The sequence below is a fragment of the Antechinus flavipes genome, chromosome 1, assembly GCF_016432865.1.
Source record: "Antechinus flavipes isolate AdamAnt ecotype Samford, QLD, Australia chromosome 1, AdamAnt_v2, whole genome shotgun sequence".
Classification (NCBI taxonomy): domain Eukaryota; kingdom Metazoa; phylum Chordata; class Mammalia; order Dasyuromorphia; family Dasyuridae; genus Antechinus; species Antechinus flavipes.
In genome coordinates this window covers 342,393,523-342,507,063 of record NC_067398.1, presented here as the reverse complement: position 1 = coordinate 342,507,063, position 113,541 = coordinate 342,393,523, and the positions used below count along the sequence as shown (strand labels likewise).

The 113,541-nt window shown below is 40.3% G+C and overlaps 7 protein-coding genes and 2 non-coding genes across 10 annotated transcripts; 5 read left to right on the top strand and 4 right to left on the bottom strand.

Annotated features, from left to right (window-relative positions):
• Positions 1 to 31,351: 31,351 nt before the first annotated feature.
• NOXO1 (NADPH oxidase organizer 1) lies at positions 31,352 to 35,770 on the top strand. Its single transcript, XM_051969482.1, has 8 exons — positions 31,352 to 31,452; positions 32,112 to 32,192; positions 32,377 to 32,452; positions 32,648 to 32,825; positions 33,853 to 34,058; positions 34,588 to 34,701; positions 35,018 to 35,135; positions 35,234 to 35,770. The coding sequence occupies exons 1-8, from the start codon at positions 31,357 to 31,359 to the stop codon at positions 35,610 to 35,612; spliced, it is 1,248 nt and encodes a 415-aa protein (XP_051825442.1). The 5' UTR covers positions 31,352 to 31,356; the 3' UTR covers positions 35,613 to 35,770.
• A 753-nt stretch (positions 35,771 to 36,523) lies between these two features.
• Positions 36,524 to 44,718, bottom strand: TBL3 (transducin beta like 3). Its single transcript, XM_051969481.1, has 22 exons — positions 44,605 to 44,718; positions 44,400 to 44,451; positions 44,179 to 44,274; positions 43,625 to 43,672; positions 43,400 to 43,541; positions 41,215 to 41,299; positions 40,938 to 41,108; positions 40,728 to 40,803; positions 40,555 to 40,648; positions 40,207 to 40,397; positions 39,980 to 40,121; positions 39,717 to 39,775; positions 39,522 to 39,625; positions 38,375 to 38,528; positions 38,057 to 38,287; positions 37,884 to 37,954; positions 37,647 to 37,803; positions 37,496 to 37,554; positions 37,274 to 37,377; positions 37,068 to 37,139; positions 36,806 to 36,964; positions 36,524 to 36,672 (listed from the first exon to the last, which is right to left on the bottom strand). The coding sequence occupies exons 1-22, from the start codon at positions 44,652 to 44,654 to the stop codon at positions 36,557 to 36,559; spliced, it is 2,433 nt and encodes an 810-aa protein (XP_051825441.1). The 5' UTR covers positions 44,655 to 44,718; the 3' UTR covers positions 36,524 to 36,556.
• Positions 44,719 to 46,542: 1,824 nt separating this feature from the next.
• Positions 46,543 to 49,466, bottom strand: RNF151 (ring finger protein 151). Its single transcript, XM_051969478.1, has 4 exons — positions 49,356 to 49,466; positions 48,010 to 48,155; positions 47,513 to 47,609; positions 46,543 to 47,124 (listed from the first exon to the last, which is right to left on the bottom strand). Exons 1-4 carry the CDS (start codon positions 49,356 to 49,358, stop codon positions 46,681 to 46,683), a joined length of 690 nt encoding a protein of 229 aa, XP_051825438.1. The 5' UTR covers positions 49,359 to 49,466; the 3' UTR covers positions 46,543 to 46,680.
• A 3,436-nt stretch (positions 49,467 to 52,902) lies between these two features.
• Positions 52,903 to 53,033, bottom strand: LOC127546144 (small nucleolar RNA ACA64). Its single transcript, XR_007949995.1, has one exon. It is a non-coding gene; the product is annotated as a small nucleolar RNA ACA64 (small nucleolar RNA).
• Positions 53,034 to 53,900: 867 nt separating this feature from the next.
• Positions 53,901 to 57,211, top strand: RPS2 (ribosomal protein S2). Its single transcript, XM_051969477.1, has 7 exons — positions 53,901 to 54,097; positions 54,312 to 54,401; positions 55,177 to 55,284; positions 55,542 to 55,715; positions 55,802 to 55,961; positions 56,725 to 56,816; positions 57,087 to 57,211. Exons 1-7 carry the CDS (start codon positions 53,921 to 53,923, stop codon positions 57,165 to 57,167), a joined length of 882 nt encoding a protein of 293 aa, XP_051825437.1. The 5' UTR covers positions 53,901 to 53,920; the 3' UTR covers positions 57,168 to 57,211.
• Positions 56,877 to 57,010, top strand: LOC127546092 (small nucleolar RNA SNORA64/SNORA10 family). Its single transcript, XR_007949953.1, has one exon. It is a non-coding gene; the product is annotated as a small nucleolar RNA SNORA64/SNORA10 family (small nucleolar RNA).
• A 111-nt stretch (positions 57,212 to 57,322) lies between the features above and the next one.
• On the bottom strand, positions 57,323 to 65,620 carry NDUFB10 (NADH:ubiquinone oxidoreductase subunit B10). The gene is made up of 4 exons (XM_051969479.1): positions 65,303 to 65,620; positions 57,926 to 58,064; positions 57,650 to 57,789; positions 57,323 to 57,512 (listed from the first exon to the last, which is right to left on the bottom strand). The coding sequence occupies exons 1-4, from the start codon at positions 65,448 to 65,450 to the stop codon at positions 57,409 to 57,411; spliced, it is 531 nt and encodes a 176-aa protein (XP_051825439.1). The 5' UTR covers positions 65,451 to 65,620; the 3' UTR covers positions 57,323 to 57,408.
• A 7,934-nt stretch (positions 65,621 to 73,554) lies between these two features.
• On the top strand, positions 73,555 to 82,460 carry RPL3L (ribosomal protein L3 like). The gene is made up of 10 exons (XM_051969476.1): positions 73,555 to 73,671; positions 75,852 to 76,044; positions 77,389 to 77,557; positions 77,907 to 78,042; positions 79,060 to 79,246; positions 79,631 to 79,791; positions 80,260 to 80,361; positions 80,716 to 80,811; positions 81,448 to 81,567; positions 82,295 to 82,460. The coding sequence occupies exons 1-10, from the start codon at positions 73,669 to 73,671 to the stop codon at positions 82,352 to 82,354; spliced, it is 1,227 nt and encodes a 408-aa protein (XP_051825436.1). The 5' UTR covers positions 73,555 to 73,668; the 3' UTR covers positions 82,355 to 82,460.
• Positions 82,461 to 94,106: 11,646 nt separating this feature from the next.
• MSRB1 (methionine sulfoxide reductase B1) lies at positions 94,107 to 107,253 on the top strand. 2 transcript variants are annotated; one of them, XM_051969474.1, is made up of 5 exons: positions 94,107 to 94,448; positions 94,755 to 94,892; positions 101,259 to 101,407; positions 102,193 to 102,307; positions 105,493 to 107,253. In XM_051969474.1, exons 2-5 carry the CDS (start codon positions 94,841 to 94,843, stop codon positions 105,522 to 105,524), a joined length of 348 nt encoding a protein of 115 aa, XP_051825434.1. In that variant the 5' UTR covers positions 94,107 to 94,448; positions 94,755 to 94,840; the 3' UTR covers positions 105,525 to 107,253. The 2 variants fall into 2 exon arrangements, with proteins under 2 accessions (XP_051825434.1, XP_051825435.1); XM_051969475.1 differs by lacking the exon at positions 94,107 to 94,448 and having other exon boundaries at positions 94,681 to 94,892.
• The last annotated feature ends 6,288 nt before the right edge of the window (positions 107,254 to 113,541 follow it).

The window sequence follows — 113,541 nt, the reverse complement described above, 5'->3', positions numbered from 1 at the left end:
ATGCTAATAGAGTATTGTCCAATGGGTAATCAGCCTTAACTACTCGGTTGTCTGATTCCAGTGCACCTATTCAGAGTTTCCCCCTTTACAATCCATCTTTTCTTTGCTTCTTTGTAGATTTTTTCTTCTCTGCTATGCATTTTTTACTTTATTTTTTCCCTTTTCTCCCCCATCCCCATCTCCCCAAAACAGACTACATTTAAGCACAGATATATTTATGTATACATATATATACACACCTGAGCATACATACACATGTACATTCACTTACATACACACATATACATATGTATAGACACGTACATACACATGCATCCAAACAATATAACATGTAATGAAGATTTCTCTCTTGATTAAATCTTTTTAATTTTTTTTTCTTTTTCTTTTTTTTGCTGAGGCAATTAGGATTAAGTGACCTGCCCAGAATCAGACAGCTAGGAAGTGTTAAGTGTGAGAGAGTCCTCCTGACTTCAGAGCTAGTGCTCTATCCATTGAACCATCTAGCTGCCCCTGATTGAATCTTTTTTTAAGGTTGATTTTGAGATCAAAGATTACTACCCCTACTTTTTTTTCCTAATAAATTCTAATTCTAATCATTGTTATTATGTTTGTGTATTTCTCTTACTTTGTCTCTGCTAAGTCTTCTACTATTCATTAACTTGCCTTGCCATTATGTAGCCTCCCTACCACTTCCTCATTCCATGGATCCCTTCCTTATCTTCTCCCCTCACTCTTTCCTTCCTTCTTTATCCCATTCCCACTAATCTACCCACTCTTCCTAGTACATGCATATGTATGAATGCACATATACACATACACATATACACACATACATATACTTGTGTGTGTGTTGGTCCCTCTTTAACCCATTTCCTAATGTGAGCAGGTTTTCAGAACTACCAGTCATCCTCCCCCTTCTAATTCCTCTGTATCAGTAGTTTTGATCAGGTCACTCTTATTCCAGATCATGCACTAGGTCTCTAGCCTGGGCATTTATTGAGTATATAATATCTTCTGGTATTATCCTCCCTGAAGTAGTAGCCCTCATAATATAAGTGTATTTCTGGGATTGCATTTATGAAATTTGGGTTAAAATCCCACTTCAAATATTACTGCATGATCCTGCACATATCTCTGAATCTGCTTCTTCATTTGTAAAATGGAGGTAATGATAACATAACAGGATTATTGTTTTGCTCAAGTAAGATAATGTATATAAAATACGATATAAAAGTTAACTCTTATTACTAGTTGCGTAGAATAGGTTGTTGAAGCAAAATTTATACTGCCTGCTAGTTCCTTTATAGCTTTAGTATTTTAGAAGGCTGAATGATAAAAGGAATGGAAAGAAAAAGTGGAAGTAACAATTCTTTTTTAAATAATATTTTTTCTAATTACATATAAAAATAGTTTTAAACATTCACTTTTATAAGATTTCAAGTTCCAGATTTTTCTCCCTCCTCAAAAGGTTCAGATTGCCCGGCCAGTTGATGTTCTCATGACTACTTCTGCTTAGCTGATCTGCCCTCAGGCAGCAGGGTAGGACAATATTAGAATGGGCTATTTGCAAAGAAGTAATAGTTCTCCCATAAAAGTCCAAGAGAGACTTAGGCCTGACACTGAGTGCAGGGTGAGGGGGAGGGGAAAGGAGAGGAGGGGAAGAGAAAGCAAAGAAATCATCAGCCCTGGTGATGGTCATTAAAGAGCTTACTAGATTGGGCAAATGGCTGTCATTCATTCATTCATTCACTTGTTCATTCAACAAATTATATTAAGAGCCTACTACTGTTAAGGTTCTGGGGGCATAGAAGCCCTTTGGGGCTTACTTATTTTAGAAGGAAATTATAAGTAAACAGAAAATTAACTATGAAATATACATATAACAATCATACAGGACCTTGTTTTTGTTGTGAGGGGAAAATGCCAACAGGCCCTTTGGGCAGAAAGGAAGAGAAGGGTGAGATGATGTAAATAACTAAAGAGAGTTTGTTGTTGGGGAAGATGAACTTCCTTGTTCTTGCTGGCTTTTCAAAAGTGGATCATCTCCATAGGAGTATATCACAACTACTCTTAATAGGACTCTGAATAAAATGTCATGCTCTTTAAGTGATAAGTTCCCTCAACCTGGAGAACTACAAAGTTATAACGGCAAATATTAAGGGATTTTATTTTGTTCAATCAACTCCATGCCTCCTCTCAGAGTCATGTACAGCTTACAGCAAAACAATTGCAAAGTCTGTCTTTCTCCTGTTTTTCCTTCTCAAACTAGAGAGAGCAATAGAGGGCTCTGGTGAACAATAAACCCTAGCATACATCTGCAGGATCAAGATCTTCCAAAAAGCTTCCAGCAGCTTTTTCAGGTGATCAATAAAGCAATGATTCTTCCAATTAGCAAGTGCCTACAGTCATCTCAGTTGAAAAATCTATGTCTTCCATTAAAATAATTTATAGTCATATGAAAAAATGCTCTAAATCACTAGAAATGCAACTAAAGATAACTGATGTACCACTTCATACCTCTCAGATTAGCTAAGATGACTGGAAAAGATAATGATAAATGTTGGAGGGGATGCGCGGAAACTGGAGCACTGATGCATTGTTGGTAGAGTTGTAAAATGATCCAACCATTTTGGAGAACAATTTGGAACTATGTCCAAAGGTATTAAAATTGTGCATACTCATTGATCCAGCAATGTCACCACTGGCTCTGTATCCTAAAAAGATGATACAAGAGAGAAAATGACTCACATGTGCAAAAATGTTTATAATAACCTTTTTTGTAGTGGCAAAGAATTGAAAATGGGGTGGATGACTATCAGTTGGGGAATGGCTGAATAAATTGTGGTATATGAATGCAATGAAATATTGTTGTTCTGTAAGAAATGTTGAACAGTATGACTTAAGAAAAGCCTGGAAAGACTTACATGAACTGATGCTGAGTGAAGTGTAGAACCACTGTACACAGTAATAGCAATATTACGTGATAATTGACTGTAATGGACTTGGCTTTTCCGAGCAGTGAGAGGATCCAAGAAAATTCTAATGGACTTGGGATGGAAAATTGTGATGACCAATTATTTAAAATCAGCTGGAGTCAGGAATTCAGGTTAAGGGAAAAGTCTTCAATCTTTATTGAAGTGAAGAGGTGAAGAAGGATTGCGATAGCAACATGGGCAGACAGGAAGCCAGCTAGCAGAGGGGGATTGGAGGTGAAGGATGGTCGCGATAGCAATGGGAGTAGCTGTGTTAAGACGCCAGCCAGCAGTCTCTCTATCTGCTTCCCTTCCCACTCCTCTGCCCCACCAAAATCGTCATTTCCTGTACAACACATCAGGACTTGCACAAAGAGTGGGCAGGGGCCATTCTTTCTCCAAGTATGTATATTAATAGAGTATGGTCCAATTACTATTTAGCCTCACGTGCTTGGGACCTCAGTATATCAACTCAAGGCTCAGCCCATTACATCTCCCGCTTTCTTTTGTTTTAGAATACAGGTGGTCATGCCATCCCTGACTCCTCAGGGAGGTCAGAGCCCCCAAGGGGAGGTGATCACAGCCTCCCTGACTTCTCAGGAAAGGAGGTGAAAGCACTGAAAAGGAGGTGATCACGACCCCCCTGACATCTCAGGAAGGGAGGTGAAAAGCACCAAAAGGAAATGGGGGTTGCTAGCGGATCTCTGGGCTGAAGGGTCTTATTAGAAACAGGTGTGCACAAACCCATCAGCATGGGAGGTATTACACAAGCACACAGCAATAACACAGAGGCTATTAGTAATGACTCTCCCCACAGTCAGTGCAGGCTTGATGTGGTATAACAAACATGAATTGTACATGCAAGTAACAGTATAACAAACAATATAAATCAACATGGTGTTGTAAAACATTGCCAGAAGTCCTAGAAGGAGAGTATGTAAACGGCAGTCACACACACACACCTTCTTCAGCAGCCAAGAGATAGTCCAAAATCAATCTATTGTCCATTGCTTCACATATCAAGGAATCCAATGATCCCTCCAAGTTTTTGAAGTCCTGCAAAAGTCTTTTTATGTGTTAGGGAATCCAATGATTCCAGCAAATTTTGAAGTCCTATAACAGTCTTATCATTTCTCAGAAAATCCAATGATTCCGGAGGGTTTTCAAGTCCTACAACAAGCTTATCATGTCTCAGAGAATCCAATGATTCCTGAGGGTTTTCAAGTCCTACAACAATCTTATCTCAGAGAATCCAATGATTCCTGAGGATTTTCAAGTCCTACAACAATTTTATCATGTCTCAGAGAATCCAATGATTCCTGAGGGTTTTGAAGTCCAACAATTTTCTATGTCCATGAGTCAAATGCCATAACTGCCACGCTCTTTCAATGGTGAGCACAATCAGCAAGAGAACCACCCGATATTTCTTGAGTCTTGTCCTTCGTTTCAAGGGTCTGCTCCATCTCTTTGTGATGGACAAGGCGAATACGGCTCGTTGGCACCCATCTGATTCCTTCTCCACCTGTAGAGATACACGCAAACCCTCTCCCCCAAGCAATTAGCCTACCTATGTCCAAAGATATTAAAATTGTGTATACTCATTGATCCAGGAATGTCACCACTGGCTCTGTATCCTAAAAAGATGATACAAGAGAGAAAATGACTCACATGTGCAAAAATGTTTATAATAACCTTTTTTGTAGTGGCAAAGAACTGAAAATGGGATGGATGACTATCAGTTGGGGAATGGATGAATAAATTGTGGTATATGAATGCAATGAAATATTGTTGTTTTGTAAGAAATGTTGAACAGTATGACTTAAGAAAAGCCTGGAAAGACTTACATAAACTGATGCTGAGTGAAGTGCAGAACCATTGTACACAGTAATAGCAATATTGCGTGATAATCGATTGTAATGGACTTCGCTTTTCCGAGCAATGAGGGGATCCAAGAAAATTCTAATGGACTTGGGATGGAAAATGTCATCTGCATCTAGAAAGAGAACTGAATAGAGACTGAATGTGGACTAAAGCATAGCATTTTTACTTTTTTTGTTTGTTTGCTTTTTCTTGTGTTTTTTTTTTTCTTCCATTTTGGGTCTGATTTTTCTTGTACAAATATGGAAACATGTTTAAAAGGATTGTATATAATCTGTATCAGATTGCTTGCTCTCTTGAAGAGGGGTGTGGTAAAGGAGGGAGGGAGAAAAAAGTTGGAACACAAAGTCTTACAAAAATGAATATTGAAAACTATTTTTACATTGGAAAACTAAAATACTATTAAGAAAAATAAATTTTAAAACGAAATCTATGTTCTCTGTCTCTGGATTCTTACAATTCCTCTTTTACTCTATTTATATTCCTTTTGTTTACTTCTTCCTGCAGCTTGTTCTTAAAATTCCTTTGGCTTCTTGTGCAAGACCAGATTTCTCATGTCTCAAACCAGGGCATCTTAGTAGTCAGTGACTCATTTTAAAATACATCTTTCTCTCAGACATGAATGAACCCAACAATTCTAATATAATCTTCCAAGAGTTCTCATTTATCTGATTTACAATTTTGTCTATTAGATACAACTTTTAAAAATCTAAGAACAGTCACATTCAAATGAACTGATGGACTTCAAAGCCTTGTTGCCACTATGATCTCAGTTATTGCTCTGCCTTCAAACAAATGTTTTCAGTACATTCATCTGAGATATTTTTCCCTCTCTGGCTCTTAGAATAGTTTTTGTTTCTCCCTCAATAGTTTATCTGAGAGTTGTGTTTCCTTACAAGTTGATTTTATCACCTTTCCTTCTATAAGCCTTATTTTTTTTTTGATAGAATTGAGGTGAAAAGTGGTATTTAGCAGTCCTACAAATTGCTTATTATTCTGATGTTTATGATTTAACCTTCCAGTAAATATTGTGATAGTAATTATAAATTCTTGAATCATATTTATATTTCTGTCAATGTGAATTTGTGAATTTTTTATATCTTGACACTTTATGAAATAAATACTCGTTACATACTTGATTGATATTGTAAATTAAATACCTTTCATGGTATCATTGAATTTAACAGTTAGAAAGGTACTTAGTGGTTATCTAGTTCAATCCATAAATGAAAGGAATCCCCATTATAATATACCTGATAAAAGATCACCCAGACTCTGTTTGAAGGTAAACCTATCACCTCTCTAGGAACCTAGTTCATTTTATGAAAACTCAAATCATTAGGATCTTCTTTTTGACAGCAAACCCAAATTGGTTTCTTTACAACTTCCACTGATTGCTTCTAGTTCTACTCTCTGAGCTCAAAGAGAACAAAACTAATCCTTCATTCACTCACCAGCTTTTATAATCCTTGAAGATAGCTATCATATAACTGTATAAATATGTATATATATATATTGGAGTTAACATATATTTTAACATATTTAACATGTATTGGACTACTTGCTGTCTGGGGGGGGGGGGAAGGAAGGGAAAAGTTGGCACAGAAGATTTCGCAAGGGTCAATGTTGAAAAATTACCCAGGAATATGTTTTGTAAATAAAAAGCTATAATAAAAAAAGATAACTATTATATTCTTCCATGAATCTTCTCTTCTCCAAACTAAAATTCCCCTGTTCCTTCAGGTGAATCTCATATTCTATGGACCAAAAGTTCTTTACAACTCCATTTCTCTCCTCTGTATTCCCCAGATCATCAAAATCCATTCAAAATTGTGACATCCATAATTGAAAACAGAATGCCAGATGAGAACTCATGAGGTCAGAGTGTAGTAAGACTGTTATTCCATATTCCAGGAAGCTCTGTTCTTCTTAATGCAGCTAATTACATTAGCTTATTTGGATGCCACTTCATGATGCTGACTCATATTGAGCTTATAATAGTCCTTAAAAACCTTCTGATATTTTTTAGAACCATTACTGTATGACTCTACCTTCCCTGTTTTGTACTTCTGAATTTGATTTAATTTTAAACAAGTGTAAATAACCCTTCATATTTATTCCTAATGAATTTTATCTTATTAGAATCAGCCCAGTACTTTAGCCTGTCAAGATCTTTTTGGGACCTGACTATCATCCAGTATGGTGGCTCTCTCTCCCAGATTTGTGTCAAATGTAATACAATTAGTCAGGTCACCTGTGAATTTATCCAAATCATTCATAAAAACATAAAACAGCATAAGGTCTGACACAGATCCCTGGGGTATTTCCTAAACACTCCCTTTCACATTGGGTTAACACTAAATCATTAACTACTCACTGCTTAATCTACTTTAACTATATTCTCATCTAATCCATATCTCTTCATCTTCTCCACAAGAATAGTATGTAATACTTTGTCAAAAAGTTTACTAAAATCTAGGTCAATTGTCAAAAAATAAAATGTGGTTCGTCTACGCTGAGCTTCTTGATGAAGCTATAGTATCTTTGTTAAACTGATTTCTCTTTCTAAATGTTTGCTAACTATCTCTTTAATGATTGGTTCTGGAATTTTACCAGGCATTGAAATCAAGTTCATAGGCCAATGTTTTGCAGACTATCCTCACTTTTTTGAAAATATAGACAACATTTGCACCTACTCCAATCTTGTATATCAGATATCACTGATAATGGTTCAGCCAATCATCTTGGCCATTTTTTTTTTTTTTTCAGTATTTAAGGATGTAATTCATCTGAGCCAGCTAACTTGAATTCAAGGGAAGCTAAATGCTCCCTTACTATTTCTTTACTTATCTGGGATATCAATTTCCTAAGAGTAATTTTATTCTGTGATCTTCAGGACAACAATAATTCTCGTTGGCAGAGAAAAAAAAAACGCAGAATAATGATAGAGCAACTCTGTTTTCTCTCTGTTGTCAATTATCATAGTCCTAGCCACTCCAAGTAAAAGTCCTATTCCTTCTGGGACCTTTATTTTCTCTCCCAATATAGTTTAAAAATAAATAAAGAAAGAAAATCCCATTTTATCATTCTTTTTTTTTTTAATTTTATTTTATTTAATAATAACTTTGTATTGACAGAATCCATGCCAGGGTAATTTTTTTACAACATTATCCCTTGCACTCGCTTATGTTTCGTTTTTTCCCCTCCCTCTCTCCAACCCCCCCCAAGATGGCAAGCAGTCCTATATATGTTAAATATGTTGCAGTATATCCTAGATATAATACATATTTGCAGAACCAAACAGTTCTCCTGTTGCACAGGGAGAATTGGATTCAGAAGGTAAAAATAACTCGGGAAGAAAATCAAAAATACAAATAGTTCACATTTGTTTCCCAGTGTTCCTTCTTTGGGTGTAGCTGTTTCTGTCCATCATTTATCCATTGAAACTCAGTTAGGTCTCTTTGTCATAGAAATCCACTTCCATCAGAATACATCCTCATACAATATCGTTGTCGAAGTGTATAATGATCTCCTGGTTCTGCTCATCTTACTTAGCATCAGTCCATGTAGGTCTCTCCAAGCCTCTCTGTATTCATCCTGTTGGTCATTTCTTACAGAACAATCCATTTTATCATTCTTGAAGGAAGCATCAGTCAGCTCAATTCATCATGAACTTTAACATTTCTGAAAGGGCCTCAGAGTAAAAGCAGAGAAGACAAGATGGATGATGGAAGAATGGAATGCAGAGAAGGCATGGGAATTTAGAAGGGCATGAAATGCAATGGGAAAGAGGAACAGGGATTCAAAGGTGTGGAATAGTATATTGTTGAATTCTTGAGCTATGGGATTAAGATTATGAAAGGGGTAAAATGAAATCCAAGCAGAGGTAATAAGTCAGGAGTAAAGGAAGCAGTAAAGGGACATGATGAAGGTGAAGAATAGGTTTAGGAGTAATGAATCAGAAAAAGAGGTGGAAATATAGAACATTGTGATAAGAGGAATTTCAGAATTCAAGATCCTAGAAGTAGAAAATTTTTGATTGATTAGAATCTAGGGAATGATTGATTATCCTTATAGACAAAGTAGAACTCTATCTACATAGGTCATGGGATTCGAAGATGTTGATAAACTAGAAGGTCAGGGTACTGAAGGTTCATCAATGTGAATATTGGTTTAAGTAGAAATTGGGGTATATCATAGATTTTGGACTTGGAAGAGTTAGAGATCATTTGATCTAATGCTTTTATTTTATACTTATTAAATCTCAGAGATAAGAAGAGGAAGCAAACTGCCTACCCTGGCATAAAAATTGCAAGTGATGGAGTTAAGATTTGAATTCAGAATCTCCAACTTGTTAAAAAAAAATACTTTTTTCTTATGCTATACAATGCCACCAGAGGCAGAGTAGGCCACTTCTTTTCTATGGATAACTTCTGGTGAGGCCATTCTACTTCTCTGCTCACAAATCAGGAATCTGGGCAAAGGACCAGTGGGAAGGAAGGAGAAGCAAGTCTCTTCAGGAATATAGCAATAATATTTATTAACCAGCAACTATTTGTTTAGAAGGAATTTTTTTCATTATAGCTTTTTATTGACAGAACATATGCATGGGTAATTTTTCAACACTGACCCTTACAAACACTTCTGTTCCATTTTTTCTCTTCCTTCCCTCCACCCCCTCCCCTAGATAGCAGGCAGTCTCATATATGTTAAACATGTTAAAGTATCTTAAATACAATATATGTGTACATATTTATACAGTTCTCTTGCAGCAACTATTTTTTAAAGTTATACATGTATATTCATTTTTAAAACATATTTCCATTTGAGTGATGATGGGACAGAAAAATCACAACAAAAGGGAAAAACTATGAGAAAAAAAAAACAGAAGAAAAAAAGGTGAAAAAATATGCTTTGAACTGCATTCAATCTCCATAATTTTCTCTCTGGGTGAGGATTATATTTTCCATCCAAATTTATTGGAATTTCACCAAGTATTTATTAAATCCCTAATGTGTGCCAAGTATCATGCCAGGCACTGGAAATACATAAATGAAATAAGGTCTGTCCACAAGGAACTTACATTATGATGGGAGACAACTAAATATGGGATGTTCCAAAAGTCTCAGTACAGTTTTTAAGCTTTAATAACTTCGTAAGCATAAATGTTATATACTTGCAAAAAACAAAATTTGGAAGATTGATTATTCACATTTTAAAAATATAGGTATTTTTCACAATAAAAATTTGACATAGCCATTGCTCTACTTGATTTTTGAACTTTGAAATTTTCATTTCAAATTTTCATCAGTTGCTGTGTGATAGTTAAAAGGATGGCATTTGTAGCCTTAACCTTAAAATCATGCAGAAAATGAGGTTTTGGTGCTTACATAACAGTTTTGAGGTCCAAGAAGAAAAAGTCTAATAGAGAAAGATCTGGTGACCAAGGTGATCAACCAAGAGAACCTTCCTAACATATTGAGAGGTCTGGACAAGTGCCACCCAGAAACTGACACGAATTCAGTGTATAATGACAAGGTACCCTTTCCTTTTGGAATGAAAATTTAAAAAGTTATTTAAATTTCCAAAAGTTAAATAGGCATAAAAATTTGAATAACTAAATTTTCTTTTTTTAAATAATAGCTTTTTATTTTCAGAATATTTGCAAAGATAGTTTCAACATTCACCCTTGCAAAACCTTATGTTCCAAATTTTTTTCTCCCTTCTTTCCTCCTTCCTCCTCCCCAGATAGCAAGTAATCTGATATAAGTTAAACATGTGCAATTCTTCTATATATATTTCCATACTTATCATGCTACACAAGAAAAATCAGATCAAAAAGAAAAAAATGAGAAAGGAAAAAAAAGCAAGCAAACAACAACAACAACAACAAAGGTAAAAATACTATGTTGTGATCCATACTCAGTCCCTACTCTGGATGCAGCTGGCTCTCTCTATCACAAATCTATTGAAATTGGGCTGAAACATCTTATTACAATAATGGGCATCCTTGTTTCATCCCTGATCTTATTGGGAATATGTCCAACTTCTCTCCATTACAGATAATGCTTGCTTTTGGTTTTAGATAGATACTGCTTATTATTTTAAGGAAAGCTCCCTTTATTCCTATGCTTTCTAATGTTTTTAATAGGAATGGGTGATATATTTTGTCAAAACCTTTTTTGCACCTATTGAGATTATCATATGATTTCTGTTGCTTTTGTTATTGATATGGTTAGTTATGGTATTATTGTGAATAACTAAATTTTCAAATGATTTTTAGATAAGTTTATAGCATTTATATTTTTGAAGGTTATTAAAGGTTTAAACTGCACTAAAACTTTTGAGACACTGTACTGGGACATGAAGAATCAATACAAATAAATACAAAGTAGCTAATCACAAGGTAGTTTGGGAAGGAGAACAGTAACATTTGGAGGAAGAGAAAGTTAGAAAGGCTTCATGTAAAAAAAAGGGGGGGAGGGGTAGAAAGATGCTTTAATTATGTCGAGTCCCTTGAGAAGGATTCTATGTAGCATAGGTGGAGATGGGAGTGTGGGGATGTGAGTGTGGGTATTTTATGCATATACAGATGTGTTTGGAGAAGTAATGCACGAAGTTGAAAATATAGGCTGGACAATGAGATGATTGAGGACAGTTTCAGTGATCTTGTGATGAAGAAAATCATGTACACCCAGAGAGAAGACTGTGGGAACTGAATGTGGATCACAACATAACATTCTCATTCTTTTTGTTGTTGTTCATTTGCATTTTGTTTTTTTATCCATTTTCTTTCCTTTTTGACCTGATCTTTCTTGTGTAGTAAGATAATTGTACAAATACTTTTACATATATTGGATTTAACATATATTTTAACATGTATAACATATATTAGATTACTTGCCATCTGGGGAGAAGGGGGGGCAGAGGGGAAAATTTGGAACACAAGGCTATGCAAGGATCAATGTTGAAAAATTATCTGTGCATATGTTTTGAAAATAAAAAGTTCTAATAATAATAAAAAGAAATTTTAAAATATGAGAATTTTTTGAAAAAGAAAATATAGGTTGGAGCAAGGCTCCAACTTCAAAGCAAGGAGTGCTTTAAAATTAACTAGATGAATTTATATTTGATTAAAAAGACAATATGGAATCACTAAAAATCAGTTGAATAGTAAGGGAGACAACCAAGGTTATGAACCTGAGAGACCTCAAGAATGGTGGGCCTTCCATAGAAATAAGGAAGTTTGGAAGTGGTTGTGTTTAGAGGAAGATCACTGATTCTGTTTTGGTTATGTCGAGTGAGATATATCTTCCACATAACCAATTTGAAATGTTTAATATGCAATTGACAAAGCAGGATTGATGGAACAATGGATAGAGCACAGGACCTAGAATCAGGAAGTTCAGATCTAGTCCCAGACACTTCCTAGCCATGGGCAAGACACTTAATGTTATTTGCGTCAGTTTTCTCATCTGTAAAATGAACTGAAAATGGCAAAATCATTCCAGTATCCAGTATCATTCCAAGAAAACCCCAAACTGAATTTTTCCACAACTGAAAACCTGCTAAACACTAACAACAATAAAAAGCAAGATTGAAAATTTAGAGGATAATCAATTGGAGAATGGCTGAATGAGTTGTTATATGAAGGTAATAGAATATTATTGTTCTATGAAAAATGATGAACAAGCTGATTTTAGAAAGTCTTGGAAAGAGATACACGAACTGATGCTGAGGGAAACAAGCAGAACCAGGAATACATTATACACAGTAACAGCAAGAATGTGCAATGATCAACTATGAAAGACTTGGTTCTTCTCAGTGGTTCAGTGATCGAAGGCAATCCCAATAGACTTTGGATAGAAAATGCCATCTGCATCCAGAAAAAGAACTAAAGAGACTGAATATAAATCAACACATGCTATGTTCACTTCTTTTTGTCTATTTTTTTTCCTCTTCCATGGTTTTTCCCTTTGTTCTGATTTTTCTCTCCCAACATGATTCATAAAGCAATGTGTATTAAAAATTAATTAATTTAAAAAAGGAAACTGAGAAGAGATTGAGACTGGATATTTAGATTTGGGAGTCATTAGCATAAAGATAATAATCAAATCCATGCAAGTTGATTGTTTGCCCAAAGTAAAGAATTCCAGGATCCTTGCACTCTCTCACAACCCCTCCTATTACTGTCATAGGACATGGTGGGAGTTTTCTCCCAACTCTGTGGGATCCTGAACATAGGATCTGGTCAAGTCTTGCTTGTACTTTAATATGTAAAGTGGTTCAGCTAGTTTATAGGAACTATTCCTTAGAAAATGGGCAGATATTCTTTGCTAGTTTCAAATCATTTCATGGAAGCTTGGAGGAGTTGGGGAGGTTGGAGGGGATGTCCTATTCCTTTTTGAGTAGAGACCTGCACTATGTGATAATGAAGACTCCATTACTAGTTGCTGGAACAGAAAATTGATAACCCAGGGGGATATAGCAACTAGATGGGTGGAGTGGATGAAGTATTGAACCTGGCATCATGAAGATCTCAGTTCAAATGCAGATACTTACTAGCTGTATGCGAGTGACTTAATTTCTGTTTGTCTCAATTCCCTCCTCTGTAAAATGGGGATAATGTCACATTGGAAATATCTTGTGGTTGTCTGAATCAGTCATATTTCTTGGATCTAAAATATCAAAACAGTCAGCCATTCAGATGTTCAACAGACCTGTCAAGGAAGAGGTCAAGTGTACCTATCTTTCTGGATAATTGTAAATATATGATTTTTACGATATGTATAAAGTGTTTTGCAAGCCCTAGGATATTATAAATTATTGTCATCATTATTATATACTAAAGCTAACAATTAGGGTCTTCAGTTTTCTATTTCTCTGACTGTATAGCATATGAATTATTGTGAGCTGAGAATCTGGTGGGAAAAGGAGTGTGATCTCTCATTTGGCCTCTTTGCAGTTGTGAGGATATGGACTGATGGAGAGAAAATTCCATCCTTCCCCTCCTCCCCCAGAGCAATTTCTCAAATTTAGTTTTTTCTCCACTTCTGGGTCAATTTTCTGAACTGATGAACTCCTATCCTTGGCCTCTTCTTCAATCATAAGATATTTCCAGTATGATATTTATGTGTCTTTATTCAATAGCCCAAAGTCAAGAATTCTCTCAAATTGTTTAAAGGCTTGAGTTGGGGTTATAGAACAATTCATCAATACCTGCTTTATAAACTTTGTGACTTCATTATGTTACCTGTTGATTGATTGATTCTGTGACTATATCAATTGAAGGGGGAAGAGAAATTCCCTCTAGCTGATTACATTACAAGCCTTTTGTGGTTACATAAATTAATATAGTGAGTAGATTCTTCTCACAGAAAGAAAAAAGAAATCTGGAATGTCCCTTAGGAATATGCACAGCCATAGCCTTCACTACTGAAGGGAAGAGAGGGAAATGATAATGATTATTCAATTGTTTGTGACCCCCATACATAACTCGCCAGACGATTCATGGGATTTTCTTGAGAGAAAGAAAAGGAGATGATATTTGCAGTTGAATAAAGTCCAGGAACAGAGTTGCAGTGGAGGAACAAAAAGTGTGACAGATTTTCCTCCCTCTCTCTTCCTCATCTTTTTTTTTGAGGGAGGAGTGGCAAAAGAATGGGTTTTGACTTTTTTTTGTCCTCATTAAAAAAAATTTTTATTTCACCCAGTTATATGTAAAAGAAGTATTTTGGGAGGGTATACATATGCAATCATTTTTTGTTGTTGTTATTACATATTTCCTTATGAATCACGTTTGCAGAGAAAAATCAGAACAAAAGGCAAAAACCATGAGATAAAAAGAAAACAGAAGAAAAAGAGAAAAAGTGACATAGCATGTGTTGATTTACATTCAGTCTCCACAGTTCTCTTTCTGGATGTGGATGGCATTTTCTATCCAAAGTTTATTGGAATTGCCTTGGATCACTGAATCGCTGGGAAGAACCAAGTCTTCTCTACCCCAGCCAGATCCTGACAAACCTTTAGGGCCTAAATCAAGAAAAGAAGGAAACAATATGTTTATTGTCTACTATGTGCCAGGCTTGGGCTAACTCCTTTACAAATATCATCTCATTTGATCTTCATAAAAACCCTGAGAGGAAGGTGATATTATGATCCCTATTTTACAGTTTCAGAAACTGAGGTAGACAGTGGTTAAATGAATGCCCAGGGTCACATAGCTAATAAATATACATCGAGTTCTTTTCCTTCAGAAAGCATCCTTGATTGCTCCAGTTGGGATGAGAGAATGAGGGACAGTCTCTACCTGCCCACACCTGACTGCTCATAGTGTTTTTGAGTCAGAACTATGGGCTTCAGAGAAGCATATAGAAGAAGGAGAGCTCCTTCTCCCTTGCCTCCCCTTTCCCTGACAAAAAGGGAGAATGGAGATCACAGGTGCACAGGATTTAAATCTAGAAAGAAACTTAGAGACAATTGGAGGGCCCTTTCATTTTTACAGATGAGGGAAATGAGGCATAATAGCTTTTTATTTTCCCCAATATATGCAAAGATAATTTTCAACATCCACACTCACAAAACCTTGTGTTCAAAATTTTTCTCCCTCTCCTCCTCTTTTTCCCTCTCCCCTAGACAACAAGCAATCCAATATAGGTAAAACATGTGCAATTTTTCTAAACATATTTCCATAGTCATACTGTGCAAGAAAAAATAGATCAAAAGGTAAAAGAAAAAAACACACAAAAAAGCAAATATATAACAACAAACTGAAAATACTATGCTTTGATCCACATTCCATCTCCATCTTCCTCCCTCTGGATGTGGATGGCACTTTCCTCATAAGTCTATTGGAACTGCTTTGAATCACCTCATTATTGAAAAGAGCCAAGTCCATTACAGTTGATCATCACTTTATCTTGTTACTGTATAAAATGTTTTCTTAGTTCTGCTCATTTCACTTAGATATCAGTTCACATAAGTCTTTCCAGACTTTTCTGAAATCAGCCTGCTTATGGTTTCTTATAGAAAAATAATATCCCATAACATTCACATACCATAACTTATTCAGCCATTCCCCAACTGATGGGCATCCACTCAATTTCCAGTTCCTTGCCACTACAAAAGAGGGCTGCCACAAACATTTTTGCACATGTGGATCCTTTCCCCTCTTTTATGATTTCTTTGGGTAGTGAGACTACTGGATCAAAGGGTATGCACAATTTCATAGCCCTTTGTGCATATCAACTTTCATTTTTATAAGACTTTCTTTTCCAAATTTTTCTCCTTCCCTTACTTACCTCCCCTCTTCCCAAGACAACAAGCAATCTGAGAGATTAAATATATGTGATTCTTTTAAACATATTTCCATATTTGTCATGTTGTGCAAGAAAAATAAGACCAAAAGAAAAAAAAAGGACACAAAAAGAAAGAAATAAACAAAAAGATGAACATTCTATGCTTTGATCCATATTTAGGCTCCTGAGTTCTCTTTCTAGACATGATTGGTATTTTCCAACCCAAGTATGTCGGAATTGCCTTGAATCCCCAAGGGTGGGATTTAAACAGGGCCTTCTGACTCCAAACTAAGAAGTCCTATCCACTCTAGCATATTGTGCTGCCTCTGTCAGTATCTGCTGTACTCCTTCCAGAAGATATTCAAGGACCTTTTCATCACCCCCACCTCCTAGATTACACAGGAGGATGTGGGAGAACAGAAGCGAGGATCCCATTCAGGGGGAGCTGACTCAGCTCTTGTGTCAACAGCTCCTTATAACCCCGTTGGGCTTGGTGGGGTTGGGCTGAACTCAGTGACAGATGGGCGTTTCTAACGGCTGGCTGGGACTTCAGAGGAAGCCGCCAAAAGCCACACAAAGCTCCTTTGCTTGGGAAGATTGAGACACATTCCTGGGGCTCAGCCAGGGGAGGCTCAGGAGGTGTGTTGGCCCCTGTTTGAGGAGAAGGGAATTCTGGAGCTTAGGGGAGTTTGGAAAGGGTGAAGAACCAGGCTTTGGGTCTGTTACCTCTGAGCTTCTAGTGCTTTGGACCCAGAAAAGGAGTAAATTCTAGCTCAGGCCTGGAGGTATCACAGGGAAACTAGAGTCGCTGACCTGGGTCCTGCACTTGTGAAGGTAATAGTAAGATAAATGAGGAATAGCTCTGATTCAGCTTTAGGGAAAGGGGAGGCAATCTCTAGTAATTATCCCTGCCTCCTTTGGGATGAGTAGTTCTTGTGGTGGTGATTCCCTTTCCTCCTTTGTTTACAAAGAAGCCCAATGATAGCACCAGTGTGATGATCTGTCTGTGAACAGGCTAAAGCTTAGGCAACCTTAATCTCCTCGAGTCCAGTGATCAGAGGGAGATCAAGAAGATAAGCAACAGTCCAGGATGCAGTGGGTGATCTCTCCCATATAAGGTCTCAGTTTGACTGGGCCACACCCATTCAGTGACTAATAGCTAGTAAGGCAAAGGTGTGCAGGAAAGATCTTTACTGGGAGTAAGGAAAGATGGGTTCTAGTCTCAACTCTGCTCCTAACTGGCTGTCTGTGGCCTCTCTAAGGTCCCTTGGCCCACTGTCATTACAGTAGGATTCAGGATGGCCACACCCTGTTATACCCCCTTTCTTACATGACCCATGACTAGGGTCCCTTGATATCATGCAAGGGTGCTTCCTACAGCCTTGAGTCTGGACACATGACAGGAGAAGGGCCGTTTGACCCTATCTCAGCAGGGAACACAGGATGGGAAATGGCAGCCTTCTCCCCTGTTGTACAGGAATACTAGCCTGCCTGGGCCTGCTGTACCAGGATGACAACCTCCTATTTCAGCTTTGACCATTCCCTGGAAGAGGTAGAAGCCCAGGGGTTCTCCCCACCTGACTTTTGTCACACAGGGAAGTAGCAGGACAGCTTAAATATTTGCCCTCTAGCCCTCAAACATTTGCCTTCTTCCTCCCAGAATAGCCCTTTGTCAGGAAACCAACAGAGGAAGAAGTCTTAGTCTGGTTACTCTTGGTCCAGAGACACTGATCCAAGCACAAACACAGAGAGGTATACAGACATAGAAATATAGAAGAATACACACAGATAGATACAAGAATATAGTGAAGTATAGGGTAGCTAAATGGGGAAGTGAATAGAACACTGGATCTGAAATCAGGAATACTTAAAAGTTCAAACCTAGCTTCTGACACTTATTATCACTTATTCTAGGTTTGTCTCAATTTGCTCATCTTTAAAATGAGGATAATAATAGCATCTACCTCCCAGGATTGTTATGAGGATCACAAAGTGATAATAACTATAAAAACATAGTGCCTGGTACATAGTATATGCTATGTAAATGTAAGCTATTATCATCATCATTATAATTATTAGAGAAGTACACAGACTTGCATACTCTGTAGTTAGAAATACAAATTTTTCCTTTTTAACAGATTTCCATATTTGTTATGTTGTGCAAGAAAAACCAAATAAAAAGGGAGAAAAGCACAAGAAAGAAAAAACAAATGAAAAAAGGTGAAAATAGTATGCTTTGATCCATATTCAATCTCCATAGTTCTCTCTCTGGATGCAGATGGCATTTTCTATCCCAAGTCTGTTAGAATTGTCTTGAATCACTGCAGTGCTGAAAAGATCCAAGTCCATCACAGTTGATTGTCACACAATTTCAGTTACTGTGTACAATGTTCTCTTGGTTCCGCTCACTTCACTAAGCATTAGTTCATGTAAGTTTTTCCAGGCTTTTCTGAAATCAAGCTGCTCATCATTTCTTATGGAACAATAATATCCCATTACATTCATATACATAACTTATTCAGCCATTCCCCAGTTAGTGAGCATCCACTCCATTTCCAGTTTCTTGCTACTAGAAAGAATGTTGCTACAAAAATTCTTGCACACATGAGTTCTTTTCCTGTTAAAAACACACATTCTAATCAGTAGGTTTTTTTTTTTTTGTGATTGCATATATTCAGAATGATATCCATCTTTTCCTTCCTGCTTCCCTAGGGTTCTTTGGTCAGCAGAAATAGGGTTTGGCTGGACCAGAAGCACTTGTAAAAAACTTGATATATGAAGTTCCCTTATATAACAGAATTACCCTTCAGAGTCCAGAAGCTGGAGTTCCTTCAATAATGGGGATAAGTCTTAAGACAGTTTTGCTCTTTTATCCTTCTGAAATTAATTAATAAAGAACTTCATTGCCAAGGATTACTCATTGTTTGGGTCCCTATTACACATACTACAAGCATGCCCATGTCCTCTCAAAGTGTCTTAAGATGTGGGTCTAGTACCCATATGGAGTCAAATAACTAAATGTGGAGGATTAGAAAAACTTGACAACAGTAAAAGGTATCAAATATTCCACCAAGATCTAATTCTTTATGTAAAAATAAACAAGCACATCCACTTCATTAGTATACAAATTTGCTTTTGGATTTAGTAAATGGCAAAATTATATGTATATAAAAGAATTGTTCTAAAATAAACTTCTTTAAGATTTATTATAAGTAAATGTTTGATTTTTATACTTATTTTATATACCCATGTGTGGAATAGAGAGATAAAGCGAAGAACTTATAGGAATGTATGAATTCTTTTTCTATATTTTATTTTTTATTATTTCTATGTCTCTGTGACCTACATAAGTACGGTGTGTGCAAGCCAATATTTACTTAAAACTTTTGATATTTTACTTAACTAGAAATGATGACATTTATCCTTATTCAATGTTATCAATATTTAGACTATTAATTTAAATGATGTCAGCTCAGTAATCTGAAGTTTGAAGATCTGATTGATGATTCCTCTAAGAATCAGGGAAATAAAGCATTCCATTCTAATCTGCCTTTGGCACCAATGTTTAACATTCAATTAGGGGAGAGGGCACTTATTTCTCAATGCTCCCCAACTTATGATGTAATCCTTTGTAACAGAACCTATAAAGGCTGTATATTTTTACTAATTCTTTAGCTCTCCTACCACAAGCTTTCTCTTTCTTATCTCATGATGGGACCTTCCAGGTTTTAATAAACAATCTTTCTGCTTTCTACTAAGTGATCTTTGAACAGTCATTTTGGGTAAGGATTTTCTACATCCCTCACACCCATATGCCCAGGATCACGTAAAAATATCTTGGTCAGAAAGGGGTCACAAGTGGAAAAAGTTTAAGAACTCCTACTCAACCCCAGTTATTATCTGTTACCATCACATTGCCAATAAGAGAAAAGAAGATGGAGGTAGAGGAGGCAAGAAGGAAGAGGGGAGTTTGGGAATGGCTTTCAGAGTTTTTCAAACAGCTGAAAGTTTGTCATGTGGAATGGAGATTCAACTTCTTTCCTTTGGTCCAGAGGGCAAAACTTAGACCAATTAGGAACTACAAAAGAGCAGATTTTAGAAAACAAAATCCTTTTGTCACCTTAGAGCTATTCAAAAGTGGAATGAAAGGGTGAGTTGAGTTCCCTATCAGAGGGAACCTCCCTCTAAGCACTGAATACTCCACTTTCTGGTCCAAAATCCAGGAGTCAAACACTCATTAGCTATGTGACAAGGACAAGTTACATCCCTTAGATGGGGTTTGGTTTTCTACTCTTAAAAAATGGGGAGGGTAATAAACTACACTATGTAGGTGACAGGGATTTTTGGGTAAGGGAAAATTGAAAAGTGCTATAGAACTAAACACAGGTGTGTTATTATTAAATGTCAATAAATAATCCAAGGCAATCTCAATAAACTTTGGGTAGAAAACGTCATCTGCATCCAGAAAGAAAACTATGAAGATTGAATGTAAATCAACACATACGATGTTCACTTTTTTTTCTTCTGTTGTGATTTTTCCCTTGTCTTGTTTTTTCTCTCCCAACATAATTCATAAAGAAATGTATATTTAAAAATTAACACACGTGTAGTCAGAAATAAAATTTAAAAAATTTTAAAGTCAATAAACATTTAATAAGTGCTTATTATGTACCTAGTAGTGTTAAGTATTGAAGTCACTATGTTAATTATAATAATGAATATTATTGTTATAACAATTATCATATCTTCTTAACTTCTTTAATGGGTTCTGATAGATAGGTTTTTGACACAAGCATTATCCTGCAATTATTCTTTTAAAAAATTTTTAAAGCTTTTTATTTTCAAAATATATGCCTAGATAATTTTCAGCATTCACCTTTACAAAATCTTGTGTTCCAAATTTTTTTTCTCCCTCCCTTCTCCCCACACCTTCCCCTAGATGGCAAGTAATCCAATATATGTTAAATACATGCAATTCTTCTATATATGTTTCAACAATTATCATGCTGCACAAGAAAAATCAGATCAAAAAGGAAAAAATGGGAAAGAAAACAAAATGCAAGCAAATAACAACAACAAAAAACCCTGAAAATACTATGTTGTGATACATACTCAGTCCCCACAGAGCTCTCTCTGGATGCAGATGGCTCTTTTTATCACAAGACCATTGGAACTGGCCTGAATCACCTCTCTGTTGAAAAGGGCCACATCCATCAGAATTGATCACTGTATAATTTTGTTGCTACAATGTACAATGTTCTCTTGGTTCTACTCCCTTCACTCCACATCAGTTCATGTAAGTCTTTCCAGGCCTTTCTGAAATCATTCTGCTGAATATTTCTTATGGAATAATAATATTCCATTACATTCATGTATCCTAACTTATTCAACAGATGGGCATCGACCTAGTTTCCAGTTCTTTGCTATAAAAAGGACTGCTACAAACATTTTTGCAGATATGGGAATCCTTTTTCCTTTTTTATGATTTATTTCAGATACAAGCCTAGTCGAGACTACCTGCAATTATTATTTTATTTTTAATGTTCTCAAGACTATTGAATAGGCAGGTAAAATGAATGCTTTTCATAACTGAATAACATTAACAGGATGCAAACTCATCTTTTTCTCTGTTCACAGAAAGTAACTTCTGGTATAACTAACTGCCAAAGCAGAATAGGAATGATATAGTTGTTCAGAATTTTAATCATGTTTGACTCTTTGTGACACATTTGGGGTTTTCTTAGCAAAGATACTGGAGTGATTTGCCATTTCCCTTTTCAGCTGATTTGACAGATGAGGAAACTGAGGCACACAAGGTTAAATTACTTGTCCAGGGTCACATGGCTAGTAAGTGTCTGAGACTGAATTTGAACTCAGGTCTTCTTGCTTGCAGGTCCAGCACTCTATCTACTGTACTACCTAACTGTCCCAGGGAAGATATAAATCAATTTATCTGTTATAACTCTCCAGGTCCAATAGGATTAATTTGAATTCTCAAAATATCTTGTCTCTATTGGTAGTTTGTGAATTTATTGTCTGCTAGTTTACAAAGGATAGTGATTTTCTTTTTTTTTTTTCCCCTTCCAATTCTATTCCTTTTTTTTTTTTTTAATAACTTTTTATTGATAGAACCCATGCCCGGGTAATTTTTTACAGCATTATCCTTTGCACTCACTTCTGTTCCGATTTTTCCCCTCCCTCCCTCCACCCCCTCCCCCAGATGGCAAGCAGTCCTTTCATGTTGAATAGGTTACAGTATATCCTAGATACAATATATGTGTGCAAAACCGAACAGTTTTCTTGTTGTGCAGGGAGAATTGGATTCAGAAGGTAGAAATAACCCGGGAAGAAAAACAAAAATACAAGCAGTTTATATTCATTTCCCAGTGTTCTTTCTTTGGGTGTAGCTGCTTCTGTCCTTCCTTGATCAATTGAAATTGAATTAGCTCTCTTTAAGATAGTGATTTTCTAGTGTATAATTCTAGCTACCTGATTGCACTGATTATGTCTTTTTTATGTATTTGAGAAGTGCTAAATGTGACCTATAAAGACAATAGTTTCTACTATTTCCTTGTTTAATCTGCCCTGATAATAAATCCAGGCCTTTGAAGAAAACCTCCCAGTAATTTCTGCTAACAATAACCTGGTTTCTAATCATAATCATAAAGCATCCAGTTTCAATAGTCAAATATGAATGACTCAGTGGTTTAATGCTTCCTTGGCTCCCTATTATCAGTTGAGTTCATATGAACTGCTCTCCATGGAAGATGTTTTGGTTCCACTTTTGGACCTTAGCCATTACACATGCTCTGTTCAGAAATAAAGCAAACATCGGTTACATTAAATAAATCTAGTAACATCTACTCATCATCAGTGGTGATATTCCTCCGAGAAGTGATATCTATTAGTACAGGAAGTCTATCTGTAATTTATGATCCTTATGTGATGTAATCTGGGAACTTCTATCAATCTTCTTCCTCCTTTTTGACAAGGAAGTGTTACTATTTCAAGGGACTCTAAAATAGACCATTTGGCTGGGTTCCTTTGGGCAAGGCACTCCTCCCTTGATCCTGTGCCCAACCACACCTAGTCATTGATCTCTTAGCCCCAGGAAATTCCCTCTTCTGGTGACAGAGGGTTCTCCTTTTTCCTTTTGGCTTATTAAATTACCAGCCACCCAGGGATAATTTCTAATTCTAGTAAATTAGGTAACAGCTCATAAGTCTCTAGAGATCTTCCAAGAGGGTGGAAGTAAAAGAGGTTTTTTTTTTTTTTTTTTTTTTTTTTAATAGCTTTTTATTTACAAGATATATGCATGGGTAATTTTTCAGCATTGACAATTGCAAAATCTTCTGTTCCAATTTTTCTCCTCCTTCTCAGCCCCTCCCCCAGATGGCAGGTAGACCAATACACATTAAATACAATATATGTATACATGTCCATACAGTTATATTGCTGAACAAAAAGAATCGGACTTTGAAATAATGTACAATTAGCCTGTGAAGGAAATAAAAAATGTAAGTGGACACAAATAGAGGGATTGGGAATTCTATGTAATTGTTCATAGTCATCTCCTAGAGTTCTTTCACTGGGCGTAGCTGGTTCAGTTCATTACTGAATTCATTGGAACTGATTTGGTTAATCTCATTGTTGAAGAGAGCCACATCATCAGAATTGATCATCATATAGTCTTGTTGTTGAGGTATATAACCATCTCCTGGTCCTGCTCATTTCACTCAGCATCAGTTCATGTAAGTCTCTCCAGGACTTTCTGAAATCATCCTGCTGCTCATTTCTTACAGAACAATAATATTCCATAATATTCATATACCACAATTTACGCAACCATTCTCCAATTGATGGACATCCACTCAGTTTCTAATTCCTTGTCACTACAAACAGGGCTGCCACAAACATTTTGGCACATACAGGTCCCTTTCCCTTCTTTAGTATCTCTTTGGGATATAAGCCCAGGAGTAACACTGCTGGATCAAAGGGTATGCACAGTTTGATAACTTTTTGAGCATAGTTCCAAATTGCTCTCCAGAATGGCTGGAGTATTCACAATTCCACCAACAATGTATCAGTGTCCCAGTGTAAAAGAAGTTCTTAATGAACAATATGAATTGGGTATAGAATAAGTAGTTTATTCCTACACAGAAAGAAATGCTAAGCATGAAAAAAAATCACAATGAGAAATAAAAGTTTTAAAAGGACTCAGTAAACCTAAAACTACAGTAACAAAAGGCTAAGAGAATATTTTAAATGATTTAAATGAGAAGAGAATTTGAATAATTCAATACCATTCTACATTTCACTTCAGCTTGGCCTTCTATCCCCAGAATTATCACCCTATATCTTTTCTGCCCTTTATAATTAAATTCTTCAAAAAGGTATCTACACAAGATGCCTTCTCTCATTTTCTTAACCCCTTACTCTATGGCTTCTGACCTTATCATTCCATTGAAACTGCTCTCTCCAAAGTTGCCAATGATCTCTTAGTTACCAACCCAATGATCCTTTCTCAATCTTCTTTCTCCTCAATTTCTCTGCAATTGTTTGTTGACCATTTTCTCCTTTTTGGTATACTCTTCTCTCCTGGTTTTGAGGACACTTCTCTCTCCTGGCTCTCCTGCCTATTCAATCCCTCCTTCTCTGTCTCCTTTTCTGGTCACACTCTCTAACTATAAATGTTTCTCAGAGTTCTGTCCTCAATACTACTTCACTTGATGATTGCATCAGCTCCCATGGATTAAATTATCTTCTCTACCCTGATTATTCTCAAATCTACCTGACATGCCCCAAACTTTCTATTGATATCCAATTTTTCTCCAGCTTCAACTGCCTTTCAGATATCTCAAATTGGATGTTCAGTATATATCTACTACTCAACATGTCCAAAATGAAGTCATTATTTTCCCCCAAATCCTCCCTAACTCTTATATCATTTCAGAGAGCAATATATCCTCCTGGTCTCAGGTTTGCAATCTTGGAGTCAGTCCAGATTCCTCACTATCTTTCATTTCCCATATCCAATTAATTGCCAAGGCCTAGCAATTTTATCTTTACAACATCTACCCAATATGCCCACCTGTGACACTGCCACTGTTTAAATGCATGTCCTTACTATATCACATCTGGAATATGGCAGTATTCTGGTGGTAGGTCTACCCACCTCAAGCGTTTCCCCACTCTAATCCATCCTTCTTGTAGCTGCTACAGTGGTTTTCCTAAAGTGCAAGTTCAACCATGTCTCCCCGCTTAATTCCCATCCCTCACTCAATAAATTCCAGTGGTTCCCTGTTGCCTCCAGGAGCAAATACAAAATTCTCTGTTTGGCATTCAAAGTTCTTCATAACCTAGGCCCCGCCTATCTTTCTAGTCATCTTACCCCTTTCTTCCAAGATGCATTGTTGGTGGAACTATGAACACATCCAGCCATTCTGGAGAGCAGTTTGGAACTACCTCAAAAAGTTATCAAACTGTGCATACCCTTTGATCCAGCAGTGTTTCTACTGGGCTTATACCTCAAAGAGATCTTAAAGGAAGGAAAGAGACCCACATGTGCAAAAATGTTTTTTGTGGTGGCAAAGAATAGGAAACTGAGTGGATGCCCATCAGCTGGAGAATGGCTGAATAAATTGTGGTATATGAAGGTATATTGTTGTGTAAGATGAGCAGGCTGATTTTAGAAAAGTCTGGAAAGATTTACATGGACTGATACTGAGTGAAGTGAGCAGAACCACGAACATTATATACAGCAACAAGAAGATTGTGTGATGATCAACTATGATAGACTTGGCTCTTTTTAGCAATTCCGTGATTTAAGGCAATTCCAGTAAACTTTGCATGAAAAATGCCATCCACACCCAGAGAGAATTATGGAGACTAAATGTAAATTGAAGCATACTATTTTCACTTTTTTTCCTCTTTCTTTTTTTTCTAATAGTTTTTTCCTTTTGTTCTGATTTTTTCTCCTCATGTCTCATATGGAAATATGTAAAAAAAATGAATGTTCATGTCTAATCTAAAATATAAATAATGAAATAAAAATGCATTGTCTAAATAACAGGAAAAAAATCCATTTATTAAGTAAGTACCTACTATTTGCAAGAAGCTAAAAATACTAAAATAAGAGTAAAAGGAGAATTGTTTTCTGCCTTTAAGGAACTTAATTCTCCTGGAATGGCATATGAATGTAACATATACAAACAGATGAGTAAATTGTAAATAATTTGAGAAAGCTCATTAGCAATTTAGGCAGATAAAGAAAAGCTTAGCTTAAGATTTTAAGATCATCAAAACTTGATTTGAGCTTTGAAAGAAAATAAATAGTCTAAGAAATGGAAGTAAAAAAGCATGGGAAACAGCTTATGCCAAAACACACAGACAGGAGGAAGTACGGAGAACTGGGCCTGTCTAGCTGGATCTCTGCACATCTGAAATACAGTCATGTCACATAAGTATAGAAATTGAGAAAGGTTAAAGAGTTTGTAGTTTTATCATAGAGGCTGAAGAGCCACTGAATGATTTTCACGTGAGGAGCTAAGTATTAGTAAGATTACTTTGGCAGCTCCATGAAGGATAGTTTGGAGAGGTTGGGAAAGCTAGAAGCAATAGAGGTGATTAGGAAGTTATTGAAATAGTCAACATACTTTTTTTTTCCTTTTTTATTTTATTTTTAAAAAATACACATTTCTTTATGAATCATGTTGGGAGAGAAAAATCAGAACAAAAAGGAAAAACCATTGGAGAGAAAAAAACAAAAAAGAAGTGAACTGAGTTTGTGTTGATTTATAGTCAATCTCCCATGTTCTTTTTTTGGCTGCAGCTGGCATTTTCTCTCCAAAGTTTATTGGGACTGCCTTGGATAGTCAATAAACTTGTGATAGAACCATCCAAATCCAAAAAGAAGATGGTGGACACTAAATGTGGGTCACAACATAGAATTTTCACCTTTTTTTGTTGTTGCTTGCTTATTTTTTCTCATTTTTTTCTTTTTAATTTGATTTTTTTGTACAGCATGATAAATGTGGAAATATGTACAGAAGAATTGCATGTGTTTAACATATATTGCATTGTTTGCTGTTTAGGGGAGGAAGGTGGGGAGATGGGAGAAAGAAAATTTTGCAACACAAGTTTTTGCAAGGATGAATATTGAAAACTACTTTTGCATGTATTTTGAAAATAAAATGCTATTATTTAAAAAATTATTGGAATAGTCAAGAAGAAGGGATATGAAGGCACAAACTAGAAGAATGGCCAAAAGAGTAGAGGGAGGAAAAGGAAGAAGAAAATTCAAGAAACTCTGGTAGAATTGCTTATTCTTGTTTATAGATTGGATATGGAGAACGAAGAGTCAAGGATGATTCTGTGGGTATGAAACTGAATCACCGGAAGATACATCATCTTTTCCAATTCTATTTTTTTTCAGAAGAAGGAATTAAAAGCCATGATGACCAAGAAGCATTTATTATTCAAATGAAATGACAAATTATTTGTTTAATACTTTATACCAAATAGGAGGGAAAAACTTGTAATTTTAAGATCATATAAGTAGTAAGCAACAGAATGAAATTTGAATTTGGATTCCCTGATCCCAAATTGAGCTCTCTGACTCCAAACTTTGCTTGCCTCCATCATAGAAACATCCAAGCAAGGGTTCAGTTGAATTTCCCTCAAGCACGATCCACACCCTTTCCCTAAATAATTAAAAGAACATAAAAGATTTCTAACTGAAAGTTAATACAAGCTTATATTCCAGTATTTTTCCATTCTTTAAAAGAAAGGATGATGTATCATTTGTAAATTAATATCCACACTTCCTGACATTTTATTGCTAATTCATGTTGTAATAATCATGTATATTATTCTTTTGGATATTTCTGTTTTCACTGTCTCTCTTATTTAAAAAGTGTTTGTTTGTTGTTGTTGTTGTTTTTGCTTTCAAAGAAAATCAGCCTTTTCTCCTTCTTGTTCTCCCTCCAGCACTGAGAAAACAAGAAAAATAAAACCCTTATTGAAAACATATATAGTGCAACAAAATTAATTCCTCCATCAACTTTATCCCAAAAAAGCCTCAATCTGCACTGGAGTCTATCACCTTTTTCTGCTTTTCCACAGGTCTTTTCTTACATTCATTATCCCTTATGGAATATTCAATCACATTAATCTATCACAGTTCTTTTTAGCCATTCTCCAATGGCTTATTTCTTGTTTGTTATTACAAATAATGCTACTGTGAATATTGGATCTCTCCCTAAGTCACTACCTTAGTCAACCTCAAAGATGCTGACCCACATTGACAAGAGCTGCCCCAACTGGGAGTTCATTATACTAGTAATGTCGCAGAAACAGTCCCTATCTCCTATATGCTAAGCACTGGTAATACAAAAACAAAGATAGATAGTCCCTGCCATGTGGGAATCCCTGCCATAATGGCAAAGACAGTATGTGAAGGGGAATGATGGCCAAAAAGTGGGATTTTGGTTTGGGAAAGTTGCTGGAATAGTAATGGAGCCACACGGATTTCAGAAAAGCTTGGAAAGACTGACATGAACTGATCGCTGAGTGAAATGAGCAGAACCAGGACATTATACACAGTCATAAGATTATATGATAGTCAATTGTGATGGATTTGGCTCTTCTCAACAATGTTGTGATTCAAGGGATTTTCAATAGATTTGGGATGGAAAATGCTAATAGCATTCAGAGAGATAACTATTGAGACTAAATGTAGATCTAAGCATAGTATTTTTCATCTTTTTGTTGTTGCTGTTGTTTGCTTGCTTTTTTTCTTTCTCATGTTTTTTCCCTTTTTGATCTGATTTTTCTTTTTTAAATTTATTTTTATTGAAGTTTTTTTATTTTCAAAACATATGCAAAGATAATTTTTTAACATTGACCCTTGAAAAAACCTTGTGTTCCAATTTTTCCTTTCCTTCCTCTAACTTGCTCCCCTAGATGGCATTCAATCCAATATATATTAAGCATGGCAAAAATATATATAAATCCAATATAGGCAGACATATTTATGCAATTATGTTGCTGCAAGATTATACAATGATCAATTCTGTTGGATGTTGCTCTCTTCAGCAATGAGATGATTCAGACCAGTTTTAATGATGTTGTGATGATGAGAGCCATCTACATCCAGAGAGAGGACTGTGGGAACTGAGAGTGGATCACAACGTAGCATTTTCACATCTTTTATTGTTGTTTGCTTGAACTTTATTTTCTTTCTCATTTTTCTCCCTTTTTGATCTAATTTTTCTTGTGCAGCACGATAATTGTATAAATATGTACGCCTAAACTAGATTTACATATATTTTTTACCATGTTTAATATATATTAGATTACTTGTCATCTAAGGGAGAGGGTGGGGGGAGAGGGAAATTGGAACACAAAATTTTGCAAGAGTCAGTGATGGAAAAATTATTCTTGCATATGTTTTGAAAATAAAAAGCTTCATTAAAAATTTTTTCTTGCTGCACAAGAAAAATCAGATCAAAAAGTTAAAAAAAAGGAGAAAGATAATAAAATTCAAGTAAACTACAACAAAAAGAGTGAAAATGCTATGTTATGCTCTACCCTCAATTTCCACAGTTCTCTCTCTGGGTGTAGCTGGCTCTCATCTTCACAAGATCATTGGAATTGGTCTGAATCATCTCATTGTTGGAAAGAGCCACGTCTATCAGAATTGCTCATCATATAATCTGATCTGATTTTTCTTGTGCAACATGATGAATATGGAACTATGTTTAGAAGAACTGCACTTTGCTGACTTGGGTGGGGAAAGGGATAAAAATTTTGGAATACAAGGTTTTGCAAAGGTTAAGGTTGAAAAGTATCTTTGCATGTACTGGAAAAATAAAATATTATTTTTTAAAATGGAAAAAAAGTATTGAAATCATAGGGCAAGAGATTGATACACCCTTTCCAGTAGCAATGAGCAGCTAGGTGGCATAGTGGAAAGAGTGCGGGGCCTGAAGTCAAGAGGATTCTGGCCTCAGACACTTAACATTTCCTAGCTGTGTGACCCTGGGCAAGTCACTTAACTTCAGTTGCCTCAGTTTCCTCATCTGTAAAGAGCTAGAGAAAGAAATGGCCAATCATTCCAATAGCTTTGCCAAGAAAACCCTAAATGGGATCATAGAGAATCAGATACAAATGAAATGACTCAAGAAGTTCTAGTAGCAATGGCAGACTTAATTCTGATTTCTGGAATTAAAGAGGGATGATATATGAAAGTAGCAAGTAAAGTATGGCTAGGGCAGGATACACATATGAAGCAGAAAAGATTAAGTTCCTCAGGATATGGATTTTGGTCTAAATGGCGAAGAGCTGGCCTGAGACAGAGAAACAAACACACACAGAGGGATTCAGAGACAGAGAAAGAGGGAGGGAGAGAGAAACAGAAAGACAGAGAAAAGAGAAAGAGAAAAAGAAAGAGAAAGGGAGAGGGAGGAGGGAAGGGGGAGGAAGGGGGAAAGAAAGAGAGAGAGAGAGAGAGAGAGAGAGAGAGAGAGAGAGAGAGAGAGAGAGAGAGAGAGAGAGAAAGAGAGAGAGAGATATAGAGGAGGAGAGAGAGAGAGAGAAGGAGAGAGGGGGGAGAGAGAGAGAGAGAGATAAAGAGAGAGAGAGAGAGAGAGAGAGAGAGAGAGAGAGAGAGAGAGAAAGAAAAAAGGAGAGAGAGAAGGAGAAAGAGAGAAGGAGGGGGGGCAGGGAAAGAGAGAGAGAGAGAAAGTGTGTAAAAGTAAACATTTCATATCATCTCAGTAGTCTATTTTTATCATATGTAATATTCTCTTTGCCCCAGAGGGTTAAAAATTCATCCCCTAAACATAGTTGTGAGTGACAACATCTAATTCTCCTTTAACCTTTAAATGGTGTAACTCTTTATCGTCCAGTATTCTTTCTAACTCTACCACAGCTGTCCTTGGTCCAGGTCTCTGAAAACGGAGAGGGAATTTGCCTCTTCTGCCGAACCCACTTAGAGCAGTCCCCTGCCTCTGAGGCTCTGATGACTTACAGGAGAGGTCAGGAGGAAGTAGAAATACCTCTTGGGGAATTTAGGGCTCCAGCCCCAGGCAGATCTTCCTGGTATGAGCCTTGAGGGGTCAGTAGGGAGGAGACAAACAGGTAAGAAATCTCCTGGCAGCCTGCCAGGATCTGGCCCCACCCTCTCCCTCCATCTGCTTAAGAAGGTGATGAGAGCCCGGGGAACCATGCAGAGCAGGATGGCTGGCACCCGGCAGCCAACGTCGGTTCAAGGCCTGGGTTTTGTGCTGGGCAGACGACATCAGGTATTACTCGGCTGGTTTTCTGTTACCTATCATGCCCGTTTTCATTTCCCTCACATCTGTTTATTCTGTGTATTCTCCTCTCTCTCCCCCCAACTAGGGCTCCCCATTTCCCTGCTTTTCTGCATCCTGGTCTCCCTTCATTTTTGTCTCCCCCAAATCTTCACCTTCACATCTCTCTTCTCCAATTCATCTCATATTCGTCCTCTTTCGCATTCCTCCGACCGTCTCTTCCACTTTCTCTCCAAGCATGCTCTTCTGCTTCTTTCCCCATATGGATCTCCCATCATCCGCTCTGCTTTCTGTCTCTGACTCCTGTAGCTCCCATCACTGCTTTACCCACGGCACTGACTCTCCTTTCTCATCATCTCCAGCACCCCACAATCTCCTTGACTCCTCGGTGACTTGTATCTCTTTTTCTTCCTTCATCTAAGCCTCCGAGTTTTTGTTTTCTCCTTTTCTTCGTCATGGCTTGGGCTAAAGATGGAATGTTTGGGGATGTAGCAGAAAATGTGGCTATTTGGGAGGGGATTGGGTGGGGGTCAGCCCTCTGTACCCAGCGCTGTTACAGAGCAGGAAGGATGTTTCTTGAGCTAGATAAAGAAAAACTGGACTGGTACTAAACCTATTAAATCCCTAACCCTCATCTTTCTGGCCCATAGATATTCATTCTCTCCGTGCTTTGGTCTGATGGCAGTGACAGTCTCATCTACAGGACCTTAGAGGAGTTCCGCCAATTCCATGTGAGACACTGGACCCACTATAACCCCCTGGGGCCCTCGAGAACAATCCCCTCTCCTAGGTTACATTTTGGGGTTACCCAACGACTCCCTTGAACCTAGGGGCTCCCTCCCAGCCCATATTACCCCTTTATTGCCTAACTCCCTTATTTAAAGCCATACCATAACTCTGAATCTATCCTTCCAGAAAAGGCTGAAGAACACCTTTCCCTTGGAGGCAGGGTTGCTGAAGAGTTCAGATCGTACCCTTCCCAAGTTTCAAGGTTAGGATGGCTATTGGGGAAGGGATGGGCTAGGAGGGTGGCAGACTCTGGCTGAGCAGACATACAAGTACTGGGCCAGTCTGGGAAAGGTTCTGGGACCTTAGGGTAGGGTCCTAAGGTGAGGGAGAATGGAGCTTCAGAAGGACGCTGAGGGCAGTAGGACTGGGGTTTCAGAGTTCGCTGTTCTTCCTGCAGATACCTCAGCACTTTTCCCCAGTGGAAGGACGCGAAGGGGCCTGGCCAAGTTACAGCTGCTGGAAGCCTATTCTCAGAAACTTCTGGGAGCCTCAGAGACAGTCTCTCAAAGTGAGGTGGTCATTGGCTTTTTCCAGCCCCAGCCTGGAGATCTGGAGCCTGTCCTGCCCCAGAACAGGTATTTGGGAGCCTCCATAAATACACTTTTCCTATTCAGATTAAGTTTTCCCCACTCTGTGAAGGCTTGGGAGTTGGGAAGCTCACCATCTGCTAGGCAGATTCCTAAGGAGGACATGGAAAAGGGGCTTGGGAGAGGGGAAGCTGAGAAAGGGGGAAGAAAGCTGCTGGGGCTCTGAAGCTTTTTTAGGTTTCTTAGGATTTAACAGAAAGGCTTCATGAATCTTCTACTGTTCTAAGAGTCCAGTTTTCTAAGTCTTGGGTTAGGAACTCCTTCTATATTCCCTTCTAATTGCACAGCCTCTGCTTAGCAAGGCTTCCAGGAACAGGACATTCACTACTGCTTATTTATTCCGTGTCTAGCCAATCCTGTTCTTTATAGTTGGTGGGGCTTTTTCTAGTAACACACATCCCACCAACCAAATTCTGCCATACGGGGCCAAACAGGAGCAGTGTGGTACAGTGGGTAGAGAACTAGCTTTGAAATCTGGAAAGCCTGGGTTCTCAACTGCCTCTGACATCCATAGGGCCTCTATTAGTATCAGGAGTTCTTCTGCTAAGGGGAGTTAAGGGAGTTAAGGAAACCCCAAGTCCAGACTCCGAGTCTCCAGGATTTGCAGATGTTTATTATTTATATATTACAGTGCATATTATACTACAGTCTGGGGCATGGTAGCTGGAAGGAAGGGCCGGGGATGACTGGGGTTGGACTAGTTTTGGAGGAATGGATAGGGTCAGAATAAGGGAAAGTGGGGAGGGACGGCAGGAAGGCTCTAGATCGGCGCGGCAGCCTGGGTAAAGGTCTGGATGTGGAAATGAATCTGATTTTCTCTAGGACATGAAGAGAAGGCAGGTAGGAGGCCTAAATGCCAGGCTCAGAACGGTGGGAGGAGCTGAGACAGGAGAAAAGTTCCACTGGGGAGACAGAAAATCTTGTACTGGGCCCAGAAAAGTTCCGATTGGGGAGGGCTCAAGCCCACCCATCTTATCTGTATCTCACCTTGGTTATCCTGGCTCTCTCCTTCAAGCCTGGTGGTCATGCCCTCCCCTTGGGAGCCTTGGGAGAGGCTGGAACAAAATCCGAAGAAGCCCCTGGCCCCAGAACCAGACATCCAGACCCTGGAGGCCCAGACTTACCAGTGCATTGATAGCTTCAGTACTCAGGACATCAAGGGCAGAGCCTTTCAGGCGGAAGCCGGAGAACAGCTGGATGTCTTGCTTAGAGAACCCACAGGTGGGAGGGCTGTGGGACTGGGGGGGTGGGGAGGGGAGGACGTGGGAGAGATGGAAGAATGGGGCCTCTGCCCTGGATCCTGGGACGGGTGGATGAAGGGGTGTTTTATGTTGGTGGGGAGCCTAAAGAGATGGGTCTTATCCCCAGGAAACAGAGACATCAAGGGATAGGGGTTCGGGTTTTTTCTTTTGGGGGAGGGAAGAGAACAGGAGCTTGGGGAAACGGAAGTATTAGTTTGGAGGGCTAGGGACATTTGGAGGAAATAGATTTTTACCCCTGGGGGATCCCAAGGAATTCTGAGTCCTGGGAGAAGGAATAAGGGAATAGGTGAGGACCCTGCAGCAGGAGAGGTTCTTTAATCCTTGACAGTAAAGCAAATTAGTATTTGATGGGAAGGGTATGTCCCCGTGTGATGTGCATACATGTCCGTACCAGTAAGTAGCTGCCTCCGGATTTCCCTTTTACCCCAAGCAAAACCTAGCGCCTCTTACTGGCTGAGGGGGCTGCATCTCTCCCCTGCTTTCCCCAGGCTGGTGGCTGGTGGAGAACGAGGACAAGCAGGTGGCTTGGTTTCCCGCACCCTACCTCCAGGAGTTGTCTCCAAGAAAGGGCTGCGAGGAGCCGGCCCAGCTACCCTTCGGGGGTAAGTGCCCCTCATGCCCGACCCCACCACGAGAGAGGGAAGGAGGGAGCGGGGGAGGGGCAGGCTAGGGCTCTCTGGCGTGGGGGCTCAGCGTTCGCTCCCTTAGATAAACCACTCCCGGGTCAGTTTCCCCACGTGGAAGAGAAAGCTCTTCCCAGCTCCGAATCCTCCGAGTCCGTACCCCTAGCTTGTTCTGGAGGAACAGGAGACGCCCTCCGGCTCGGGGACTTACAGAAGTCTCCCCCCGAGAGGACGGCGCGTCCCCGGGCAAGCACCGAGTGGGAGATGAGGAACGGCTCCTTCCCGCCCCCTGCAGGGCTGCCGTTCTGTACCTCGGAAGCGTATGAGAGCAGCCGGGAGGACGAGCTGTGTGTGCCGGCGGGAGCCCGCGTGACGGTGCTGAAGGTGTCCGAGCGCGGCTGGTGGCAATGCAGGTAGGTAGGGGCTCAGGCCGGGCGGCCCGGGAAGGAGCGCCGCGACGCCCCGCCCCGCTCGGCAGGACGAAACGAGCTCCCCTCTCCTTCTCCCGCAGGTACCGCGGCCGCCTGGGGCTCCTACCAGCCGTGCTGCTGCGTCGCTGCCCGGGCCCCGCGAACGCTAGTGGGCTGGCGCTCCTGAACGCGGGCAGGACCAACCCGGAGCCAGAATCCGACAGCGGAGCTGAAGCCGAGCCAGGCAGGAGTCAGCCCCGGGAGAGGCGCCTCCCTCCGCCCGTCACCCCAAAGTACAGCTCGGACTCGGGCTCCAGCAGCGACAATGGGGAGGAGGCCAGTGTCTCTGTCCCCGTCGTGCCTGCCCGGCCCAGGCGAGGGGACATCCTGCGCAGCTGCTGCTCCGTGACCCGCAGGGCCCTTCTGGGCCCGGAGACATTGAGGTCTCGGGGCCAGACGTCCCCAGGTGCCCCGCCCTAACTCCCAGGAAAATACTTTCCTTGCTGGGATCCCAAGACCTGCCCTCTCTGGTGCCCTTCTGTCTTTGTATTAGAGTGCCTCCTCCCTGCGGGACCATTTTTTTTTTTTTAATATTTATTATTTTTTTGGTACGTGTAAATAAATCTTTCTAGTGGCTGATCAAGAGTCTGCCTGCCTTCTCTCTTCCCCACATCAAAACCCCAGCCCCCAACTTTATTTCTGCCCGGGGTGACATTGCATCCACTTACTTCGTCATGGTTTATGGTCAAAGCATCACCGAAAAAGAGCCGAATTCAAATCTTACTCTTACAATCTTCTGCCCTTACAACCTCAGTCAAGCCATTTATGAGGACGGTATTGGATGGTCTCTTGGGTCCCCCTTCCAGCTAACTCAGACCCATGATGTGTGTGTTTCTCTCTCTCTCTCAGATCTTGGCACACTCAGGCTGCTTTCTGTCCAGTGTTCCACCCAGAGCATGCATTCCCTGAGGGAAGGGCCTGGATTATAGATTTAGAGCAGACACCATCTAGCCTAACCTCGTTTTTTGTAAAAGGGAGCACAGAGTTGAAGATCACCCAGGAAATACTCCGACTCCAAACAGAATGACCTACCCACTGACATTCTCACCCTTCTCCCGGTTGTGAATTCTCTTGAACAGACCCAGGTTCTTGCCTTTATCTCCCCCAAAACATAGCTTGTATTCTGAGACGCACAAAATGAAGAAAACAGGCAGACACACATCCCTATACCACCCCATACAACTCAAGGGGTTCAAGGAGCTCTGTCCCCAAGTCTGGCCCATGTTTCAGGGCCATCCAGGAGATGAATCCTGTGGATATACTTGGGAAGGTTTGTGAAGTTGACCCTTTTGATCAGGCAAGGAAGCATTGAGTCCCAGATAAGGGAAATCTTTGTGAGGTTTGACTAAATTTTATACAAAATGTTACAAAGGTTGTAGGGCAGGGGAAGCTGAGGTCTCAGGGAGCTTCATAGTCTGCCATAGAAAGTCCAAGAACATGGCAGCTTGCAGTGTCCGGCTGATCCGCTGGAAGTGTCGCTCTGAGGAGGGAGGAAGAGAAGGAGAGAGAGTTGAGGACAGATTTTGCCCCTACATCATGCACTGACAGGCTGCAGACTGAGCACCTCCCTCTCCACAAAAGCCATTCCCCAGTGCAGTGCCCCAGTCACTCACCAGTGTAGGGCAGCAGTGCCTCTAAGGCAGCCTGGACTCCCTCATAGGCCAGCAGCTCTTCAGGGTTCTCATGCCGTAACAGCACACCCAGCACAGCTTGTGCTTCGTGGCAATGGCGAGAATTTGTGTTCCACGTGACTGAGTATCTCAACAGGGCCTCTGAGAACAGGCCAGGGAAGAGGTCAGGGACCAGCTCAGTTTCTCCTCCCCCTCTCCCCACCCCTCAAAGGCCCTGCTGGGCTCGGGGCTGATGAGCACTGACCTTTCTGGTCCTTCCGGAGCCTTAGCACCTTTTCCTCCAGCTTCTTAGGACCCTCAGTGTCCTTCAAGATGGCTATGTTGGGCAGGGAGGGCAAGTCCAGGAAAAGAAAAAGCTGGGGATTGACATCTACCTCAACCTCAATCACTCCCCAAGCCACTGCCTTCCCCTTCCCTTCTGGGACTTTCCAGCCCTTTGAAGTCACTGACCTTTGACAACTGTTAGCACAGTATGTGGCCTGTCCAGAGAGATAGCCAGGCCCAGAGCCCGAAGGTACTGCTTCTCTTGGAGAAGGTTAGAGAGCTCCTGCTGCCTGGGGAGAGATAGAGAATCAGTGGGAAGGGCTGGGGGGAGGGCAAGGGTGGAGGAAGGAGGGGATGAGAGGCCAGTTAGGCTCTGGGATGGCTGCCTTTATCACCCTTGGGACTTACTTCAGGATCTGTTCCTCCTGCCTGGCCTGCTCTTCTGCCTGCTCTGTCTCGGTCACATCCTGGAAACAGAGTCATTCAGCCCAGGGAAGAGGCCAAGGAGAGATTACCCCTCCCCCCGGGCCCGATCGCAGAAAGCCAGGCTCTCACCCACCTTCCAGAGCAGGATCCGGGCATCACTGGCTCCGGTCACCACCTCCTCATCCTGCCGGTTGCAATGCAGCCCCCACACCTTGTCCTCATGCCCATCCAGCGTCCGCACACACTCGTTGGTCTTGATAGTCCAGAGTTTGAGCAGGCCATCGGAGCCGCTGCAGCGAGGAAGCGGCATCAGAGCCCCGGTCAGAGCTCCCTGAGCAGGAGCCCAGCCCGGCCCTCCGTCCCAACTCACCTGGACAGCAACTGCGTCCCTCGGCTCACGAAAGTCACCCGCAGCACAGACGCATCATGACCCTCGAACGTCTGGGGATGACACAGAGGGAAGGGGACATGGAGCAGAGCCGCGGCACAGGCCCAGCTTCACCCACTCCGGACGCCTGAAGGGTTTGGGCTGAGGAGTATTACCTTGAGACAACTGAAGTCCTGCAGACTCCAAAGCTTCAAGGAGCCATCGGCGGAGGCTGTTGCCAGCACCTGGTCCATGGGGGAGAACTGAACACACCACACGCCTCGCCGGTGACCTGAGAAGACTCCCAGCAGGGAGAAGTCAGGCAGGGACCACAGCTTGGCTGTTCGGTCCTGGGACCCTGATGCCAACAGTTTATCATTTGGAGATATGGCCACACTGTTGATGTCCTAGAGAGAGAAGAAGGGGGCTTGGGGCTGGGGCAGAGACGGTGGCTCTTCCCAGTCCCCAGGACGCAGACTCCCATCTGGTGTTACCTTGTCATGGGCCCGCTGGGTGGCCTGAGCCTGGAGGGGAATAGGATCACAGCTGGGGTCTCGGGTCATTTTCTTGGATGTCACGGCCTCAGGAAGGGGCCAGAGCTTTACTGTACAGTCCTGGCTCCCCGTCACCAGGAAGGCCTCCTTCAGCCTGACATCAGGAGAGCAAAGAAGCACAAATCATGATGCCTTCTGCCTCTGTAGCCTCCTCTCCATTCCCACAGCCTTTACCCTAACCCAGGTCATGTAATCTTGACTAGAAGCAGGACTGTAACAGGCTCCTAAGCCCTGTCCCTACCTTTACCTTACACTGCTCTGAGGGAAGTGGGTACAACAACAGTAACAACTTTTATACAGTGCTTTAAGATTTATAAAGTATTTTACAGACATCATCTCATTTTAGCCTCATGACCACTCTGGGACATAAGTGCTAATATTATCCCTATTTTACAGAACATTGAGGGATAGAGATGAATGATTTCATAAAGATTACGGAGCTGGCAAGTGTCTGAGACAGGATCTGAATTCAGGTATTGCCGAGTCCCAACCTAGCTCTCTATTCTAACTCAGTCTGGCCTCAATCCATCTCTTTTTATATGAAGCCTCTACTTCAAGTGCCTTCTAGTCCAGTTGGACGACTCGTTATTTCTGAATACTTGGCATTTTTCTGGTTCCATACCTTTGTTTGAATCATTTTTTTCTTTTCTAAGACATTAATAAACTCCTTCATTCTCTTCCTCTTCATCTGTCTTTCCAAAGCCAGCCCGAACCCCTTCGCTCCCAACGGCACCAGCCCACAGCAGCTTTCTGCTGGAGTCCCTGTCTCTCAGAGCCCAAGTCACACACCTTCAGACTTTGTTTGTGCCCCATTTTCTCATTCTCCTGTGTCTAAGTCCTGTCTTCCTCTCAGCACTGAGCTGAGGGCAGAAGCACTGTCTATTTGCTGTTTCATTCTGTCTTCTCACATGATGAGCTTCTAAAGGAGAGGTTCAGGGTAAGCCTTTTTTATTTTCAGTCTTTTTTCAGACTGAGAACTCTCTGTACATGGAGAGGGAGGGGAGGGGGGCACTCATGATGAAGCAAGATGAGCTGAGCTTCCCTTTCTAGGCCTGATCTAAGCGGGTCCTGGGCTCATGTGCAATACCTGGAGCAGCTGATGGTGCCGATGCCATGGGTGTGGCCAGAGCCATGGGCTACGCAATGCACCTTCCCACTGACATTCATTTTCCATATGCGCACAGTCTGGTCCTGGGATGGAGGAAGTGGAGGGAGTGAACAACAGTTAATATGGTGAAATGTGGTCCATCTCCTTCCTCCCCATCTCCCTGGCAGTCCTCACCTTGGCACAGCTGGCAAACAGCCGGCCTTTCCGGAAAACATCCAAAGCCATGATTATGTCTGTGGGGAGAAAAGAAGCTGAAGATCAGAGGCTCACACATAATGGTCTAGGACCTAATGGATCTAATTCACCCACTTAATTTTACATATAAGGAAATTGAGGCTAACAAAGAGGAAATGACTTGGCCCCCCAAATCCGGGATCATCAGAGGAAACGAGAGGGTCCAAGGTGGCTCAGAAACACTAAGGGAGGTCAGGGCTTACCCGTGTGCCCACAAAGGATCTGGCAATCAGATGTTTCCAACTCAAACACTTTCAGTCGAGGGCTATTTGTGGCAACAACGATGTGGGAATCTTCAGGGCCTAGGAACCTCACATCCAACACATCCTCGTTATAGCCAGCAAACTGGGCAGGGAGAGAAGCAAATGAATGCAGGGATGCTGCCCCCTGCCCCCTCCCTGCCTCTGACATGAAGGTCGGCAAGACCCACCTGTTTGTGAAGGTGAAGGGTGTGGGCCTCATAGAGGAGGATGTTGTGCTCGGCCGTGACAGCCATGACCAGCCCGGCAGCTGGGATCAGGGAGCAGTGCGTGACCTCCCGCCCAGGGCCGCCTTCACCGACAACAGGCTTCTGGGTGTGCACACAGTTCCCAGACTCAGCCTCCCAGACCCGGAGCACTCCTAGACCAGACACACACAAAGGGGATACTTCAGACATGGAGAGAAACAGATCAGAGACGGAGAACTGGGAACAGCTGCAGCACCATGGAGATGAAACCAGGGCACCCCCAAAACTGGGCCATGCACGAGGCCCACCCCACCAGGAACCCCTACTCACCCCGCTCTCCAGCTGTGAGGAAGTGCAGCCCCGAGGTGTTCACACCCAGGGCAGGGGCCTCCCCTTTTGGAAGCAGCACCACAGACTCCACACTCTGAGAAAGAGGATCAGGAGAATCAGTCACTCTGGGCCTGATCCGATGTGTCTCTTCCCCTCCTGACACCCAGACCCACCTCAAAAACAGGGACTGTCTTCACTGATTTCTGAGTCTTCAAGTCCCACACAGTACAGATCTTGTCCCGGCCAGAGCTAACAGGAGAATAGGAGAGCCCAGTCAATGTCTGAACACACTCAGTACCCATCCCTTTCTCTATGTCCAGGAAAAGGGACTTCCTCTTACCAAACCCCAGATGCAGATATAAGGTTCTTCCTGAGCCACTGACCTGACCATGGTGTGGCCATCACTGCTGAAGGCCAGTGAAGTGACTGTGCTGTAGTGGCTGCTTAGCATGGTCAGGCAGGTTCCAGTCTGAAGACCCCAGACACGAATCGTGCAGTCCATGGCAGAAGAGAAGAGCAGGAGCTGTTTGGGGTCTGGATGAAAGGCCACAAGGCTGGGGAGGATCAGACAGAAGTCACAACTTTGGCTCTCAGACTCAATTCCCCCAGTTCCCAGGTTTGATGACCCCATCTGTAAAATGGGTTGAACCCAGGACTTACTGGACAACTCCAGGGGAGCCACGTAGGTTGTGGGTACCATATCTTCGTTCCAAGTCCCAGACACGCACTGCTCCATCACAGCCACCTACGGAGAAAAAGAGAGCAATATGGGGTTGGGGGACAAAATGAAAAGAGATGAAGAAGTTTGAAATTCCCCCTCCAAACTTTTTGGGGATACATATTGTTTTATTGGCATTCAAGTCTTATTAATCCCTGATCATGGATAACTTCCATCATTCCCTTTCTCCATTCTTATTCTGGGGAATGGCCCTAGAGAATCCCATAACTCCTGGACATGGTCCAGTTCAAATTTGCTATCATATCTCAATTGTGACTTTATTTTAACAAGGTGATCCTTGTACTCTTCTCTAATGAATTCTCTGCTCCACTCCCTAGGCTCTTCCAAACTTCTTTCCTGTAAGCCTCCTATACTTCCCTCCCACTCCCCCAATCTTGACACTTAAGGATATCAACTTCTCTTTTTCATAACCTTTTGATATTAACCCTCATTCTCTCTCTCTTTTTTGGAGAATTAATTGGAATTAAGCGACTTACTCCACACAGCTAGTGTCAATTATCTGAAGATGGGTTTGAATTTAGATGCCTGATTACAGAGCAGGTGCTCTATCCAATTTGTCACTTAGCTGCCCCTCCCCACTCTCTTCTGATGAAAAGGCAGACGTCCTCCCTACCCCCACCAAGGTCAACCTCATCTTTTAAATATTTTTGATGTCAGCCCTTCCTATTTTCTTCAGCAAAACCCTTCCCTTCCCCTTCATCTATACCACATCCCATGATGGTGAATATTCTCCAAGACTCTAATTTACAACCTGGAATCTTTTCTTGTAGTGACCACTTAATGAGCACTCGGATCATTTCTCTGCTACATACTAAGATCTACCTGTGCAGCTCTCTATTCTCTTCTGAGGCTGACAACATATTACCAGTTGTCTTTCTATGAGACATTTCAAACTGTTAAACTAGTTAAAACTAAAGTATCAGTGGGTACTTTAAATTCATTAAGGCCAAAAAAGAACTAATAATCTTATCCTGTTTTTACCTCTTCTGAATTTCCCTGTTTTGGCTAAAGGTTCCACCACTTTTTGTGAAGACTGAGTTAGCACCCTGGATACCTTAGAATCAGCCAGAGTCAGGATAAGCAAAAGTCCTTGGTTTTTATTCTTAGTCTTTAGGGGTAGAAGTGAAAGGAATGGACACAGGATCTCCACAGACCTTTCTTTTCCACCTCCACTGCCCAAGTGACTCTGGCTTGTCTTACTCCACCCCCTCATCCTTCCCATAATTCTCTGTATACACCAAAAGATTGAATCAGCACAGAATAATGAGAAGGGCCATTTTCCAAGCATATGCTAATAGAGTATTGTCCAATCCAAGGTAATTAGCCTTAACTGCTCCTTTGTCCGTCCTCAGTGCATGAACTCAAAGAGTTTCAGCCCTTTACAACTTTTCCCTTCAGTGTACACCTTAACTCCGTATTCTAATACTAATACTGCTAAATCTTATTCATTCTATCGCCACAAAACATCTGACATTCATGCTCTTTTTCTCTAACTTATGCAGCCCCTAACCCAGCTCAAGGAATTCTCATACTTCCCCTTCAACTATTACAACAATCCACTAATTTCTTTCGGCATGCTCTTTCCCCACTCCTATCCTCTATTCACCTTCCAAAATTATTTTTCTTAAGTACAGATTTGATATCATGCTTTCAACTCCAGTTATTTCCTATGGCTTCAAGAAACAAATATAAATACTTCCATTTGTCATTTTTTAAATCTTTCACAACCTAACCTCAATCTCTTTTCTACCTTTATTTTACATTACTCTCCTTGGCAAACTCTATGGCACAGTTAAACTAAATTTTTGGCTGTTCCTTGAATAGGACACATTCTTCTCTCTCTTGTTTCTTTGCTTTTGCACTGGCTACCTTCTAGGCCCCAAATTCACTTATTCCTATGTATTTTCAAGGCTTCTACATGAAACTTTTCCTGATCTCTCCAACTGCTAGTGTCTGCTCTCCAAAATTATCTTGTATCTATTTTGCATATTTGTACATACTGACTTCCCTGGCTAGATTGTAAAGTCTTTGAAAACAGGACTTTTGTCTTTCTGTCTCCAATATTTATCACAGCAAGTGGTGGGTAAATGTCTATTGACTGGTTACCTGTAGCCAACAGTGTGGATGTTGGGTCAAAAGCCATGGAGGCCACAGGTGCTGTGTGTATAGCCTTCCAAACCCGTGTGACATTGCCTTCCCGCCAGGCCCACTGAGTCAGTAATAATGCACGGCTCCCAGTCACTAAAATCTGGTAAAGAAAAGAGATAGAGGTTAGGATCAGGGGTCCTGGAAGCAATTCCCCTTTATCTCTCCCTTCCCCACCACACGCACCTCATTGTTGGGGCTGAGATCAAAGGTTGTGATGGTCTCTTGGTCTTCCTGAGGAAAAAAAGACAGGAGAATATGGCACAAGTTGAAGAGAGATTTAGGAAGAAAAAAGGGTGTATGTTATAATATAGCTAATCACCTTGGGCAGGGAGGTGATGCAGTGGATAGAGAGCCGGGCGGGAGTTAGAAAAATCGGAGTTCCTATCCAGTCTCAGATACATATTAATTATGTGATTCTGGGCAAGGAAACCCTGTTTGCCTCCACTTCCTCATAAGGAAATGGGAAACCACTCCCCAGTATCTTTGTCAAGAAAATCTCACATGAGGTTTTGAATTAGACGTGACTTTAAAGTGATAACAAAAATTGCATTTTCAGGTTTGAAAAGCACTTTACATGTTATCTCATTGGATCACCACAGCAACCGGTGAAGCAGGTGGGGCTGCCCTCTTTACAGATTTTTACCCTTTTTACAGATGAGACTGAGAGGAAGAGCTGGAAGGTCTCCAGCAGCATCTCCCCCATCCCCCATCGGGGACTCTACGGAACTCGCACTCACCTGCTGCAGGGTCCTCACGAGGTTCCCGGAAGTGGCGTCCACAACATTGACGCCAGAGCCGCAGACGCAGAAAAGGAGCTGTCCATCTCCGGAAGCCTGACAGGGGAGGGAGAAGAGAGTGAGGAGGGAAATGGGGACCCTCGGCCCCGCCCCCTCAGTTACCAAAGGATCAGCCTCCCACCGGGCCATCCCTCCCGCGCCCCCCGCCTCAGGGCTCATACTTGGACTTTGCCTCCTTTATAGAAAGGCTCGATTCGCCGCTGTACCACGTAGCTGTGGGGAGAGGAAATGCCACGCTGAGAGATGGCCTCGCCGTCCCCCCTTCTCCCCGGCTCCCCGACTTCTGCCCCTGGACACCCTTCCCCACTGCTCAACCCCAAGCTCCGTCAGAGACCCTTCCTGGCTTGTTCCTAATAGGCTCCTCACTTGCTCTTGAAGCGCAACCCGCGGGCGCCTGTCCCGGCAGTCTCCGCCATTCCGGTGCCGGTCCCGGTCCCAGACCTGGCCCCGCCTGCGGCTGCCCAGCGACGGAACGCCGGAGCTCGCACGTGCGGCAAAATAGCGAATCGTGGGGCTCCTGCTTCCGGCGCGCCATGATGGCGTCACCGAGTCGCGTCACCGGAGGCGGTTTTTTGCGGAGGTTATTTCGTGAATGGTGGGAGCGGTTGCTTTCGAGATACCCTTTCCTGGCCCCCATACTGCGGTATAGACAGGGCCAGGAGAAGGAGGCTGTGTGGGCAGCGATGTGCGTGCATGACGGATGGGAGGGTTCTCGGGGCAGTATAGATGGAGCAGCTTTGATGGTTATGATGTTGGAGTAGCCTTACATTGGAGACGGGCTACGAACCTAGCAGAAACAAACTACACATTCTCCCTCTCCGGGCCGGACCTCGGAGATTCCACTGGCCCAGAACCTTCAGCTCATTACGCCGCTAGGGGGCGCTACAGCGTCGGATTTGGACACGGGAAGATCCGAGCGTGAATTCTTAGCTACATACTGCCAGCTGCTTAGCGCAGTGCCTGGCCTCTTAGGGAGTTACTCCTTAAATAAACCCGAGATCATCTGTGTTCTTATAACTTCCCGTCCCTGGTCCTAGGTTCTACATTTTGTGAACAAATCTAATCCCTCTTCAGTGTTTGCTATGCAAATAACCTGAAGAATGTTCGGATCCACTCGATTCAGAAGCCTACTTTTCAAATTGTAGTCTAGCATCCATGAACTTAAAAATATTGGGATAACCATTTTCAATATGAATTGGAATCTGGTGAATTTTATGCATTTAAAAACAGATTATAACCTTCACCATGCTGCCAAATGGTCAATGAAACAAAAAGGGTTAAATCCTGTATCATGGGGCAGTTTCAAGTCTTTTTAACTTACTAGTCTCCTTTTCCCAGAATATGTTCCAGCTTGTACATGTTTTCCTCCTTAAACTCTTAACAGACCCCCCATTCTCAATGTTTCTCCGAAAGCCAGCTATGCGTTCCTGGGAGTAGGTGGGGAGGAGGTGTGCCCAATCTCCCAGCTCAGCTCTGAAACATGGGGTAGCAATACTTCAAATGCTGACAAGTCAGATTCTTTTTCTTTCATAACCAGCCTAAATCCTGGTTCTACTTAATTCAATCACTGTCATGTCATACTAAAACCTCTCACAAACTCTCTCACCATGACCCTAACCTTTACTACTATACCATTGTTAAATTTTTAAATTGGGAGGTCATCTGCACTGTCCAGTTAACACTGCTGTTAGGGACCTTATTTGGGGGCTTTGTAGAAGAGGGGTATATATCAGGGTACCAAAAATAGGGTGCATGAAGACAGCCATGAAGATCCTAATATATGGAAGTAGCATAAGACACAAGTTTAGGGGACAGGTTGTAGATAGGGCAATGCCCCAGAGCAGTATTGGAGCTTGATGGATATATCATGTCTAGACCATATAAGAGACTTTCAGCAATGTAGACAGGTCAGTGGAGGAAGGAAAAGATGTTTCAGGCTACTGAGCCACAAATGAGACCCAAATTTGAATCCCTGCTTCAACACGTTAATCGTGTGATCAAGGGAAAAATTTTTCATCTGCAAAATGGGGATGATCATGTTTGTCATATTGTCAGGCTTGTGGCAGCAAATAAAACTTGAACTAGTATGGTAAATGGCATCTATAGGTAATACTATTGTTAAAATCTCTGGGCAGTATAGACAGCTCCCTGGGAAGAACAGTACTTCTCAAGGCTGCAGGACATGAGGGTAGAGTAGTTTTCTCAGAGAAGATGAATTCTTTGAGGGAAATATAACTTGGAGTGCCCTGTGGGTGTGGAATGGGGTACAGGGCTTATGGCAAAGCTGAAGAACAAGGCTTGGGACCCCTTGGGCTCCACTTTTATTCATCCTTCTCTATTTACAGTCATAGTAGCCTGGTCTTCCCCAGTTTTCCCTGGGGAAGGTCAGCCCCAGGGGAGGGGATCTGGGCAGGAGTCCTGATCCATCCAGCTGGGCAGGCATTACACAGCAGCCCTGGTGGCCTCAGTGTTGTTATTGGATACATCCATGCTTTCTTCTTCCTCCTCTTCCAGGAAGGTCTCCAGCCGGGTCAGCTGCCTTCGGATGAGGCTTGTGGCCCGGTGGATCCGCCTCATTCGGTGTCGAAGGCGGGAGACCAGGGCCCGACCCTGTGCTCTCCGGCGGCCCCACGCCTCTCGGAGCTCCTGATAGCAATTGTGGCTCTCCCTTTCAACAGCTGTGAGTGTGGCCCCGCAGCCGAGGGGGCAGCGCTGCTGTTGGCTGTGCCCACAGCTCCGGCCGTGTTCTCCCAAGGCTGCCCGTTGCACCCTGGCCATGCAGCCTGCATTAGGGCAGGGGGTGAGCTCAAAAGGGCAGGAGTCCAGGTGGATCCTACGCTGGGACAGGGGACAAGTGACACAGCAGCCAGCCTGGGAATTCTTACACTGTACAGACACAGAGACAGCAAAGGGACATAAAGACAGAGAAGAGAAAGGTGGAGATGGGGAGGGGAGAGAAATAGGCAAGACAAGAGAAGGAGGGGAAACACGGTGATCAGAAAAAAGACAAGAGGCAAAAAATAAGATCAGTGAGTAGCTTAAATTCAAGTCCAGCCACTTCTTAACTGATGATTAGCTTTTCCTGACACCTGGATCAAATCAATGTGCTTCCAAAGGCTGCACGGGAAGCAGTGGTTTTCTGTATCTGTTCCCCCAGCCCCCTCCCAGTATGGATGGTTTCTGCCACACCCGCACCTGTTTTGTTCTCCTCCTCTGCCCCTTGAAAAGGGACAGAGAAGCAGCTCCCTGATCTGTTTTGTGAGTCCTGCCATACCTTGACTTGCAGGCGGCCAATGGTTTTTCTCAGTTTGTGTACCTGGACCATCAGTTTTCTCTTCACTTCTTTCCGACAGCAAGGACATGTCTTTTGTCTGGTAGAGATAAGGAGTCAACAGGACCAGATTTTCAGGCATGTTCTTCAGTTAATAGTCCATATCCACCACAAGTAACCTGGACATATGTTACCTTAACCCTCTGTAATGTGGTAGCTTATTAGCTAGCAGAAAATACATTGAGGGAGCATCTCAAGTTCGTCTCTCCTCTCCATATTGAAAGCAAAGGGAAGCTGAGGGTGAAGGATGATGGATTAGGATTTGAGGGAGGGAGTGAGAGGAGGATATTGTTTGGAGTAAAGAGAATCCCTCCTAATGAGAATTTTTTGTGTAATTCTTGAAGTGGGAACTTAAAGATAAGTTCTTGCCCTGTTTTTAACCTATAAGTAAAAATGTCTACACTCATTCCCAGAGTTGGGATTGAGACTGCATATCCTACCTTGCCAGCCAGGTTAAGATACATTTCTTGCAGAAGATATGACCACATGGCAGTTTCACTGGTCGCTTGAGCACCCCATGGCAGACAGAACATAGCAAGGCACAGTCTGGGGGGCTGGCAAAGAGGTTGAGATCATACCCACCACTCTGGAAATTCACCCCAAGCAAAAACAGAACAAAGATATAGGATTAGTGACCAGGAGATGATAGTTTTCTCTTCTACCTCTCTTCTCCCAGTGGGGCATCAAGCAGGAGGCTGGTTGTCTGATGTCAGTCCAAGAGAGCCCACCCTCCTTTCCCAGAAGGAATCCAGCCCTTAAATACTCAGTCTCTAATCTTTGAAGACATGTTAAATAAATTCACTAAAAGGCAGGCACTTACCCAATAAACAACTCTACTAAGAGGTAATTGGGATAAACTGAAACATATCCATTTTCTGGCCAACCCTTTTCAGGGCTTGTTCTTTAGTTATCTTGCACTAAGGGGGCTTGGATAAGCTCAAATCACATGCTCCAGGATTGAGTACTGAGGTCACGGTCACATTGCCTTTCTGGAAGCCTGTCATCTCTGACCAGACCATTCATATACCCCTCCATTCATTCAAACACAGACTAGCAGTGATCATCAATTAAATTAGTAAAACTTCTCTTAACATCAGATCCAGACTCCTAAAATGTTGTTCAGCCCTATCCAACTCTTTAAAATCCCATTTTCTGAAGCTGTTTACCATTTGTCTCCAGCTAATTATAGGTGAGGAAACTGAGGCAAACAGTTAAATGACATAGGCAGGTTCACACAGCTAGGGTGTGAGAATGTTATTTGAACTCAGGTCTCCCTAATTCTAGGCCCAGCACCCTATCCCCTGTAACACCTGGCTGCCTAAGGACTACATCCCACTTATTCTGAACACTATAGTATTATGCTTTTTCCTTTTCTATAGGCTTACTGCAAAGGGAGGAAGGGCATAGAAAGGAAATATATTAATATAACACAGAGAATGAAATCAGTTCAGAGAGGGAAATAAATTGCCAGAGATCACTTGGCAGATTGTGAGACAGACCAGGCCTAGAACCCAGATGTCTTTTGGGGAAAAGGTGAGAGACTGAGGTAGACAAGAATCTGGAAACTTTTTAATGGATTGAATAGGGCCTATACCTCACTATTCTATTTAGGATGCTAGCAGCATCCCCTAAAAAAGGTGCTATTTAGTCTCCTGAGCCAAAGGACTTGGCCCCTCAGCAACCACTCCCCCTTCTTTTGTCCCTCTTCACTATGGTGTTATGTACACAGAAAAAAAATGGATGTGACCTCTCACAAAGAACAGAAGTAGAGAAGGCATGAACTCACCATGATTGTGGTCTTAGGCAGCAGCACTACTGAGCTGAGGCAGGCTGAGAGCCCATTTCACACACCTCTATTCAGGTTGACATCACAGTCTCATTGTCTACTATCAACCAATCACAGCCTTAGTCCTAGGAGCAGTGCCCAGTCAGGACTGTTCTTGTCCTTTCTCCCTAGGTACCAGAAGCCCATAATGGACAGGACAAGATCAGGCTGCAATTAGTGGTGTTATCATTTGCTTCTACCTATATAATTTTACCTTATTCTTATAATTCTTTTTGAGGGAGGGCAGGAACTGATTTTACCTTTTTTACAGATGAAGAAACAGTTCAGGATTTTTCCAAGAACTGATACAGTCTTTAATTTTACCAAATTCAAAGTCTTTTTCCCCACTATAGACTTCTGATGACCTGTTGTGTTTCAAGTCTATGAATATATGAGCCAAATTAATTACTAAACAAATAATCTAAATTATTATGACCTTGTTATTTGCTCTAAACTCCAGACCTAATTTCTGCTAGGGATGGCAGCACATAAATACTAATGAGTGGTTGACAGAAACTGAAGAATTGATCAGTTTTATTCCCAGAGACAGGAAGGAATAAGGCTCTGTTAATCGAGATCAGTTTAGTTCTGTGATCCCAACCACTGGGGGTAATTTAGTCAAAAATCCAAATTACATCATATCCCTGAGGCTAAATTTTCCCTGTAAGATCTTATGGTCCATGCCATACTCATTGTCCTCCTGTCTGTCAATGCTACTCTTTTCTCTTCCCCTATGCCATGTCTTTCCTAACATCACTATGCTTCTGACCCCACGTTTCTTCCTTACAGCTAGTTTTTAGGGTGCCAAGTTCCTTTCAGGATTTAGCCACCTAAGGGCCTGCCCCAATTTCATGTGGTTTCTTTTCTCTTGGTAAATAGCAAGTTCCACTAAGGAACTTACAAAATTCCTTTCTATGTTCTCCCAACTCTCGTTTACCATTTCTGGTGTCCATTACACCTTTTGTCTGTAACCTATTCCCTTAAATAAACCTGCCTTTTGCTGAAGAGAGTGGCCATTGTGAATTATTCATATGACCGAAACCAAATTTTGTTGCCTACCACATCTAGTGTCTACATCAGTCTACTAATTGCTTTGATTTTTGCTGTTCTTTCCCCTCTGTGTAATGGCAAAAATGAGATTTGGAACAAGGACCTCTGTTAGATATTTACACTGTATGGACCTCGTCTCCCCCGTTCCCAGGCTATAAAGAAATACTTTCTCACTATCAAAACCTTCAATCCTCCATAATATACAGTTCAGGTGCACCCCTGTTTTTGTAAACTCAAAAGGACTTTTGACTTATAGTTTAGGGCATTAGTTATGTAGGCAAATATGGATTTTAAGCACTTACTCTGTGCTAAATACCAGGGCTACAAAAGCAAAAGAAAATTGAGCAGTCTAAAATAATCTCAGTAGAACAACTGAGGAGGGAACAAACAAGACTTTTACAGACAGACTTATGTATCTGGTCTTAAATAGGGAACCATTGTAGTTTATTGAATGGAAGCATGACAGTCAGACTTACACTTTAGGAAATTCAATAGTTGAGTAGAGCATGATCTGGAGTGGGAAGAAACTTGGGACATGTAAACCAATAAGCAAGAATAGTAAAATAGAGGGGCCCTATCAAGTGTCTTATGTTTTCTTAGAACTATGAAGTAAACAATTCTTAATCCCATTTTGCTAATGGGAAAATGGAAATGGTTGTGACTTTTAAATTTTTCTGAAGGTGGAAGCAGGGATAACAAGTACCCAGATAGTGATAGGAAAACATGTTAAATTGAAAGTACCACTCTTACACACAAAAAAACTTCAAATCCCATTCAATCAATTCATAGCTTTATTAGTGTTCTGGGGGAAAAAAAAACAAGACAAAATTCTTTTTCCTTAAATCTCAATGAAAGCCAGCCTCTCTATATAGGTACTCAGAACTTCTGTTCCAAATTTCTCCACACTCATTTAGTTTCTCATCACCTCAGATAGATGCCCTATACACACCTCTAACTCAAAACAACTAGAAGAATTATCTTCTCCATTATCCTTAGGGGCATATATTAAATCGGAGCCTGTGCCATATCTATCCCCTGCTTTCTACTCACACTGCCACTGTCTTCATTCAGGAGCCTATTATCTTTGCCTCCCTCTAGCTGAATTCCTTACACACAGCTACCAAATTTATATTTCTCATACATCAACATTATCATATCATTATCCTGAGTTCAAGAAGCTTCAATAGTTTCCTATTGTCTCTAATATACAATAGATTCAATTTTTATACTTAAAGATAGCTTATTGTGTTGTGAAACTGCTCTTAACCTTTCTTCTTCCCCTTCCCTTTTTTTAAATTAAAGCTTTTTATTTTCAAAACATGTGTTCCAAATTTTCCCCTCCTATCTCCCACTCCCAGATGGCAAATAATCCAATGTTATACCTGTTAAATCTAATGTGTAAACATATTCCACAACTTCTATAAGATGCCTGAGGCTTCCTTCAAAGTTAAATTACCAAAAAAACAAAAAACCTAAAAAATTCTGGTCATCTCATGGTTTATGCTCCTCCCAATCTTTTTTCTATTGTTCAGTTTTGTGAGTCTTGATTGGCTGGACCCCATACTATGCAGGGTAATATAACAGTAATAAACTTGGAGTGGTTCGACACTTGCTTCTCCAGTGGATTTAGAGCAATCTGCCGAAGATCACATAGCTTACTAAGTGTCTGAGGCGGATTTAAACGCAGGTCTTCCTCACTTCATTCACTTAGCCATCTGCCTGCTTGCCTCCTCTCCCATTTGCTCCCAGACTCTGGGTGGTCAGGAGTCACTTCCTTTTACAATACAGCCTCGCCAAGAAGAGCATCTACATTCCCTGGGAAAGACTCTCTTCCCACACATTATGCACCTTTTGGATGCAAAACCTACATTCCCTGGGAGAAAGACTCTTTTCCCACACCCTATTTCAAGTATGTTCCTTTCGGATGCAAAACCCAAACTGTTTTGTTTCTGTATAAAAGTAAGCCCTGAGAAAATGTCTCTTGGCAATTCTTTGACATTGCCCACTAAAGCGCCTTTTCTTATTATAGTCTTTTGTGTAGCGTTTCTCGCTGCGAACCCGCCCTAACTTGGTGTTACGGAGAACTAAGAGAACAACCCATTTTCCTGCCACGACCCTCATCACTAGTACAAAATCTGGCAAACACTAGATACTTCATATACACAGATAAATTAGAATTAGATTCTAGCTAGACTCATCTTCTGATCTTGGCTATTGAACAGTCCACGTGGATGATAAATGGTGCCGGGTCCTTCTGGGAGACACAGCAGCAAGTCCATTCTACTTAGCTGCGGGTGCCTCCGCTTAGAGCAGCTTTCAGTGATCGCAAGAGATCTGTCCATGAGCTGGGCCTTCGTTCTGCTAGGATCTCCTAAGAGCTGGAAAATGAGAATAGAGTTAGTGGAAGTCCCGACTTCCCCTTCCCCACGCCCGATCCCTGCCTCCACCACGCCGGGACATTTGTCGGGGCCTGGGTTTTATCCCCCACACTCGGTCTATGGGGGATAAGCTTAAAGACCCCTGGTGGCTGTGGGCGTCGTGGTCTCACCCGTGACCACAAAAGCAGGCCGCAGGTGATTTTCAGACGACGCCGGTTCAGCTCCTTCCCCTGTAGCCCCAAACTACAAGCGTAACGCGGAGCCCAGGTAAGGGGGTGGAAGCCTGAGTGCCCGCGAGGCCGAAGCGAAGACTAGTTATCTTCTGTTCTCTCTTCCCCAGCAAGGTGGGGAAGAGACCACAACTACCCTCCCAAGAATAACAAGGATTCCCACAAAATACACAAAGTCCTACCTTCAATCTGAAAGAAGTATAGGAACCAACTCCCTCTAAATTTATACTCATGCTGCTAACATTCTATTTCCGGAGTACCAAGACTGTTTCCGGGTCAAAAGCTTCCGTTAGGTCGTAGCTGTTAGACCACACCTTGGGAAGAAAAGTTGGAGGGGTGATTTAACCAATCACAATCGCTTCCCGTTTCATGAGTAATTCAGGGACTGGAGTTTCCTGGTCCACAAGATATCGCGAGAACTAGCTGCATATAAAAAGCCGCGTTGAGGGTGAGACAGCCTTCTACTTCCAGTGAACACGTGAGTGTCCTTTTGTTTTTGCGCTAGCTGGGTGAGGAGTGGGGTAGTTAAGAAGTTACTGAAAGGGGACGGGAGGGAATCCGCGGCCATCGGCGCCGTGCTTCCCCAGAAAGAGGTGTCTCAGCTTGAATCGGTCTGTCACTGTGGTCCGCAGATCGCGGCCGGGCATATTTGGCGCCGCTGGGGCCTCGGGAGGACGCTCGGCTGGTCCAGCCGTTCGTTGGGCCCCACTTCCCTTGTCTGGGCGCCGCTTCCGTCGGAGGCTGCCGCGCTTCTGCGAGAATTGGGCGGCCTCTGCTGCTCTTCTGAACTTCTGGCTGGGTTTGGGAGGAAGGGAATCTCAAAGCGTACTTTTCAGTTTTGGTGATCAGGACCTGTTTCCCACAGCAAATGGCGGACGACGCCGGTGCTGCGGGAGGAGCGGGAGGCCCCGGGGGCCCCGGAGTCGGAGGCCGAGGTGGCTTCCGCGGTGGCTTCGGCAGTGGGGGCCGAGGTCGAGGCCGGGGACGTGGCCGAGGTCGGGGACGTGGTCGCGGGGCCCGGGGAGGAAAGGCCGAAGACAAGGAGGTTAGTTTCTATACTTTCCATTTTCTGAACTGCTTCCCCGGCCCCCCTCCCCCACCAATTGAATCTTGTGTTTTCTTTCTCCAAACTCTGCCGCTGAAGTTCCGGGAGTCCATTTGAAATTTGAAGAGGGGTGGAAAAATTGGGAAAAGGGCATTTCTCTTCACACCTCCCCCCCCAGCCTACCTGTAACCTGGGCTTCTCTTGATATGTCTAGTGGGTTCCTGTTACTAAGCTGGGCCGGCTAGTCAAGGACATGAAGATCAAGTCTTTGGAAGAGATCTATCTTTTCTCCCTTCCTATCAAGGTACTGGGCACTGGGTAGTGGCGGGGGCCATTTTCTAGCAGCTTTCCTAGAGTCTTTACCAAGAAATCTCCCACCATTAGTTGTCCAAGTTAAAGTGGCAGTGTACTGGCCCTGCTATGGCTGGCAAATTGTACCTCCTCTCTAAAATGACACCAACTATTTTAACAGGGGAAAAGTGGATTTGACCCAGGCTCAGTAATTATTTAATAAGTTTTGATTTTTTTTTTCCAAGATGTATCTTCCTGAAATCCAGTTTCTTGACCTGAAAATGAGTGTGTGTGTGTAAAGCATTTTATCTAATTTGAAACTAAAATTGAATTGTTTAGAAGGAAATGGTTTTAATTTTAATCAATAGCTTTTTATTTTCAAAATACAGGCAAAAATAATTTAATATTCATCCTTGCAAAACCTTTGTCTCAAAATCCCATTCCCTCTTAAACAAGTAATCCAATATAGGTCAAGCATGTACAGTTCTAAACATTTCTATATTTATCATGTTGCACAAGAAAATCAGATCCAAAAGATGGGGGGTGAGAAAGAAAAGGCAAACAACATAAATGGTGAAAATAATTATGTTGTGATTCACATTCAGTCCCTATAGTCCTCCTAGATGAAGATAGCGTTCTCTATCACAGGTCTATTGGAACTGGGGTAAATCACCCCAGCCAAATAGAAGGGAATGTTTTTTGTAAATTGTGGCTCAGAATTCCAAATCTAATAGCCATTTTCTTTTTCTCCCTCAACTAGGAAGCTAAGCTAATCTTATCTTTTACAGGAGTCTGAGATCATAGACTTCTTCCTGGGATCCTCTTTGAAAGATGAGGTTCTGAAGATTATGCCTGTGCAAAAACAAACTAGAGCTGGACAACGGACCAGGTTCAAGGTAATTTGTCTACTTGGGTTAAATCGATCCAACATAGGCCTCATTTTATGGACCTCACAATTGGCTGATAGTTAAGACATTTATGATTTTTGCAATAAAGTTTACACCCTGTCTTCAAATGATCCTGGGATAAGCCTTTCAAAAAATATTTTTAAAGGTTCCTTGTGCCATTGTGGTGTCGTACCTTAGCAGTCACTAAGCTAACGTTTATATGTGGGGAGTTTAGATGTGCTCATCTAAAGGCAACTTTTTTGTAGGCTTTTGTGGCCATTGGTGACTATAATGGCCATGTTGGCTTGGGTGTCAAGTGCTCCAAGGAAGTGGCCACAGCTATTCGTGGTGCCATCATTCTTGCCAAGTTGTCCATTGTTCCTGTGAGACGTGGCTACTGGGGAAACAAGATTGGCAAGCCTCACACAGTGCCCTGCAAGGTAAGAGAAGAGTGTAACAAAATTTTGTTATTTTTGTGTGATGGGGAGAGGTGGGTCATCACTAACTCTTTTCACATGGTCTTCAGGTCACTGGACGTTGTGGATCAGTTCTGGTGCGCCTCATTCCTGCCCCTAGAGGTACTGGCATTGTCTCAGCTCCTGTGCCTAAGAAACTCCTAATGATGGCTGGAATTGATGACTGCTACACTTCTGCAAGAGGCTGCACTGCCACTCTGGGCAACTTTGGTGAATGAACTTTAACATATTCATGCTAGCAGCATAGTTTTTACCAGGGTTAGCAGAGAAATTTGGCACTTTCTAGTAATCTTTAAAACTGTTCTTAGTTATACTGACAGCCATGGATTTTTAGAACCCAAGAAGAGAGGAAATGAATTTCTTTTGCAGTGAAGTTAGACTTGCATTCTATTGTAAAGCAGGCACGTTCACAATTTGAGAGCTATGATTTGGGATTGTTTTTTTCCCTGAGGTAATTGGGGTTAATTAAGTGACTTGTCCAGGGGTCACACAGCCAGGGACTATTAAGTGTCTAAGGCTGGGTTTGAGTGCCTGACTTCAGGGCTGGTGCTCTGTCCATTGTGCCACCCAGCTGCCCTGGGTTAATTAAGCTTTGTAGATAACATTTGAAATGAGCACTGTAACCAACCTGGAAATACTAAGGCAGCAAAGAGATGATATAAAAACATGGGGCAATGCCTGTCCATGAGTAGGAATTGGGATTTGGGGAATGGGGGTGAGGTTCATGCCATGGTTTTTAGTCAGACATAAGCTATTTGTTGTGTCATTGATTAAAAGATAGGTAAGCCAAAGTGAAATAAGAGGTTTGATAATAATTTTAAAATATAGCTTTGGGGAACTGAGAGGGAATGCTAAAGATTAGAACAGAAAAGTGGAGTTTCAGTTCACATTCACAAGTTGAGGCCTTGGGAAGAATGAATTGGGTTAGAAAGATACTTACTGTTATATCACATGTAACTTCTTCCTTCAACAGCTAAAGCTACCTTTGATGCCATTTCCAAAACATACAGTTATCTAACCCCAGACTTGTGGAAGGAGACTGTGTTCACCAAGTCTCCCTATCAGGTATGACATGATATTTTGTGGGGCGGGAGGGGGATGTAGAAGTTGGGAAAATAACTTCCAATCTCCTTAGCTCTGCTCAGTTGCACTTGACCAAGTATGGTGTGACTGTCGTACACAGGAGAGAAAACAAGAATTCCCTTTGACAACAGCTTGACCTACTGTGGTCTCTCTGTTTCTTATGGGATTTGACAAGTGATTTTTAAAACTTTGATTATTTGATAAACCATTGATTATTAAGTATAGTGACTAAGGCTTGCTTTATAATTGCAGGAATTTACTGACCATCTTGTGAAGACTCATACTCGTGTGTCTGTCCAGAGGACTCAGGCAGCTGCTGTGGCAACTACATAAATGTTTTTTTATAAACAAGGAATAAATTGAACTACGCCTGTTAAGATATTTGTAGTGTTTCCTTATGAGTTGGGGAGGGAAAGGATATACAGGGTCCTCGCCCCCAGCCTGTTTTGCCAATCTTTGGGGTTTAAGCAGAGACATGACAACACACATTGCACGGATAGAACTGCAAAGACTTTTATTGAGATGAATAAAGGTCACAGAAAAATAAAGTCCTGGATCCTATCAATTTGTTGAGTCAGGCTGCAGCAGCCTTTTTGGCAGCTTTTCTCTCAGCAAGCATCCGATGCTTTTGCTTTGCAAGACATTTTCGAGCACTTGAATTGGCTCCAAGTTCATGATCTGTGAAGGCAGAAGGGCTTGTTAGTCATTTTGATCATAGGATTCTGATTCTGAATTTAGCCATGTTTCAAAACCCTCCATAGACAACTAAGGCAACTGAGGTGCACAATGGCTTATATATGTGGATCTTCACTTACATCGATCCTGATAAGCTCTTGCAACCTCTTTGAACTGGTTGACCTCCTTCGCACAATTTTGTTGATAGCTTTCTCCTTCTCTCTGCTGACAGGCTTTCATTCTTTCCTGGACGATATTAACAATTTCTTGGTCAACTTTGCTGAAAGATAAAGTGAGAATGGGAAGTTAAATTCTCTCCCACCCTCCCAATTGAAAAAATTGATGAAATTTGTTGTTTTAGTGAGATAGTCTCCTTTTCCCACTACTGGAACTATAGAAACAAGTGGTATACATACTAGTCTCTTTTCCACTGCATTTCTGCTTCAAACATGCACAGAATATCCCCTTCCCTGCACTCAGTTATATCTGGTACACGGGGGTATTGCCGATGGTAGTAGTAGGTTTTATTTTTTGCATGTTGCTTCTCTATGAATTCTGCCAAGAGAAAAAAAATTGATTAGAATTTTCCATGAGCATCTTCAGATAAGTTCTCATGTAGCACTGGGGTCTAGGAACCCTAGCTTTTAGGGTTAATTAATTTAACTCAAAGGAAACTCTCACATATTTTTGAATTCCTAAAGATACCTGGGAAGCACTTCCTCTTTATGCTCTGTTGAGTTCATTCAGCTTTACAACATTCTCAAATACTCCCAAGAGCAATTGTCAGAGTAGTCCCCATTGCTCCCTATCCATTTTAATAAAATAATGCTTTATATTTTACATTATTCCTTCTCTCACCCCATTTCCCTATGCCCAGCACAGATGCTGAGTGGATGTTTCTGGACCACAGCTCAGAACATTTCTAGTATGTTTTCTTAGGTGGGCAGAATGATTTTTTTTCCTCATTTCCCATGATGAGAATCTAGTGTAAGCAGAGGGAGTAACACAACATTTGAGTGTACCTGGAGAAGTCCCTACACAAGAAAAAAAGAAAAAGTTCACATAAACATCCTAGTCATTTAACTGAAGAAACTAAAACTGAATAGGGAAAATAAAGGTCACCAAACCCCATATCCCTATTCACTAAATCCTACTTTCAACTGCAGTTAGTATATTCTAGCTAGATTAAGATGGGGGATACTATTTCATCTGATTGCCTTTTTAGTCCTGCAGTTAGTGTGCCCATGCTTCTCACTTATAGCCCTTAAACCCCGCTTCTCTACCCCTAACTTTAATGGAAATGAATATCACAATAAAAAATTCTCACATTGGGGGGCAGCTAGATGGGGCAGTGGATAGAGCAACAGGCCTGAAGTCAGGAGGACCTGAATTCAAATTTGACCTCAGATACTTAACACTTTCTGTGTGACCCTGGGAAAGTCATTTAACCACAATTGCCTCAGCCAAAAAAAACAAAAACCTCACATTGCTTTTTTTACTCTCCAAAATCTCAATTATCTTAATGAATGGATAAATGTAATACACAAACATTCCAGAAGTCCTTTCTATTTGCTTTGGAATGTGTTATAAAGTAACATCTCACTCAAAACAAGGACGATACAAAAGGCCTGAACATCAAAAATGATTATCATTAACTCCACATATAGAAGTCAAGCACTTTCTTCATAGTCAAGTTCCATAAGGCCTTTCTAACAATCTTGTTTACAAATTTCCCAGAGTACAGTGGATCAGAAACTACAGAAAAAAGTGAGATGAAGGATTGTTAGTGGAAGATACTGAGAAAAGCAATATGTGACACCTGAAAACAAAAGGAAGCAGATATTTCACTTTAATAAACAGATTTGCACTCTCAAGTACAGTAGTTTGTTTAAGATTCAATTGCACTTAAGGTATGATTAAATTCTATATTTACACTTGGAACCTATCAGTGGCTTCACCAACTAAGACTACAGTTCCCAATCAAAATAAATTAGATCAAGTTGGGAATGGAGGGAGAAGAAATCCATACACAGATAAAATCATGAGTGCAGACAGTAACTGACCTGAAAGTCAAAATTTTGAGGCTTCGGTGTAAATCCAGCTCTTTCTGACTCTGAATGCAGTCCTGAAGGACTTTGAAAAGCATAGTGCTATATTGCTTAATATAGAACAATTTCCATCCCAGTATTTTAAGAGGTTAAAAAAAATTCTTAAATTCAAGGGAGCCATTTCATGGAAAATTCACTTCCAAAGAACAGTTTCTTTCTTTTTTTTTTTTTTTAAATAATTTTTTATTGATAGAATGCATGCCAGGGTAATTTTTTACAGCATTATCCCTTGCATTCATTTCTGTTCCGATTTTTCCCCTCCCTCCCTCCACCCCTTCTCCCAGATGGCAAGAATCCTTTACATGTTGAATGGGTTGCAGTATATCCTAGATACAATATATGTGTGCAGAACCAAACAGTTTTCTTGTTGCACAGGGAGAATTGAATTCAGAAGGTATAAATAACCCGGGAAGAAAAACATAAATGCAAGCAGTTTATATTCATTTCCAGTGTTCAAAGAACAGTTTCTTAATGGGTTGAAGAAATAAATTGTTCTATTATTTCGCATATAATTTCTAAAAATGGATTTATTTTTTGAGATTAGGTTTCTTTACCTTGATAGAGCTGGAAATGCAATGTCCACCCCCAATCTCAATTCAGATACGTACAGAAGGTAACCTACATCATTTTTCTGACTCCTCCTTAGAAAATCTACTGGTTTTTTCCTTCAAGTTCACCATAGTAGTGGAGGACTTAGTTCAGATACTTGTTATGGTTTTAGCCTTACTGAAGTCCCAACTTCCACCAAACTCAAGCCTCCCCAAAGCAGCAGGCATTATAGGGATATACCATCATTCCTGACCTCACTATTCAATTTAGTTCAAGGTCTTGGTATAGCCTTCACAAGCTCCATGACCAACTAAAGATCATTTCAGTGGCTAAGCCTCAGCTGCCCAAAGACACATGGAGAAGAGGAAGCAGAATAAGATGACATTAATGCCATAGTATTCATATGTTTTCTGACTTAGCCCCAGCTTCTTGTGTGTTGTGATCCTTTGTGGGGTCTCATAACTATGTGGGTTTTTTAATACAAAATTATGACTTATCATTAAATGTTTGATTTGTATACATATTTCATATATCCATATACTCAGCACCATAAAAATTTCTTTGGTGAAACGGGATTGAAAGCTCTGAATCCTAGACATCAATATATGTTTTTTTTTTTTTTTTACCACTAATCTATTATCTCTCCAAATCATCTTTCACACTGCAGCCTCATCTTAATTCATCACTTTCATCATGACATTCCTGTATCAAAAAGCCTATTTCAGTGGCTCTGCATAATCTATGAAATCAAGTACAAACTTTTGATTCTACCTCTTTTTTTATTATAATTATCATGTCCTTTTGTTCCCCACTGCCATTCCAACTCTGGGATTTTTTCCTTACTCATTTTAGCTTTTCTTGCCCTCCTTCAAGTTTCAGCTAAATTCTCACCTTCTATAATGTGTCCTTTCTGATCCCCTTTAATATTAGTGCCTTCCCAGAAAGCTGGGAAACAGTTTTTACAGCCAATGTTTTTGATAAAGGCCTCATTTCTAAAATATACAGAGAACTGACTCAAATTTATAAAAATACAAGTCATTCTCCAATTGATAAGTGGTCAAAGGACATGAACAATTTTCAGATGAAATTAAATCACTATTGATTAGAGAAATGCAAATTAAGACAACTCTGAGGTACCACTTCACACCTCTCAAATGGGCTAAGATGACAGGGAGTTTGTGGGGAAACTGAGACACTAATGTGTTGGTGGAGTTGTGAAATGATCCAATCACTCTGGAAAACAATTTGGAACTATACCCTAAAGACTCTAAAACTGTGTATACCCTTTGATTCTGCAGTCTCACCACTGGGTCTGTATCCCAAAGAAATCTTATAAAAGAGAAAAGGACCCAAATGTGCAAAAAATGTTTGCAGCAGCCTTTTTTTTTTTTTTTTTAAATGGCAAGGAACTATTAGTTGAATAGATGCCCATAAGTTGGGGAATGGCTAAATAAGTTATATATATATGTTATGGAATATTATTGTTCGATAAGAAATGATGAGCATTCTCCAATTGATAAATGGTCAAAGGATATGAACAGACAATTCTCAGACGAAGAAATTAAAACTATTTATAGACATATGAAAATATGCTCCAAATCATTGTTAATCAGAGAAATGCAAATTAAGACAACTCTGTAGTGGTATCCACTACACACCTGTCAGATTGGCTAGAATGACAGGGAAAGATAATGCGGAATGTTGGAGGGGATGTGGGAAAACAGGGACACTGATACATTGTTGGTGGAATTGTGAACACATCCAGCCATTCTGGAGAGCAATTTGGAACTATGCTCAAAAAGTTATCAAACTGTGCATATCCTTTAATCCAGCAGTGTTTCTACTGGGCTTATACCCCAAAGAGATACTAAAGAAGGGAAAGGGACCTGTATGTGCCAAAATGTTTGTGGCAGCCCTTTTTGTAGTGGCTAGAAGCTGGAAAATGAATGGATGCCCATCAATTGGAGAATGGTTGAGTAAATTTTGGTATATGAACGTTATGGAATATTATTGTTCTGTAAGGAATGACCAGCAGGATGAATACAGAGAGGACTGGCGAGACTTACATGAACTGATGCTAAGTGAAATGAGCAGAACCAGGAGATCATTATATACCTCAACAACGATATTGTATGAGGATGTATTCTGATGGAAGTGGATTTCTTCACTGACTCAAATTTATAAGAAATCAAGCCATTCTCCAATTGATAAATGGTCAAAGGATATGAACAGACAATTTTCAGAGGATGAAATTGAAACTATTACCACTCATATGAGTGTTCCAAATCATTATTGATCAGAGAAATGCAAATTAAGACAACTCTGAGATACCACTACACACCTGTCAGATTGGCTAAGATGACAGGAAAAAATAATGATGAATGTTGGAGGGGATGCGGGAAAACTGGGACACTAATGCATTGTTGGTGGAGTTGTGAACGAATCCAACCATTCTGGAGAGCAATCTGGAATTATGCCCAAAAAATTATCAAATTGTGCATACCATTTGATCCAGCAGTGTTTCTACTAGGCTTATATCCCAAAGAAATACTAAAGAAGGGAAAGGGACCTGTATGTGCCAAAATGTTTGTAGCAGCCCTGTTTGTAGTGGCTAGAAACTGGAAAATGAATGGATGCCCATCAATTGGAGAATGGCTGGGTAAATTGTGGTATATGAATGTTATGGAATATTATTGCTCTGTAAGAAATGACCAGCAGGATGAATACAGAGAGGACTGGCGAGACTTACATGAACTGATGCTAAGTGAAATGAGCAGAACCAGGAGATCATTATACACTTCAACAACGATATTGTATGAGGACATATTTTGATGGAAGTGGATTTCTTTGACAGAGAGACCTAACTGAGTTTCAATTGATAAATGACGGACAGAAGCAGCTACACCCAAAGAAAGAACACTGGGAAACGAATGTGAACTATCTGCATTTTTGTTTTTCTTCCCGGGTTATTTATACCTTCTGAATCCAATTCTCCCTATGCAACAAGAGAATTGTTCGGTTCTGCAAATATATATTGTATCTAGGATATACTGCAACATATCCAACATATAAAGGACTGCTTGCCATCTAGGGGAGGGGGTGGAGGGAGGGAGGGAAAAAAAATCGGAACAGAAACGAGTGTCAATATAAAGTAATTATTAAATAAAAAATTAAAAAAAAAAAGTGGATTTCTTCAACAAAGAGATCTAACTCAGTTTCAATTGATCAAGGATGGACAGAAGCAGCTACATCCAAAGAAAGAACACTGGGAAATGAATATAAACTGCTTGCATTTTTGTTTTTCTTCCCAGGTTATTTATACCTTATGAATCCAATTCTCTCTGTACAACAAGAAAACTGTTTGGTTCTGCACACATATATTGTATCTAGAGTATCTGTAACCTATTTAACATGTACAGGACTGCTTGCCATCTGGGGGAGGAGGTGGAGGGAGGGAGGGGAAAAATCAGAAGTGAGTGCAAGGGATAATGTAAAAAATTACCCTGGTATGGGTTCTGTCAACAAAAAGTTATTTAAAAAAGAAATGATGAGCAGGCTGATTTCAGAAAAGCCTGTTAAGTTCTACATGAACTGATGTTGAGTGAAGAGAGCAGAACCAGGAGAATACTATACACATTAATAGAGATACTGTATGATAATCAACTGTGATGGACTTGGCTCTTCTCAACAATGTGGTGATTTAAGGCAGTTTCCATAGACTTCGGGTGGAAAATGACAATCACATCCAGAAAGAGAGCCTAAATGTGGATTGAAGCATAATATTTTCACCTTTTTCTTTTTGTTTTTTTTCATTCTTGTGGTGCCCCCCCATCTGATTTTTTTTGTACAATATGACAAATAACAGAAATATACTTAAAAGGATATATAACCTCTATCAGATTGCTTGCTGTCTTGGGGAGGGGAGGAGGCGAGAGGGAGGGAAAATTGGAACACAAAGTCTTACAAAAATGAATGTTGAAAACTATCTTTATATGTATTTGGAAAAATAGGAAAAAAATTAGTGCCTTCCTTCTGTTGATTATTTCAAATTTTTCCTGTACATAGCTATTTGCATTTTGCTGCCTCCACTGCCACTATATAAGATTTTCTTGAAAAAATAGACTTTTTTTTTTGTTGTTGTTGCCTTTCTTTTTACCTCCTGAAAAATAATGGTCACTTAATGCTTATTGAGTCCACTTGACACTTAAAACTGTTACATTTCTTAAGAGTAGAGTGGACATTATATCTCTTTTGTACTTCTATTTCATACTAGAAGGTACTTCTTGAAGATTTATAAATGGACTCAAACCCAAGCAAATGTGAGTTTCCTTGCCAGCAAATAGATGGGAGTCCCATAGGAAGCTATATTCCTGTGGAATCCCTGCGTTGGAGACAGAACAGGAAACATGAAGGCATCTCAGAAGTCGGAACCACCAAATAAGATATAAGGCCATCAAATTCTCCAGAGGAACACGTCCAAGCTACCCAAATTTGGCCACTACATCACCAACTTTAGCCTTCTGTGGTCCCCAACATGTCTGCTCCAGGACTATCTGTTCTATGGGGATATTAATGGATAGTGCTGGACCTTGAGTAAGGAGTTCAAATTCAGTTCAGACACGGAGTAACTTTGTGACTTCCGGCCATCCACTTTCCCTGACCAAGTCATTTAACAGTCACCTGCCTCAGTTTCCCTATCTGTAAAATGAAGTACTTCGAGGGGAAAACAATGAGATAATGGGATAAATAAATGCTTATTATTATTATTATGATTATTATGACTGTTATTCCAATGGAAAGAACCCAGCCTAGGGAGGGGGCTCCACCTCTGACACGGGCAATGGCTAAGCCAACAGCTCCCTGCTGGCCTCAGTTTCTCTTTCTAGATGGCCCTTCCGAGGCCAGACCTGTGCCCCTTTTGTCCCCGTGCTCCCATATTACATGCCTCATTTTGTCCTTCGGTTCACCTTGTTCCAGGTTCTCAGTGATCCCTTACCTCTCGCCCCCCACCCCAAGGCGCGCACACGCGTAGAAGTGCGTGCCCGAGGAGGGTTCGCTCCGCCTCCCTCCTCGCCCGGGAGAAGGGGCACTGGGACTGGAAGTGGGGGAGGGAAAGCCTATTCGGGGGCGCCCTACCTCGGAAGTGGGTGACGGGCCGGTCTATGAGGAAATTGAAAACGTCCGTCAGGATTACGACCGGGTTGGGCAGCGAAGTGATCGGGTCGGGCGCCGGTGTGCGGCGCGGCGGCTCCGGATACACATCCTTGTCCCAGTCCTTGGGCATCGCGGCCGCGGGACGACAGGGGTACCTTTAGGCCTCAGCTCTCAGCTCGCTCGCAGGGCGCCCCCGCAAGTCGTGTTTCCCCTTCTCGAGCTTTCCTCTCCGCTGGCTTTGCGCGCGGCCTAGCTGCAGCAGAGTAAAGGACGGTCAGAGGGGACCGGGCAGGGGCGGGGCCATGAATCCGCCTGCGCTTTGGAAGCCATCCGTCCGGGCCCCAGCCCCACGCGCAGAGCACTGTGGGAATCGTAGTCCGGGCACTTCGGCAATGATTGATGGGCGGGGCTTAGTCAGACAGTTAAAAAGTCTGGATCAGAGAGAATTAAGTATTGCTGTATGAGTTGAGTTTTTGCTTTTATTTTATTGTTGTCGGGTTTTTTTTTTTTGTTTTTTTGTTTTCCCCTCGAATTAGGCCTATGGTTTTATCCGTCCTGTAAGAGACTCTCTCTGCCATTGCCCATCAGCAACTATCTGCAATTTATTGCCAAGTCAACAAGCATTGATTAAACTGGTAAAACCTTCCCTGGGTTTAAGGAGATTACATTCTAATGGGAGATACAACAGATATAAATCAAAATATATATTATAAAAGTAGAATACGTGTTAAATAACTTTAAAGGAGATAGCACTAAAAATTAGGAGTGAGGGAGAATGAGGAAGACCTCTTAGAAGAGATGCTGCTGTATCTGAAAGGAAGTTGGAACCATTACTGGGTCTGTATCCCAAGGAAATCATAAAGAAGGGGAAAGGACTCATGTGCAAAAATGCTTGTAGCTGCTCTTTTTGCGATAGCAAAGAATTGGAAAATGAATAGATGCCCATCAGTTGGGGAATGGCTGAACAAGTTGTGGTACATGAAAGTAATGGAATATTATTCCATTGTTCTATAAAATATGTTCTATTTCTAGAAATTGTTCTATAAATAATGATGAACAAGCTGATTTTACAAAGGTCTAGAAAGATTTAAGCAAACGGATGTTGACCAGAACAAGCAGAACTAGGAATACGTCGTACACAATAACAGCAAGAATGTGTGATGATCTACTATGGAAGACTTGGTTCTTCTCAGTAGTTCAGTGATCCAAGGCAATTCCAATAGACTTTGGATAGAAAATGCCAGTTATATCTAGAAAAATAACTATGGAGGTTGAATGTCAATCAACACATGCTATGTTTAAAAAAAGGGGGGGGGAGCTTGGAGAGGAGATATGCAAAAGGTAACACAACAAGAAAAACTAATAACATGTGGGAAAAGGGTGAGTGATAAGCTGAGGAAAGCCCCAAGATTGTGAGCCTGGGTGACAGGAATGATGGTCATGCCCAGAACAATAGCAGTAAAGTTCAAAAGAGGAGGAGGCTTGGAAGAAGCATAAGTTTTTATTTATTGTTTTTTTTTTTTTATATGTTGAGTTAGAGATACCTAGAGGATATTGGGTTTGAGTTCAAAGGTAAGGAATTCTCATGCTTTCTTTTGGAATTTATGTACACAATCTTCCCCTGGATGAATACTGGATGAATTTCAGTTGATAATATGGACTGCAGTAGAATTTATCCTGTTGAAAATTTTGAGGTCTAGATTTGGGGTACCTAAATGAAATTGGGTTTAGTTAAGGTTTAGTGGCAGGTTTGGGATACAGAGAGTCAAGCAAAGCTCCCCTGCAACCCCCTTGGATACGGCGGTAAATGGGGTCTAGTAGCGGCGCGAGTTCCCAATAAAAGCATTTATTGGCCCGGAGAGCTAGATTGATAAAAGAGGTTTATTATTAGGTGAAGATAGAGATAAGGAGGGCACTAGACAAAGGGTCCAGTGGACAGAGTGTCCTCACATGGCTACCATGTTTGGAATCTCTGCAAAGAGGGGTTTCCAGCGTGGTCTTTTTATAATAGGAGACTTAGCTCGAGGGGCTTTTGGGTGTAGCCTCAAAGTTGGCTCAGATCCGGGTGGGGCTGGGACAAGTCCAGATCTTCTATTGGAATTCAAAGGGACCAGGATTTGTGAGTCAAAGGGTAATTACATTCACTAGGAGGGGATGGGAATCTAGAAACTAATCTTTCCCACATCAAAAAGACTCTCAGCCCAATGGCTATCTCGGATACTCTGGTATCCATCTTGTAAAATGCACTAAGAGATCCTGAGATCCTCCTAAATTGTGTTTATATGGCAGTCTTTTGATATAGATTGCTGAGAAAACGAGGAAATGCCTGGTCATCCTGGAAGCACTTCTCGCTCATTTCTCCCCTCAGTATTCTTCAAGTCACCTGATTCTGTAGGTTTAGAATCATTCTTTTTATTTATTTATTTGCTTGTTTGTTTATTTATTTTTTTAATACACATTGCTTTGTGAATCATGTTGGGAGAGAAAAGTCAGAGCCAAAGGGAAAAATCATGGGATAAAAAAAAAGAAAAGAAAAGAAAAAGGAAGTGAAACTAGCATGTGTTGATTTACTTTTGGTCTCCTTAGTTCTTCTTCTGGGTGTAGATAACATTTTAAATTTAAAATCTTTTAGGATTGCTTTGGATAGAGTCATTCTTGACTCTTCTCTCTTTGTCTCCCTCTGTATCCAATCAATTGCTGTCTTATAGCTTCTACTGCTCCCACCACATCTCTTGTCTTCAAGTGATAGGAGCATGGTATTAGTAATCCTTTTCTTCCAGATGACTTCAATGCACTCCCAAAAATGCCCACACCCAGAGTCCCCAGCTCAGTGCCATGCCATGTGTATGTCTCCATTTTCTCTTTTCCCAGTTCTTCAGAATCAATTTATGTCACTGCCAGGCCTGGATATGTGTGAATCAAGGGGTGCCTTCTTAATCAGCAAGCTCCTCCCACCTTAAGTTCACTTGCAGCTTCAATATATTGTGCTCCAGAATGTTTCCAATAAAATGCACCAAATCTCTTTTAAATGTTCCCATTTTAGGCTAAATCCTTTTCAGGACTAAATCCACTGTGAGGGAGAGATTTTTCTCTCTCCCTCATAATGTCTTCCCTTTAATGATGTCTTTCTCCTTACTATAGCTAACTGCTCAGTCTACTAAACTCCTCTATGGATCTAGCCTGCCAGGCAATGTCATACTCAGGCTTCATGGCATATTCCTTTAATAGGTACTTCCAAACTCCTTTCTTTGGTTTGCTATTGCTCTCCCAAATCTATTTCATATTTACCACTTCTTGTGCCTATTTTACCTCTTTATTTTTTCTGTAATCTTTTCTCTTAAATAAATGTCCCTTTTGGCAAAGAGGAAGAAAAACATTCTCAGAGTGTAAACAGAATAATTTTTGGCATTATCTTTTTGTTAATTTTCTAATACTTCTTAGCCCTTACATGCAGGCTAGGCTAGTTTTCTGCTAAAAAGGCAATGGGACTTTCTTCTACTGGATTGGTCCAGAAGACAGGCTTGGAATCTTGCAGCTTCCTGATCATCTACACATAACATCCCAACATGTGGAAATCTGGGTTCCTAAGACCTGCAGGCTGAGCAAACAAAAACATACTCTATTGTAGAAAAGACCGAGGAGAGGGAATTGGAGTCCTACAGAATCAAAGTTACATCTTTGCAGAATATTCTTTTTTCTGTATTTTCGTTAAATAAATTTATCTTGTTAGAAGTTAAATGATTTACAATTGTCTCATTTTGTTTTAATTCTAAACCCAAACCACCCTCAGTTAGTTCTGGCCCAGAACATACCCTCCCTTAGAGTGAGTCAATCTTCCCTCTCCCCACCTTGAACTATTTCTAGCAGTTGATAAAAAGCTCTTTCCCAAGTAGAATCAGGAATACAGTGAACACGGTAATAGCAAAATTGAATGATGATCAACTATGAAAGACATGGTTCTTCTCAGTGCTTCAGTGATCCAAGGCAATCTCAATAAACTTTGGATAGAAAACACATCCAGAAAGAGAACTATGAAGGATGAATGCAAATCAGCACATATTATGTTCACTTTTCTTTTCTTTTTTTTTTCTTCTGTTGTGGATTTTTCCTTTTTGTCCTGATTTTTCTCTCCCAACATGATTCACAAGGAAATGTATATTTTAAAAATTAATGTACATTTATAACAAAAAAAAAATAATAAAAAAGTTTTTTTTTTTTTTAAGAGGAAAAAAGATAATAAAATAAAAAGCTCCTTCCACCCTTTTAATCCTCTCTCTTTTCCCTCCTCTCACCCCTTCCAGGTCATTCCATTTTAAAAATTCAGACTGCCTGAAATCAACTCACAGTTGAAGACAGCACAGTGGATAAAGTGCTGGGCCTGGGAATTAGGAAGTCTCAAAAGTTCAAATTTGACCTCAGATATCTTTGTGATTCTGGTCAAGTCACTTAACTTTGTCTCAGTTTCTTCAGCTTCTGTAGCTCTATTACATTATAGTGAATGTAGTGTGGTGAAGGCCCATGTGTGATTTGAAGGAAACCAGAACAGACATTTCAAGCCTCTTGCCCTTATTCTTCTCCTGGGGAGACTTTCCTGACAAAAGAAGAAATAGGATGTTGTGACTAGAGATCACCACCACTCTGGTCTCAGAGAGAGTGGATTCCTTAAATATTGTTCATTTAGAAGGGGTGAGGAACATCAGGCTCACAAGGCTGTATAAGGCTGGCAAAATCAATTACTAGGGTAATCGCTGACAATTATAAGCTGAAAAGTAAGTTCAATAACCAGCCACAGCTTGGGTTCTATAAGTTGATAATTTTGGATGGCCCTGAAATGATATTATAAATAACCAAATGATGTGGTTCTTTTCATCTTTTTCAAATGCTGTGATCTTTTAGATCAGGCCAATTCCAATAGACTTGTGATGGAGAAAGCCATCTGCATCCAGAAAGGGTACTAAATGTGGATCACAACATAGTATTTTCATATTTTTGTTGTTGTTGTTTGCTTGCTTTTTATTTTCTTTCATTTTTTTTCCTTTTTGATCTGATTTTTCTTGTGCAGCATAATTGTGGAAATATATGTAGAAGAATTGCATATGTTTAACATATTGAATTACTTGCTGTCAAAGAGGTGGGGAGAAGGGAGGGAGAAAAATTTGGAACACAAGGTTTTGCAAGGATAATTGTTGAAAACTATCTTTACATATATTTTTAAAATAAAAAGTTATTATTTTAAATAAATTAATGAATGAATATCCAAATGACCCTTGGCAGAAAAAATATGCTCTGATTTTAAAAAATCATATGCTCTGATTTAAAGCATATGATTAGCTTCCAGCTGACTTTTGATCACTGTCATTTGGGTCAAGGTGACCCCAAGTTAAATTTCCAAGGTTTGACCCTTCTCCTATTTGATATCAATTCTACAGTGAATACACATAGAAATAATAATAAAGTCCATTTATCCAAATTGTAGCAAAACAGAAATCAGAGAAAGTATACATAAGAGAATATATATATATATATACACATACATACATATATATATATATATATCAGATAATACAGAATGAAGGAGCTCTTCCATTGAGAGCAAGACAACTTAACTCAACCAAAGACAATGTCCTAGAACTCACCCACAGGGAAACTCCTCAGAATCTCTAAAGTTGCAAGCTAGGTAAAGAAATGTGATAGGGATTGCTTGCTCCTCTCATGTTTTCTTCCATCTCTCTCAAAGCTCAAAGCTGATTTCACAGAAGACTCCCAATTGGAAAATTTCTAAAGAAGGATTCACTGAAGGACTCATTTCTCTCTAACTCTGCCCAGTTTCTTAAGCAGGACATGGGATTCATCTCTCCTATAAAAAAAGAATCCCATGCTGATGGACTTTAAAACAGAGATTACATGTAAAATGTAATAATAGCTCCTCTCCCTACTGGTGGTTGTAAGAATGAAATGAGATACGAGTAAAGCACTTAGCTCAATGGTGGCATCTAGTAAGTGAATTGGTTCTTTTGTGGCCCAATACAGCACACAGTTCTTTTAGCAAATAAATACTAAATACCCACTGTTTGCCAGACATTGTGCTAAACCCTGGGCATACAAAAAGAGACAAAAGACAGTTCTTGCCTTCAAGGAGTTTACAATCTAATGTGGAAAACAACATGAAATCAAATATATAGAAAACAAATTATATACAGCAAAATTTCTTTTATTAAGTTTTTCTCAATAGTATTTTATTTTTCCAAATACATGTAAAGATAATTTTCTCCACCCCTCCCTTATCTTCCTCTCCCCAAGATGGCAATCAATCTGATATAGATTAAATATGTACAATCATCTTAAACTTATTTTCATACTTGTCATCTATTGAAAAATCAGATCAAAAGAGGAAACAGACAAACAAAAAAAGATGAAAATGCTGTGTTTCAATCCATATCATAGTTCTTTCTCTGGATGTGATTAGCATTTTCCATCCCAAGTCTATTGGAATTGCCTTGAATCATCTTATTGTTGAGAATAGACAAGTTCATCACAGTTGACCACACATAATATTGTTATTGCTATGCAGAGTGTTCTCTTGTTTGTGCTCACTTTACTCAGCATCAGTTCATGTAAGTCTTTACAGACTTTTCTGAAATCAGTGTGTCTTCATTACTATTCCAGCAACTTTTTACATGACCTCAAGTATATAGGTTTATAAAATAGGTATAGAGATCAAATATTTACTGATAATAAACCATAATTTCATGACCTCCACATTCAGTTACTTGATCCTATATGGAGTTGTAATCCCCAGTTTAAGAAACTTTGCTGTACAATCTCGTTACTGGTTCTGTATCCTAAAGAGATCAAAAAAGAGGGAAAAGAACCCACACGTGCAAAAATGTCAGTCCTTTTTGTAGAGGGCAAAGAATTGGAAATTGAGTGGAGGCTCATCAGTTGGGGAATGGCTGAATAAATTATACTATATGAATGTAATGTCATATTATTATTCTATAAGAAATGATCAGCAGGATGATTTCAAAAAGGCCTGGGCAGACTTAGGTGAATTGATGCTGAGTGAAGTGAGTAGAACCAAGAGAACACTCTGCAGAGCAACAAGAAGATTATGTGGTTATCAACTGTGATGGATTTGGCTCTTTTCAACAATGAGGTGATCACACAATCCCAGTAGATTTGTGATGGAGAGACCCATATGCATCCAGAAAGAGGATTGTAGGGATTGATTGTGAATCACAACATAATATTTTCACTTTTTTGTTATTGTTTGCTTGCTTGTTTTCTCATTTTTTTCCCTTTTTGATCTGATTTTTCTTGTGCAGCATAATAAATGTAGAAACACATACAGAAGAATTGCACATGTTTAACATGTTGGATTACTTGCTATCTAGGGGAGGGAGTAGGAAAAAGGAAGGGAGAAAAATTTGAAACACAAGGTTTTTCAAGAGTGAATGTTGAAAACTATCTTTGCATATATTTTGATAATAAAAAGCTGTTATTTAAAAAAATGATGAGCAGACTGATTTCAGAAGTTAAAAAGGGTCATGAGTAGAAAAAAATTGAAGAAGCCCTGTTATGCAGAATAAAGAGGAAATAGACTAGAGAGGGGAGAGATCAGAGGCAGGTGGACCCATAAACAGTTTAGTTCAACAATCCAGGTGTAAGGGGATGAGGGTCGCCCCAGAAGTGTAGGCAGTGTCTTTTGTGTCTCAATCCATCACTTGTTTTAGTCAATTCTTCCTTTTTGGTTGGAGAAAAAAAAAAAAAAGAACAATGAATTTGGAACTGGAAGACATGGCTCTGCTTTTTGCTACCATGACCAAGCCACTTTTAACTTCTCAGGGTTTTGTTTCCTCAGATGAAAAACGAGGGATTTGAACTAGAGGATCTCTAAAATCCCTCTTGGCAATAAAGCTTTTAATAGCCTCGGGGCAGTGCTGCCAAGGTTGGTCAAGTGGCACTTCTCTGGAAGAAATCTGCCTGGCAGGGCCTGCGGTGCAGGTGGGTGAGCCAGAAAGCAGGGGTTAGAGGAAGAAGAGGAATCCTTAGATCTTCCACTGTACCCCTCAACCCCCACCCCGAAGCCTCACTCCACAGCCTCTCCAGTCTTGGACTATGCCTTCAAGACTGGTGCTCTGGCTTGTTGCCTACCCCAACTCAGGGAATGTCCCTGAAGGGGGTGCTCTGCCCCTGGCCTGCCCTTCTGTCCATCATGGGTGCAATGAATTCATCGAGAATAGAGCCAGGAGCTAAATTTGTGCCTGTGTCTGATCTGGGGCATTTGAAGCCATCAGCAGCCAGTCCAGGAGGTGCCCTTCTGCCCAGCAAGAACTTGCAAGACGGCCATGGTCAGTTTGAGCTTAGGTTTGGGGGGGCAGCTTATGTTGGGGGGGGCAATTATAGGGCAGGTTCCCTCTAGAGGTACTATAGGATCTTGTGCTCCTGAGCTGTCTTAAGTGATCGTTTGCCTGATTATGGTAATATGTATATGTATATGGTAATGGTAATTTTTTTACGATTGGGAGGACAGGGTTGCTTTGAGTGGGAATGAGAGAGTAAATAAAAAATCCTAGTCTTTTGGGGCACAGCAGCCAGGTGGGCATGTTTGAGGATGCTACCAATATTAATTAATTCAACAAACCTTTATTAAGTACCTATTCTCTGTAACACTAAAAATGTCCTCCTCGGAAGCCTTGCTATGGCATGTAAACTATCCTGGATTCTCAAAGACTTTTTTATACCGGAGGGCATAAACTCAGCAGGCACATAAAGCTGGAAAGGCTTTAATGGAGGGACCTGGCAAATAAAAAAAGCTAATTATCTGGTTCATTGAAAGGCTATTTATTTTCAGAGGATGGTCTCAGACTGGGGTGGTGGAAGGGTACCAACAGGTAAGACTTTATAGATCTTGAGAGAGTTAAGTTTGTGCAAGGTACTGCATGAGATAAAGATGAAACAAGATCATTCCTGTTCTCATGGAGCTTATAGTCCAGCAGTCACACATGGATATAGATGAGGATATCTATCCAGGGTCTCCATGCCAGACTTATAACTGGAGTTGTTGCTGATGTCAGAGCTATAACTAGAATTGTTGCCATAGCTGCATGTGTATTATTTATATCAAATTGCTTGTCTTTTCATGGAGAAGGGGAAAGAGAGGAAGAGAGAGAACTTAAAATTTAAAAAACAAATGTTAAAATTTTTGTCTACATGTAAATGAGGGAGGAAAAAAGAAAAATTGAATGTAAAAAAAAAAAAAAGAAAAGAAAGAAAATAGAAATGTTACCATAAGATTGGAATGGTGGTGGTGGTGGTATAGAATGATAATCCACTCCATTTGTGAATCATGCTGTGAATGGGGGTGATCAGTCTGTCAGAAAGTCTGACTGGGCTTCTTCTGAGAAGGATGGGAACCTTGAAAGGTAGCATCTAGGAGCCTGGCAAGAGGAAAAGTTGCCTTGTGTTGTGACAGACTAGTGGGAATCTGATTGAAGATGCAGTTCTGGCTGGAAGGAGGTTATTCATAGAGGGAAGTCTCTACTTCCCCTCCCTATTTCAGTGTCCTGGGGAAAAGCTTCAGTCAATCCATTGTTAGTTATGGTTATGCTCAGGGTGAAAACCTTCTCCTAAGTATTGTTTCATTTTTACAAAATGAAACAATATATGAATTATATGAATATGAATATGAAAAATGAAACAATGTATATCCACACATATATATATGTATATGAACATATCCATATCTATCCATATAGTGATGTTTTTTGTGTCTATGTTTCTGAGTCTATATATAAAAATGTGAGCATGTTGGTAGGTGAGTTTGTGAACATCTCTCTGAATTGTAGGTCTCATTTCTTCATAATCACTTAGCTCAGCAGCTGGCCCAGAGTAAGTGATTAATAAATGCTTATTGATTGGCTGACTGGTCAAAGGACACACTTGCAGGACTGTATGTGGTAGAGCTGAAAGGGACAATCTAGTCCAATTCTTTCATTTGACATATGAGAAAACAGAATCCTAGAAAGATGTCTCTTGTCCAAGTTTAATTTCTGACTAAGTTTAGTCTCTTTCTACTATACCTTCCTTCCCCTGTGTGTGTAGGGGTCTGTGTCTGTGAGCTGATATGGCTATCTTTACTTCTCCATACATGTTTCTGCCTTTGGGTCCAATTGTGTCTATGTATGGTGGGGGTGATAGATTCTGTTTTCAAAGATTTCGTTTCATTTTAAACCATCTCCTTGTTGTCTGAAATACTATTGGAGAAGAATATGAGGAATTGTAAAGCTCTGGAGACAAATAATAATAGTTTAGGCACAGCAGGAACCTACTCTAGCCCCTAACCTTGAACATCTCCCTTTCTCTTCTGCTTGAAGAATCCTTGGGCTATTTTACCCTCTCCCCTTTCCCTGCCAAAGGACCCAGCTGTATCTCACTCAGTTGTGCCCTCTGTTCACAAAGAGAGACAGAGACAGAAAGAGTCTCTGCTGAGACCCCACAATGATTCTTCCTTCACATCATTGACCCTTAGTCCCACCGGAAGTTTTCAGCCCCTCGGCACGGCCACCTGGGCTTCCTGCCCCAAAAACGGAGCCGCAGGCACCGGGGGAAGGTGAAGACTTGGCCCCGGGATGACCCCAAGAAACCAGTACATCTCACGGCCTTTCTGGGCTATAAAGCTGGCATGACCCACACCCTGCGTGAAGTCCATCGGCCTGGACTCAGTGAGTAAATTTGGGTAGGGGAAAAGGGATCACTGCTTAACTGGGACTTAGTCTTTTGTAACATGGAGTTAAGTTCTGTCTGGAGGCAGAAACATCTGGGTGACCGGGGACAACAAGGCCAGTCTTATTGCAGAAATAGTAACACTGGGAAGGAAGATTGTATTGTAGTCTCCTAGAGTAGGATTTTCCTGCCTCTAGGCATTTCAGGGGAGAATAGGCTCAGTGAGAGGGATATTAGGCAGTGAAACACCAGAGATGGGGGCCAAAGGGCAGGTACCCTATAGTATCAGTGACCAGCAAAAGACTGGGAATTAGGGTACAAGGATGGAGGTCAATGAAGAGGGAAATGTGCCCCCACTCCCAATCTGGAGATTAGCATCTTCAGGCAAATAAAGCCCTGTTAACTGTAGGCTAGTTATAGCTTTGCCTTTCAGTCTCAGAATTTGAATTGATGATTATTTTTATTGCATTATGATCTATAAATAAAATATTTAGCACTACTGCTTTTTACAGTTGTTTTTACAATATCTTTGTGCCCTAATACATGATTGGTTTCTGAAAAAGTTCCATATTACTCTGAGAAAGACTTACATTCTTTTGCAGTCCCATTTAGAAGACACCATAAGTCTTTTGATTTTAGTTTTCCCCCAAAATTCGTTTAGTTCAATATCAGACTCAGAATCTGAAAGGTAGAATGATTCTCATATTTCCTTTATCTGATCTAGCCTTCCACTTCACATAAAAATCACTTCTTTAGCATCCCTGATGAATATCTAGCCAGGGGTCCTCAAACTACACCCGGCAGGCCAGATGCGGCAGCTGAGGATGATTATCTCCCTCACCCAGGGCTATGAGGTTTCTTTATTTAAAGCCCCACAAAACAAAGTTTTTGTTTTTACTATAGTCCGGCCCTCCAACAGTCTAAGGGACAGTGAACTGGCCCCCTATTTAAAAAATTTGAGGACTCCTGATCTAGCCTCTCTGAAAACTTTCAGTGATTGACAAGTAACTATTTATTGCAGCAGCCCATTTCACTTGTTTGGGATTTCTTTTTCATGTTGAGCTGAAATCTCTATCCCTATAATTTTTTACCTATTAGTCTTAGTTTTCTCTTCTATGGTTAAACAAAACTTATCTTTCCATTGAATGATAGTCTTATAGATATATGAATAGCTTAAGGATCTTCTAATATAGTTCACATTTTACAGGTGATGAGTATTTTTAGGGGTCAGGAATCCCCCTCTTCTCCCAGTGCTATATCTCTTACATATAATGATCTTCTAGAGCTGTGATTACAGGATCTCTCTTGGGTTACCTCACCTTCTCTGTGTACTTCTCCCCCAGAGGTGTCCAAAAGGGAGGAAGTAGAGGCTGTAACCATTGTGGAGACCCCACCTGTGATTGTGGTAGGAATTGTAGGCTATGTGGCCACTCCTCGGGGCCTTCGGAGCTTCAAGACCATCTTTGCAGAGCATCTTAGCGATGAATGTCGCCGCCGCTTCTACAAGAACTGGTGAGTAGGGCCACTAAAACCAGAGTGATCAGGGACCAATGTGCCAATGTGATAGAGCAACCCTGGGGAAGAGAGGCAATATATATTGGCCAGAGTGACCAGTGAAATCAGAATGGGTCCTGAAGCTGGTGTTCCTCAAAGGCCAGAGTAGGAACTGGAATGGACCATTAGGTAGGGTGGCCATAGTTCAGAATGACCACTGAGCCCAACCATGGGCTATGTGACTATGGAAGTTGGAGTGACCAATAGGCATTGCAGTTATAGTCCTGAATGACCCAGTTGACCATGGGGACTAAAGTGACCCACTGAATGGGATTCATGGAGTAAGTGGAACCCTCTCTACCCTTAGGTACAAGAGCAAGAAGAAGGCATTCACCAAGGCCTGCCAGAAATGGCGAGATGAAGATGGGAAGAAGAGGCTGCAGAAAGATTTTGCCTCCATGAAGAAGTATTGCAAGGTCATCCGTGTCATTGTCCACACCCAGGTCAGTCTGGCTGCAGCTCTGGAAGGCTCCCATTCTGGGCAGGTGTTGAGCCTCCGTAGGGCCTTTCTCAGTTCTGAGGCACTTGTTTCAAATGTCAGGCTAAAAATAGCCCATGAGTGAGTCCCAGCTCAAAGGAGGAGTTTGAGTTTGCCAAGTAGCGCAGTTCTATGGTTTAAGAAGAGGAATAAACTGTATTGGGGTTAGGGTTCTTGTGCTCTGCCCCATAGCTAAAATTCAGGGACTCTAGGACATGTCCTTTCCATAGTCTTTTGCCTCACTTTCCCCATTTCTAAAACAAACATACAATTTTTTGAAAGGAAAGAGCAAAGTGGAATTTAGGGATCAAGTAACAATGTTTATAAAGCTTAGGAAAGGAGAATGAAAACAGAGGCAACACAAGATCATCCATAATGAGTGGGGGTGGGAGGCTGGAGAAAGAGAATTGCTTGGGAAAATCTAGGAGTCCAGAAGTTATTGTAACTTAGAATTTGCATTATACAACTGTTTAAAAATTTATTCATTTGTTTTTAACATCTTTGTCTTTTTAAATTTTGAGTTCCAGATTCTTTCCCTCCCTCACAGTCCTCCAGTCATGGAGAAGGCAAACAATCTGATATCAATTATACATGTGAAATCATGAAAAACATTTCCTTATTAGACACATCTCAAAAAAGAAATAAAGAAAGAAAAAAAGAAAGAAAGAAAATTGTATTTCAATTAGCTCTCAGAGTTTATCATTTGTCTCTTTTGAGGTAGATAGCATTTTTTCATCATGAGTCTTTTGGAACTTTCTTGGATCAGTGTATTGATCAGAAGAGCCAAGTCTCTTCACTCTTTAACAGGATCTTTCTATGAAATGAAGTATCTTTCTCTAAAGCTAGTAGCCATCCTATAAGTATGCCAGGGGCAAATCTAGCTGCTCCTATGGGGAGGGGAGGTTGCTTATAATGCCCAGTGTATAAGGTGCCCTTGGAGGAGGCGATCAGGTTGGCACCACCTGGGATCTATCTGGAACAGATGAAACTGCTGCCATTCCGGCAGAAGAAGGCTCACATCATGGAGATCCAGCTGAATGGCGGTACCATAGCTGAGAAGGTGGAATGGGCGCGAGCACGGTTAGAGAAACAGGTGTCCGTGCACACAGTCTTCAGCCAGAGTGAGGTGATCGATGTGATTGCAGTTACAAAAGGCCGGGGCATGAAAGGTGATGTCTCAATAGTTGGTTTGAAGGGAAATGGGGTTGATGCCAAGTGAAAGAGACAGGAAAGGCTTCTGAGAGGTAGCCAGTCTTATAATAACAGAGTGCTTGTCAAGCTTCTCTGTTTTCCTAATCTGAAGTTATTGTAGAGAAAGGAGATCCTGATCCCTATATGGAGTTGGTGGGAGAAGAAAAAAGGACTCAGACTTTGCACTGAAATGGGAGACAAAGTTCACACAATAAAAATGAAACAAAGCAGGGAGGGTTTAATTGTATGATTAAAATGGGACATCAGTGTAAACTGCAGTGCTTAAGGAAGACTTCTTGGGTGGGTAGGAGTCCCATTAGGGGCTCCTAAAAAAGACCTATTCCTTCTCTTATTCCTTCTAGGGGTCACTAGTCGTTGGCATGCCAAGAAACTCCCACGAAAAACTCACAAGGGACTGCGTAAGGTGGCCTGTATTGGGGCCTGGCATCCTGCGAGGGTAGGCTACTCCATTGCTCGAGCTGGCCAGAAAGGTTACCATCACCGGACAGAACTCAATAAGAAGGTGCTCATAGCTTCTAGTCATCCCTATAGCTGTCCTTCTCTCTCCTTGATACACTCATTCATTTATTCATGCACTCATTCATCTATTCACTGGCACACATTCATTCATTTTTTCACTTATTAGTTGATGTACGTATACATTAATTAATTTACTTACTCATTCATTTATTTATTCTTTTGGGAGTACTAAAATGGATTTGCAATTTGGTACTAAATGGATTTACATTACCTACTTACTCAATAACAAATCTCAGAGAGAATGAGTCCAAGAGAAAGCTAGATAGAACAAGGAAAAACTGAACTAGAATTCCATATTTTGCAGGGAATACTCCCAAAGTGAACTGATAATTTATCTCTTAGCAATGATTGTGTCTATCTGTGGCTTCGGTATTCCCAGCCTCTAAAAAGCAGGTGGTGGAGCAAACCCAATGATTCTGAGGAGACTTAACTACCTTACCCTCATGCCTAGATCTATCGAATTGGCCATGGGATCCATGTGAAAGATGGGAAAGTGGTTAAGAACAATGCATCTACCAGCTATGACGTGACAGACAAATCCATCACTCCCCTGGTGAGTGGCAGGCTGGGTGGAGAGTTCCCCTTCAAATCCTGAGATCACCATGTACCACTTTGTGTAATGACTGAGAGTTTTTGTCTCTGTCTTGGCTCTATCATTAACCACTGTCTGGGTTTGGCTCTTTGACCCTTCAGCCGGAGGGTAAAGATGGGAGGCAGAAGTATTTTGGGATTGTCTGAAAGGTCTAGTTAGCACAGGCCCATCCTTTGTGCCCTATTCCCCAAGTCTCAGTGGCTTCTGTGTTCCAGAGGGTTGAGGGAGGGTAGGAAACAGACCTCCCCTCTCCTGGAACTGGACACTGTCCTATTCTTATTTCTGGCTCTGATCCTGATGTCCAACTGATTCTAGGGGGGCTTCCCACACTATGGTGAAGTAAATAATGACTTCGTGATGCTGAAGGGTTGCATTGCTGGGACCAAGAAGCGTGTCATCACTCTCCGAAAGGTCAGGAAAGAGAGAATGGTTATCTTGGGGCAAGGAGGGACTGCATGAGCTGATCTTATTGGTCTTTATGAGAACCTCATGTACCCAATTCTGTGGTTTTGAATTTGGTTTCTATGCTTACAAGAAGACAGAGGAAAAGGAGACCAAGATCCATCCTTGGGTTCCTGCACTTGATAGGCAGAGACATAGCAGCTCTAGATCTTGCCTTTAGAGAGATCTTAAGTCTTGAGAGGAGTAGAGAGTCAGAAGAGAAGCAGACCCAAGCTCTAACCTCATAGTTGGGGGTTGGAGTGGGAGGGGGTGAGGTGGGCACAAAGACAGTGGTAAAAGAACAGGACAAGAGAGGGTAATTGAGAGGTTCAGACTCAGGACTTTAGAGGCTCACAACTGAGAGATAAGTAAGGACTAAAGTGGTCAGAGAAGACTTCTTAGAGGAAATGATCTTTGATGGGAAAGGTGACATTTAGGCAGAGGGACAGGGTCAGGTTTGGGAGGGGGATAGGGAGCAGGGAAAGGGCCCTTTTTTCATTTTTTCATATCATAGATTACAGTTCAGAGTTAGGCTTTGAGGGTTGTGACCCTGACTTTTTAGACTCTAGGTTGAACTCATGTGGCTCCTATCCCCATCTCCTCCAGTCCCTCCTGGTGCACCGAAGCCGGCGGGCTCTGGAAAACATTGAGCTAAAATTCATTGATACCACCTCAAAGTTTGGACATGGAAGATTCCAGACAGCTCAGGAGAAGAGAGCCTTCATGGTAAACTATATCTTAGGGCTTGATTCCTTTAATAATAGTTCCCTAACTTCCTATTGCCCGAGAGCCCTCCCTCACCCCTGAAAACTGAACCCCTATCAGTTTCTGAATCCTCCCACTATTAACTTGTGACCAAAGGCCAGGGAACTAGTTATCAGTTGTAGCAGGTAAGATAAAGGGAGGGTAGGAGACAGTGGGGGAAGGAGTCTGGCTTCTCCCATAAACTTCTTGTTTGTATGTCCCTCCCTTGTAAAATGAAAGCGCCTGTTCTGGGGGAGGAGGGTAGGCAGAAAAGGGGTCTGAGCCTATGTTCTTCCTCTGGGGAACATATAGCCTGGGATCTTCAATGGGGAGACTTTGAAGAGCTCTCCAAATCTGTTATGGGTGAGTAATGAAAGATGAAGCAGAGAGTCAATGAATAGATGAATCAAAGAATTAAGTGAATGAACTCAATTGAATAAATGATAAGAGTATTATAATAAGCCTCCTATGTGCTTGAATGTATCACATGTGTATTCCTATGAGGCCATGTGTGAGAAAGCCAGGTGACACTGAGAATAATAATCTCTCTCTCTTTTTCTGTGTCTTTTTCTGTCTCTCTTTTCATCTCTCCATCTCTCTCTGTCTTTGTCTTTTTGCCTTTGTCTGTCTCTCCTTTCCTCTCTCCCTCCCCTCCCCTTTGCCTCCTCCTTTTCCTCCTCTTGTTCACTCTCTTTTTATCTCACTTCAGGGTCCCCAGAAGAAACACCTGGAGAAGGAGAAGACAGAAGCAGCAGCAGAGGACCTATGAGGCAGAAGAAGCCAGGCATCCAGAGTAGGACCTTGGCTTAATATTTCCTTCCCCAGAAAAGACAGCCTCTCATCAATAAAGGAGACTGTTGGGGAAAATTCAATAACACGTGTTTTTTTTTTTTTTTAATATAGCACCCACCTTTTACTCTTTACATGTATGCCTGGTGAACATTACTCTGGATTCAAAGTAAGTTATGAATGTGGAGTAGGAATATATTTCTTTTTCCAGTCACCCAAAAGATAGATGATAGTTCAAAGCAAAAGATATTCACATGCATTATCATAGCAAGATAGTTAACAAGAAAGCTTTCCCCATAAACATAATTTTATATACTTCCAAAGGTGGTAACACAGTAGATAAAATACTGGACTTGTAGTCAGGAAGACTTGAATTCAGCCTCAGACTGAATTACTGGCTGTGTGATCCTGGGCAAACATTTAACCTCTGCCTGCCTCAGTTTTTTCAACTGTTCCCTTTCCTATCCTCCTAGGGGAAGAGATACACACGGAAAAAAAGTGTAACTAGGAAATATGCATAGTGGGGAACATATTTGTGTGTATGTGTATATGTGTGTGTGTGTGTGTGTGTGTGTGTGTGTGTATGCTTAAAGATTTGTGTTGCTTGCATGAGGTGTAGCTAGAAATTGCAAAGGACAATAGCCTAGGACCATGGTTTTATCTCTACCTATTTCTATCTATCTATCTATGTGTGTATATATATATATATATATATATATATATATATATATATATATATATACATCTATACCCATATATAAGGTATGTGTTTATATACATATTTTTATTAAAGCTTTTTATTTTCAAAATATATGCATATAATTTTCAGCATTCACCTTTGCAAAATCATATGTTCAATTTTCTCCCCTCCCTTACCCCTCCTTCCTCCTTCCATCAGCGAGTAGATCCGATATGTTAACATGTGCAATTCTTCTATGTATATCTCCACAATTATCATGTTGCACAAGAAAAATCAGATCAAAAAGAAAAAAAATGAGAAAGAAAACAACAACAAAAAAGTGAAAATGCTATGTTGTAATTCACACTCACTTCCCACAGTCCTCTCTCTAGTGCAGATGGCTCTTTTCATCATAAGACCGTTGGAACTGGCTTCAATCACCTTGCTGTCAAAAAGAGCCACGTCCATCAGAATTGATCATCATACAATCTTCTTGTTGCTGTGTAATATGTTTTCCTAGTTCTGCTCATTTCCCTCAGCATCAGTTCATGTAAGTGTCTCCAGGCCTTTCTGAAATCATCCTGCTGCTCGTTTCTTACAGAACAATAGTATTCCATAACATACTTATACCATAACTTATTCAGCCATTCCTCAAATGATGGAGGACATCCTCTCACTTGTGGATAGCATTTTCCATCATTAGTCCTTTGGGATTATCTTGGGTCATTGTATTGCTGAGAAGAGGTAAATTTCTTATAGTTGATCATCGTACAATGTTGCTGTTAGTGTGTACAATGTTATCCTAGTTCTGTTTACTTCATTTTGCATCAGTTCATGTAAATTTTTGCAGGAAACTTGCCTTCTTTCTGACTAGAGAGGCATTTTGGAGCCCTGAGGGGTTTGAATTTTGGGATACAAAAATATAAACTCAAATAGGTGAATATTTTATGTGAAGACTATGAAAATGTAAAACTGGGCAGTGTTCAGATGCCATCCCCAGATAGTTGCTAGCTGTGTGACCGTGTGCAAATGAGTGAAGCTTTCTTAACAGTTTTTGTTGTTGTTGTTGTTGTTGTTGAGTCATTTTAGTCATGCCCTATACTTTGTGAACTCATTTGGGATTTTCTTGGCAAAGATACAGGAGTGGTTTGCCAGCTCATTTTACAGATGAGAAAATTGAGGCAAAAAGGATTAAGTGACTTTCCCAGGGTCACACAGGTAGTAATTGTCTGAGGTTGAATTCAGTTGCCCAAACCTTATTTTTATCACGATAAAAATCTGCAATGAAGAGAAATGAGGCACAACAGTCAGATCATGATCTATTTATTGGCAAGGCAAACAATTACCAATAAGTGAGGTCAGTGGCCCCTCAGTGACCAAAGACACACCTTACATTCAGAAGTCTTTTATATAGTTTGGTTACATAAATTCATTACATAGTTGACTGGTATCAACTAAATTAAGATTGTGATTGGTGCATAATTATGCTGACTTGCAAAAGATGTAGTATCTAGGATCCATAGGATCATACAGGGTTAAACATCCTTTGGAAAGTCTCCAGTCAGATACTATCCCATTCTCCCCTTCACCAGAAGGACTTGGTGCTAGGAAAAACATCTACCAGGCAGAATCATCCTTTATCCATCTTTTTTATCTCCCTCATGAGATATACCAGACTCAGTTGTATACACAGTTTCTTGCAAATTAATCCAAATCTAAGCCCAAGAAACTGATTATAGTTATTAGTAAAAGTTTTAACTATTAATCAATCACTATTCAATAATCAATTTCATAGTTTACTCATTTATAAAATGGAGATAATAGTACTACCTTACAGAATTGTTGTGAGTAAATTATAGACTGTTTGAATTTTTATTCTTACTTATTGCATGTTTCCCATATTTTCTAAAGAACTTTGATTGGGTCAGCTAGGTGGTGCAGTGGATAGAGTACTAGCCCTGAAGTCAGAAGGACCTGAGTTCAAATTTGATCTCAGACACTTAACACTTCCTATAAGTGTGATCCTGGACAAGCCACTTGATCCCAAATGCCTCAGCAAAAACAACAACAAAAAATCCTTTGATTTACATACAATTCTTTAGAAATTCAGCAATTGCATAAAATGAAGGGTATCTGCAATGATAGACAAATCATCTATGATGGAAGATCTCAGAAAAGACTTGGAAGAACTCAGTCAGTCAGTAACCATTTGTTATGTGCCAGGCACTGTTCTAAGTAAAAGGGACATAAAGGATGCTAGCCTTTAAGCACCTCATAGTCTAATGAGATTGCATTGCAAACATGCAAAAATGCTAGACTTATGTGGAATTAATGGAGGTAAATAAGTAGAGGAAAAGCACTAACATTAAAGGGGACCAGGAAAGGTATTTTTTTAGAATGATGAGAAGGCTGATTTCAGAAAAGCCTGGAAAAACTTACATGAACTAATGCTAAGTGAAGTGAGCAGAACCAAGAGAACATTGTATACAGTAACAACAAGATTATGTGATGATCAGCTGTGATAGATTTGGCTCTTTTCAACAATGAAGTAGTTCAAGACAATTCCAATAGACTTGGAAAATGCCATCTGCATCTAGAGAAAGAAAAATGGAAGTTGCATATGGATCACAACATAGTAGTTTCACTTTGGGGGAATTGTTTTTGTTTGTTTGCTTGTATTTTTTTCCCTTATGTTTTTCCCTTTTGATCTGATTTTTCTTCTACAGCATAACAAATATGGATGTATTTAGAAGAATTTAACACGTTTAACCTATATCTGATTGCTTGCTGCCCTGATGAATGAGGAGAGAGAGAGGTAGAAAACTTTTAAACATAAGGTTTTGCAAAGGTAAATGTTGAAAATTCTGCATTTAGAAAAATAAAATATCATGTTTAAAAGAAGATTAGGTTTTTAGCTGGAACTTGAAGGAAGCCAGGAGGTAGAGATGAAGAGGGAGAATTTTTTTCTACTCAGTAGTATTTTTTTCAATTACATGTAAAGATAATTTTCAACATTTATTTTTGTAAGATTTTGAATTCATAAATTTTCTCCTTCCTTCCTTTTCCTCCTCCATCCCTAAAAGACAATAAGTAATCTGACATAGGTTATATATGTACTATCATTTTAAACAGGTTTCTATAGTTGTCATGTTATATAAGAAAAATCAGAATAAAAGGGAAAAACCACAAAAAACAAAAAACAAAAAAATTGTATGCAGACTGCATTCAATGTCCCATAGTTCTTTTTCTAGATGTGGATGGCTTTTTCCATACCAAGTCTGATGAGCATTCCCTTGATTCCAATTCCTTGACACCACAAAGAGGGTTGCTACAAACATTTTTGCACATGTGGGTCCTTTTCCCTCTTTTATGATCTCTTTGATATACAGACCCACTAGTGCTACTGGTGGATTAAAGAATATGTACAGTTTTATAGCCCTTTGGGTATAATTTCAAATTGCTCAAGGAGGAAGAGTATTCCAGACTTGGGGGAAAATTGTTGGTTATTAGCATCATCAGAGAGTATAGCAATCTATGTACATCACTTAGAATATTAGTACAGAAGAATTTGAAAACATGAATAGTTATAAATTTCAAATAATAGAATTTAAATGAACAAATATATCATACTAAGAGTTGAAGATACCTTGGACTGTTTATTTAGCAATCCATGGTTCTTAGTTTGGACTATACCATGGATGTTATCAGATCCCTTTTTTATAGAAAGGAGACAGTTTTCAATTTCTCAGATGGATTTTTACCAATTTGAGCTTATGCCCCAAAGCATCTCTGATGGATTTGCCACATTATAGAGAAAGAAGTTGGAAACATGAACTACTCAGGAATGATGGAGTACCACAATGACCTCATTGTCTTAGGAAAGACACTGGTTCTTTCCTTCTGCTCCACGGTCTGTTTTACCTCTACACATCCATCAGGGAATCATCAATGATTCAATCCTCCCCACATAAATACATAGCTGGCAGGAAGTCTCTCAAGGGTTGAACTGTTCTTGTCTTAGACCACAGCAATAACTGCAATCCATAGCGGCCGTTACCCACAACGTGGTCTCAGTCACAGCACACTGATTGCAGCTGTTGCAACACAGGGAGGTCGATCCAAAAGCCCATTAATAGCAAGCAGGGAGCCCCGGTCCAGCTGCTTCATGTCCCCCCAAATGGCCAATAGGAAGTAGTTTTAAGGGCAATGGAAGAGAAAATGGGGAATTCTAGGAACCTGCATGCCCACATCTAGGTCTTACCATTCCCATGTCTCATCAATCTGTTCCCCTATGTTGTGAACTTTTGGAACCAGATATTTTAGACATAAAAAAAAATACAAGAAGAAATACAAGACTGGGATGGCCTCTGGGTGTGTAACATAAATAACATGCTTGAGCTTATTCTAATGTTTTACAGTGAGAAAACACACAGAGACACAGACACGTATAGAGAGATAAGAGAATCACCATTCTTCTCAAGAAAAATAACAGAGATACTAGAGACCAGTGAGGGAAGACATCAAGGAATGGATAACGTTTTGTAATGCCACAGTTCCCTTTTTGATGTCCTGACCTAGTTTCCCCATTGTTCTATCTGACTCAGGTTATAACCTTTCCCTCTTAATGTTTGATAGGATAAAAGTCTTATGTGTTAGACTTTAGGCTATACTTATTCCCTCTTAATGGTTAATGGGATAAAGGTCTTTACCCATTTTAGACATTATTAGAATATCAGGAGCCTCTCCAGTACCTCCCCTTATTATGTCATCCTAGGGGCTTTCCCCCATTAGGTTATCCCTATCTAGGAACCTTCCCCATTATGTCATTGTTCTTGTTATCCTATAAAAAAGCTTGCTGTCGGATACTTAGGGCTGGATTCTTTGAGACGATAGTCTCATCCAATCCTGGGACCACATGGATCCATTTGGTTCTAGTATATCTCTCCATTTAATAAACTATTAAATTATGTCTTGCTCAGTTTCTCCCGCATTACACTTTGAACATTTGGACTTGCTGAGGGCCTCTTACGTAGTAACTGTTATATCTGATAAAATGACAGGATAAACTGACCCTGAAGGTGGTACTGGTGTTAGCTGATGACTAGGAGCTGAGAACTAACTGCTTTAGTAGCTAAAGGTAGTTAGCTTCCCCTGTAATATTGATACTGGAGGAAACTTGGCGCATCTCTTTATGAAGGCCTTTGGTTATTCTTATTGCAAACCAAGAGTTAGAGATGGGACAGCTAGGTGGCATAGTGGCTAGGGTACTGGTCTTGGAGTCAAGGAACTTGAGTTCAAATCCAGCCTCAGTTATATACTAGCTGTGTAAATTACCAGGTAAATCACTTAACCCTAACTGTTTTACACAAACAAACAAAAAACTAGGTAGGGGTAGTTGTGATATTAGATTTTATCAGAACCAGATACAAAGGTACTGAAATTCTGAAATTATAATTTCTTTTGCTTTTCTTTGTATACTATTGTCAAAATTCCATTTGTGAGGTCTTCTGTTGGGACTTGTGAGGTCTTGAAGTTGGGGAAAAGATTAAGCACCTATGGGAATGGGACTAGAATTATTTGACAAATTATAAATTATTGTTAGGAATTAAACGTTTCTTTAGATCAAATGGGACAGGACTAAAAAGGGAAAAGCTGAAAAGATGCTGGGACCAAGGAAGTCTTGTCCATACAGACACAATTGCATCTCAAATTTGTTGTCTTATATACATCTTAAACTCACCATATTCAGAAACAAACTCATTATATTTTCCCCTGAAAACCACCTACTTCCTATCTTTCCTACTACTATGAAGAACTATTATCCGTTTTCCTAATTACCCAAGCTATTATCTTCAACTTTCCATTCTGTAACTTTTCATACTCTCTCACCGCCCTCCCCTCCTCAAATATCCAAGACTATCGATTTTATCTTCATAATAACCCTCATAAATTCCCTCCTTCTTTCTGTTCATATGGTTACAAATTACTGGTGACAAGCTACATGATTTAAACAGAGCAAAGGACACAGTCTATATGGAGATGCTACTCCAGGTGCAATCTATGCATCAGCCACCAGATGGCATCCCAAGCCCTAAATTATCTGCCAGAGTTCCTTTGAAACCCCATAAAGTCCAATTTCAGATTCAACTGATAGAGGCTTTTTTAGTTATTCCCTTGTTTTTTAGTTTTCAACTTTATCAGTGAAGTCTATCTTAGTTCAGTCCCTACTTTGGTCTTAGTGGCCCACATCCAAATGGATAGTTAGGGGAATCCTAGAACCAATTTCACAGCCTATGACTTGGATCAGCTCTGAATAGCCCAGGGAGAGAAGGGAAATAGGGGTGGGGAGTTTGATATCTGTTATTCAAGCAACTATAGTAGCCACAATAATAGTACATGTGGGAATCATCCTGAACCTTTGATTGCATCCTGTCTCCATTTGTCTTTCTTGCCTTTTCACAAAGCTTGAGACTTTTTTGCCCTCTGATTCACTGAGGAATTTGGCACAAATATCTTTTGAGTTCACAGTTTCTAAATTAGCTCCTGTCATTCCAGTGTTATTTCTATGAAATGTTCCAGACAGGTTCTAAAATATTTCTTTCCAGGTAAGGAGTCAGTGGCATTGTTACTGTTTAGTCATTTTAGTCATGTCTGACTCTGTGACTCCATTTGGGATTTTCTTGGCAAAGATCCATTTCCTTCTCCAGCTCATTTTACAGATGAGGAAACTGAGGTAAACAAGATTAAGTGATTTTCCCAGTTCATAAAGCTAGTAGTATTTAATGATGTGGACTCAGATTTTCCTGACTTCAGCCCTGCCTCCTGAGGTCAGTGTTTTCTTTTCTTTTTACTCTCCCCACAAAGCTCCTCAGTTCCTCTGTAAACATTCAAGTTAATAAGACCTCTTATAAGGAAAAGATTTTATTTATACAACAAAAATTCAGAATAGTACTTATACTTGAGCCCAGTGGCTATTGAGAAAGCTCTCCTATCTTCCCCATTTGGAAAGAATTTGGAAACACTAGAATCCCATTTTCCTCTTCTGACCTATACATGTCACATTACTCTCAGTAAACAGAATTTATAGGTCCAGGTTGTTCTTTGGTGCACGTGGCTCTCTGGTCTGTTGATCTCTCTGGTACAAACAGAGGCAAAGTCCTCAGTTGATCCTTCCCAGGCTTGCTCTGCCAAGTCTCAGTCTTATATAACTCTCACTATCCACAGCCGCCTTCTACTCACGTGAAGCTGAAACTAGAGGGAAATCGCCAAGATTGGGGTCACATTAAATTTAATTTTCTGTTGAGTTGTTCCAGTTGTGCTTCCCTCTTCATGACACCATTTGGAGTTTTCTTAATAGAGATATTGGAGTGGTTTTCCATTTCCTTTTCCAGTTTGTTTTACAGATCAGGAAACTGAGGCAAACAGTTAAGTGACTTGTCCAAGGTCACATCCCTAATAAGTATCTGAAATCAGATTTGAACTCATGAAAATGAGTCTTCCTGATTCTAAGCTCTATCCACCGGACCACTTAGCTGCCCAAAAAAAAAAAAAAAAAAAAAAAAAAAAAGAAAAGAAAAGAAAAGAAAAGAAAGAAAGAAAGAAAACAAAGAGAAAAGTCTACTGGAAAGGATTGAATTTAAAAGAACTTATTTGTGTGGTCCTAGACAAGTCATTTACCTTTTTGTGCCTCAATTTTCTTATCTGAAAAATGAGGAGGTTGGACTGAATATGGATAGCAATTCTAAGTATCCATCAATAAACAATTATTAAGCATCTATACAGACACTGTGCTAACTGTTAAGAATTAAAAAAAAAAACTCAAAAGATGGCCCCTGACCTCAATAAGTTTACAATATAATGGGATGATAATCTAAAAAGGAGGAGGGATGATATTCCATATAGTGTCAGACCTAGTCACTATGCACAGACTTTTTCTTTCTTTTTCAAAACTTTATTACAAGGGATAGTACTCTGGGGGAAGGGAGAGAAAAGGACACATTCAGAAATCAATGTAATGTGAGAAAACAGAAAAGCATCAATTAAAATTAAAAATAAAACAATAAAAGAAGTCAAGGAAGGATAAAATATCCAGAATGAAAAATATCCAGGATCAAAAGCTATTGAGAAGGTAAGTAGGATGAAGTGAGGAAAAAATAAATGGAATATTCTGTCTCTTACTATTTCTACAATCTCTTAATTTCAGAAACCCTTTCTCACCCTTTCTGCTTCTTCCTCTTCTAGAACTATGAACCTTGATAAATCAACTTTGCCATTATTCCTTGATAGAGTGTTTTGATCTTTCCCTTTTTGTTCCCACTTAATTCTCTAGAGGTTGTCTAAGAAAAATAACAACAGTGCACTGTGTTTAGGCACCAGTTTTTGGGAAACAATTCTACTTAATTTGGGATTAGTTTAATTTCAAATCATTTGTAATTGAAAGAGGTGTCCAAAATGGCAGATTTTCCCATTTGAGGGAATTGTGGGAATGGAGTGAACCACACCATGCCTTCTGACTTGTTTCTACCCCAAGATAATTTGAGGTAACATTTATAGGAATCTTGAACAAGGAAAAGATCATAACATGTTAAAATACAATTTGAGGTTAATATTTCCAGAAGTCATCACTCTGTTTTCTTTTTTGGAACTATTTTCCTCAAGTATTGAAAAGGGTTTCTTCATTATCTTACCTTGAATGCAAAATAAGAACTTTATTTTACTGTAGGTTAGAGTAGTCACCACTTCTAGGTAGGGAGGCACTAATTGTAAGTACATTGATATATGAAATTGAGTTAATAAGTACTTAGATGCTTATTCAGCTATATCCTGGGAAACAAAAGACAGTGCTTGATCGAAGGGAGTTTATTTTCTAATGGGGCTCTAATACACACGAACTTATTATCTTGATATATAAAAGCAAGTGGTGGGGAAAGGATACCTTTCAGGGGCAAGGTATAGAGTCAGGAAAGTCAGCAGTGCAGCAAAAAGAGAAATGAACTATGGTTGGCCAGCCAATAAGAGGAAAAAGCCTGGGGGAGAAAAGCAATCCAGTATGAGAAATATAGTGGGCAGTATTTGTTGAATTTCTGGTTATGCATTCTAAATCTATTCGCCTAAAGACCAGCTTTTTGTCCTCAGCCTATCATCCATTTCCCAAGGGGTTTTCCCCAGGAAACTGGAAAGACTGCAGAGGAAAATATTATTTCTTTACATTTCTAGAGAAACTAAAATATAACTTCCACATAACTTTCCTTATTAAAATGTTCTTCCTTGATTACCAGTCATATATGTGCTTGTTTCTGCATTAAAATGTAAGTTTTCTGATGGTAGTGACTGCCTTTGCTTTTCTGTTTGCATCTCCAACTCTAAGCAGAGCTCAGATTAACAAAGACTTTTTCATTCATTCATTCTTAGAACACAGAGTCCTACATCTAAAGTTTTCTCCCCCTTGTTCAGGGCCAGAGGGCAAAGATAGGGAGTTGAGTCTGAATCAGCCAAAGTCACTGTTTCCTAAGGGCCAGAAGCTCCTGGCTCTTGGCCCCTGTTATTCTTGGTTATTTAAGAGACAGTCACTCTAAAGGTATTTTTTGGGATGAATAAAGGGAGATCAGTAACAGATTGGGATTCTACTCCTGCTTTATCAGATCCCTTGAACAAATCACTTTATTTCTCATGTTGATGTGGGGAGGGTAAGGATCAGATAAAATAATCTTTGAGGTCTCTTGGGGTTCTGGTGGTCAATGAAATAAGACAAAATCTACCAATGTCTGGCTTCAAGACCGTCTCCTCCCACCATGTTTTCCACCTAGGAAACTCCTGGTTGGACCAAACTACAATCCAGGAACACTAGTTGTTCCTTTCCGTCTTGGACCTTTGGCCGGGTCCATGAACCTTAGAAGCCAAGCTGCCTTCATGTGATGTGTTATCCCACAAGACCTCTTACTGTTTTTATCTTTATAACATTTTCCACATATGTCCCTTTCTCCCCTCTGACACTGCCATCACCCTGGCGCAGACCCTCCTCACAGAACATCTGGACTATTACTCTAGGCCGTTGGTGGATCTGCTTGTCTCCAGTCTTTCCCCTCCCCATCCGCCACTCAGTTGTTGAAGTGGTCCTAAAGTACAGGTCTAACCACATTGCCACAACTCACTATCAATATCTAGGATCTGTTTAACATTCAAAGTCCTTGATGACCTGTCCCTATCGAGTCTTCTTGATGTGGTGTAGCTCCTAAAAAGGAAGTAGCAATAACCCTAAGCCCACCGGACCTTAACCCTAAGCCCACCGGACCTTAACCCTAAGCCCACCAGGCCTTAACCCTAAGCCCACCGGACCTTAACCCTAAGCCCACCGGACCTTAACCCTAAGCCCACCGGACCTTAACCCTAAGCCCACCAGGCCTTAACCCTAAGCCCACCGGACCTTAACCCTAAGCCCACCGGGCCTTAACCCTAAGCCCACCAGGCCTTAAGCCTAAACCCACTAGGCCTTAATCCTAAACCCACCAGGCCTTAACCTTAAGCTCACCGGGCCTTAGGAGTACTGTAGTTCCACAAACAAGGCTGGTTGTCATATAAGAACTGAATTGGTCAGTGATAAAGTTTCTGAGACAATAATGAGGTGCCTACCAGCTGGCTCCCAACGCCACCTCTAAGCCATAAAATTAGCCAATCAGTGACACAAAGCACCAGGTCTCTCTACCGCACAGCCCATTCCCTACACTTTCACTGGCTGCTGCTCCCCAATTCCTGGGAGGTCCTCTTTCCTCAATCTTTCCTGAAGTCTGACCTAAAATCCCTTTTCTAAGACCCCTCCCATCTAGTGCTTTTCCTCTCTTGATCCAAAGCAAGCTTCTTGCTTGCACAGTTGTTTGCGTGTTGTCTCCCTCATTTGACTGTGAGCCCCTAGAGAACAAAGACTGTCTTTTATCTTTTTTCATATCCCTAGAGTTTAGCGTAGTGCCTAGCACATAGTAGGAGCTTAAAATAATACACATTTATTGACCCACTATGAGTTGGGGGGGAGGGGATAAAGGAAGAAGGAAGTTTCACTTTCCCCCAGATTTCAGGGGTCAGAATTGCGGGTCTAAGGGTCAGGAACATGTGAGAAGGTATCGGGGTGGCACGAGGCCAGGAACACGTGACTGGGGTTGAGTGGGAAACTGACTGGAGCCGAGGGATGGCCGGCTGTAGGCGTAGCAAGCTAAGGAGCCCTGCCCCCCGCAGAGAGAGCCAGAAGGCGTTCTGGGGGCGGGGCTGGGTGAAGCAGCCTCGGGGGACTCCGCGAGGCGCGGCCCCAGGACTGGTTACAGAAGATTCGGGAACTTCGCCGAAGCTGACAGAGGACTGGAAGAGCGGGGTTGTCTTAAACAGCTGGAGGCGCGGCGGGAGCATGGTGAGGGCGTGGCGGGGGCTCGAGAAGGAACTTGGAGCGCCGGGGGCGGGACTTGCAGAGTTATTTCTTTCCCTCCTCCGCCTCCCTCGAGATCATGGGCGGGGCTTACCAAGGTATCCTTTTTCTCTTCCCCTCACTTTCCTGCCTTGAGTGACTGGGGGCGGGGCTTATTACAGGATCCGACCCTCCCATGAGGGGGCACGAGTTCGAGCTGAGGGCGGAGTTATCTGAAATATCTGAGGGGCGGGGCGAATGGGGGCGCGACTTGCTAAGTTGTTTCTTTCTCTACCTCTTCCTTGCGGCAAGGGCGGGGCTTACGGAAGGACCCGGACGAGCGGAACGGCAGGCGGCTAGTAGGCTTTGGGAGCCCGAGTGTGTGGGTGATTGTCGCCATGTCTTTCTGTTCTTTTGGCGGAGAGGTTTTCCAGAACCACTTTGAGCCAGGTAACTGGCTTCGGGTCCCGGGGCTGCTGGGAACGAGTAGAAGCCCCTCCCCGGGAGGGAGGCGGGTGAGGAGGAGGGTCCAATCCTTTGGCGTGGGGCTAGAATGGAAAAAAGGGGCGTGTGGAAGGCCACGGCACCTCAATTTCCCCATACGTAAAATAGAACTGATGCACCTTCTGGGTCGCTGAGAGGAAAACCCTTTGTAACCCTTAAAGTCTTGTTATGAGAATTATTCCTTGAGAATATGTGGGAAAACGGGGAAGTCTTAATGGGGATTTTTTCCACTGGAAAGGGCTTTTATTGAAACATAAAATATAAACAAAAAAGATAATCCTTTAATAACTCAGAGGAAAGACTGTCTTAAAAGTATCTCTAAGTAAAAGTTTATAAAATTTAATGTTTTCTACCAGGAATCAGTTTTAAAGCTTTGTAGGTAAAAACTAATAAGCTATTATGCTTCTTTAAAAAAAAAAAAAAAGACTTTTTTTTTTTTTTAAACTGGGAACAAGTGTTTAACTTTTTATTTCGTTGAAAAAGGATCATAGGATCAGTTTTCCAGCTAGTAAGTCTTTTGAAGTTCAACATCCCTCAGTTTAATGATGAGGTTAAATGGTTAACAGGCCCATGGTTACACAGTAAAATTTCAGAAATAAGATTTGAAACAATTGGAAATCCAGCACTCTATAGAAAGAAAGAATATTGTACTTGACGTCACTAATTTTAAAGCAATACCCGTGGCTCAGGTAAAAGCCAGTGGAAAAGCTTAAGGAACAAAATGATCACTGTATCGTGGCTCAGGATACAGTGATCATTTTGATCCTTAAGCTTTTCCACTGGTTTTTAACTAACATTCCTAGATCCCTCTCAGTAAGAAAGAAGTAAGGTCTATGTGTGAAGCTTGTATGGGTGTATAGGTTCCTAGTTTTAGTGAAGTTTATTGTGATCCCAAAAGTGAGTGGTTTGGATTCTGGAAGATTTTACAGAAGATCCGTATCTTTATCAAGAAAACCCCATATAGGGTCACAAATGACTGAAACTACTGAAAAACAGCAAAAGGTCAGCCTGAATTTTGCTTCTTTCCCCCTTGGCAGATTCAACAAGGATTTGTTAAATGGCTATTATGGTGCCAAGCAAGGTGCTAAGCCCTGGGGATACAAAGAAAAGCAAAAACTAGTCCCTGCTCTGAAGGAATTCAGTGTAGTGGAAGAGACAACATGCAAACTAGAATGTACAAACAAGATATAAGGGGCTTCACTGAGAGAAGGCCTGAATGAAGCTTTGAATGCTCTTGCATGTGGCTCTCTGTGCTGGTGTTAGCTAGTAGATGCTCTCTGTCTGTCTCTGTCTCTGGTCTCTCTGTCTTTTCTCCCTCTCTATTTTTCTTTTTCCTCTCCTTTCTTCTAACCTCTCCTTGGAGAATTCTTTACCCCTTGGTTTTGTGATGAAAATAAAAAGTTCTGGACCTTCCAGTTTAAAGCCCTTTGCCAAGTACAATCTGCCCTAATTTTGCTGCCCTCCCCTTCCCTGCTGCTATTTATATAACTAGTTGTGTTTTTCTTATGTGAAAAAGAGTTTCTGAAAGCTGGAGTGTACTGTGCCTCTTTGACTTTTTTTTGTATCTCTTCCTTCATTTTCTTTTATCTAGTTTTATAGTTTTAGACTTAGAAAGGAACTCAGATTATAGGATCATAAACTTAGAATGGAAAAGAATTTTTAAAGGCTTCAAATCCAAGATTCTCTGTGAGGCAATCAGGATTAAGTGACTTGTCCAGTATTTGAGGCAGAATTTGAACTCGGGTCCTCCTGATTCCAGGACCAGTGCTCTATCTACTGTGCTATCTAGAGCTACAGTGCTCTATCTAACTAGCTGCCCCCTAATGTCCCTTTACAGTGGGGGAAACTATAGCTCTGAGAGGTTAGGGGACTTGGCCAAGATCACATAGATAGCAAATAGCAGATTTGATATTAAAACCCAGGCCCATTTCCATTCTTATTTTACATTGGAATATATCTTGTTTTCTTATTTGTGAGGTGTTGATATTTAGTAGGAGTCTTATTATAAAGATATCCTATGAAGCCTATTATATTATAAATTCAATTTTACATTATCTGTTGTTGAATTCTCTCTCTTATAGGATGGTTTTCTGATGAACTTTGTGAACTTTTCTTGGGCACTAAATTGTTATCCCATTTGGTGGTCTCAGCTTTCTTGTTTCCACTCCTCTGTACAGCTTCAGGCAGTTGGGACGCTTGCCTTGTTCACTTGAATTCAGCAAGTCTGCCATGTCAAAAACTGGGGTTTCAACCAGTCAAGGTTTAGAAGAAGGCAAAATTGGCTGGACATTTTTGCTTCTCCTTCCCTGTGTGGGAATCACACATATAATCACAGACTCTCAGAATGTTCAGGGCTTGAGCTATTTAGTCCCACTTCTTTCTTTGTTTTATACATGAAGAAATTAAAGCTCAGAAAAGGGAAATTAGCCAAGCTTGTGGTTTCCTCATATGTTTAAAGACCCAGTATTATTAAACTATAATAAGTTCATTTTGGACAAATGCTTTTAGAATACCTGAACATATGGGGCTCGGTTCTTGGGGCCTTGTTTTCTTCATATGTGGTTGTTAGAAGGCTAGATTTAAAGTCAGAAACACCTATATTGAAATCCAGCCACTAATATTTACAGTCAAGTCACTTGGTCCTCTGAATTTCTTTACACTTTGTAAAATGAAGATGATAATATCTATAGGATATGTATAGGATTTTATTTTTTGGTCTGGATCTGGATTTCATGAAATCATTGAAAAAAATTAAATCATTAAACAACCATTGCTAAGCACTTAGAATATTCAAAGCAAGCATTGTGTTAAATACTAGGTGAGATTGCTTTTTCCCCCTTCTCACCAAAAGGTATGGTTATTAATATGGTCTGTTACAAATATACTTATTGTACAGTACTAAATATTTGTATTACAAAAATATTTGTGTTATAAATATTCAGCACTATACAATAACTCTAGTGTAGAATAAATTGCATAGATTTGTGTTGTAATATGAATATTAAATATTATACAGTATTACATAGGATAGACTATAATAATAACACATTTGTAGCAGTCTTTTAGATTTAAAAACACTTTCTTCATAACCCCGTGAAATAGGTGACATAAGATTTCATTTTGCAGATTTTAAAATGGTGCCTCAGATTTGCTCAGGATCACACAATTATTTGATATAAGGAACTGGACCTCGATAAGCATTAGATATCTACTTTGTGCTGGGTACTGGAGATGCAGAGACAAAACGGAAGTCTCTCACCCCAAGGAGCTCACTTTTTCTTTTTTTAAGGAAAAATGATTCTCTTTTGTTTGTGCATCCCTTTAATTTCCAGTTACATTCCTTCTTCATTCCTCTTCTTCCTCTCTACAGTCAACCATTCCTTGTAACAAAGAATTTTAAAAGCATTTTACCAAAACTTACCAACATGTCAACTATTCTGACAGTACTTCAACATCTCATATCTGTGCAGGCCCCTCATTTCTGTAAAGAAAGAGGGGTACATTTTCTCATCCCTTTTCTGGGACTAGAAAGTTTACATTTTATTGTCAGGAAACAACATGCATAAACATAAGTAAATGAAGATAATTTCTCTAGAAAAGGCATAGTTGTGTTATAATTAACATTTGTCCAGCACTTACATGCTTGCACTGCAATCCTGGGAGGTCAGAATTACGAAATTCTCTGAGAGGTTAAAAGAAAGATATCTTGCTTCTGACAAAAGGGATCAGGAAAGATTTTATAGAGGGATTGATGTTTGAGCTGGGTGTTAAAGGATTGGATAGGAGTTCAGAAAACAAAAGATGGGAATATGGATTTAAGAAAAGACAGAAAGTTGGAAATGCCAGGGAAGAAGAAGAGGACACTTAGCCTTGGTTTGGTCTGTAGGGTAGTTAATAGGTAGGTGAGAGTAGGATCATATGTATGTTGTTGACAGGGGAATTACATAATTAGCTTAATGATAATACAAGGACATGAACCTTTGAGATTTCAATTGCATTTCCCAGTGGACTCCTTACCCCTTCACACCTAGTTGGAGTTTTGGGAGAAAGATATGAGTTCAGTTCTGGACATATTGAGTTTAAGATTATCAAAGGACATCTAATTGGAGATGTCTAAAAGACATTTAAAGATGCAAGGGTACTTCCCTATGGCTGTATTCACCATCCCAGTTACTTTTTGATTCCCTCACCACTGACTATTCCTCTCTATATCTTATTCATCTAACTTATAATGTTAGCTCCCTGAGGGTAGGAAACTGCATGCTTTTCTTTTGTGTCTCTAACCCTTAGCACAGTGCTAGGAAAATAGTAAGCATTTAATAAATGCATTTTCATTCATTCTTAGTAAATAATTTTAAATTACAACTTCTGGGTGTAATACTGTGGAAGAGGTTCTGTCTTCCAAACACCTAAATTTAAATATTCCTTTATCCTCTTACAGCTTAATACCAATATAACCTTGGGCTAGGTATTCTCTTTAGGTCACAGTTTTATTTGTGAAATAGGGGGTGGGGAGAGACGTTTGGCTAGATAGGCTTTAAGGTCCCTTCTAGGAATTTATGATTTTTGGACTAAACACTTTACATGGGGCATCAGAAAGATGGATGTTTAATGCTTCTATGATCTGGTATTATGGTGACATCAAAATCTGTAGCTGAAATCCAACAGCTAAGAGCTGAATGGAATGAACTAAGATGAGTGATTCTAGCACACATACTTCTTATAAAGGATACCTCTTTGAGGGATCCAGGTGGGTTGAATTTGGACTATGAGACATACTACAGAAGACAGATCTGGTGGTGCCTTCCAACTCTAACTGAAATTTTAAGTTTACATAAATTGTCTAGCACTGAATTTAGTAATTAAAAAAGATAAAGTTTCACAAGTTCATAGTTTGTGTTGCTCATTTTTATGCATGGACTTTTTGATAGTTTACTTTTATCCCTTTCATTTGGCAATCGATTTAAATTCATCATCCTTTTTTTTCTGTTTGCCATTTCTGCCTTTAACCTTTTTTATTTCTAGTGGGCATGAGTTGGGACAATGGCAAATTTCCTTGTTTTAGAGGGAATGAGCTTGGCACAGTAAAGAAATTTTGACTTAGTCTTTGCTTAGTCACTAGCTGTGTGACTTCAGACAGTCATTTAATCTCTCTGAGCCCCTATAACTTTGTCAATTTGGGACAAGGAATAATGTTCTGCCTCCATTTAAAAGTTGTGAGGAACAAATCAGATCATAAAACACTGGTCTACTTAATTCAGTGAGCTACTATTATTAGAGATTAGAAACATGACTGAATGTTTGTGAAGTGCAGTTGTCCATGCCAGTGCCTCCTGGAAAGAGTACAGGAAATTAAAAGCTATTGTAAAAGTACTTTAGAAAGTGAAAGGTAAAAGCTGGAACATAGTCATAACAAGATAAGGGAAACTGGATGGTTTGAGTTCTCTGATTAGAAGCCTTTGTAGCTAAATTGAACTATTTTCTTTCTCCAGTGGATGGCATACCAAACCACATATTAGGAATTCTAAATTAGACTGGCTCTGTGAAATTGAACATAAACAATTCTTTCTTGATGTTGCCTTTCATAGCGCATACGCATAATAACACGAATAACAACAAAATCATATAGGGCTGCGTAAAGCTTTCCATTCTATCTAGTGTTTCATTATTTTAAAATATCTTTTAAAAAATGGAAAATTACTAGGTACCTAAACTTGGATCTTTATAAAACAGGATCAGTTTGATAAGAATCCATGTAAGCCTCTTCCACCATCTCTGACTGCCCCCTCCACCTTTTAAAGGAAATATAGAAAGACCCTTTGGGGTCAGTTGTTGTAGCCCTAAAGCTATTATGTTTTTAGCTGTAATTATTCCTATTATCTATCTGTTGTTTTATTCCCAATGGACTGAGTACTCAATTTAAGAGTCAGAAGACTTGGGTTCAAATCCCACCTATGATATTAGCTGTGTTATCCTGGTCACTTATCCTCTCTATATACCCATTTCCTCACTTGTAAAATGAAGGGGTTAGACTTCCTGGTCTCTAAGGTTCCTTCTGATTTTAAATTTATGTATGCCTGAGAACTAATGTAAATTGACCATCATTTTGCTGAGACACCATTCTGAACATCATGTTAAAGTAAAATCATTTCCCCCTCCTCCTTCAGCATAGTCCCTAATTAGAGGATTCTCAATGATTTTTGACCACAGAGGGAACACAGATTACTTTTATAACAAACAATAAAGAGAATTTACTAAATATAAAGTTAGGAAGCTGACAGTTTCTGTGTTTTTTTTTTTTTTTTCAATTAGGTCTCTATGTCTGTGCCAAATGTGGCTATGAGCTCTTTTCCAGTCGTTCAAAGTATCAACATTCCTCTCCATGGCCAGCCTTCACTGAGACAATACATGATGACAGTGTGATGAAGAGGCCAGAGTTTGGTCGGCCAGAAGCCTTAAAAGTAAGAGGAAACTTTTTTTGTTATTTAGTAATTGTTCTTTTTTAGGCACATTAGGTAAGATTGAGACTGGTCTGAAATGTAAAACTTATAAAATTCAAATGTGCAGTGATTTTTAAAAATCATATATAGTTTTATGAACTTTTTAAAAAAGTATTTGAACATTTATGAAATTGATGTCTTTTGTTTTCATTTATATCATTCATTTCTGAATATCCTCCTTCCCACTAAGCCATTCTTTGTGCCAGGGAAAAGGGGGAAAATAGATCAGCAAAATCATTGTCATCTGAGAGTTTTGCAGTTTTCCATATCCATAGTCCCCCACTTTCTCAGTAAATAGAGAAAGGTGAACTCTTCTCTGAGGTTAAAATAGTTTCCTTTCTATTTCAATTCTTGTATTCATTGTGAATTATGTACTCTTTTCTTTCTTTTTTTTTTTTTTAAAAGCTTTTTTTTTTTTTTTTTACTAAATATATGTCTGGGTAATTTTTCAACATTGACCTTTGCAAAACCTTCTGTTCCAAAATTTTCCCCTCCTATCTCCCACCCCTTCCCCTAGATGGCAGGCAGTCCAATACATGTTAAACATGTTAAAATATATTGAACTCTTTTCTTTAGAATGACCACAAATCAAGGTAGAACAATTAGCTTTGGTAAAAGAAGTAAAAACAATTAAAAAGGAATGTGTGTATGTGTATGTTTATATTTGTGTATATGTTTTCTTAATCAATTTTAACTCTAGAACGTCCTTTTGAAGTTGCATGTTCTTTCTTTTGATTAACTTGCAGGTGTCCTGTGGCAAGTGTGGCAATGGCCTGGGTCATGAGTTCATCAATGATGGACCCAAGAAGGGCCAGTCCCGCTTTTGAATATTCAGTAGCTCACTGAAGTTCATTCCTAAAGGTGAGTTTTCCCTCTCAGGTGAGATAGTGCTTTCTAACCAAGCAATTTCTAATGAATTTTCTTTTGATTTTCAGAAGCATTTACAAGTTACATTTCTAATTTTCATTAAAATCTGGAGAAGACCTTAGATACTTCCTAGTCAAACCATGAGACATAAAGCAAGGAACTTTTGAGATCATTCAGTGCATGGATATTGACTGTACTTAGTCCAATTCTTCATGCCAGTGGTTCTAACTAAGCAATGGCCAATACTCCAAAGAAGCACCTATGAGTGAAGACTCTTTCTTTAGGGCCCTTGTGAGACTACAGTTTGCAATCAGGCCTTTCTCTGTGGCAGCAATTTTGTTACTATGTGGTTTTTGTTTTTGTTTTGTTTTTTTCAAGGCAATTGGGGTTTAGTGACTGACCCAAAGTCATACAGTACCATGTATTTTAGCTACCAATTTGACATAAGGTATGTGTGGAGCCCCCTTAACATTTGTTACTTGCCTTCTTGCCATCAACATAAATGTTATCTATAAGAATTTATTATGTTGCCAAATATGCCCATGACGTCATTTGTTCTCTAGCCCTTGCTTACTTCCTTTTAGAAAACACTCTGTTTGCCATCGGCATTATTACAGGATGGAGGAGGTGTCTCTGACCCTCAATTTCTTTTATTTTTTCTAATTAACAAGTGTTTATTTCCTCTCCCTCCTACTTCCTCTTCTAATCGGATAGTAAAAAGAAAAGAGGAAAAAAAATGCTGTAACAAAGATTTTGTCAAGTTGAAACATTCTTTCTGACTTCAGTCCTGTCTGGTGTAAATCTATATCATTCTGTACTTTAGGTCCCATCTCCTCTCCCCATCCAGAGAAAGTGGCAAGCCTCTGGAATTGTGGTTTGCTATTGCATTGGCCAAAGGTCTAAAGTCTCACCAAAAATTTTAGCATGCATCATAACTTGAACTTTAACAGTTATTTGTTAAGTACAGATTAAATAATTAAATTACACATAATAAAAATGAAACAGGGCTTTTAAGGAGCTTGGGTTCTCCTGGAGGGGAATCAACACGTATTTGGAGAAGTATTGACAAAGTCACGTCAAGAGGGAGATTGTACTAACAACTCAGGAAAAGACCTCACCTTTTCCACTCCACTGCTAGGCTCTGAGTGCTCCCCACTTATCTTTTTCTCCCATTGTTCCAAGAAGACAAACTTGTGCAGCTTACTCCTGCTATATATTAAGGAGACTGGATCAGAGGCAAACATTTTTTTTCCAAATCTGGATCTGTGACTTAATTGATTTAAGCAATTCCTATCAATTCCTACCAATTAGAAAAATCCTACTATTGCAAACAAACAGCTCTTCTGTAATTTATGTTCTTAGAAAGTTGCTTACAGAACTTAGAAAGTAAGTGACTTGTCCAGGATCACACAACCAGTATGGATCAGAAACATGCAAAGGAATGAGCATTTTTAAAGCTTCTATCATGTGCAAGGCACTTGTGTTAAGTGATTTACAAATATTATTTCTTTGATTTCAGGATTGGCTCTTTATTTATTATTATCTATGTCTTTCTCCACCTCAATATGTCTTCATGAAAATGATTTTAATCCTGTATAGTTGTAGGTATCTTATTATGTATATATTTATTATGTATATTTTTCTCTGCTTACTTCTCTCACTATGTTCTATGATGAGTGGGCCTCCTTCCCTATTTATATACATACATATAAGTAAATGTATATATGTGAATTTTCATATTCCTGTTCAAATGTGACCTTAAATATAGAAAATTTTTATGTCCATTTGAAATGGATTATGTTAGAGTAGATAGAAGAACAGTGTAGAGTCAGGAGACCTGGAGTCCAATCTTAGACACCTATCTGTGTAAGGATGGACAAGTGACTTAACATCACGGATCGTCAATTTCCTCTACCTAAAGAATTGTTATAAGAATGAATAATATAATATATGTTGAATGCTTTGCAAATTTGAAAGTCCTCTCTAAGGACTGGCGAGACTTACATGAACTGATGCTAAGTGAAATGAGCAGAACCAGGAGATCATTATACACTTCGACAACGATATTGTATGAGGACATATTTTGATGGAAGTGGATTTCTTTGACAAAGAGACCTGAGTTTCAATTGATAAATGATGGACAAAAGCAGCTACACCCAAAGAAAGAACACTGGGAAACGAATGTGAACTATCTGCATTTTTGTTTTTCTTCCCGGGTTATTTATACCTTCTGAATCCAATTCTCCCTATGCAACAAGAGAACTGTTCGGTTCTGCAAACATATATTGTATCTAGGATATACTGCAACATATCCAACATATAAAGGACTGCTTGCCATCTAGGGGAGGGGGTGGAGGGAGGGAGGGAAAAAAAAATCGGAACAGAAACGAGTGTCAATATAAAGTAATTATTAAATAAAAATTAAATTAAAAAAAAAAGAAAGTCCTCTCTAAATTTGAGTTATTATTTAGATGAATAAAGCCTAATTCATTGTCTGAGCATCTTTAGGCAAATGGGAAAAAAAATTAAATCAAGAGGACTGTTATTCTGTAGAAAACTTCTAAACAGTCATAATCCAAAATAGTTGAACTTTTCAGTTTAGAATTCTAGACTCCAAGGATGGGGTTCCTACTGACTTGATGATTCTTAAATAAAAAAGATATTTCATACATATGATTTTGGACAAGTCACTTTTCTTCTCCTGGTGCCAGTTTCCTCCTATAAAATGAGGAAGTTCAGGGACCCAGATGGCCTCAAAAGTTTTCTCTGTTTGTATCAGAACCAGCCAGAAATTCCAGCAGTCTTGATTACTACCTAAGTGTTGGGAGTGCTGACAGGATCTTCTTCATATAAAGCTAAGAGCTGATTAGGCTTGTAGACTGTTTACTTTTAAGGTGAAACAAGAAGACTTAAAGGGATCTAGAGTTCCTGCTTATGAAACCAGCTAGATGATTGACTAATCACATGACTGAGAGCTTCCCACTATGTATGTGTCAGCCAAAACTCAGTCAATGTAAATGAAGCTGGAGTATATATGGGGGCTTTCTTAGAATTTTCTAATCCAAATAATATCAGATGAATAGAAATGATTTCATTTTAATGGGAATGTCTCAAAATGTGTAATGGTTCAGTATTCTCAAAGTTAAAGCTGTTGTTTTTCTTTTTTTTTTTTTCCTCAGGCAATGAAACTTCAGCCCCCAAAGGAAAGTAATTGTGCAGTAGAGAGAAAGTACTGGTTATAGAAACATTGCAACCACCAATTTATTTTGTAATCATTGATTGGAATTGGAGTTCATAAAAGTTCAGACTGGTGGCTGAGAAAGCCACTGAAGAAACTAAAAAGGCCTAAGAAGATCTTAGATGGAGAGCTGGAGAAACCTTTGAGGCTATTTAGTCCCACCCCTCCCTTTACAATTGAAACAAGGGAAGACTAGAGAAGCAACTGAGCTGAAGAAGGCCACACAAGTGATGATAGGGGATTTCAACTTAGATCTTCTGAATTCAAATTTAGCATGTTTTCCAACATTCTGCCTCTTCTCATTTCCTTTTGTAAGGAAAGGACTAGTATTTAGGGGATGGGAAGAGTAAGTAAAAAATTAATGATGAATAAATAACCAACCCCTTCTTGGGTCAAGTTTATAGAGTTGAATTAGAATTTTTTTTCTTTCTTTTTTTTTTTTTTAACAGTATTAATTCCAAATACATAAAATTTAGATTTTCCTAAACTTTTGGCCAAAAGGAGATAGAATTTTTAGTGTGAACCATTGATTCATTTCCTGTCTAATCTCATCATATTTTTTATCAGTGTGCCCTCTCTTCTGAGGTTCCAAAGGATGATCTTCTGAACTCCATGTGGTCTAATTTTGAAAGAGAGTTTGATTGACTTTAAGTAGCATAAACCAGATTTCCACAAGGCTTTAGTAAAGAATGCAAACCCTGAAGAATTTATCCTGTTATTTTGGTTTGGAGTCACAGTATGAATTACCCTGGTTAAACCCTTCTAGGATGACCATGGTGATGAAGGTTAGTGACTAAACCAGAAAACAGTTAGGATTTTTTCTTGATTTGCATATAATATATTTTAAAGATAGATTTTTAAATGTTTCACTGAAACTTGCACTTCTTGAGTTTATGAAATATGTGGTTAGTTGATTGCCTCTGAATGTAGAAAGGACTACTTCCTTTACTATATTTAAGCATTTTGTCTTTTTGTTTTTGCCTGGCACCACCTTCATTTTAATGATCAATTTTCAATTCTCTGGTAGAGAGAGGAAAAGCCTCATGTTCGTTTTTTTTTTTTTTTTTTTTTTGGTCAATTTCCATAGATGATTTGAAGAAGGCCCTTCACAATTTATAATTCCTAAGCCATATTGTCTCTCTTGTCAATAGGGACCCAAGAATGCCTCCTTTGATGATAAGAATAGCACATTGTAGTCCTGTTGACACAAAGAATGTAAAGTTCTTAGGAATAACTTATCATGAATGTTAGAGATTAGTTCATTTTCAGCAAGGAAGATATCCACCATTATGACTCCCATTCATTTCATAAGTTCTCCTGCATACTTGTTATCTTTTTGCCATAAATAGATGACACTGAACAATGTGTGTCATCCTTCAAAAGATTTTTATCATACCATTATCCTAGTAGAGGCAACCTGGAAGAAGAGAGTCTCAGATTTGGAAACAGAAAGATCTTGGTTCCAAATTCTGCCAATTTACTAGCTATGTGATTATGGTATTAAACTTTACCTCTGAGGCTGAGGCAGCTAAGACTTGCTAAGTTAAGTACAGCTGCTGTAAGAACTCCATACTCAGAAAATTGCAGCTCCTTGAAGCATCCTCATATTTTCTTTGTCTGTGTGGTAGTGATTGGACAAAAAAAAATTTAATTTTATTGTTGAAAAAATCATGATGTAGAATAAAAGAATGTATAATTTTGAGTCCACTTTGTCCTTTATTTAATGTTGGAAGAACTGTCATATACCTGTTCCTTTTCATTATCTTTTTTTTTTTTTTATGCTAAAGACACTAATTTTATGCATAGTTTGAGCAGCTGTTGGAGTCTTAAGACATCAGGAGTCAGTTCTTGGCTGTTTCATTGACTCACTGTGCAACCTTGAGCAAGAAAACACTTAACCTTTCTTCATTTCTGTTTCTCCATCTGTAGACTCTGACCCATCTCAATATGTGGTGTAATTAGCTGTTTGTAAAGAGGAGGGAGATAGAGAAGGAAAAGGAGGGGAATACAATTTAGCTGCTGATTCTATGCATTAACTGGAGATTGAGTCATGCTATTATTGCTGAATCAGTAATGGCTTTGCCTGAAAAACTGTTTCTCTAACAAAAAGCGTTTGAACTTTAACCTGAGTTGTATTGGTTTTTTGGTTATATAATAGGGATTGTGTTGGCAGTGGAACCATCAGGGGATTGTGGAATGGTAGATGCCCAGGGAAAGGGAAAAGCAAAAATATATAAAGAGATTTCTGTAGATCATTCCTAATTTAGTTATCTTAGGACTTAGTATACTCCAACCGCTGAAATTCATTGGTGTGGATGCTGTGCAAACTATAACATACCTTTTGTGTACCATAATATAGTATTATACATTGAAGGGGCCTTTTTTCAGAGCCATTCCAAGCTTAATGGTGCCTGTGCTTGTATTTCACTGGCATAGCATTAGAAATTTCAAGGACAGGTAGTTAAGATCTTTAGTGGAGGAGTCCTAAATTTATTAGCTGAAAATTAGAGAACTACTCCAAAAGTACTCCACAAAAGTTTAAAAATTCTTCTATGCTGTGAAGTGATCCTGGCTCGGCCTTCTCTTCAAAGAAGTTTGGTCACTAAGTGGTAAATTCAACTGACAGCAGGTAAAGAGAAGAAAAGGGACTAGGCATTCATATAGTGATGAGTCCTGAGTCACTAGGTGGGGTTGGCAAAGAAAGCTTCAAGTACTTATAAGATTACTCTCTGAAGGAAACAGGGAAGGACAGTGATGGGGATCAGCTCAACCTTACAGCCCTTCCTCCCCCTCCCTCCCCCCGCCAGATCTTGTGTAACCCTACCTTCCTGTATCCAATCAGAAAGCCAAGTCATGTCAAATCCCCAAGGTTAAATTTTTCCTAAAAATCTATTCATGGCCTCCATTACCTTTACTGAATCCCTTTTGGATTAGCCCCCAATCCCCTGTGATCTGCTTTTATGGCATCTTTCCTCTTATCCTCCATGCCTCTTTTTCCTTATTATAGTTAACTCTTTTGGAGTACTAAGGACCTCTATAGATTTAACCTGCCAGTCAATGATGTATTCCCTTTCTCCTGGTTAATTGTGAGTTCCACTAGGGAATTTGTGTTGATTATAAATGCTAAAGAAAAAAAAAAACAACCTTTTCTTGCTAATTATATGTTCTCATGACTATTTTACCTCTTCATTTTTTCTGTAACCTTTTCTCATAAATAAATCTATCTTTTGCCAAGGAGAAAGGCCATTGTGAGTCACATAACCAAACCCCAACATTTGATGCTGAATTCCAATCTCATCAGTTGGTGTGCTGAGCCTCAAACTCATTATCTAGCACTTACTGTGTACCAGGTTTTTAAAAAATATATAATTTTATTATCACAGCAATCTGGGAGGTTCATACTTTTCTTATCCTCATTTTACAGTTTAACAGATAAGGGAGACTAAGTGACTTTACCAGTTTCATATAGCTAGTAAATTCTTGAATCCAGATTTTAACTTAGATCTTCCTGACTCTAGACCCAGAGTTCTGTCTCTGAAATAGTGGAGCATTATCTACTGAGGTGAAGGGATTGAAATCAGTAGGAATGGAAAGAATCTGGACAGGTTTTGGAAGTTCACAGAATTATAAGCTTTGATTATTTAGAATTAGAGCTGTGAAATAGCTTTGGATATTTTGTGGACAGTTTCCATCCTCATGCATTCCTGCTATTCAGATCATGGGTTGAAATTCTGTTGTTAGATGTTTCTGTCACTGCTTTGGTGAGATGTGCCTTCTTGTTTTCAAAAAAACCCAAAACCCCAAACCAAAAAACCTCACAGAAACTATGTTCTCCAAGCACCTCTTTTCCTTCCCCCCTCCTTTTTTAATCATGTCCTTCCCTTTCTTCTCTGTCTTCCTTCTTCATGGACTTCCCACAGCTATACTATGGTACTCCTTCCCAAATTGGAAATAAAGCTTAGCTCCAGGGCTGATTTGGTTACTGTTGTTCCTTAATCAGATTTTTTCACCAACTTCAAAGTGCAGATAAAGCCTCTGATCCCAGCCCTGCCTTTGGTGTGGTTACTTTTAAGACTATCTCCTTTATTTTAAGAATGTGTCCTTCATCTGCCTATGTAATGGCAGGACCCCATGAGATCAGGTCTATTTGCTGATTTAGCACCTTGTCTGGTAAGGTCAATGTGTCAGTTAAAAATATCAGGGAGAGGGGCATGGTGGGGGAGGGAGGGGGAAGGGGTGAGGGGGAAAGAAGGGGAAGAAATTGAACAAAATAGTAATGTTCCACAATTCCTCGTCCTTAAGCAAAAGACAGCTGGGTGACAGACAAGACAACTTGACCAAGCTGTAGCTTCACTCTTGAGATTTGATTTCAAGCTCAGTTCTCCCTGCCTAGTAGCTAAGTAAGAATCCACCCAGCCAATATTTTTTGTTCCACAGAATCAAAATCACAGAATTTTTGCATCTGGAGAGACTTAAGTTATCTACTGCTCTCCATTTGTATCCATTTTTCAGTCTCACTTTAAAAACAATGGTGCTGGTGTGTGTGTGTGTGTGTGTGTGTGTGTGTGTGTGTGTGTGTGTGTGTGTGTAGGGGAATGTTAGGTGAATATCAAATTATTTGATGTGAGAATACCTCGAAGCCTTAGGGGGAAAGTGCTCTCTTAGCATTATTGCTTGTTTTTAAAGTCCATGAGGTGCCTGGGAACATGATCCTTTGTCTGTTTATTTTATAACTCAGTTGTGAAGGGGGATGGGTGGACTGGAAGGGATGAGCAGGCTGGCACAGTCATAAAGACATAGTCCAATTAACTCTCTATCCATATTGCTCAAATGTGGGCCTTTTCTCATTTGCTTAGGGTGGTGGCCCGGTACAGTTCTCCATTCTGCCAGAGGGTCCTTGAAGGCTACAAAGCGTTGTTGACAAATCTTGGATTAACTGGTTATAGGAATGAAGTCTTCATCCAGTGATTTGACCTAATTAGAAAAGATCTCCAAACTTTTCCAATTCTAAATGCCCCTAGGCTTTCCCCTCCCCGCTTAGCTTCACTTAGTGTGGGTAAAGGAAATTCCAGGAAGAGTCTGGTGATAAGTGATTGGGAGCTTAAAAGGAAGTGTTATAGCCAGAGCCAAACTTTATCAGTCAGGTGTCAACCAGGACCTTGGGGGAAAAATAACCTGGAACCTGTCCTAATTGAAAATGAAATGTTAGTAACTTTGTGGCTCCTATCTGAAACATAACCTTGTGGAACAAGGAAGGTGATACTTAATATGTCCCAGTTGGTAGCAAAGAGAATTCACCAGGTGTTCAGGCCCTTGGAATGCCAGTATTAGTATTACTTATGTGTATATCAGCTTATGCAAGTCGAGAAGTTCTGTCTGAAACTCTTCACCTTGTGAATTTCATTGTCTGGAAAGGTCAGGTTGGGTGGTGAGTCTTTTTATTTATTTTTTAATAAGTTGTGAATCTCAGGATCTCCTGTCACTTCCATCTCAGGCTGGGAAAGGCAAATGTAATAACTTCTCCTTGTACCCCCTTTCTGAAAACGGTCTCTGGTAGCAGCTGCAGAGGAAACTTGGTGCTGGTAGAGCAGGGAGGAGAAATTCTCTCCAGACAAAGGGGTGAAGTTTCTTCCTGCTGTACTCATGTAATTTTTGCACCTGGAAATATAAGGATTGAGGACCCTGTTGATTTCTAGCCAGGCTATCAGTTTGTTTCTGTCTTGGTCCGCTTTTTTTTTGTAGTTGCAATTCCAGGCAAGGGGGAGGCATGTGGAGTCGTGTTTCCAGTAGGAACATTTCAGATGAAATCATAAATTAAACCCTATGTCCTTGTTGGGTTATATCAGAATCACATTGCCACTACATCATTTTCCTCTCTAGCAAACAAAGAGCTCTTTGAGAACACAGCCTTCCTTCTCCCATCCCCCTCAGTGAGCCCACCAAGCCTTCTCCTGAACCCTCTTGCAGCTGACAGTCCCGCTCCCTTCCAAGGCTTGTTTCATCATTTCCACATATGTACATATTTTAAATAAACATATTCAAAATCCTGTTGAGCTTGAGATTCTATATCTTGGGTCTCCAGCCTAGACTAGACTTTTATTGGCCTGTCCGCAAACCTCTCCAACACAAGGCTTATAATAGAATTGCAGACGCAATCTTAAATTTTATGTCAGCAACAGAAAGGAGCTATCTGTCTAGGCTTCTGTGAAACAAAGAGTTTGTACTAACAGCCAGACTTCAATCTCAAAGTTCAACTTAGTATCTGCATCCTTCTAACTATACATGCCCAGAATTGTCTTTACATTGTCTGAGACTGTCAGCACCATATAAAGACCTACCTCCACTGATGAGGAAACACATTTGTGTTTATGAGTTAGATTTCAGAAATATTTGTGCAACTTACAGCAACTTCCTATTCTTAGGTAATAGAAGGCATTGTGTAAGAGAGGCCGGAGCTCATTGCAGGTCAGTCCAGTTCACTCAGGGTCCTAGGAACTTGATGCAAGCTGCCACCCGGCACCAGTATAGGAAATAGGACCCTCCCAGGTTCTCTAATTGCTAGGTAGCTATTGGGTGGACAGGACTGAAGTTGCCCACGGCTTCTTTTCATTACACCTTCAGGAGCTAAGCTATTGCCCAGTTTCCCTGGCAACTAGGAACAGCCCCACCCAATCTCCCTTGGTGCATCTAGTAGCACAAATGGGAAAAAAAAAAAAATGTCGAATCTGTAATCAAAAGACTGCTTCAGATCCCAGCTTTGCCTCTCCATCTCTATTTGTTTGGGCAAGTCACTGTCTTTCTGGGACTCACTTACCTCATCTGTAAAATTAGGGGATTGGATTAGCTGCCCTGAGGTCCCTTCCTCAAATGAAGATCAAATGAGAGAATATTTGTCAAACACTTAGCATAAAGCCTGGTATAGGTTGTTCTTGAGTTATTTCATCCCATCTGATTCCCATTTGGGGTTTTCTTAGCAAAGATACTAGAATGGTTTGACATTTTCTTCTCCAGGTCATTTTACTGATGAGGAACTGAGATAGTTAAGTGGCTTACCTAGGATCACACAGCTAGTAAATGTCTGAGGACAGATTTGAATTCAAGACTCCAGGGCCACTGCTCTATTAACTGTAACACCTACTGCTCCTCCCCTCCCCAGTTCCCCTACATAGTAGGCACTTAATAAATTCTTGTTCTCTTCCTTTTCTCTTTTCCCCTTCAATCCCTAGATTTTTGTTCCTGTGATCTTCTAGGTTTAAGATTGTTCTAATGATCCCAATCCTGCTTCTATGAAGGCTTTGATCAGTTAGTGAACATTTCTTAAGGGCCTACTATGTGCCAGACACTATACTAAGCACTGGGGATTAAAGAAAGGCAAAAAATAGACTCCTGCTCTCAAGGAATATTTACTGACTGGCTTTTATGCAACCTTAAATCCGGCTTTAAATTTTTGCATAATATATTCTGCTTAGTACTCAATTGTATATAATTTGTTTTTATTCCCTTATTTTCCCTTTCCCCTCTTCCCCCTCTACAAACTGAATTAAAGGCAGAGATCATAATGTCTCCTCCTATCTCTCTCCTTTCTCCCTCTGTGGACCCCAGCAATTAGGTAGGGCTCAATGTATAATAGGAACTCAGTAATAAATCAACAAGCACTCCAATAGCTACTGTGTACCAGGCACGGGAGATAAAAAGACAAAAATGAAACAGTTTTTGACTTTGAAGAGTTTAAATCAATACAAGTTGAATTAAACTGAGCCCTTCAGATCCAAAGGGAACAGTGCTGGAGCTGAGGCCTTGGGCCTACTGTGGGACCTCAGGCCAAGGAAGATCTTTGAGTGAAAGACCTATAAACCTGGCCCCAGGGTATTCTGGAGAGGAGGGTCATCCCCTTACCCGCCCCCCTACTGTATTTTCCTGGCTGTCTTACACCATAATAGAAGTGGAGACACATGTTCAAGGCAAGTTTAGTAAGTCTGGGGCCTTTGGC

Coding starts and splice junctions, on each gene's coding strand:
- NOXO1 (XM_051969482.1), top strand. CDS start 31,357: ATGAGAGCCCGGGGAACCATGCAGAGCAGGATGGCTGGCACCCGGCAG. Junction 31,453..32,111: donor TGCTGGGCAGACGACATCAG/GTATTACTCGGC, acceptor TCTGGCCCATAG/ATATTCATTCTCTCCGTGCT. Junction 35,136..35,233: donor CGCGGCTGGTGGCAATGCAG/GTAGGTAGGGGC, acceptor CTTCTCCCGCAG/GTACCGCGGCCGCCTGGGGC.
- TBL3 (XM_051969481.1), bottom strand. CDS start 44,654: ATGGCGGAGACTGCCGGGACAGGCGCCCGCGGGTTGCGCTTCAAGAGC. Junction 39,776..39,979: donor GATCCTTTGTGGGCACACGG/GTAAGCCCTGAC, acceptor TTCTCCCCACAG/ACATAATCATGGCTTTGGAT. Junction 36,965..37,067: donor GCTCCGGAAGGACCAGAAAG/GTCAGTGCTCAT, acceptor GCCTGTTCTCAG/AGGCCCTGTTGAGATACTCA.
- RNF151 (XM_051969478.1), bottom strand. Junction 47,610..48,009: donor ATCTTAACCTGGCTGGCAAG/GTAGGATATGCA, acceptor TATCTCTACCAG/ACAAAAGACATGTCCTTGCT. Junction 47,125..47,512: donor TTGGCCGCCTGCAAGTCAAG/GTATGGCAGGAC, acceptor GTGTCTGTACAG/TGTAAGAATTCCCAGGCTGG.
- RPS2 (XM_051969477.1), top strand. CDS start 53,921: ATGGCGGACGACGCCGGTGCTGCGGGAGGAGCGGGAGGCCCCGGGGGC. Junction 54,402..55,176: donor TTTTCTCCCTTCCTATCAAG/GTACTGGGCACT, acceptor TATCTTTTACAG/GAGTCTGAGATCATAGACTT. Junction 55,962..56,724: donor TGCCACTCTGGGCAACTTTG/GTGAATGAACTT, acceptor TTCCTTCAACAG/CTAAAGCTACCTTTGATGCC.
- NDUFB10 (XM_051969479.1), bottom strand. CDS start 65,450: ATGCCCAAGGACTGGGACAAGGATGTGTATCCGGAGCCGCCGCGCCGC. Junction 57,790..57,925: donor ATGCAGTGGAAAAGAGACTA/GTATGTATACCA, acceptor TTTATCTTTCAG/CAAAGTTGACCAAGAAATTG. Junction 57,513..57,649: donor AAGAGCTTATCAGGATCGAT/GTAAGTGAAGAT, acceptor CTGCCTTCACAG/ATCATGAACTTGGAGCCAAT.
- RPL3L (XM_051969476.1), top strand. Junction 79,247..79,630: donor AAAAGGCCGGGGCATGAAAG/GTGATGTCTCAA, acceptor TATTCCTTCTAG/GGGTCACTAGTCGTTGGCAT. Junction 81,568..82,294: donor AGGAGAAGAGAGCCTTCATG/GTAAACTATATC, acceptor ATCTCACTTCAG/GGTCCCCAGAAGAAACACCT.